This window comes from Acanthochromis polyacanthus, chromosome 9 (genome assembly GCF_021347895.1).
Source record: "Acanthochromis polyacanthus isolate Apoly-LR-REF ecotype Palm Island chromosome 9, KAUST_Apoly_ChrSc, whole genome shotgun sequence".
Classification (NCBI taxonomy): domain Eukaryota; kingdom Metazoa; phylum Chordata; class Actinopteri; family Pomacentridae; genus Acanthochromis; species Acanthochromis polyacanthus.
In genome coordinates this window covers 29,667,912-29,812,090 of record NC_067121.1, presented here as the reverse complement: position 1 = coordinate 29,812,090, position 144,179 = coordinate 29,667,912, and the positions used below count along the sequence as shown (strand labels likewise).

Genomic DNA, 144,179 nt, shown 5'->3' with positions numbered 1-144,179 from the left:
GTAATCACGGCCCATTAAAAAATAATCATGTATCCGGTTGCAGGTTTTTAGCACCGAGACCCGTAACAAATCAGCTTATATCATTTTCCAACACATCTCATCGACGCCTTGATCTGTCAGAGCAACGTTTTCAATGGGGATTTGGGTTCTCCGGGAGCACACAGACGACGGGAATAAATTCATGAATAAGGCATCCGTCACGGCTCATTATGGGAACGAGTGATAATTACCCCAATTAAAAGTCTTTTGTATAATTAATGGTTTGAACAGGGCGATAATTGGATGTTAATGGATAACACTTTAGTCTGAGTGCGCATATTAAAATCTATTGGCCCTTGAGCGCGTGGGCCTGCTGTCATAATAAAACGTTCGTGTGTGTCACGGAGACCGTCAGTGGGGCTCACACGTGTTTGCTGCGTGTCCATCTGCCCTCACATCATCAGAATGACATCGCCTGAACTTCGCGGCTTCCTCTGTCCCGCAGGTAGCTCCTCTCAGCATGCAGCACTACGGGGTGAACGGATACTCGCTGCACGCCATGAACTCCCTCAGCGCCATGTACAACCTGCACCAGCAGGCCGCGCAGCAGGCCCAGCACGCGCCCGACTACCGGCCGTCTGTGCACGCGCTCACCCTGGCCGAGAGACTTGCTGGTAATTGAGTGCACGCTCACACACACACGAACATACACTGAGTTTGCATCAGTCCCTTGGAGGCTGCGGATGAATTGCGCACAGTTTAGTGAGACTATGCCATCTTTTTCTGCAAATGCATACAATTTTTTTAAACACACACTATAAAATGATGACAGAGGAGAAGGGAAAATATATTTGACTACAAAACACACCTCCATAAAGGCTCCTTGTTTAGTTTGCAATAGCTTTCAAGCTGTCACACACTCGCATTTATCTATTTGGAGACACTGTGCAGGTCACTTTTACGCAAATAAACTAATATGTCATAGCCACAGTAAAATAAAACTTGCCGTGTGTTTTCTCTTCCAACGGCTGCGCATTTCAAGACATCATCCTGGAGGCTCGCTACGGCTCTCAGCACCGCAAACAGCGCCGCAGCCGCACGGCCTTCACCGCACAGCAGCTGGAGGCGCTGGAGAAGACTTTCCAGAAGACCCACTACCCAGATGTGGTGATGAGGGAGCGACTGGCCATGTGCACCAACCTGCCCGAGGCCCGAGTGCAGGTGAGGCCTGATGGAGGGAGGAACACTCTGATGTGAAGTTGTGTGTTTGTAGAGCTGGTATTATGAACTACGAATTATGACGGCATTTTATTGAGTTTAATTGTATTTTTACGATGTATAGGCTCCTTTGCATGCTAATTCTATATGGATTATATAACAATAAAAGTTGTTTTGGTTGACAATTTTGTGTAATACATAAGTCAAAATAACAGAAATACCATTTAAACTGTCATTTTATTTAAGTAACAGTGTGAAATAGTTGAAGTTAAAAAAAAATTTGCAACTGCATGAAGTATTTTTAAAAATATAATATTTTTAGGGAGTACTGCTTAAACACAATGAAGCTTTTAACTTTACCTGCACAGAAGATAGTGTAGATTATTTACTTAATGTCATACATGTTGAAAAATATGTTAACCAAAATCCTACTTAAGTCATTGAGTGTGATTATGATAATTATTTTTTAGCTTTTAAAGTCTCATGGACATGCCTTATATTTGCTGGCACTTGCATGTCATTATTTTGGATTTTTTCAATGAATCTAGATGAACTGAAATGTGTTTATTCATGATTCTCTCTCTATATCTGTCTTTTGTGCTTGTCCTGCTTTTAAACATTCCGCTTTTCCTTTTACCATCAGGTTTGGTTCAAAAACCGCAGAGCAAAGTTCCGTAAGAAGCAGCGCAGCCTGCAGAAGGAGCAGCTTCAGAAGCAGAAGGAGGTTTCAGGAGAAGGAGGAAGCGAGAAGGAGGACTCACCTCCTTCCACCACCATCCTTCCGGATACCCAGATCCCTCCTTCATCCTCCTCCTCCTCCTCTTCCTCCTCTCTGGAGACAGAAGTTCCCGTGGTTCGTCCTGTACCGCTGGACATGGAGCTGAATGTCACGTCAGCAGAACAATCCGGCAGCGAGTCGGCCACAGAAGATAATGCCACAGATAAGGAGGACGAGGGTAAATCTCAGAGAGAGGAGATGAAGAGTGAGAGGGCAGTGACACCCGGAGACGTTTCCCAAACCTGCAAACGACTCAGCCCTAAACCAGGTAGGAACATAGGATATGTGAATATTTTTATACAATGAGCTGAATTCCCCTTCCATCCCTCCAAGCTTAATTCTCTCATCAGCTGACTCATAATAAATGTATGTACTGACCAGAGCTTTCTTAATCCTCTGTCTGTGTCCAGATTCTCCCCTGGTCTCTCCGTCAGTGACGCCCTCCTCCTCCAGCAGCAGCCTGGCCAGCTCTGGTCCTCTCTCTCAGAGCCACTCTTACTCTTCCTCCCCTCTCAGCCTGTTCCGTCTGCAGGAGCAGTTCCGCCAGCACATGGCCGCCACCAACAACCTGGTGCACTACCCTGCTTTTGACCTCGCCGCCCCATCTTCACTCCCCTACCTTGGAATGAACGTGAACATGCCGCCTGCACCGCTGGGCTCTCTGCCCTGCCAGTCCTACTACCAGTCCCTGTCCCATCATGCCCAGCAGGTGTGGAACAGCCCGCTGCTGCAGGCGTCGGCTGCAGGCGGCCTCACCAGCCACAACAGCAAGACCACCAGCATCGAGAACCTGCGTCTGAGGGCCAAACAGCACGCTGCCTCGCTGGGACTGGACACAATGTCTAACTGAGAACCAGACTGTGCGGAGGACAGTGTAAACTACAGCCTCAGCCTACGCATCACCGCATCCTGTGACCGTGGTAGCGCTTTAGGAACCATATGCGGACCTCTTCTTCAGTAGATGGGCACAGGACACACAAAGATGTCCGAAAACAAAACATGTACTGGACCTACAGATCTCCACCTGACATCTCTTTAAGACACTTCCATGAGTTGTTTGACTCCTCATAGCTTCTGTTGCAGCTCAAGGTCCAAAAGTACATCCTTGGGGAAAACCCAGAAGATACTGACCACTGCTACAGCAAGACGCAACGGTTCAAATGAACACTCTGCAGGACAGCAAACGTGTAATGCCTCATTCAAAATACAATTCAAGTAAAACATGCAATGCTGGACCCTCTGATACACTAAATAATAATAATAAAAAAAACATCACCGACAACGATGTGAACAGCTGATGATGGATGCACTCAGTAAAAAAGACAATGCAAATGATGTTTACAAGAATAATGTGAATAAATGAGGCACTTTGGAAGGAATTAGGCTTGTTTGCCACGAGGGGGAAAAAGATATCACTCGTGCAGTAAAGAGACATTTCAATTAAGCGATGTGGTTATGTACATAGCATGTACTACATAGCAGCACATAAATAAAAATAAGCCCAAGCCATGTTGTCCTCAACAGCATAATTAAAAGTGACTAATTTACCAGTTAAATGGCCAGTAATATGCCACTTTGTACAGAGGCTGGCTTGATAATGAGAAAATGATTTCAGTGACTAAATTCTCAGAGCTTTTAATTACATTTTGCCCTGGGCTGAGGGAGCTGGGGCAAATGCAATTATGAACATGCATACCATTTAAAGCAGCCTTTACAAAATCTGTACACCAAATTGGTCGATTAAGGTAGCAACATGACAAACATCACTCTGCGATGGCGCGATCTATTTTCTGTGAATACAAAGTGATGGTAAACCTAATAGGAGTTTTGGTAAAATTTTGTCGTTCTCCGCTTTTATTCTCGCCTTAATATTCTCTTGAGGAAACATGCAGCTTCCCATTGAAAGTCACGCTGACTGTTAGCACTTGATGAGGAGAATCACACACATTTCGGATGTTTTTTTTTGTTCATGTGTTCTGGAAGATAACGTCTTCAAATGGAAAAAAAAAAGCACATTATTTTAATATGTAAAATACAAAAAAAGTCTATCTATTAATGTTTACTGGTAAGGTAATTGTAAAGTTCCTAATATGTTGTATAATTGATAATGGACTCAGATAAAACTCCTTTAGCTGTCAGATTGCAAGATTGTATTTGCTGAGCTCACCGACAGCCCTGTCTATTCCCCTCCTCTCTTGGTTGTCTGTGTCCCGCTCCTGGGTTGAATTAATATTTAAAATGCATACAGTTTCTTTTCTGGAATTAATTTAAAAGAAAAAAAAAAGGATAATTCTGGATTTCTGGAAAACCAACCACCACCTTCTGCTCTTTGAAATCAATCCAGACAGGGACGTCAAAGAGAAAATATTCCAGTGAATAATTGACCCGAGTCCTCTGTGTACTGCTGTCTTGACTCCATTTGAGTTCTGTTGTTGTTTCTAATGCTGTTCCCCTGACTGTTTCTGTCAAACTACTTGGTCCAGTGTTAGATAGATTTATAACGGTGGAGGAGGAGAGAGTGATCGGACCATCAGCAGTGTCGTTTCCTTTGCTCCTCCCAATAATGTAGACTTGAACTAGTGTTGTTGTAAAATGACTGCAAATAAAAACATTGCTTGAAGTTCTTTATAATGAACACTTCTCTGCCTTTGCTGAATATTTACACATTATAGGGGTGGTTATAGCTTTAAAAAAAACATTACACAGCAGTAATTTAGAAATATAACAAGTAGATAATAAGCTATGCTTCTCTCCCTCAGTAAGTATTAAGCAGACTATAAAACTGTATTGATTGCATGAACCAGCAGCATTTTAAAGCAACAAAGCTTAAATAACATTAGAGTCTATCTCTGGGAAATGCAAGCAACTCAGCTATTTAAGGTGATAATAGGTCAGCTTTTCTCCTCATGCAGATGATGAGAGGAAAAGAAACAGGAAAGTGAAGAAAAAGCATCAAGACAATAAAATGGTGGAAATAAGGTCAAATTAAAAAGAACAACAAAACATACATTAGGGATAGTAGAATCTGTAGTATGACAATGTGGGTAAAAGAGACAGAAAAAGAACAGCGTAATCTGAAATATCTGAGAAATAAAAAGCAGCGTGGAGACATAAGGCATCCCCGATGAATAAGCAGGCCATTATCCTGAAGAATGACGGCCTGGGGCGGTGATTATGCTGCTATTATATCTTTAACAGCATGGTTTGTCAAAACGCACAGTCCCCCACCCAAACATGCTCACACACACACACACACACACACACACACACACACACACACACACACACACACACACACACACACACACACACACACACACACACACACACACACACACACACGCAGGGCGTCTCTGCCACACCCTCTAAACATGTGCCCTTCCTGTTCCCACAGTAAACTTTACATGTGTTGTAAATGTGTGACATTGTGATGCTGTTAACTGAATCGGCCTTCAACATATATTTTACCCTCAGAGTGTGTGTGTTTGGGTGTGTAAATAACTAATGCACCTTCACTGCCGCACTGAGCAATTTCTCCGACCGTTATGAATGACCGCCTCCCAAAAATCGGATAGAGGGGGATAATGATCCCACCAGATTAGCAGCGTTAATGTGGGTGTAACACCTCACCCTAACCTTGTTGTGTTTTATTACACCACATACATGTGTGTGTCCTCGGCCAAGGACATCCTCATTGCGTTACTGATACAACTGCGTGCTGTGGATATGCATCCGAACTGGATGTCCTTGTTATCCAGAGGAGGAATCTGTCCAGGTACATGGCAGGATTTCCTCCCATGGGGCTCTGCACCAGAGAACATAACAATACTCTTGTTCCAAATGTTCTCTCTTTTCTTAACACCCATCCCCCTCAAAACACACACAAACACACACACTCACACACACCCTCGGGGCTGAACAGGGATTGCTTGATTGTATCGCTGCAGGGTCAAGTGTGTTGAGCCCTTGATGCTGGATCAGGTGCTTCCATCTCTAACACTCAGAGCTGTATATTCACCACTAAACACCTACATGCAGGCACACAAGGATCTCCATCTACTTCCCTTTAAGCAAGTGATGACATGTGTGTATTCCTGTGTGTGTGTCTGAGAGAGCGCTCAAAAATCCATCATCTAGTAAGCAGTGGGAACAACATGAAGCTATGAACCCAGTGCTGTAAACTCAGATCATTTCTCTAAAACTAGACTAATATGTAAATTCTGTCCTTGTATCTTAGAGTTAAAAGTGCAATAGAATTAATGGTTTTACACCTTCACAGTTTTTTGTACGTGACCCACACGGGCTCACCGGTCTGGTCTATCTGTTGCTTTGACTCTCTCTCTCTCTCTCTCTCTCTCTCTGTGACTCACACACACACTCAGAGCAAGACCCCCACACAAAAATCACAGTGTACCGTTCAATCAGTGCTTTTTCTCCCTCCTCTCCATGGTTCTCTTAAAGGTTTTAACCATGGCGAGACTGAAAAGTGCCAGCGTTAGAAACCTCGGCCCATTGAGTAGGTGACAGGGTCTGCCAGAATATGATCCTAATCCTGTTTCCAGCATTCTTTTAGCCCAGTGGCATTGCCATTTCGCAGCATATTCTCTGAGCTGTCAGGCCCGGGGAAATCCCTCTAATAGTGCATTGCCCAGATACACATCAAAGCCCTCCTGGAAACCACCAGCATCAACTTAAGGGAGAGTGAAGCACAAGTACAATCAGGCTCACAGCTGCACATACACATGCAAAGAAAATACACACAAAAAAAACTTGCTTTAAACTCGCTGAAACAAATTAAACTCATATTTGATGCTTGAAGGGGCCCAAAAATGTTAAGGAGGCAACAATCCTTGGCCTATTCAATAAAACCTTGAAGACACAAAACAGAGGGAAGTGTTTTATATAGATAGAGAAACAAAGAAAAGAGTGATATCAAGAGGCAGACAACAGGTGGCTAAACTGTGTATCCAGGGCCACCCTCCTTTAGTTCCACTTCATCTTCCATTTTCTTCTTGTCCTTTTTCTCTTAAACACTCTGACTGCCATCTCGCCCCTCCCCGGGTAATCTTCTTAGAGAGAAGAAAACCCCCATTCTCTCCCTTCTTAATCTGGCTGCAGCCTAAACCTACGGTTGCATTTCCAATGTGGGCTTCACTAAACCGAACGGGAGCGCTCTCAGCCACTTCATGGAGTATCAAGGCTGTCGGTGAACGCTTAGATCACACATTGTCTGCTGTATATGAAGCCTGTTTGAAGTAATTTGAAGGAGAGTGTTCAGTTCAGAGGAGAAACACTTTCTGAGTGAATATCTCATCATTAAATGCTACATGAGAGCAAGCCTCGGTCACAACAATGTAAAGTGTTTGTACTTTACAGGGCAGCATTTGCAGCAGGTGACATCTACCAGGATAGAGGAAACTACATTATGATACAGCACACTTTTAGGGCAAGTTGACTGAGAATATCTTTATGGAAGATTTACCCAGAGGAAACAGTAACTCAGCAGATTAAACGCATTACAAAACAAGTTGCAACATCATGTCCATTTAGTCCATTACTGTGCTTAAGTACAAATTTATTTCACTGCTATTCGATTCGTCTACTCCACTACATACTAAAAGTAAATATTATACTTTTCATTTCTTTAAATTCATCTGACAACTGAAGTTTTCTTTTGAGATGAAGCCGTTACATTTTAATAAGCCTCTAAATGACACTCTTCAAGACTGAACCACTGCTTCCATCATTTCAGGTAGCTTTTGGTCTCATGTCATGCTTCAAATGTTTGGTGTTTGCAGTCTGACCAAAGAGTGACTTCCCTTTTTGTAATAAAGTTTCATTTAGAAAAACATCAAAAAAAAAGTTAAAAATTTTTGATGCAAAATTTAGATTTTTATCCTTCCATCTCCCTTTAATTATCTCATGACGCCTCAGATTTCAATACATCTGTTTACTCTTATTTAAGTTCACTTTCTGTTAATATTTCATGCTATTAGCATACAGTTTACATCTTGTACCTGTGTTATCTTATTTTATTTTTCTTATTATCCTTTAGACATTTCACACAAATGCTTTAAGAAACTTGCATTTTGTACTTTGTATTCTTTGTTATTTCTATTTTACGACTAACCTCTGTGTAACTGTGCATATTCCAATAACTTTTGTTTATTGCATTATACAAATATATACAAAAAAAAGATGAATAAAGTAGATCTGATCTTATCTTATTGATGTTGTGACCCTAAGGCAGGGCCTGACACCTAGAAACCTCCAGACAAAACTACTCAGCTGCACACAGAATACAACTGAGGTCAGGACACCTCTGTGCAATATCACTTCAATTTCAATTAAAATTGTGTCACCTGACAGTAACTGCATTGCCTCTAAGTTGAACAGTGGGATATTTACTTTTATGTTAAATAAAAAGCTAAAAGTTTAAATCTATTATGTTAAAATTTAGGCCTCACAATCAGAACTTAAAGCAACAAAACTCTGAACAGCCCTCATTACTGCTGTTTTGTTTTGAATATTTTGGGCGCCATCTTTATTTTTGATGACAGAAACGGTCCTTTTACTCTTGAAATTTTAGGTACATTATGCTCATCGCATAAACTCCATGTACAGCTGGGCTCAGTCACATTCTTTAAAAAAACACACATAAAAAGTGCACCTATAATCATGGCAGAGTGTAAATGGGCCTCTAGAGTACAGTACAACACACAAAATGTCTAAAATGTCACCTGCTCTCTGTCACAGAACTGTATGAGTTCCAATGAAACGTGTTATCAGTGATCTTTTCGCTAATGTCAACAAGCATCTAGATGCCTGCAAATACAAACAAGCTTGAGAAATTAATTTTAAAAAGAAAAGACAGAAACAGCTGTAATCTCTAAAGAACACACAATATCACATCTTCTATCCGCCCCGTGGCTACAAACAGCAGAGAGCACATCCTGCTGGGCTCAGTCTACAAAGCGCATCTCCAACAAAGACCCCCACTGTTGAAATCTGCTCTCCCACCGCCAACTGGGACACAGGTCTGATCGTCACCTCTGGGCTTAAAACGCCACAGAACAGCAGCTTCTGCTTTAAGTACACAGACTTTCCAACTACTCCCCTCCACGTGTGTCTTTACTAAATATACAGGGACCTTGAACCACTGAGGACACAAACGCTGAATCATTAAACTGATCTAAAAACCTACTGCAGATGCTCGGTTTTGCTATATGGATTTCAATGCTAACGCACATAAGATCATTCTTTCATTTGCTTGTGTAGTACAAGGTGAGAACATAAGTCTATTACAGTGTTTTGCATGTTTATTAGCAAAAAGGCAACATTTAAATTGTATTTGAAAACACAACAGAAGCACGGCTGTGTAGTTAAATCCATAATATCCATCTTTCTAATACACATCATGTCTCCCTAACACAGGCTTATATACAGGGACACAAAAGCACAGCGCTTCATTGGCTAATTCAATAATAAAGCAGGCAGCCAGTCGAGTCTATAGACAGGCAGAATAGAGAGTAACTCATCTCTAACAGTCTGCCGTCTCCTGAGTGTTAAAACATGTAAATTTATGTAAGAGCCCATAGGAAACACATATTTACAATACGTTTAGGTAATCACAAGATATGCGAAGAGGCATTCAGGGCCCTGGGGACGAACGCAGTCAATACAGAAATAGTTTTTATGTGTCATTAATTCCCTCTGCATTCCCCGATACATCCCCCTTTTACCGCAGTAATACAGTAATCACTCACAATCGCACAGAAAATTATCTGCACTCATCTGTGGAATAAAAAAAGCGGAGGGGCAAAAACGGGGCGAGTCGTCCCATTTTAGCTCTCTGCTGCCTCTTTAATGTTCATCTGGGAGTCGCATGGCTGCCGTCCATCCCTGCACGGGGATGGGAGTGAGCTCCAGCACTTGGAGCAGCTTAATGACAGTGGGATGTGGATGGTGGACTCGTTAGAAGCACACACATACATATATATATCTATATAAACGCGCACACACACACACCTTTTTCACGCTACATTGCCTGGCCAGGACAACATAAAGGGTCATCGGCGGTGTGATGGAAAAAGAGGCACCTCTGCGCTGCCATTAGGTTGCGATAAGAGGAAACATTTCACCTCTGAGTGATGCCAATGCAAAACGGAGTCAATCCAGCTGTAGTAATGAAAGTTGCACAGATTCAAATGGTCAAAGAAGTCATTACCTGCCTGTTCATTATGTCCTCCTTGCACATATCGCATTATTAGGCAAAGCCATCAAACCTGATGAATAACCACAGAACAAGCCAAGCCCATTTTCATAGCAGAGCTAAAGAGAGCAGGTAATTCTGATGGAAATTTGTGTTTCAGTAATGTGATTCCCCAACCTGCAATAGCATCTCTGTGCATCTGATAAGTGTAGGAGGACACACATACTGGGGTTCTTGCAACCTTTACTCATATATGCTTAGTGTCCTCTAGTGGGCACAGAAGGCACAGGATACCTTTACTCTTTATGTTCTGTTGACACCTATGGGGCAAAAAGAAAACTGCAAGCATAATGCAAACTGCAATGCTGTCATTCCTGCTGGCTTTTAAGAGTTCAAAAAGCTCCAGTGCTCTCCAATGTGTCCGCAGTTATGATGGAAAAAGTCCAAGTTGATCTCTGAGGGTAAAATACGTCTGCAGTCAAGTCCATCAACTCCATTCCACCAGGAAGTGTTTGTAAATGAGTTTCCATCCGGAGACTCACTCAATACTCCAAACTTTCAGCAAAACAGTTCAGCTCACAGTTTATGTGAGTCTCTTCAGCTTGCACATATAAATCGGTCCAAAGTTAGCCGCTAAGTGTGGTATGACCATCTCACCCAAGTGGAGGCCGGGAGCGAAGTGAAAGGTGTTCCTAAACATTTGTGTGAAGGGTCGCAGACTGACGGCCTGAATGTGGATGTGATCAGCATGAGGGGAAGAAGAGAAAAATGCCAATTATTTGTAGTGATTTGGCTTCACAATCAGGAAATTGTAATCTCCCATAAGTGACACTGCAATTCTGCTACTCTGGAGTGCACCTCTAGTACACAGTTTCTTGCTGATTGGGTGTCTCACTCACCTCCAGTTGGATGCCGTGGTTCTCTCTAGCCAAGCAGATGGCCTGTTCAACCACACCCTGGTTCTGGTTTTGAGACAGCGTGCAGGTGGAGTAAAGGATCTCCCCACCTGGACAAGCTGCTTCGATTCCCGCCCTGAAAGGTACAGACTGGTTACTGTACAGGTAAGTGGAATGTTTCACCGCATATGGTTATAAAAGTTTACCACATGACTTGTAACAACCACATGCACATTATGCTCATGTTTACAAACTTACAGAAGCAGCTCTAGTTGTAGCTGAGGCAGCCTTCGTCTCTCACCGACCCTGATCTTATTGAATATATTGTTGTCGTCTTCCGTGAGCGAATGTCTGTCTGTGGTGCAAGGAACGTCAACAAGGACCTGAGAAGAAAGGAGGAGGTGGACGTTGTGGTAAAATCTGAATAAACGTGTAATGAATTCAGACAGTTTGGCCTTGAAATGATCAACAGGGTCGTGTGAAAATGGCTTACTCTGTCAAAAGTGCTTCTTTCAATATCCCCCCATTTGGTGCCATCAAAGGAGGTGATGCGTAGTTTCTCATCTGTCAAAAACTGCTTTGGTACGTAGCTGTGGAGGACCTTCCTCAGTCGCATTGTTCGAGACACCGAGGTGTCATTTACACACAAGAATCCTTTGATATAAACACAATTGGTGGATGGTTAGTACTAGAGTCACAGAACACAGAAAAGCCAAAAAAAGACTTAGACAAAGTGACACACTTACTAATACTTTGGGTCTGAAGTAACGACAGGGTCTTGCCTCCTGGAGCGGCGCAGAGATCAAGCACATTGTGACCTTCTTGAACATCCAGTGCGAGACAAGGCAATACAGACGCTGCGTCCATGAGGTAGTAGCTCAACAGGCCGTACGCATCCGGTCTTAAGAGGACAAGAAAGAACCAAAGATCAGACTACAAGAGACCATGTCATTAGTAATGGCAAATGGAATATTGCTCACCTCGCTGGCTTGAATCGTGTGACATCCCCTCTTGGAAACACTAAGCACTTAATATTTGGGCTTAGATTTATCTGCCGACCATCAATGTCAGATTTCTTCAGGGAAACATCACTGGATTCATCCTGGGCCTGAGTCTCGGAATTTTGCTCCAAGCTTGGCATAGCTGCAGAAAAGATAAAGAATGTGAAGCTGATTACACAAAGAAACACTGGCTTCATCCAGTATAAAGTTTTCGGTATATAGTAGGTCGATGCACGTTGGTCAAATTGCAAGAAGTGCAAAGTGAAGTAAGGCAAATTAACTCAAACACATGATGTGTTTTTACTAAATTTACAAGACACTGAGTTTGTTTCCCAACAGGAGAGAAACACTGAAAAGGAACAGTAAGTTGCAAAAGGAAAAGCAACATTAGTGATATGGAAATATTTACACACACAAAAAAGTTGACAATAAAATACTGTTGTGGATTTAATAATGCAGTCTTGGAATATGTTGCAATAGTAATTTAAAAATTGTGCAATTGTACATATTCTTGTTTACAATTACAGTTTTATTCATAAGAACCTATCTCAGACAAAAAGGTAAGAAAAAAAGTCGCAGGCGTCTGAGGTAACTGAACACTTTCCCTCGATAAGAATCACCATGCTCAGTAAAACAATAGTTATATGTTGTTGTTTTTTGCTGTTGTGAAAGACAAAAAGTTAAAATCTGTTTACCTCTCAGCATCAAAACTTGAAGAGTAGCAAACATTAAGTGATAAGGCTCACATTGGCTGGTTTACTGTGAACACTGGAAACGCACACTGACCATCTTCCTCTCTGTTGGTGATGAAGTCTCTGCATCCCTTGGCTTGGAGGTCCACCAGAACAGCATCATGACAGAAATTGTTGAGCAGGGCTCCGTACTTTCTCTCTGACAGCATGGCAACTCGGACTGACGGCCACAGCTTCCCCAGCTGTACACTGTAGGTGGCATCAAAGTGATGCAGGGCCAGTCTGGTGGGAGGGTGTTTGGCATGTGTAGCAGCCTGTCCCACAGCAAGGAAGGAAACACATTTACTGTAAATATGCATAATGCTGTCTTAATTATCTGCATGAGTTTCATTAACTAATTTAAAATGCTCCCGAATAAGAGGAAAGGATTTTACACTACAGTCATGGAAAAACAATATATTAGACCACCCTTGTTTTGTTCAATTTCTTGTTCATTTTAATGCCTGGTATCACTAAAGATACATTTATTTGGAGAAATATAATGACAACAACAAAAATAGCTCATAAGAGTTTCATTTAAGAGCTGATATCTAGACATTTTCCATGGTTTTCTTGGTAATAACAAATATCACTTAAGTTGTTATATCAATAGCTATGGCATTGCACTGCCAAAATCAGCACTTTTAGGTTCCTGGAGGTCTGACAATGATTCCTGACACAGGAACAGATGAGTGACGGTCATCTGGTGGGGTAGAAAGACATTTCCTGCCGTGACCAGCTAACAGTTTGGTAGTACCATGTTGGGCTTGTTATTTCTTGGTGTGATGAACGGCTGTCTTTGAGATCTTCAGTTTTTTTCTCTACCTTTCTCTCACTCATGCCAATTCCCAGTTGTGCAAAGATGGCTACCTTCGTGGTTTCACCTAATTCTTAGGCGTTATGTGAGAGCTGACAGCTTCTGAGTTGTGCCACGGCTTGAATGTAAGCAGGAAACCACTCTCGACCTTTACATGTGCAGTGCTACTGATGACATGAAATGGCCTCTTATATACCCTGGGAATACAATGAAGCTGAAGCATGTCAAATAGGACATAAATTATTGTGGAATCAACTGCATTTTTGTTGTGTTCATTGTATTCTTCAGGTAATGTACCTTTAGCGGTACCAGGCACTAAAATGAACAAGAAATTGGAGAAAACAAAAGTGGTCTAATAATTTTTTCCATGACTGTATAGGCATTGTAACACACCCATAGTAGATGTTTATATACAGTTTCTTTTTTTAAAGAAAATTCATTTGGTGACATTTTAATTTGTACTTCAATGTATTTTTTATATCTTCACAATTCCTTCAATCTTCACTGTTTATTTGTGTATAAACAATTATTAACACAACTGAATATGTTTATGCATCCTGCTCTCTTCTGCTCTCGTTGATATCATTCAGTAAGGTACATTTTTTGAAAAACATTAAGGATTTTAGACTATATCTGCTCTGTGAACCGTTGTAACACTTCTGACTTAATTCCATTTCCACTAATAACCACCAGTATTAACCCATTTGTATATTAGTGTGCTGATACACTCACCCATTTCTCTTTCACTCTGTATCTTCTGGGCGTTAAACATCTTAAATCTGTAACTTTTCTTATTATCAGCCTTGTGTCCATGAACAGTGCCATCTTGCTGTGCGTCAGTTTTTTTCGGTCCGACTTTTCTCTTGTAGTCAAACAATGGTTCCGCATACATTGGAAATTTAGATGGGTGGGTCTTACACAAATTGTGCACGGTGATTGGACCAGAGGAACGTCAATAATCCTTTTAACCAATAGGTGACGTCTTCCAGTAATTCCTTCCAGTCGTTTCCGGCGTGTGACCGACCTCGCGTCCTCAACCGAAAACCGAGCAACTGACGAGTTAAGTGTTTGTTCTCCGAGTTTTTGGTACATTTCAGAGACATAATCATGGTTTTTGAGAGGAAAATGCTCACGTACGGAGACCCCGACGACGAGGTATTGAAAAATATCAGCTTGTGTCTTTATAAGACACTTTTTGTGTCTGACTAAGTTACTTAACTCTGCTGCTCAGCTGAGTTGGATGCATCGAGGTGGTGTCAGATCTTGTCAAGACGTCTAGTCATCATTTTCAGCATTAAACGCGGCTGACAGCTGAAACTAACACAAACAATAATTCAAGTTTAGACAAGTGCTGGGTTAATTTTAGTGTAAATGATCGAGGTTATTCATTATCTGTCACGCACCAAGTGTATTGAAAATTTACGAACTTATTCAACTAATAAGTAAAAATAAAGAGTTCAAAAAAGTTCAGATGTAAAATTTGTTTTGATCTGTAATTGGGGTTTAAGTTGTCTTATTAATTTTATTACAGCTGTGGTTCCTTCATACACTCTGATTTGTCTTTGATGTTGTTGTCACTTACCAGGAGGAAGATGCACCTGCTGAGGAAGAGGAGGAAGAAGAGGAAGATATGGTGGTAAGTAGGGATGTGACTAACTGTTTTTATTGCCAAGTAATCTGTAAATTATTTTGTGGATTAAGTGTCTACAACCCAAAATATTGAGGTTATTGTCAGAGAAGTAAAGAAGGCAGAAAATCTCCAAATTTAAAAAGTTGGAACCAGAAAATTTTCATAAATAGGTGGCGATTAATTTATTTGCCTGACAGCTAATAAATGAATTGTTGTAAATCCACTTGTAAAGTTATTCCTACGTCTGATGGAAATGCTTTGTGTATAAACATGTAATTCACACAAACATTTCTTAGAAACAACTACAGAGATTTTGTAGCATTTGAGAGAAGATAAAATCTAATTCATTAATCCCAGAGGAAGTTATTTTGCCAGAGTACAACAAACAATAAACAAAGGTTAGTGAAATATACACAATTACACAGAGGCTAGTATTAAAATAAAAATAAAGAATACAAATTACAAAATTCTGAAAGTGTTTGTGTGAAGTGTCTTAAGTGTGTAGTTACTTAAAGCAACTGGAAGCAACAGAAAGGGACAAAATAATAAACAAAGGTCAATATTGTTGTTCAACGAAAAAGGTATGCTTCTGTTTTGTCGTATTGCTAACTTTCCTCAAGTGAAACAATCTGAGCTCTTCATCAATCACCAATTTCATTTCAGAATCACATTAATGTGCAGCCTGCTCTGTGCATCATGTACTGTGCTCTAACATACATCATTTTCATTTTGTCCCTGTTAGGACCCGTTAGAAACGATACGAGCAAAGTGTGAGGAGACTGAACACTGTGTGCACTACAAAGAGCGTCTGGAGTTGTGTGAAGCCCGCGTCAGTTCAAAATCCAACACTGTGGAGGACTGCACAGAAGAACTCTTTGACTTCCTGCATGCACGGGACCATTGTGTAAGTTTGTGATGGAAGCACAAGAGAGACAAAAAATGCATCCATCTTCTTTGAGAAGTCACACAGCAAGGAAGAGACTTTAACTATATTCACTTGAATGTCTTCCGCTGAAGATGCTAACTGTGTCGTTTTCTCTCTTTGCAGGTTTCACACAAGCTGTTCCACCAAGTAAAATGACCTGCCTGCCCCGTAGACTATTTAGCTGCTATAATTGTAAAGTAATCAGTTATCACTTATGAAGTCTGTTGTTCTCCTGAACTAAGTCCACCCCACCCCTTGTATACAGTGCATGCTTGTCAGGATCAGAAACACTATCGGCATTGTGAATCACTTTTACGGTGGATTATTACAACTTACAGTTTGTGCAAAAAAGGGCCCAGATTATCATTACAGTGTGGTCGCATCATATGCAAAAGCAAGTATGCCGCTCCAGTAGTGGAGTTTACCTCAGGTTTGGTCGTGGATTCATTGTTCTGACCAGAAAATAAAGATTTTCTTTGGTTTCTGTTTGGGTTGCTCCTTCTCAATGTGTTTGACTCTCTGGTATCAATGACTGATAATTTCATTTCATAGACTAACACAAAAAGGCTCCTTTAGTAATGCTTCTTAATGAGACATTTGGTTTATAGTTAGAGACAAACAATTCCTTTCAATGCTCAGCATTTCTACTTATAGGGTACATACTAAGATACTCAGGGATTTTTGGACATGAAAAGTTATTCTAGTATCTGACAATTTACTGCATGCAGTTTCAGAATTAAAACCTATTTTAGAGCGAATATTCTTATAGTTTCACATTTTACAACATCAAACTCAGGTTAGAGGTTTTGAAAATAAATGTCAGTTTATAGACAATCTGGCTTTAAAAGGTGTATTACCAAAAAAAAAAAAAAAAGAGCCACTTGCACATTAAATAGATGCTGACACTCTGTAGCAATGGCAAAAGGCAGATTTTACTTTCCAACCTCATAACCTGTAAAGGTAAGAAAAGTATATCTTGAGTGTTGCCAAGCGAAGCATTGCTTTTCCATGAACCAGTAACCTTAAACAAAACACAAAATACTGAAAATTATATGTAGACTAAAACTTTATTTGAGTGCATGATCATAAATAAAAAAAAACACAATAAAAATAAGCTTAAAAATTACAGTTTTGAACAGATGGTGGCAGTGTGACTCCAAATACGGCAACTTAAAGTGGAAAAGTGATCGTGGATGTCTTTGGAGTCGTTTAAGAAAATCTTAATCCTGCTGGAGGAATAACACTAATGCACACAGTGCAGAATACAAGCGGGATTTGGAGATGTTCTCCACTTCACCAAACGTTTTCTTTGTTGCTGTTGCCAACAAAATCGTCCATGGAGGCCTGCAGAGAGCAGTGGAGACAGAGGAGGCTTGTTTTACAGCACAGTAGTTTATGTGGAAGGGTTCTTCAGAGGGCTCAGCTTCACTACAGTGAAATCTGTTGTTACACTTTAAGCCCTCATTGTCCTCATTTATGGGCACCAAAAAATATAGTTTCCTTGTCTGAAAAAAATTCAATAAAAAAAAATCCCCAAATTTCTGAAAATTTGCAAAACCTTCAGGAAGAAAATTCCAATAATTTCTTAGAAGTTCCTCCTAAAAGTATTTTTTTTAAAAAATCCCCAAATTTGGCAAGAAAATTCTTGTAAATATTTTCACAAAATGAGTAAAAATCTTCCAAGAAAAAAATCAAAAATATCTAAAGTGATTACATATACATCAGTAAAACTTGTAACATTTTCTTTCAGAACATTCACCAAAAAGATCATTTTTTGGTGAATGTTCTTAAACATTTTTAACATTTCTTTTTTTCCCCCACCAAAAAATGTGCAAAGATTTCCCAAAAATGTTGAAAATGTGGACATCAGAAGTTTCACTGTGAAAAAATATATATATATTTTTCACATTTTCAAACTTTAAATCGGGTCAGTTTTGACCCGCAGGACGACACGAGGATTAATGCGAGTTCTGCAATTTGAGACACCAACGCTTGGATCTTATTTAATCTCTCTGCCTAAAACACACAGTATGTAAGTTCAGTGACATTTATTCCTGGCTGAAACAACAACATTGGGTTAGCTACATTTAGAATTTAAGTTTCAGGAATTCTACCTGCCCACAAACCGTTCAGGTAAAAGTCCTACTTAAACTCTTACAGTACTATCACCTCTGCACTCACCTGCAGGAGCAGCCTCTCCTTCCTCAGTCTCCTGTAGAAGACAAGAACATCTGGATCTGCCCGGACCACACTGGGGTCAAAGTCCATGACCCTCAGACCCTCCAGGCTCCGAGCCCGAGACAACGCCACATAGGCCTGGCCGCTCTCAAACACTCGCGCCAGAGAGATTTCCACACAGTCCAGAGTCATTCCCTTGAAAACAAAAGCAAGCAAGCTTTATTTCACAACCAATACTGACCCACTACTTAACAATACAATCAAAAGAATGTAGCAGGTCAATCAATGTTCTAGTATTTGGATGCAGAGAAGAAAACTTGGTTGTTACTCATTTGAGAGCATGTACTGACAGTGAATTAATTTCTAGCATCAAATCCACTTGTGCTATATCTACACCCCACCCTGGTATTCTCAGGTATCATCTGTTTATGTTCCCTCATTTCCTCTGTGGCGATGCAGGTATGACGCTCGCTTTTTATGTCTCGACTCCTCCGCTGTAGATCAAACACTGGTGACACTCTGGTCATGACCAATGAACCCAATTACCCAGAGGCCCTCCTTCCCCTCTCCAGCCAATTTATCCCTCTGACTCTTTATTCCTCTGGGGGGCAAACTGAGTCATGTTTGGTCAAAGAAATAAAGCGTCTGCAAATGTGTGCTCTAGTGCTCACAACTGCTTTTGTACCTGTGGGTTTTAAAAATCAACAGGGACATATTACCACTTTAAAACTAAGAGGTATTTGTTTGATTTAAGACGTGAAAGTCGCGACTCCAGACAAGCGCTGCATAATGAATACCAGCCAGCAGCGACTTGTCTTCACCTGCAAACCCATTAACATGCACTCAGCAAGTGAGATAACCAACACGATGAAAAGTGGGAAAAGCAATGCTGGAAATGAAAGTGTGCAACCTGAACTCCCTTAAAACATCACTAAAAGCAGCTACAGCCAGTCGCTGGCTCTGGGAGGTTGATTTAAGCCACAGGGATGACGACCACCGTCAGCATCCTAACACACTCAAAGCTGGTGATTCATCCGATGGAGCGTGAAACGGATGGTAAAACCTGATTACAGCTTACTGCCTGAGCCACCAAGTAGGCCAAACTACAAGCATGCTTCACCGTGTTTATTCCTTCAAACCCTAAAACCCACCAGCATCTTTGGAAGGCATGCTATCTTTAAAGCAGTGGAAATGACTCCACTTAGCAGAGCCAAAAGAACCACAAGAACAAGAAAACTGTCACATTTTAAACTTTTTGTTACACTACTCACATGTGAAATGCATTCTATTGGGAACTAAATCTAAGCTAGGAAATGATGATATTTTATCATAATCCTATTATTCTAGACATTTCATTAAATCATTCAGCTAAATTAAGTGTTTATCTAATCACATTCTGTAAAAAAAAAAAATAAAATAAAAATTCACTCCTTCACCAGACATAGAGATCCAGTTACAACCAACAGTCATGCAGCAAAAATTCTGGGACTTTTCTTCAGAACTGCAGGCTGTGTTTACACAGAGCACATAGGAGGAAAGTATGAAGTAAAAAATGGAAGTAAAATGTAAGTAGTAAATTATCTATTCTATGTAGTGTCACCATTTTTTCCCCAAGCGTTGATAACAGCTGTGATCACTTGGAAAAATGTTGTGCATGTTGATTCCAGTTTTTTGTTTATGTTTGTAAAACACGTAACGATATAAATCCAAATTTTATTTGACTTTTTAAGGATCTATTTCACTGTTAATGTGTAATGCTGTTCAGACGACATTTAGCGTTCTCTCTGCTTGTAATCATGGTGGTGCTGTTTCTATCGAGATGCAGGACTTTATGTTGTCGTAAAACATAAATCCACAGTGAGGAAAATGTCACAGGAGTTAATTTTGTTCTACTAACCAAGGTGAGTAGTGTTCACCATCTGAATGATTGTAAAAAAAAAATGTCATGGCAGTCATATTTAGGTTTAAGCTGGTGGACCACTGGAGCAGTGAACACACAACCTAAAATGATCTAATAGCTGCATTATTATGCTGTTATTTAAACTAATTCAAGTAAGATTCAGCAATAAAAAGACTACTTTAGATTCACAGAAACGTTTCTCTTTCAAAAAAAAGTATATGACCTTTTCTCTCTGTGGATTGTTCAGACTTCTTCTCATCTTCCCTCTGCTGTGGATGTTAACCTTTGAGGACAGCTGACAATTTATTCTGATCGAGTTTCAAGGCAAACTCAGACGCTGTAATCAAACATACAGACATTTTATTTACTGTTCATCTGTGACTGCAAATGAAATGAAGGGGGAAAAAAATGCTTTTGGGCCGAGTCTTTGAAATCAGCCATTCACCTAGAGCAGGGGTGTCAAACACCGGCCCGTCAGAAGGTCCAATTCAGCCCGTGGGACGACTTTGTGAGACATTAACTGCAAATTGTAAATTTATAAAACTCTAAATTTAAAATATGTTCAAGACCATGACAAGTTGTTTTGATCATAAAGTAAAATACTTAACGGTTCATTATTCTTTTGTGTCTTATTTTTGTCTCATTTTTTTTTAAAAAACTTTTGTCATTTGTCTCATGTTTTTGCCAACTTGTTTCTTGTTTTGTGTTTCCTGCTTTTGTTTGTCTCATTTTTGTCTTTTTGTGTTTCGCTTTATTCGTTGTTTTGTGTAGTTTTCTTCATTTTGTGTTTTTTTGTCTCGTTTGTCAGTCTGTTGTTCACTTTTGTGTCTCATTTTTGTAATATTTTGTCTTGTTTTTGTTATTTGTCAGACTTTTATCGTTATGATCATAAAGTAAAATACTATGTCATTCAGTTCCAGATACCTGTGATTCAATAAAAATTTGGATTTGTGGTTACTTATAGGTTATTATGCTCCGATTTTACTGGTCCGGCCCACTTTAGACCAAACTGGGTTGAATGTTGCTCCTGAACTAGAATGATTTTGACACCTCTGATCTCGTCAATCATACAAAACACTGCTGCCCACATAAAACGACATGTTGTGCAGAGAGAAAGTGAGCTCATTGTTGATTTGGTGAACATTTCTTTTAACACACTGGACGTCTGTGCTCACCTGGCTCTTATGGATGGAGATGGCCCAGGCCAGTTTGAGTGGCAGCTGCTGTCGACTCAGATAAATCCCTCCGCCGGACTTGAACACCCAGCGCTCCTGCTTCAACACCTCCGTTACACCGCACAAGAAACGCACACGTGGAAGGCCTGAGGAAACAACGAGTCGGCACATAAACAAGAAATTACCTCCGCGGTTAGGGTTGATCTGTAGCATTTTCATTATAGAAATTTGTCATTTTGTTTACGCCTGGCCTGCAGACTCGAGGTTAATCTTCAATTAAAAACCAATGTTGTTTTTCCATATTAGTGAAGGCAGCAGAGGTGAGGCGACTAAACTGGAGGTGCTGAGCAGAAATTCACATTAAGAAAAATGGTTGTGATTTTGTGGAGGGGTTAAAGCAGAACTTTGAAATGGATAAGGTTGTGGTCGACTGCCAAGCTGTAACAGATCCAGATCCATGCTTAAAGAGAACTTAATATATGAGCAAAAATATCTCTTGTGGTTAAATGCTTCCTACAAACATGTCACAGCAATGACAAGACAGTTTTTTTTTATTTTTTTTTACAGTGGTGCCTGTGAGGTATACAGCAGGAGGAATAAACAAAAAAATAACAGCAGTGATGACTGACACAAAAAAGACCCATAAAACATGTTTTTTTCAGATCTGTGTCTATATATATATTAAGCAGATTTCAACTCAAGACAATTTCTAGTTTCATCTGTATTCTAGGCACACATCCATTTTTTCTTCTCAAAAAGGCAAACAAGCCTGTTTTCTAAAATTCAATTTATTCGTTGAAAGAATCCTCAGTAATTCTCTTCCTATGTATGTGAGATTTATAGCTTATTGCTTTCCTGAGCAAATGCACTTGGAAATATGCTGATTAAATTAAATACTAACCATTTTTTCCAGACTCAAAAGCCACCACAACCCCTCGCGCTCCGTTCACCAGACCTCGAGCCACATCCAGGTTCTTTGTCAGCATGACCTGGACAAGTACAAGCAGTACCAGAAAATTCAAAGCACATCCCCACTCAAATGGAGCTATTTACTTGATGTATATCAGAGGAGAAGTACTGCATGTCAGACTATGGTTTGTAAAGAGCATCGATTGCACATTAAAGCTGGATGCAGCCTCTGTGTCTGAAAACTGAAGCCAAAGTGCTTCAAATGTCATTATCTTTACCAGCCAGCAGGGGGCGACTTATGTAGTTTCATTAAAAAAAGTCAGATTTTATCAAAGTCTTTGAGTAAATTATTATTTCTCACGGAATTTGTTACCTCAGTGAACATTTTTCTAATGGGTTTATATTCTCAGTTGGTTGTTTTAAATTTTCTTCAACACAGAAGTGTTGATTTTATGAATTATGTTCCCATGTAGAGGAAAATTCACAATAAAGTAGGGTATGCTTTAAGATTTTGTGACTGACTGGTTGCTGCTGTATCACCGTGTATTGTTGCCTCAGATTCTAATGCAGATCCAGCCCTCACTTGTCATGTCCAGTTAAAAAAAACCAAAACAAGATGGTGATGTTCAAAGTTCTAACTCAAGTCCACAAACCAGTTCGTGTTTTCACAATGGATATAGTCAACCTTTTATATACGCTATGAAAAGCATTTTTTTTTAAAATTAAGATAACACAGAATTAATCAGAAACACAATCTAGACATTGTTAATGTGGTAAATAACTATTCTAGCTGGAAACAGCTGATTTTTAATGGAATATCTCCATAGGGGTACAGAGGAACATTTCCAGCAACCATCACTCCTGTGTTCTAATGCTACATTGTGTTAGCTAATGGTGTTGAAAGGCTCACTGATGATTAGAAAACCCTTGTGCAGTTATGCTAGCACATGAATTTTCATGTGAGTTTTCATGGAAAACATTAAAATGTCTGGGCGACCCCAAACTTTTGAACAGTAGTGTACAGTCTGTGGTAAAATGTGATACACATAAAGCAAAGTCACACAGGCCTACCTGAGCTCCCACTTTGAGCTGGATCAGTCTGCTGACAGGACTGTGAGCGTCGATAGTCTTCACCAGCACCGGGTCGCTGTCCAGTGCCTCAAACACCTTCACTGGCCCTAATAAACAGAGAGGGAGACCTTAACAGACTGCTATAAATACTAAATATGGTGTAGGACAGGCAGGTATTCATGTTAAGAACCTAAAGACATCTGAGCAATAAAAGCACTAACAAGAATAATTATTATTACCTTAAAAATCACAATGAAACAATCTAAACCCTTTGAGCCTGCTGCCACAGTGGGTCAAACAGTCTCCACAGTTTTCTGATGCATTTTAGTGTGACTGAATAAAGTGAGACCAGAACAAGAAATAACAGAAATCAAAGCACAAGTGGCTTCCTGCTGAGACAGAGAAACACCTCCTGAGAGGTAAGCAGGTTTTAACGAGGCTACCGTCACAGCTTTACCCATTTTCAGCAGGATCCAAACAAACCAGGAAGCACCTGTTTCAAGCTAAGAAGCTGCACATGATCAGACGGAGGTGTTCAGACCTGGCAGCTGCTGGAGTTTGTTCTCGTTTGTGAGCTCCACGTCGTCCTTGTGCGTGCACAGTCTGGTCGCCAGGATACCGTCTCTCTCGATGTGATGGTAGGAACTTTTCATCAGCTTAGCCGTGACTTCCTCTGTCACCCTGAAGTGTGTTAAAGGAAACAGAACTTTTGCTTTAGAAAAACTATTTTTGCAGCACAACCTATGTAAAACATTTTTTTAAAAACCATGCAGTGCCTGAAACGATATTTATGCAACATACATAACAGAACAATGTTTTATACTAAAACATCTGGTAGAAAATCGTTTTTTAACCCTCCTGTTGTCTTCATTTACACGCATCCAAAATTATTGTTTCCTTATCTGAAAAAAGCAAAAAAATTCAGCAAAAAATTTCCCAAATCTCTGAAAATTTGCAAATTCTTCAAGAAAATTCCAATAATTCCTTGAAAGTTTCCCTTAAAAAATTGACTGAAACTTAATGTTTACAGAAAGGCTCAAAAACATCTGAAAGATCTATATGGAGATATACTCAGATGATCTGTGACTACTTATTTGATAATGTCATTGTATACATATGTTTTATGCTGATTATTATACGTGATTATGACATTGCCATTTGAAAGTGCTCTTTCTAAATAAAAATTTAAAAAAAAAATTGACTGAAAAAAAATCCCCCAAATTTGGCAAGAAAATTCTTGGAAATATTTTCCAAAAATGAGTAAAAATCTTCCAGAAAAATGAGTAAAAATATCTAAAATGATTACATGTGTATCAGTAAATATTTTCTTAAGAACATTGACATAAAAAAATAATCAGCCAAAATCCAGCAAATTTCACTGAATTTTGGTTGATTTTTTTGTGAATGTTAAGAAATATTTTTGACATTTCTTTTTTTTCCCCACCAAAAAATATTCACAAATTTCCCAAAATGTTGAAAATGTGGACATCAGAAGTTTCACTGTGAAAATATAGTTTTTCCCCCCCACATTTTTAAACTTTAAAATGAGTCAGTTTCACCTGCAGGACGACACGAGGGTCAAATTTGCTGTACAAAAATAAAAATAGCTTTAAAAATGAGATCAGAGCTTTATTTATTTTTTTTTACCTGCCCACCCTCACTGCCTGCAGGAGGGAGATAAAGCTCTGGTCCGTTTGCCTTCGTACCTCCGTCAGCTCCATGTTGACCTGGATGACCTTCCGCCAACTCCTGGCCTGAAGGTTCACAGAGTACAAAAGGGTGTTTTTTTTTTTCAACCAACAACATCTATGAATGCTTTTCAGGACTCAAGCAGAGCGGCTGCAGAGCAGGTGTTGATTGGTGAACAGTATGAATAAATATAAACCACTCAGAGCAGTAATGACTCAGGTGTACTCAGACCAGCCTCTCACCACATACTCTGACGCAACAGAAGAAAGGAAGACTCCCAATATACCACAGCTTTTTTTATATATATATATATTCCTTTACTAACCACACTTAAAACATACAGCAGTTGAATTAAATGAATGCATTTGTTTAAAAATCTCCCTCCTTTCTCTGAATTTATTGACAGCATGCACTGGAATCCACTGTGTTCTGACCTGGAAGCAGAAGCTGGCCTTTTCCTTTCCTTTAGAAACCGGAGGCAGCTGAAGAAAGTCTCCACATACAATAAGTTGGATGCCTCCAAATGGTTCAGTCGACCTCCTCACCGACCTACAGGAGTGCAGAGAGAAGGTGAGCCACTGAGAGTAAAACTGGCTTCTATAGGGCTTCACAGCTGGTTCATGTGTGTGTTTTTAGGGGGATTTTTAGGCCTTTATTTGATAGGAAAAGCAGGAGAATGACCTGTAGCACACTTGCTCCTCAGGCCTTATATACATATTTGTTAGCATTATTATCTTAGCATTATAAGTCAAGTTTTTCTTTACTTTCTGTCTTCAGGATTAACTGCAATGATAAACACAGCATTAAAAACCATGAAGCTTTGCATATTAAACAAAATGTAATCGTCATCAGAAAAGATTTTGAACTTTTAATGACGACTTTCAAAGCTCGTCTGGGTCTGACCCCTAGCTATATCCCAGAAATATTGATCCCATATGAGTCAGTTCGCAGCTTTAGATCTTCAGATTGTGTCCTTCTGGCTGTTTCAAAGTCAAGGCTGAAATCTAAAGGTGACGTGCTTTTGCCATCAGGACCTCTTGGATTTGGAACGACCTGCCTGAGGAGATCAAGCTCAAAGAATCACCGACTGCTTTTAAATCACTTTTAACTCCATTTATATAAGCATTGTTTTATGTATTGTTGTCTCTTCTTGTTGCTTTTCAAGGTTTGTATTACTTTTTTCATTTTGTTTATATTGTCATATTAAATTTTGTGTTTCTGCATATTTTGTTTTCATTCATTAAAACTTTCACTTTGTTGTATTTGGCCTCACTATGTGGCTTCCCGTTTTATTTTTCTCTTCTGTTTATTTTGCTTTTTATGTCGAAGCACTTTGCAAACACTTGCTTTTTATGATGGAATAAAAAAAAATTATATTGATGATGATGTCTCAGTGTAACTTAACAGCCGCAGCCACGAGAACCCAAAGATCCTCTTTATTCCTGATTTGGCAACAAACAGTGACCAAACCTGTATTTGCTCTGCTAGAGAGGCTCTAAACTTAAATTAGAATCCAACCTTAGATCGATACTGAACCACAGCATCCAGCTTTGAATAAAATCCTCACCTGGCCACTGATTCGAGCTTGTCAAAGAAGTGGGCCTCCACCATGGAGACCTCGTCTATGATGAGGTGTCGACAGCTCGTCCAGTGTTGCAGCACTCCGGGCCTCTGAGCCAGCTCGATGCACTGCTCCAGGGGGGCAGAGCCAGAGCCGATACCTACAGAGAGCAAAGGTACAGAGGATGGAAAGACAGATGGCCGGAAGGGACACACATGAATAACACCCATGCAAGAACTTAATTCTCACCCTCTACTGTATATTGAGACCGAATTAAGAACATCAGTTAATGTGGAAAGACATCCGAGACGTCTTCCTCCATTATATAAAAGAATCATTATCTGAAATCACACAGACATAAGTGAGTCCAGGGATGCAGTTCTACTTTAAAAAGTGGCTACTTCTTGTGTACTTTAAGCACAAGAATACATACATCAGAATAGACTTTTAAATGTCATAACTGAACCATTTCTGTCCATTTCAGAATTTATGTTTAAACATGAGCTGAAATCTGAAAATTGAACAATTAGTCTGTTTGTATTCTTCAATACTGACCGCATGCTTTTTATAAAACAGACAAGCTGATGGAAAATAGATTTGATCTTCAGAGGTGCACTGAATGACTGACCAGCAAAGCTGTGTAACGTTGTTCCTCCAATGTGACATGCAGCCACTCCTGTGCTGGCTGTGGCAAAGGTGCTCTTTGGTGGGAGAGATCCAATGATTCTCTTGAGCAAGAAGGACTTTCCTGTTCCTGGAAATAAACAGTCATGAGCAGACACATTTTACAAGTGCTGCTTATTGGGGGGGAAAAAAGAGGCAACAGGTTGTCTGGAGGAAATTTAAGCATCAAATAAAGACAACGATTTCTTCCAACATGTGTTATAAATAGCATTACAGGCAGCATATGATTTTATAAGACAGTTATGAAAAATGAATCCAAGAATATCAGTTTTAGACAGCTAATTATTTTTTGTACCTGCACTTCCAGTAAAGAACACATTCTTGCCACTCAGCACTGCACTCAGAACAGCAGCTTGTTCCTTATTTAGCTTCCGGGATGGAAGAGACAGGATGGGCTTCTTACTTGGGTTGGCCTTCACCTGAAATAACCCACAAATCTGTTGATGAATCTTGGACAGAGGGATGTGGAGAGATTGATAAGAAGGTAGAATTAGGGAGCATTATTGATCCAAAGAGATGTTAGTGCACCAATTTGCTGCACTTTTAAACTTCAATAACCAGTTTAAAAGTGATGTCTAGGGCTGTGGGTAAAACTCACTGGGCTGAAGTTACAGTCAGTCCTGGACCGTTTGACCTGCTGTCCCGTTCCTGTCACAGTTGCCTTATTGGTGAGGTCGGTCAGCCCTTTAGGAGGCACTTTACTTCTCAGCTCATTGACCTTCTGGATGTCTTTTTGCTGCAGGGGGCTGATGGCCTCGAAGCTGCGAGGCAGACCGGCTCTGAGCTTCTCTCGGTCAGTCAGGGGTTTGCTGCTCTGCCAGGCCTGGTGCTTGATGCTCAGGGTTTTGAGGAAGAGGTGCAGCTGGTCAGGAGGACAGTTGGAGAGGAGCAGCTGGATGTTTTCAGGGAGCAGTTTGATGGTGCACTTCCCATCTCTGGCGAACTTGGTGAACAGTTTGAACTCTTTTAGGTGGTAGTTTTTAGGGATTTTTCCATCGTGGACTCGGAGGAGGATCTCCTGGAACTCATTTCTGCCCAGAATAATGTAGGCTTTGCGAATGACCTGCCTCCGAATGGCCTGACCGGAGCTGTTAAGCTGCTCCACTGTCACACAGCACTGCAGCTGGGCTCCGTCCTCTCCAGCAAACATTGCAGCAGCTTGGTGTCATACAGAACATTTTACATTAATCAATTAATATCACTTTGTCTGCAGTTTCAGGTAATGCTTTTAACAGTTGCCAGGGTGCTGTGCCAAAAACTGATTGGCATCTCCAGGGTAATTTTCCCCTAGGATGATTGAGAAACAGACAATTTCTTAATTTTACATATAAAACCCATATGTAAGCCACACGAATTACAGTCTAGTTTCCAAGCACACACAAGGATATTATACAAACCAAACACATGCAGCCTAAACATCACAAGCAATACCATAATATTGCTTGTACTCATAAATGTCATGACTTATTACACTATAAATTACAGCAATTTAGATAGTTACAAAAAACATGGTACAATGACATCTCTTTGTTGTCTCCACAGATATAAAGTTCTGTGTATTTGAATGTCCTAACGGTGTGACCAAGATAAAAACAGATGGAGATCTACGTGATTTGGACAGAAATCACTTTTTTGTGTGCAAAATCGGAAACACAGCTATGATTTCACCAGCCTGAACTCAAACAATGTAACGCCACCACAGCTGTGCTTCAATCAATCAAACGCCGTGATATTTTTAATTAAACTCTAACAACTAAAGTTGACAACACGAACCGAATTAACTGCAGTTACAGGAAAAATTTAAAGGCATCGCTTACCTTTTTCTTTTTTAATAAAAAGTTGTCCTGATCTGTGTGTTTCCGTTCTCCTCCTGCTGCTTCTCAGCCTCAAAACACCGATTTTCAAATTGTCAGTGCGTGAAACCAACCAATAGCAGAGCGACGCCGCCGACCAATCAGAGGGAGGACATTTAATGTCGTAGCCAATGAATGACGAGGAGGGAGCTAGTAGCCGGTGACGTTCTATAACTGCGACATACACATGGCTGTTCGGGAAACGTTACAGAAGGAAAACCGGTAATTCCTCTACAGTAGAGCGGCTGTTGTCCTGTTAAATTTACCGAAAAAATATGTAGAAGCTCCTTTTATGTAACTGATCAACCAGTATGTGCCTCGGATTGTTACTGATAGCATATGCAGTATTTTTGTGTGTATTTCTACCCTGAGTGTAACACTTTGTGCTGTGTGTGAGAGGACTGTGCAGAAAGTTGTACAAGATACAGCATTGAAAGTAATTATCAGATTATCTGCTCTTTTCTTTACAAAGTATACACAGACAATGCATGCAATAAATTAAAATATTTTTAAATGCTTCATTGTATTTTCTGTTTATTTCCTATTTAAAGTTTTATTGTCTTTAAAATTAAATTTTCTAATTAAACATTTATTTTTTTAATTAAATGATTTCTTTTTAAAGGTTTAATAATCTAATTTAATGTTTTATTTTTTAAAAAATGTTTAATATTCTTGTTTATTGTATCTATGAATCTTTAATTATTTAAAACATTTCATCTTTAATGTTAAATATTTGTCTAAAATGTTTAATTTCATAATTACACATTTTCTATCTTCTGTTTAATTATCTAATTAAATATTTTGTCTGTTTAATATAATTGTATTTACTGTTTAATTTTCTTTAAGTTTTATTGTATTAAACTATTCTCCTGATTTAATTGCTTTAATGTAGTTTATTTCTTTAATCTTTTTTCTGTCAATATTTTAACCCTAACCTTAAAATTGAAGCAAACCCTTAAATCACAATGAAAATACTTGTCATCACAATCATGACTTAGTCAGTTATTCAGTTTATCAATTCAACTTTATTTGTTTAGCACCTTTCACACAGATGACAAAACTAAACCAGCAAATAGAAAAAACAATACTAAAACTGATTAAGACTCAAAAACATTAAAAAAAAAAAAAGATTTAACATGGTAATAAAATATGTTGTGTCCAGGGGATGGAGGGAGTTTATTGAAGTCTTCTTGGGATCACACGGTAAATCACTTAAAATAGAAACTTGATATTCAGTCTAAGGAAACTGAAAACTGCAGAGCAACAGAAGAACCAACAATATCTCCCGTTTTCTCCTTTAATAAGTCGACTCTTCTGGTGCTTTCAGACCAAAGAACCACAGACTCTTGGTACAGGACCTCACCACACGGGTCAAGAAGGATTCCTTCTCATTTCTACTCTGGAGCTCACTATCTGCTCAAACTGCTGACAAATGTTTCTGCTTTAAAGTCTTGTCTCCAGAACTTCCTAAAAACTGTCAAAGTCTCTTCTGCTGCAGGTTGCTTTGTAGAACGGTTACAGAAAACCTCACTAAACCTCATGGAGGGGCCTCAAGATAGTCGTCCAAATGAAACCGTACAAAAACCAAACTAGCCCAACCCAAACGCTAAAGTCTCCTGCAGCCTACCAGAGAACCTCTTTAAACAGAGAATCAGGACAGGAACTCTTACTTTCTGGACAACCAACGTTGGTTCACAAACAAGCATACAGAATGTGTCTGACCAAAAACCTCTAAAGACTCACTACAGCCAAGATAAAGACACAACTCAGCTGCACCAAATCCACTAATCACTGCACACATTAGCACCATGTGCTAACTTTGGCTAAAGAACCACATTTACCAAGACAACTATCCAGTACAAAGCCCTAAAACACACCAAGAAACACATTAAAGAGGATTTTACTGCTGGAAGCTGCAAGCCAACGCCTAAAAAAAACTACAGCATTGGAGCCAAACCCGGTTTAGTGGTGAAGAGAAGCAGAGGAAATGTTTGACTACAGCCATAAAGCAGGAAGACACTGAGCTGCTCAGGTGTTCTTAATAACACCAAGCAGCCCCCTTGACAGCCAATAGGAACACAGCTTACTGGAAGTCCAGAGAGCTGGGTTAGTGAAGTAAATTTAGTTTAAAGTTGAAGCAGAAAGTTAACAGAGAAAGTTGAAAACCACCTTCTGAGACCTGAAATCTCTGAGTTTTCACACAAAGAACACCTGAACATGTCGAACTGGTTTCATAGCAGAACCATCACTGTAAAAACGTCACAGTATTATTCAGTGCTTACAGATATTTATAATGGAGGGTATGACGCAAACTGACTCCTTTATTACATTGGTTCGGGTTAGAGCCCTGTGAGGACTCATTGTCAAGCCCTCATTAATTTGAAATTACACACAGAGCACTCATATTGCTGTACTTCCTGTGGATCACGTGAAGAATCTCAGAACATGAGAACGTGCAGCAGGCAGCTGTCATTAGACAAGGCTGACCGAAACCAATAAATTTGGAAGTGAATCACACTTGTTCCTTCAGCTGGTGGCAAATGTGCTGAAACAGACAAGGTGACGGTGTTTGAGCAGAGTGATAAATCAGACTCCACCGCAGCTTTGACGTGTATGAAAAATATTCCACATTTGTTGAAGTTAATGCTTTGAGAGCATTTTTGTACTTATTCTCAGAAGACAGGACTTTATCATGCCATCAAATCACTTCCCCTGTCAGCCTGTGACCCCTTTCACATTACACAGTAATTTGAGTGAGTTTTATTCTCAGAAATATCCAGGAATTAAGTCATTTTTTCTGTGGATGTGTATGGCCTTAATGTCTATCTTGTTTTTCAATGCCAGGATTGAACCTTTATTTATTTTTCAGTCTCCTCTGTCCTCACCTGTCTGCTCTCTGTGCAGCACGGCATGCAGTTCATCTAAAAACTCTGAACCTTTGCCACGTTTGGCTGCATGTCCAGAGTCATGGCCTTTCATTTGTGCTGATGAGCGCAAATTTTTTTCGTTTTTCACAGAATCTGGATCCTCCCAGCTGTTTATTTTGGTGTATTTATTCTTTTTTTTTTTTACTGAGACATGTAGAATAAAGCGGTTTCGATGAAATATCTCCATTTTAAACATACAACCATGTCACACACGATTAGTTCAAGTGGAGTGGAAAATTGAAAATTCTTTCAGTTTTTACAGTTTCTGTCTGATAAATGGTGTAACTTCAGTATTTTTTTAAAGACAGCATGCCATTTAAACCCTGCAGCAGGTTCAGGGGTTCATGGAGTTAAAATAATTCTCAAACATATTACATAGAATACAGATATTTTTATTGATTCACCTTTGTTTACAGATGTTTATAAAATACTAATGATTAGCCTGCAGCTACTTCTGTTCTTCAAAACAACAAAATGCGAAACCATTGGTCTCACCCTGAATAAGTTCTTGTGATCTTGAGTAATGGGGGTATTCTAAAGGTGGGATTACATCGATTACTATGTGACTGTGATGACCTTACTGCAGGCTGAATGTTAATCGGTGCTCTTCTCAGGCAGACAGTCAGCTTTAGATATAGCATTTTCCAGGGGATTTGCTCTGCAGAATGATAATCTGTTTTTAAAGTATGAAAAAGTTTCCATCTTGGAGATGATTCCTGAGGCTGCAATGTAAAGCAGCACTTTCAGTGTCAGGCCATCCTCATAAACACTTCAATTGGTGCACATTTTATAAGGAAATCAGAGGTAATGTGTTCCCCTGCAGGCGCTGGAGTCCATCATGAGGGTTTTTAGCTGGCTGTGCTTGTATGATCTGTACAGACGGTACATTTATAGTAAACACTGTCCTGTGACGTTGCTGCAGATACTCTGGGCCGTGCGGTAAATACAAGCACACCACATGCTGCTCTGCAACCCACAGCAAGTTTTAATACTCTGTGTTCCAGACAAACAGAGCAGCCACACTGATTTCCAGTCATCATGTGGAAATGGAAAGATACATCTAATATGCATTAGAGGAAGGGATATTTAAAAGCTTTAAGTATTAAGTGGGCCGTGTTCTTTTAAATGCATTTGAGCTCACAGAGCCAATTTCCCCAGCAGGATATCCATTAGAACACATTTTCATTAAAGCTGACAGTGGGCCTGTTTTTATCTGACGAGATGGCACATCAGGTCATTATTTGCAATTTTCGCCTGACCTTTAACTCTCACCATTAGGTGGGCAAATGGTACTTCTCAGCTCCTACGATCCTGCAGTGACTTTACTGGTGACCTACAGGAAATGTGTAGATATCACTTTGAAAACCAAATAACAATGACTCACAAGATTAATGTGAGTTTTTTCCTGAGTATTGTGGATGATTATATTGTGCTCTTGACGTTATTTCCACATAATGTCGCGGCTGAGCAAGATCTCTCTCCTATATTGTGCGTTCGACCACTCTATAGAAGCTGATGAAAGTTTCACTTCAGCACTGAAAGCAAATGTGCTGAAATGGTGTTTTATGTGAGCAGCATTTGCACTCTTCTTCTTTTCGCAGCACCTTTGTCACAACAGATTTCTTTATAGTAACACAGCAGACAGAAATAGGGACCTTCCTCAAGGTCTGTCAAAACAAACATCCACTTTATTCACTACTTGTCCACCCACACAAGCTGACGGACGGAGAATCTTTTCTCCTGCAGCAGCTCATTATAATATGCTCTTTGATATCCAGTGGAATTTAAATCTGAGCATCTACGAACTAAGTCGATGTGTTTTCAATGTCTGTAGCTTGACCCTTTTATTGTTCGTACTTTTGTTCACTGAATTTATAATGCCGAGAGGCAGGATCAGTAAAACAAAGTGTAAACCAGCTGTTATGCATGCAATGAGCTTATCTCGGTAAGCTCTCCATGTTCAAAAAGAGGGTAAAGACAAGCAGGATTTGTACATAAATCAATCTTTCTTCATATGACTCACTCCATGTAGAGGATCCTTTATATCTGGTTTGAGCACGAGACACAAGCTCCTTCATCCATTCTGTGTAAAGTTGATGCAGTTACACACGTGGACAAAATTGTTGGTACCCCTCAGTTAAAGAAGGAAAAACCCACAATTCTCACTGAAATCACTTGAAACTCACAAAAGTAACAATAAATAAAAATTTATTGAAAATTAAATAATCAAAAACAGCCATTACTTTTGAATTGTTGATTAACATAATTATTTAAAAAAACAAACTAATGAAACAGGCCTGGACAAAAATGATGGTACCTCTATAAAAGATTGAAAACTATTTGACCAGAGTGACATGATTAACTCAGGTGTGTCATTTAATTGACATCACAGGTGTTTCCAAACTCATAATCAGTCAGTCTGCCTATTTAAAGGGAGACAAGTAGTCACCCTGCTGTTTGGTGAAAAGGTGTGTACCACACTGAACATGGACAACAGAAAGCGAAGGAGAGAATTGTCCCAGGACATCCGAAAAAAAATGATAGACAAACATCTTAAAGGTAAAGGCTATAAGACCATCTCTAAACAGCTTGAAGTTCCTGTGACAACAGTGGCTCATATTATTCAGAAGTTCAAGACCCACGGGACAGTAGCCAACCTCCCTGGACGTGGCCGCAAGAGGAAAATTGATGACAAATTGAAGAGACGGATCGTTGGAATTGTATCCAAAGAGCCCAGAGCAACCTCCAAAGAAATTAAAGGTGAACTCCAAGGCCAAGGTACATCAGTGTCAGATCGCACCATTCGTCGTTGTTTGAGCCAAAGTGGACTTCATGGGAGACGACCAAGGAGGACACCACTGCTGAAAAAAAGTCATAAAAAAGCCAGACTGGAATTTGCAAAAATGCATGTTGACAAGCCACAAAGCTTCTGGGAGAATGTCCTTTGGACAGATGAGACCAAACTGGAGCTTTTTGGTAAGGCACATCAACTCTATGTTCGTAGACTCAAAAACCAAGCATACGAAGAAAAGAACACTGTCCCTACGGTGAAACATGGAGGAGGCTCAGTAATGTTTTGGGGCTGCTTTGCTGCATCTGGCACAGGGTGTCTTGAAAGTGTGCAAGGTACGATGAAATCTGAAGACTATCAAGGCATTCTGGAGAGAAATGTGCTGCCTAGTGTCAGAAAGCTTGGTCTCAGTCGCAGGTCATGGGTCTTCCAACAGGACAACGATCCAAAACACACAGCCAAAAACACCCAAGAATGGCTGAGAGAAAAGCGTTGGACTATTCTAAAGTGGCCTTCTATGAGCCCAGATCTGAATCCCATTGAACATATGTGGAAGGAGCTGAAACATGCCATTTGGAGAAGACACCCATCAAACCTGAGACAACTGGAGCTGTTTGCTCATGAGGAGTGGGCCAAAATACCTGTTGACAGCTGCAGAACGCTCATTGACAAATACAGAAATCGTTTAATTGCAGTGATTGCCTCAAAAGGTTGTGCAACAAAATATTAAGTTATGGGTACCATCATTTTTGTCCAGCCCTATTTCATTAGTTTGTTTTTTTAAATAATTATGTTAATCAACAATTCAAAAGTGATGGCTGATTTTGATTATTTAATTTTCAATAAATTTTTATTTATTGTTACTTTTGTGAGTTTCAAGTGATTTCAGTGAGAATTGTGGGTTTTTCCTTCTTTAACTGAGGGGTACCAACAATTTTGTCCACGTGTGTATATGTTTACGTACCAAGCCCATATCTTCTGTTTGTTTTCAGTTGAAGGAGTGAGCAGATGTGGGCAGCAGATTCACATTTTCCACACCTCGGGCAGAGAATATCAAATGGGTGTTTTGCCAGCAGTGGGAAGTAACTAAATACATTTTAAATACCTGAAAGAATTAATGTCATTACTCATACCTTTCTTGAGAATTTCCATTTTGTGCTTCTGCTTCACTGCATTTCAGAGGCAAGCGTTGCAGCTCTTACTTCACTACATGGTGCCTGTAAATAATCTAGACAGCTGTTAGAGAAAGTTAGAGCTTGAATCAGACAAAAAATAAACTAAAAATCAGGATATTTATGGGAGTGTTTTTCTGCTTTGATATTAAAAGAGAAACAGAATATGTTTGCAAAAGTCTTGAGATCATTTATTACTTTTATGAAGAGTGTGATGTGAAATAAAAGAGAAGGAATATGTTTAAAACCCTGCAGAATGATTTGCATCTGTGGTGTATATTGCACCTTTGTGGAATTAATCACTGAGATTTGATTTGAATACTGCTGCTATGATTTGTGCAATTAATACCAAAAACTTTTTTGCGTGTGTGTTTAACAAGAGACTTGTTTTACATTCAATTTATCCTCAGTAAGCTACATTACACTGCTGCTTACAGGATGCTTAAGATTGCACTTAATTTCATTGCACAGGTTGCAATGACAATAAAGATATTGAATTAAATCGATTTTTTAAGTGTTTTTCCCAAATAAAGCCTTGAAATTGGACATTTAATAAAGAAAGAATGGAAACACAATCATCACTATTTCTGCTGCTTTAGACCTAAACAAGTATTGTATTCATAAACAAAACTGCATGACCAAAGTTGAGGTTTCTCCATGGTACGATGAATTAATTCAGTCAAATTGAAAGCTTTTCCACTATATGTTCTACAAAATAAAAATGAGACAATAAGTCTTATTTTTTATTTCCATTCTTGCAGCCCAGTTATTTAAATCTACCATGAAAAAAAAAACATTCTGCAAAATAAACATCTATACATAATGTACCACACTAACCCACCATGTGTAAAATGAAACGTAATATGACTAATGTTGACTTCTGCATTTGCATTTCTAAATTGGCAGACATTGTGCTACATAAATATAAATGCATAATCAAACATATTTAACATAGCTGGTTGTATATAGAGCAGTATAATGTGCTGAAAGCAGTAAACTCCTCATAGATACTATCTCCTCATAGAAAATGTGCCTCATTCTTTCAGAACTAGAAGACTGTATCCTCTGACTCATCCTGTTATATCTGAGTACGCAAATGCAGCTCATGACATCGAGGCTGGTTCAGTAATAATCCCAACCTTTACCTACATCTCAGACTGTTTCTGGCAATTACATCCTCTGAGGGATGTAAAACACTTCGAAAGAGATGGGAGGCACACAAATGAGGATGGATGGAGGCGATCAGGCCACAAGAGACACAAGATTACAAATGATGTATTTATTAAACATCCGCATAAGAGGATCCAAATCATTGAAAGTGAAACAAATGATCCCTGCAAATACCTCTGATGTAGCTCCTTCATTTTGACAGAAGAAGCTTTAACGATGACGAGAGTAAATCCTGGCCGACCTGAAGGATCAATATCTCTGGCAAACACTCTAAAGGTACAGACACATAAATTCCAACTCTGTGCTTTTTCTGAAAGAGACAGAGGTTAAACGTCTAAACTCCCTGTGCATGTAAAATACTAAAAAGCCAGACAGATATTATTATTTGCTGCTGAAACAGTAGCTTGGACAGCTTTGTTTTAGCACAAATGAAGAAAGGTTGACTAAACCTCTGCTATCAAACCAACAGCTCACTGACCTCATTAAGGGAATAGTTGGGCATTTTGAGAATTACATGTTTTCTTGCCATGAGGTAGATAAGAAGACAGTTTAAATGAAGCTGCTGCAAAGACAAAGAGGTGCTCTGGTCCTGAGTTGTCCCTTTCTGTCTGATTCATGAGTGGATTGGTGCCGGTGTTTGATGGCAGCAGCTCATCTATGTGTCTCTCTCTGTTGTGTTCTATGAATTGCCAGTTAAAATGCAGTTGAAGTGACTTTTGGTTTACAACCATTTGCTCTTTGGCAAATTGTAAAACACTAAACATGGGTGAGACTCCTATTTCTAGTTTTTGTTTTAGGTAGAGAGTGTGGATGAGCTTTTATTTTGTTAGTGCTGATTAGGTAAGAGTGGCTCTAACTTCTGGAATAAGTCTTCTTTTTGTTTATGTCCTTACTTTCCTTCTTTTGTCTGGAATCTTTTGCTCTTTGTTTCTACTTTTTAAATTTAACTTGTCTTTTTATTTTCCTCCAGCAACCTACTTTATCCTCTATCAATTTTAATACAACCACGACCATCTGGTTGTTTTGCTTGTTATTTAGCAGGCTAGGTTGTAGCATACAATGTATTCAATTTAATAATATAAGAAGCTAATATCTGACAGTCTGTGGGTTGTAACCGCTGGACACAGGAAGCCTCCATCCGAGATCCCAGGAATGTGCTGTTCAAGGCTGTCTGAAACTACACATTGAAACTTTCTGCAGATCAGATAAATGAATATTAATGAGAAAGTCAGCAGCTACTTCAGATTTTAAAGGTGACAATTTATTTTTACTGTGTTTTCTGGTTGTTATAAACTTGAAGGTGTACGTTTGCTTCTGCTAGACCTTATTAATTCCCAATAAAGCTGCTCCATTCATCCATCCATTATCTATACATCGCTTTATCCTCTGTGGGGTCAGTGGAGTCTATCCAGGCCGACTCTGGGTGAAAACAGTCAGTCTATTCCAGGACCACACAGAGACAGACAACCAAACACACTCACATTCCCAATAAAGCTGTTCTCATTTTCAGATTTTTCAGTTTCAGCTGTCAGACCGCAGAACAAGTATGAAACAGTGACTGAAATGAAGCCAATTAAGACCACGTCAACCAGCAGTCATTTCCAGGCTGCTGCTCTTAGCCAGTTAAATACAGATTTTAGAATCACAATGTCATCTAAAAAACTCAGCACATACCTGACTTTGAAAAGCCTGTGTTTTACTTTCACCAATATTTCCATGAGAAATGATAATTCACAGAGAAAGTTAGACATGATAGAAAGTCCTGGTCGCAACCACTCATTCAAGTCTGTGTCAGATGCTATGTGGTCAACGCTTTCCTCCACTGAGACAGAGAGAGTCTTCCACTGAGACAGAGAGAGTCTTCTTCCTGAAGGAGGTGTGGGACAGCAGCAGCTCAGCAGCATTTAAAGCTACAGACACTGAAAGAGATGTGAGACTTTAATGAATTTGCTGAAAATGGACACAATATGGGACCTTTAACAGACATCAGTTTTACCAAACTTCTCATCTATAGTGGGGGAAAATCAGCATCAGAGGATGAATTTTGAGGGAAGATGCCACTGATCAAAATCATGTGTCAAGTAAGACTCTCTAGGCTATATGGGTTGATGCCTCTTTTCAAGATTCTTAAAGAAATAGGAGAAAAAAAAAAGGTTACTGTCATTTAGAGTCAAGAACCTTACATTTGGACTTTAGTGTTATGATGACAAAGACGTAGTCTGTCAGGATTTCATACCCTCTGAATTTATTCACTTAGACTTCTTGTGAACATTATCTGTTGATATTCCAACACGGTCTCACGGGGATTCGTGAAACTGTTACGTAAATTTTTTGTTTCTTTTTCGTGCGCACCAACACGATTTCGTCATGTTTTTCGTGCCGCTCACCACGAAATGTTTTTCGTGTTGCTCACAACGAAACCCGCTGTGGTAATCACAGCTGAAAGTGGTTTATACCCAACACGGTCTCACGGGGATTCGTGAAACTGTTACGTAAATTTTTTGTTTCTTTTTCGTGCGCACCAACACGATTTCGTCATGTTTTTCGTGCCGCTCACCACGAAATGTTTTTCGTGGGCTGGATATTCAAATCATACATATCACTGTTTGAAAAAAGAAAAAAACAATAACTGCACAAATCAGAAAATGTTGTCGCATATAAAGCTTTCCTGATTTTAAGGCACATTAGACAACTGGAAATCGTAGAGACAACTTGTTCGTGTCCCACAATAAGAGAAAAGCAAAGATCCTCTTCAAACATTAGGAAATTCCTCTGTTCAGTACTTGGACATTTTAAATTTACACAGCAGTCACACAGAAATCAATATTCACCTCCATAGTCCTGTTCACCCTTTAAATTCTGACTTTGAGCTGCTGAGATTCCTCTGCGCGAACCTGTATGAGCAGAATAGAGATGATTTATTGATATTCTGGTTCACCAGTTCAAAATTTTGATCTCTGCCTTTTGGGGCTGCCAACATGCACAGCAGTGACAGTCACTGTAATTAGCCTCTTTCTCCTGTGTCCTTGTCATTTCAGGTCTCACAGTTTGACAGCAGGTCTACAGATCTGTCGTACCACTGACTGATCTCTCTGCATGGACTGCCAGAGAGGAAAATTCCTCCTCATGTCTTAGAGATCTGCCCTCTGACAGACAGAAGGAACCTGAGGGGGGGGGGGGCTCTCATTAATGCCGACATCCCAGTGAAGAAGAGGTGATTCAGAAGTTAGAGTAGAGAGTAAAAATGTGGATGTCAAAGAATAGCAAAGTGAGAAAACCAGAAGTATTCAGTAAAAAGAACAGCCTCAGAATGTTTCACTACGCTGATGATTCCTTTTTGTATGTGGTAAAGGTTCTTTAATAAACAATCCTAACTCAGCATTTAGAAGATCTGGAAAAAAGATAGTACTCTGAGCTGTATTATATAGTTGTGGGACTTTTTGTCACATAGTTGGCATTTTTGTCGCTTTCAGGCCTAAAATCAACATGGATGTTTATTTAGTTGACATTTTAGTGATATGTCATTTTTTCTTAAAAAGTGATTGTTTCCACAATAAATAATTATGAAATTTGCCAAGGCATCATCGTAATAAATTTTTTAAAACTTTTAATAAAAATGGATGCAAGATATATCCCATGGACTTCAAAAGTCCCTCAATTATATTTTGACCCATATAATTAGTTTTGTTGTCAAAGTACAGTTGCCTCAACCAAAAATTAGTGTTCATACATACATATTTAATATGAAATAGTAAAATCATAAATGTTTCTTTGTAATTTGATTGAAGCAGACTTCTTGGAAACACAGTAGAAACTGTTACGGGGGGGCTCTGCAGAACCCAGGCGCAGACAAAGGGAGACCGGCAGATAGGTGAATAATTGGAGTTGTTTTATTAAACGAGAATCCAAATTACTATATAAACAAAGAACAGACCTAGGGAGGAGAGCAAAAACCAAACTACACTAAATGCTATGAAACAAAACAGCTTAATACAACAGAGCTAAGGAGAGGTACTCACACTACAGGGAAACTGTAAACCAAGGGAGCAAGACAGGATGTCCAAAAACTGACAGGAGCACAACAGAGTCCAAGAGGGGAACAGCATCTATGATCCAATGGTGACCGAGTGACAGAGCAGGGTTTAAGTAGTGAGGAAGTGAGCTTGTGTGCAGGTGAGCTGAGTTCAGCCGATTACTGCAGCTGACGCTCATAGCAGTAATCAGCAGGTAGAGTGCAGGGAGGGCAGGGGGGTGAGTGACAGGGAGACAGAGAGACACGAGGAAGAGGTCCATCCATCCATTCTCTATACACCGCTTTATCCTCACTCGGGTTCCAGGGGGTGCTGGAGCCTATCCCAGCTGACTCGGGTGAAGGCAGGGGACACCCTGGACAGGTCACCAGTCTGTCACAGGGCTACATATACAGACACACAATCACACACACATTCACACCTACGGGCAATTTAGAGTAACCAAGTAACGTCAGCATGTTTTTGGACGGGAAAGAAAGGAAGAAAGACAGGGGCCAGAGCAAGATCCTAACAGAAACAGGGATCTATGTTCATCTTCCATCAATATGCAGCTGAATCTGGAGCTTCTCAGCTTGAGAAAAGTTAATTTTCTGAGCACAAAAGGAGGGCTGCAGCACACTGATTGATTTGTAGCATTTTATTCTGCACACAGGCTAATTTTCCAACTCCACTGAGTCTTACAGCTTGGTCAGATGGCATCAGTACACACACAATTGTGTTTGATCTTTTGCTTTCTTCATTTTGTTTGAACCTTGAAAAGTGCCCTGTCCCTCAACACTAATTTTGTGTTTTTACAAAAAAATAATTTCGCCATCGTCATGGAAACGCTACATACACACTATGATAAAAGCCTTCTGTTATCATCTTGCAATTTCAGCTCATGGAGATTAACAAACAAGATCTGTAACGACTGACTGAAAAATCAATTCACAGATTGAATTAAGTCTGTTATAATCCACATATTAAAAACATCTGAGGATAAACTGCAATGACAACTCAGTTATCTCATTGTGTATGATGTAAATTATGTCAGAAGTGTGACTTTAGATCACATGATAAGCTGTTTTTTCTTTTTGATCAGTTTATTAGTTATTATTATTATTAGTTAATTAGTTCTATTAGTAAAGCACTGATGGCAGTGACGTCACATGTTCAGCAGCCAGTAAGTAATCCTGACAGTCTGTCGGCAGAAATAAAACCTCCAAACTGTCAATTAAACTTTCAAAAACACCCAAAAAGCTTTCAAGATTATATTAACAGATGGAGGCAGAAGAACTGTTAGATGTGTAAAACTGGCTCAGGCAAACTTGAGGCAGATATTTAGTCTGACAGATTCTTAAAGGAGAAACAAACAGAAACGCCCACTCTCTCCTCTGTGTGGTTCGTGCCTCTCAATTAGTGGAGTCCAACAGCTCTCAGGCAGTTCCAGGGTGGAGATGATGAGACCACATGGGGGTGATGGCAGATAAGCTTTCTATCAATTAATTAAATTGCCTGTGGAGCCCCGTCCCCGTCTGTCTGCGGTTTCTGACTCCCTCTGCTTTACAGATGTCTCAACAGCTGCTAATTGCCTTTTAAAAGTGATTCAGTTCACCTTCACTGTTTCTAGTTAGCACGTCTTCATGATGCGGCTGTTTATCTATGGATGAGCTGTACTGATGGGAGAAGAACATATATTAAACCAGCTTGTGAAGGTGTTGATAGTGAAGTTTAGATTTAGATGGGCTAAAGTGGGGGATGGGGACTCTTTAAATTTAAATTCTTGATCAGAAAATTTGTACTCACTTTTTCAAATATAAATCAACACCCTCCCTACAACAATCCAATAAATGAAGTTAGCAACAACTGTACAGCTGTAACCTGCATTGTAATACATTTAGATGTTTTTTTTTCTTAACTTGTGTATTAATTTTGGTGAAACTAATTAGACTCGTGATTGTAGGCCTGAAATCAGTCTCTGTAGTCAAAATAAGAACTGCAAACCTGTCGATCAACTGCCATGTGCATTAGCAAAAAACAGTAGTGATTCTAGTGGTTTATTAGAGTTTACCCAAGTCTGTTTTTACTTTCTGGAATTTTGTTGACATTTTTGGGAAATACACTACTCTGGTGTCTGTCTGGTCTCTATGAGGCTGAAGCCTGATGACAGAAAACTTTACTGGTGGAAGACATGAATCAATTTGCTGATAGGAATAATTCCATTTATATTGTTGCTTTTGCAGCCTTATAATCAATCAATCAAGTGCCATTCCATTCAGCGTAGGCGGTCATTTCTCTCCATCTAATCCAATCTGTTGCTGTCTGAATTGTGACTGTTGCCCTTTCAGTGTTGCCATGATGTCAGTCCATCTATCGTTTACATTCTCTGTCTGCCTCGTCCTCTCTTCCCATTCATTTTTCCAGTTGGGATGATATATTCCTGGGTGTCTTTACGTATGATGTGTCCAAAAAGTGTTGCTTGCCGTTTCCTAATTTTGTTCAGTAGCGTATAATTTATGTTTAGTATTTTTAAACGCACGGTCTCGGTGCTGTATAGGTGTTCTGCACTTATACAGCAAAAGGAGGTGTACGGTGCTCCTTCTGTCCAATGGCCTACAGGTCACCTTTGGGCAAAATGTAGCACCTGTTTAGCCTCCTAACCAGGGTTACATGAGACCATGAGTTGCAGGTGGATGGATGATTGTACAAGTAGATTCAGTTGAATTGAATATGTGGTTGTAGAATCTCAACGCTGGGCAGAGGAATCCATAGATCAATGGCCAGGGTTACAAGTCCAGTATGGACACTGCAGCTGAAGAAGGCAACAGAACACCACTTCAGTATTTATTCCAAGCACAACCTTGAACTCCAGTCAGTGTCAGTTTAAGCCCAATGATGTCATGGAGCTGTATCCAGTAGGGAACTTCATGTGTCACAGGTGAACCCCGATCATAATCCAGCAACTGTTGGCAGACTGAAAGCAAGGAAGACGAAAATTGCAACCTGGAGCATACAGACTTTTACGCAACCAGGGAAACTTTACAACATCAAACAGGAAATGGGAAGACTAAACATTAACGTCTTAGGATTGTGCGAGATGAGATGGAGGGGAGCAGGCAAAATAAAATCAGGTGAATACACTATCAGAGGAACAGGAGAAAGGAGTGGGAATTATACGAGATGAAGAACATGCAAAATCAGTAGTAGGATATTGGATAATATCAGTCTTTTAAGAGGATTACAATTAGCAACCGATGTACTGAGAATTTTGAGTTGAGCAGATGACACCAGAAAGAATCTTCACTGCCAAAAGCAAGTGATTCAAGACATTTTAAGAATGATGTAAAATGAGCTTGTACATGTACAGACAACTTAGTTTAACATAATGACTGTATACAGGAGGCAACAGCTAGTCTGGCTCAATCCAAAATGCTTAAAATACAGCAAGCAGCACCTCTGAAGCTCACTAATTATGTGAGTTTTACAGTGACTCCCATAATTGTGTTATCACTGAGGTTACCAGGCAACCAAACCATCTGAATACTTGATTGAACAACGAAGACGTATAGTTTTAATTAGAGATCCTTAGAGGTGCTGGTTCTGGATTTGAACAGAGTCAAACTAGATGTTTTTCTGCTTTCAGTCTTTTATACTAAGCTTCATTCATTCATTCATTCATTCATCATTAATATTAACGTTTTTATTATTAATAAAATTGCTGTTATTATTATATTTATTATCCTTACTACTACTACTACTGCTAATAATAATAATAATAATAACCAATAAGAAGACAATAACCATAAGGGGGGAAATTTATTAATTAAAAAAGACTGTATTCAACATTAAAAAGTAACTTTGTGCAAAAAACATCTATCTAAAATGCATCTTAAAAGAGCATTTTCTATTTCAGTGACAGAAATATTGTACAAATATTGACCAAATTTGAAAAATGTATACTGTTTAAGAAGGTTACCCCTTTTATTAATTATTATTATTATTATTATTATTATTGTTATTATTAGTATTATTATTATTGTTATTATTATTAAACAATCATTATTATGCATGTTTATTTCTTTATTTATTTACAGGATGGAGCTGTAGCAAAGTATATATAAAATATATATATATATAAAATATATATTTGCATTGTGGAGGATTCCATTAATATTTTAACCATTAAATGAAAATCACCTCAACTTTCAACACCCTAAAGTTCAAATTTAATATCAAAATGTCATTAATGTCCTGACAGCTTGTATTCAGCAGGAGGAGGACTGATGATGTGAAACAATACAACAGAGACAAATACTTGCAGGAAAAATTCCGCCCTCCACACACACATTTCACCTTTTCAACACCACTACTGAGCTTTTGTTCCAGTTCCAGTTTTATAGCCTCCAACTATTCATTTTGTTGTTTCACTGCCAACATCCCACTCACTGCAACTTACACTTCAGTAAATGTAGTGCTATGAGTGTGTGTGTGTGTGTGTGTGTGTGTGTGTGTGTGTGTGTGTGTGTGTGTGTGTGTGTGTGTGTGTGTGTGTGTGTGTGTGTGTGTGTTCTTGTACTTGCTACATGGTGAGTACCATTTTCTGCATTTAACTATCAAAGTGAGGACATTTTTACAAAGTGAGGACATTTTGGCCGGTCCTCACTTTGAAACAGTCATGTTTGAGGGTGAAGACTTGTTTTTAGAAAACAGGTATGAATTGAGGTTTGGTTAGGGTAAGGATTAGGGTTAGGCAATCAGTTGTGATAGTTAAGGTTAGGGTAAGGCTCTAGGAAATGCATTACGCCTATGGATGTCCTCACTAAGATAGAAGTACAAACATGTGTGTGTGTGTGTGTGTGTGTGTGTGTGTGTGTGTGTGTGTGTGTGTGTGTGTGTGTGTGTGTGTGTGTGTGTGTGTGTGTGTGCGTTGTGACTGGATTGGACAGATAATTCAGGAATTGCTGTCAATACCCTAAAAAAGCAGGATATTGTTTTCATTCCACACCATGAAGAATGATGTGATTGTTTCCAGAAACTCGACACGGATCCCTCATGAGACGTGTTTTATTAAGCTTTCTTCTTCAACTTGTCTTAATTTTGCGGATAACGTGATTTGCTCCTCTCACTTACTCAGCGTTCAGTCAGTTTTGATTATGTGAAAGGGATACTTTAAGACGGCGTAATGACATTAACATTAAATGTTCCAGCGCTGCATAGGGGGGAGATGGTGGTTAATATCGTTTGGAGATTCCACTGGTGGAAAGACGCGGTGAGACGTCTGCCGGTAATAATGAGGACTGTCACACTAATAATGTGTCAGTGGGCGGTTTTCACTGTGTATAGGGACAAAAAACTGTCAACTCGCTTTGAATTTCACCCAAGAGGTCATTTTCAATCTGAAGACACTGTCACAGGTTTTAAAATGTTTTTTTAGTGTATTTATATTGTGCTGCTTCTTCTTTTCTTTCAAGGTGAATTTCAAGAAGAGAAAAGCAGCAACAATGATCCATTATAGATGGACAGAACAATGAACCAACATGTGTGGAATTTTTGAAAATGTCAAACTTAATGAAAGATAAAATTAGAAAAACATCATTGGTTCTGTCTGGTATTGTCTGTTTCTCTTTGTTGCAGAAAAGAAAAGAAAAAAACACACAGAACAGACTTTATTTCCCTCTTTCTCCTTGAAAACAGGGAAGGAGAAAGTCAGAAATGTCAGGTTTATACTCAAAGTATACATCCGGTGAGTCCAACTACTTTCTTTTTTTTTTTTTTTTTTAGCTTTTTTAGCCTTTATTATAGTCGACAGTGGAGAGAAACAGGAAATATGGGAAGAAGAGTGAGGGAAAGACATGCAGCAAATGGCTATGGGTCAGACTCAAACCCGAACCCATGACTGCTGCTTCAGGAACTACAGCTCCTGTTTCTGGGTCGCCCACTCAACCATTTGCGCTACAGAGGTGACCCATGACTATTTTCTGTCTTCACAGTGAAGCTGCAGGTTTTACGTGCCTCCGAACTATGAAGAAACCCATGTAACAATGCATTAAATTGACCTATTTGATTTGTTTCAGACATGCCACAGCATCATAAAGATGAAAGAGAAAATAAAACACCCAAAATGAAAAACAAGCGAAATCCAGAACGTAAAACAACATCTAAAATCGAGTAGGATGAAATTTAACTTAACTGAAACGTGACTTATGAATTTAAACTACAGTTGTTATGAAGACAATTCAGTCCCTCCATGAATTCACCATCTCGATGAATTCTGCCATGAGTTCCATCAGTCATAGCGGTTCCCAGCGCAAACGTAATGCACGTGAGTCACCGAATTCACTTCCTTGTTTATGGTTTGAAGATGCAGACATCTCTGATTCTAATGTCTCTCATTTACCAACAAAAAATTACTGCTGAAGACCAAGCAAAACAGTCCTGATGTTCTTCACCAAAGTGGAGGAAAACTTTTGCACCCCGTGCAACATTCTGGTGGAATACAAACAAAAATCATCGATTGACAAACACTTTTCTACTGCAAAGCATATTAGGAGAATGGCCGAAATGAATGGACCACAGACCAGACAAATCACCATGATGGAAGCTGTTGCATCCAGATCTGTTGGAGCACTGAAATAATCAAGATAAGCTACAGTAATTACTCCATATGTCACTTCTAAACAGTTCAGATGTAAACAGTCATTGTGTAACTGTGAGGAGTTTTTATTTTCATTTTTTTGCAGCACCCAATTTTCATCAGTGACCAGTTTGTTGTGTAAAGTGAGATTTAGCAGGTCTGCAGCAGCAGAGTGGGTCAGGAGTCCAGCAGATTTCACAGTTTCTCTGCTGTGTTTCAAGGTGTCAGTAAACACAGCAGGTGTCTGAAGCAGAAACAGCCCACCGCCGACACACATGATTACTCATCCCTATGATTAAAGAAGCTAACCGATAACAGATGCCAAACATTAAAATGCAGTCAGATTTCGCAATTAAAATAATCACTGAGATGATAAAAATCTCACAAGACAATTTATTCTGGACGCGCTGTTTTCATATTAGTCTTCTTTTTCAATGCAACCTACTTCTGCACCGCTGCACATACCTACACAGTCACAGACATGTATTTGATGTTTATGACCTTTTTAACACCTCACATTTTTGCTACATTCCAACACCAGAATAAAAGAGGCTAATTAGACTTGTAACATTACAAACACTACTTTTTTTTTTCAGAAACTGGACACACATCTGTTGTTAGCGAGCTGTATGTTCATCACTGTGGTTGTGGTGCCTCCCATGATGAAAATGTGCAATATCCTGCAGCCACCTGCTGCATGATGTGAACACACAGTATGGAGGAGCATTAACACTGATGGCCTCACTCTGTCTGAGCAGGCTGAGTGCTTATCTTCTCCCCTGGGAGGCGCATAAAGACAGAGTTTAGGGGTCTCCTCTGAATGAGGAGGATAATGATGGAAATTCTCTTGGCACCTACTCTGGAAGCACTCAAAGACAAAGAGAAATAAATTTATATGGAATATTGGTCTTCCCTTTTATGTCGGTCTCTCAGAAAAACACTCCACACTAACATCTGCAAAACCTGAAAATACTGTTAAACTCATTTGAAAATGATATGTGTAAATTTAACATGAAAAAAAACTAAAACTATCAACAAAGGTGAATGAACATATTAACAGAAAGTTGTTTGTTTCCAGCTCTACTGTAAGAAACAAGAAAAAGCACAGACTGGTCAAGATAACAACAAGATACTAGAGTATCCTCTTGTCTGGCGTTGACCCATAGATTATGTTACAGCTTGCTTAGCTTTGTTTTTAGTAACCCTAAAGTAGTGCATAGAAACTAGATAGATGGATGGATGCTGGATAATTGTATGAATGTTTTCCAGCCATTAAATGTCTCTTCTCAAGCAAAACCCAGACAGTAAACAGGGTTTTAGTGAACAAGCGAGTAAAGGAGCCACTGAATGAGCTCTTCAGTGAAGGGAACAGGTATTTGCAGTAAAGCTAATGAGTTTGGAAACAGAGTTAATGGAAGTATTGAGGAGCAGAGGAACATTGAACCTTTTCAATTAATGCTACAATAGACAACAATGACCCCTGTAACCATGGTAACAAAGAACACAATCCTATCTGTGGGTTTACAGAGCTGAGGTTGTTTAAGAATTAATGCTATCTTTAGTATCTATGCAACACAATACATAACAAAACTGTTATTTATCTACATTTGGTGGATAATTTAAGTAAAATCATGAAAAAAAAATCTAAAATACAACTTTAACTCCCTTTAATGAATATAAGTTTAAGATTTTAGAATATTAACTATGGAGATTAATTCAGAACTGCAGAAAGTTTTAACCCTAAAAAATACAGGTTCCTTAATGATGGCGTTCCCTCTTCAAAATATCGTCCCTTTAAATGTCAGCTCTCCTCCACACACACATACACAATTTGTTTAGTGTTTTTTATTGAATATCAGTTTACATGAATTCCCTCTGACACAACTCAAACAGCGTGTGAACGTATACGGAGAAGAGGCGGCTGCATTATGAGCTCCAGGCTTCCCGAACAGGAGAAAAACTGAGAAACAGAGAAGTGTGGGATGCAAACTTATGTCCACTTAGGTCCACACAGCTGACCTCATCAGATACGTGGCAAGGATTGAGTGGAAGGTCTCAGTCTAAAGTACAAGGCCAAACAACTTTTGTTACATGAATGTGCATGTGTTTGTGAGTGTGGGAGGAACAGACCAGAAGGCGTCTGGGGTTTATCACAACAATCTAATGTACAGCAGAGCACAGTGTAGCCTGCAGATGATGCCAAATCAACAGGTGTTTTCCCACTACACCGGGAAAAAACAACTATTTAAAAATTCTACTTTGCCACAAAGACGGATTAACAGAAAAGAAAAAAGGAGATGCAGTGAAGACTTAATTGGAGTTCAGAGACAGCAGAAAGAGATCCAGAGAGGAGAGCAGGCAGAGGAGGTTACTGAGTAAATGAGCCTTGGCCTCCCCAGTGGAATGAGCTTGGCAGGCTGGAGCAGCGATGTGATTGGATGTGTGTGCAGAGGCAGCAGCGGTGGAAGAAGAAAAAATGCGATAAAGCTGGGGGATGACATCGCAGCGGCTCAATGCCACCGCCAGCACTGAGAAAGATCCCCATCAAATTACAGCAGCGGTGCAGACGTCACCAACATCATGACGTCACCTCATTCATTCTCTGTACGTAGAAACACACACACAGATAGATAGATAGATAGATAGATAGATAGATAGATAGATAGATAGATAGATAGATAGATAGATAGATAGATAGATAGTTTCTTTCTCTCTTTCCTTCTTTCTTTCTTTCTTTCTTACATACATAGAAAACTTGTTGACACAGAATATTAGATGGATGGATGGAGAGTAGTTTCTTTCTTTCTTTCTTCTTTCTTACGTATGTAGAAAACTTGTTTGCCACAGATGGATGGATGGATGGATGGATAGATGGATAGATGGATAGATGGATAGATAGATAGATAGATAGATAGATAGATAGATAGATAGATAGATAGATAGATAGATGGATGGATGGATGGATGGATGGATGGATGGATGGATGGATGGATGGATGGATGGATGGATGGATGGATAGATAGATAGATAGATAGATAGATAGATAGATAGATAGATAGATAGATAGATAGATACTAGATAGATAGATGGACAGATAGTAGTTTCTTTCTTTCTTTCTTGTGCAGATAACTTTTTTTCTTTAAGGTTGCTGCAGAGCTGAAGCCCTTCACCTAATTTCTACTTTAATTTTGTCATCTTGATACAAACTTCCCCTCAGAAGAAATAAATGAATTTCTTTTGGAGCCATTCATCCTCCAGACACTTACGTACGTCAGAGGAGAAGCAGCTCATGTTTTCCGAAGTCAACCCTGGAGTTATCTGTGTATGTTTTTTTCAAGTAATGATGAAATCATGACTGTCAGCTGTGACTAACTCCAGGTGCACCTTGCAAATCCAACAATGATGAAAAGCGAGGGCATCTGTGGGTGGGTTTTAGACAGCAAAAAGAGACACGAAGGTAGACAGAAAGATTAAAAACTCTTTTTGTCACTTGTATACACAGAGTGTACTTGAAAAGCTGTGTTAGGATTACTGACATTTCACCAAGCGTCCTTGGTGTTACATTAATGGGACTACAGCAGTGCAGTTGCCTTGTGAAATCAGAAAGAATCTTGACTACAATTCTTGCTGAGGGCTAGATGTGAAAATCGATACCACTTTCATGTCTGTGAGGTAAATTTGCTGTTTTGTGCTCCTGCCCTTGCTGGTGGTAATTTATATATTCTGTTCTTTGCAGTTTGTGTGTTTCCATATTCCAACATAATTAGTTTGGGTGGCTGTGCACTTTCTTCCATTTGGTTAAGTTAGGCTTTTTATACCTTTTATAATTAACTGTTGTTTGAATTTGCCTCTGGATTTATGTTATTGATTTAATGTCACTCCTCAGTCATTGATTAAACCCCTAAAAAGTCATTTGTGTTTGTCACAGTTAGATTTTAAAATTTTTCTCTGAAAATGACTCATTTCTTCCAGTCTAAACACCAGTTTAAAACCTTAATTCTAGTAGGAGTGAACCTTTTCTTTGTCACTTTTGATGTGTGTTTGGGGTCACTGTCTTGTTGGAACACCCAACTGCACCAAGACCCAACTTTCTCTCTGATAATTTTAGGTTTTTTCTCTTAAGAATCTTAAGAATATGTAGGTAGTCCTCCTTTTTCATTATTCCATTTACTTTATGTAAAGCATCAGTTCCACTGACAGCAAATAGCTCCGGGGCATAATACTGCCACCACCATGCTTCAAAGTCAAAGCCAAGTCAAAGTTCTTTTTTTGTCACTAGTGGGAGAAATTTGGCTCGGATTAGGCACAAACAATAAAAACATTCAGGCCATAAGACCATAAACACAACAAGACAGACACAGAATAAAAGTATACAGACAATAGAACCCAGCTAAGACAGGAAAAACAATAAAACGCATAAAGTCAAAATATTAGCTTATAAAAGCTTATAAAGTGCCAAGAGACGATTGCCACCGATCTTTCATGTTTGCTCATTGACGAATTTGACAGACCAAGGTACAAATGAATGTTTGTGTCTCTTATATTTACAGAGAGGGACCCGGTGCCTCCTCCTTGAGTTCAACAGTGTGTACTGTGGATGTAGAATACGGGAAATGTCTGTTTAAATGATTTTCACCTGTGAAACGATGGCCTGGTTAAAAGCTCCTGGGCGTTCAGAGGAATGTAGCTCATAATCATACCTGCTGTTTTTATTATTTACATTCTGTATCTGAGTTTTAGATTTGACAGTAATATTCCCACACCAACTGGTGATGCCATACTGAGTAATAGATTCAATTGTTGCTCTGTAAAAGATTTGTTTTTGCAAACCCCAGACAAACAGCCTGTGAGTCTACGCAGGAAGAGAAGGCGTTGATGGATTTTGGCAGCAACAGTGGCAACCTGTGTCTGCCAGCTCATGTCACTGTCAATATGAGCTCCAACGTATCTGAATGAGGTCACCAGTTTTATTGTATAGTTATGTATAGATACAGGGGTCTGGTCGCCGACTGATCTGGGATCCAGCAGCATCTCAACAGTCTCACTGGTGTTAATGTAAATTCTGTGGTTGTCACACCAGCTTCAGCTTCAGCTCTGTGGGCGGGTTCAATGGAGTCCTTGGTGAGCACAAATATACTGATTTGACTCAGAGCTAAAACAGTCATTTATACACAGAGTAAACAAGAACGGTGAACTCACACATCCCTGGTGGGCACCAGTGCTGCCTGAAAGGGAAGAGTTGAATCTAACCTGCTGTGGCCTGTTGGTGAGGAAAGAGTGATGCCACCTAATTAAAAAGGGGTTAACATTCATCTGCACCAACTTCTCGAGGAGAATGTGTGGTTGAATAAAAAAAAAAAAGCAGAGCTAAACTCAATAAACAGTAGTCTAGCATATCGACACCCTCCTAAAATAATGGCCTAAGTCTTTTTTTCAGGTTTTTCATGAAACAAAAAAAAACTGAACCACACCACACTGAACCTTGGCCTAGGTCATTATACTACAGGAGTAGAACTGCATGATCTGTTCAACTGAGGATGTAGGTGATTTTACCGGAGGTGGGCAGCACCATGAAGAGATGATTTAAGGAAAAAAAAAATTCTTTTTTGTCAAAAACTGACTTTGGGCATTATTTTAGGAGGGTGATGATATGTACTTGGCTTCTCAAGGTGCTTTAAGGTGAGATGCATCAGTGTTGATGTGGCGTCATTAGTGCTGCCTTTTCTTGTGCAGGCAAATGGATATTTATCTTTTTTTTCTTTTTTGTCTGCATATATTCTCAAAATATATGCATATATTTCAGAAGGGGTGTCAACATTTTATGAGATTAATGCATATTTTAGTCTTGCAGCCAAATATTTTATCATTTAGTGGATGTGTGTGACCATCACCAGCCCTCCCTGAGAGCTAAGCTGATATTCTCTATTAGAATTCCCTATTATGAGCCAGGGAGGGCAGTGCTACACCTCAGTGATGTGCAGGGGAAACAAAGGCAGGACAGGGCAAAACTGAACGAACAGGGATAGGATCTAACAAGCGGTGCTATTACAACTGAAAAGTTTCAGGTTTGTGTTATTCCCAACTACTAATTACCCATCAACAAAACAAAAAGACAAAACAAAAAACCCCAAACCAAACAAAAAAGATAATGAATAAATAAACAAACAGTATTGAACGCCATAGTTGTGGATGTCTTGACAGTATAGAATAGAATAGGCCATAAGAAGACACTAGAGAAAGAGAGAATGAGTTTGGTGTAGAGACTCTGGAGAGAGTCTCAGCACATTCTGGCAGGTCCTATCATTTGTCATCAATGGGACTCGACAGGAGCTGGCAAGACCTGGTCAAACATGCAAGTGTGAAGGACCCCGAAGCCCACAACAGCTATCATGGCAAGACAGGGCCAAGCCAACAGGGTGCCCCTCCCAACTTCTTAGAAATGGCTCCAAGGGATTTTCTTTTCACATTCTTGCTTAGCTTATCAAACGTTTAGCCTAACTCAACATAGAACTGTAAACAGCTAGTTTAGCATTTAACAAAACCCACCTGAATATCTAAAGCTAAGTGACACAGTGTCTTGTTTGTTTCCTCAGTACAAACACTGATGTGTATAAATGAGTTGTGGAGAGGTTATGTGCTCTAAATCTCTAAGTAAACTCTGTCTTGGCTGGGAAAAATGATTTCCTGGAGTCTTCAGGTAGTCTCTGCTTTGAGCCAAGTAATTCAATTTTGTGCCACCTTGTAGTTTTTTGTCCTCCAGTTTTTGGAGTGATTCAATAAAGAAGATACAAGGTGGATTTTAACTTTAAGTCATTTTCCCCTCGAGTTAAACTAACATGTCTGCTCTCTGCGTCTTTATATTTACTGTACAGACATGAGGGTGGTGTTGTCTTTCTTGTCTGACTCTTGGCGAGAAAACCAATAAGTGTATTTCCCAAGATGCCGAACTGGATCTTTGAAGCAGGCTGGAGAACTGTTCAATGAAGAAAAGAAACTAAAGATCCTTGAGCGTGAAGGGACAGACACAAAAACAAAACTTCCTGATTCCGCTGATTTCAGTCTTATTATTTTGTCTCCATCAGACAATAAAAGGTGGTGAATGAAACATAAAATGCACAGAGAGCACCGTTTCTTTCAGATTTTTGTTTTCATTTTTGGGTGCAGAGGTTTCAGCTGTGAAGCATATGAAGTTCCCAGCCGTGAGCCCAGTATAATAACACTGGTGTGGCTTTTTGATGGCAAAAGCAACCCATTCCGATCAATACTCAACTTGCATATTGATTCCCCCAGAGACGGACGATTGATTTGTGTTTTGTATGCAATAAACTGTGAGGATCTTCTAAAGCTCTTTGGTGTTATTGCCCAGTGAGAACTGAAGTGAACGTTTGAACCATTACCATCATTAAAGCAGCCGGTGTGATTTCAGCCTCCCTCCCTGAAAAACACGCGTGTCTTAACATCTCAGCGTCCGTCGAGGCTGCAAAGAGCCTCAGAGGTCACTTGATTCCTGTCTCTGGGAGATTAAAGGGCTGTTATTGGAGTAGGGAATCCCTGGTGTGACTATATGTGTGAAAATAACAATGACACACACAGACCTTTAGTGTAAAACCACCACAGAGGAAGCGCTTATTAAACCCAGTCCTGTGCATGGGTCCCTCATGTAGGCACACAGAGACAAAATATTTTTATCGTGGGCATCACAGCCGCTGACGTCTGAAAGCTTCGGGTTGTTACAGCACCGACTCAAACCCACAATCACGCACACACCCAGGAGGCATCGGTCCATGAGAGGAGGAGAGGAATCCACTTATACAGACAGAGACAGAGAGCCTCAGCTTCTGCTACGGTCTACCATTAGACTGAGCTTTCCCCGCCGTATATGATGAATTCTTTCATTTCCGCTGATTAGATTATCCTGCTGCTGCTGCTCTGTGCGTGTGCGGCAGGAGATGTTATAAATGGTTAAAACAATCTGCACACATCGAGTGGATGAATGGAACTGAGAACATTTTAAATGAAGTGCAGTCTTTGCTCTACTTTTACTTCACGAGATTGCAGAGGGGATGTTGCAGCCTTCTTTTTATTTCACTACAATGTAAGAAGAGAATTGTGGAACCAACTTAACCTAATAGTGGTAAGTTTATGCAACAAGTAATATTAACGCCACCGGTTGAAGTTACAGATATATAAATCATTTGATTCCTCTCAAACGAGCTTTGCTACAACTTAATTTAAAGCAGCGTCAAAATGAAGTTTCAAGTTTTCCCAACTTTAATATTTTCTTTACCCAAATGTAGAATTTAAAACTTGATTTTGCCATTAAATTTACAGTTTTTTCATTTTTTAAAATCTGTAATCCTATTTGAAAACCAGTCAAATTATAGCAGAAAATATGAAAGAAATGTGGACATCAGATGCTGTAAATCTCATTTTTGTAATTATAAATTAGAACACCAGGGAGCAAAATGTAATTTAAAGAAGATAGAATCCACCAAAGCAGAATAATAAGTGAAATTTACTCTAAACAGTGCTTTGCTTCAACTACTGCTCAGATACAAAAGTAAAAAAATTGTTAATTACATTTTTATACATACAAAATACATGATAATCTTCCAAAAAAACCCAACAACATATATTATTAGAAATTAGACTATAAAATGCTGCTTAGACACCAAAAACTCAGTAAATAATTTACTAACAGTTCTTGGTTTAGATTTTCACTGCATGAATTTTACTTTACAGGTAAGTGAAGCTTTGACATCTTCCACCACTGACCATCATTACAACTTCATGGACCTCTGAGCTGAAACCTCCAGAAGTGCAGCTTTCCAGTGTGAGTTCATCTGCTCAGTAAAAAAAGAACTTCAAGGACACCTACAGTGTTTTTCTCAGTACGAAACACAAACATATCCGTTGTGTTTAATTTGTGCTCTCAGTTTGTGAGGTAATTAGTTCCTGATTAACAGAGAAGCAGCTCTGGACTCTCTGGATTTGATGAAGATTGCAAGTCTTTAAAAAGGTTATGCATCATGGTGGTGAATTAAATGGATCCCAAAACAACTTTAGGGCCCAGCGTAATTTCAGGGGAAACTTTATTAATTAATCATGATTACTCCTGAAATTATAACATTGACTGTAACCTGAAGGGATACTAAACAGTCAGAACAGTGACGGTTCTTAAATGGTTCCTCAGAAGGCTCTACAGTTCTTCAAAGCACCACCGCCAATTGAAGAACCTCTTTTTTTTCCCTTTACTTTAGGTGGTTCTGTTAATTATTTAAGGTTCTTAAGGTTCGAGAGTTGAAACCAGTGGTTACTTTCCTTATTGATTAATGATTTGGTCTATAAAACATCAGAAAACAGTAAGAAATTCCAGCACAATTTCCCCAAACTCAACCTGGCATCTTGTCATGTCTTGTTCCATCCAATAAACGGCCAAGAACCCAAAAATAATAAATGTTTTTTTTATGGAAGGGATCCAGAAATCCTACAAATTCATACATTTATCACATCATATTATCAAAGCAGAACCAGGTTGGTCCAAAAAAAAACTATCTTTCCTCAAAGAACCTATTTTTGTTCAGCTTCTTTAAGGTGCTTTTTATGATGCCAAAAAAACAACAAAAAAAACATTTTGATGTTTTTTTTTGAGGGACATTTGGGATCCTTTAAAAACAGTTTGAAGAAATGGTTCTTTAAACAACTTCTTTCTAAAAGTTTTCCTGTGGAACTAAAAATGGTTCTTCTATGGTACAAACGCTTTGTTTTTCTGAGCATAATATTGAATTTATTATCTACAGAGAAAATGAAAAAGAGGTGAAATGAAATCACGAGTCTCCTGAAAGTATAGGAGTGATGAAAAATGTATAGGAGAGAGAAAAGAGCTGATAGAGCAGCCGGAGCTCTTCAGGTGGTGATGATAAGATGCAATTTCACAGTTCGTTGAATGACAACGCCTACATAAATTAGAATACAAACAAAACTACTGCCTCAGTTTGTTTGCTGTCAGTCAAATATTCATCTTTCGCTGTTTTTAATATTTCATGTCAAAAATGCAAATTAATGTAAAACAACAGCTTCTCTTCCATCATAACCTCACTTTTTTATATCTGCACCATAAAAAACATTTGCTCGTAAAAAATGTTAAAATATGGCAGAAAAAATACCTAAAAAATAATAATATAGTGTAACATTGAAAATGACAGCAAGTATGTATAAAACAGCAATTTGTTTTTGGACAACTTTAAGTATAACAAATAAACAAAACTTTCATTTCATGGTCAAACACTGTTAAGGACCAAATTGCCATTCATAAAATATATAGGTTTTTTTAAAGTTTTGGCCTTTTTGTGGTTAACATGTAGATTTATAATAAATGTAATAATTTTAGTAGATATTTTCTGTAATGTAACAAAACAGGAAAATCTGTAAAATAACAGTAAGTTGTTCAAAAAAAACCTTTCGGTTGAAAAAAATGATTAAACAATAAAACAAAAAAATAACAAACTTTTTTTTTTACAGTGTATTGAAGCCTTTTTTGATCCCACTGACTTCCACAGCCTGACCAAGGGAATCATATGGGACGGTTAAGGTTATGCAGGACTTCAGGCTTAGAAAAACACCCGATGAAGCTCAGATTAATCAGTGAAAACCCCCAAACACAGTGAACATACAGTGATATACTAAAACAGTAACTAGCTTGTAAATATCTGTATATATTGTGTTACATTTAATTTTTTATTACTATTATTTTTTCTCCCTGTTCTTGTTTCTATACTTTCCTTATTTTTAATTATTCTCTTCCATATTGGTTGACACCAACAGCCGAAACCAGACTGCTTGTATGTTGTGTTTGTATTTGGTCATTAAAGCTGATTCTGATTCTGACAGTGAAGCATTGTTCTACTTCACTGATGCCTTCGTAGCACTTCCTTTTTGCATAGAAATGATTCAAGCAAACAGATTTGTTTTTCTTGGATTTGTTTGTCTTTTTGGATGTTTTGAACTGCAGACCAGCAGAAAGACACTTTCCTGTTGCAGCATAACAGAGACCAGATGAGGGGCTGTTGCTTTTCACTGGAGGCTTTTCAGTTATTCAGGCTACAGATTCCAAACAACATGTTAGATATCTGAGTAAAAATACTCTGGACAGTACAAACATTTTAAAGAGAAGGCTGTTTTTTTTTTACTGATAGAGAGACATGCCATCAGTTGTTCATGTATATCCAGCTGTCAGTGATGGTTCCAAGCTGAGTTTATGTTGACTGTCTGTTCTGGGCGCTGACCTTGGTGCTGAAGTTTGAGGATTTATGACTGATTTTCACAATTTCTGTGTCTGTATGTCTTTGTTTGTGAAGCATATCTAGTCAGAGAAACTAATTTTAGCTTTCTATTTATCCTTCGTGGCCAGTTAGATTTCAAGTAGTTATGATCCTAAACATGTTCACATTCACAGGTTTGCTGAATTGTCTCGGCAGCTGAGCATTAAATGGCAGAATTCAGAATGGATTTCCTAGCTTTTATGAACATTTAACTGGACACAAGGATCATGCAGTGTTAGACAGGTGGAACTTTTGAGACCAACACACTGTAAAAAAATGTTATTTTAAAGAGTTTTCAACTATTTCAAGGAGCAATTAACTATTACTTTAAATATAAATTTACATGCTAAACAAATTGGGTTATGACTGTAAGCAATGTCCACATAAAAAATATGTATTCCTTTGAAGTATAAGTTGTTCTTTACACCGTTTGACATAAAAAAAAATTCAAACTGTTTTTTAATCAGTTTTGCAGATATTTGCTACTATTAAAAAGATTTTTTGTTTGTTTGTTTGTTTGTTTTGGAACTGTTACTTTACCCAGTTTCCCTGTCTTGTTCAATTATAGGTAATGTCTAGTAAAATCAATGAAAATAATAATTTGTTGAATGTAATAAAAACAAAGAATTTAACTGTTACAATTTACTTCAACTAAAAGCTCATGTCCTGTTTTTTTCTGCAGTTCCTCCACAAACTACATAAGAAACTTCTTGCAGTTTTTCTGCTCAGAGATAATAAATATTGGCATTTGGCTCGAGAATTTAATGAGTTGACGCTTTTTGGCATTTACCTTCTGAGTTCAAGAAGCGTTGAGCGATGAAAACTGTTGAATATCGATTCTTGGATCTATTTTGACTGCAGAAACGTGATCTCGGGAAACCTGGTCTACGCTCACAGCCCACACGTCACCTCCTGACATCAGCACTCAGCTTAAATACCCGCAACAGCAGCGATGTCGAACACAAACACACACCTTCATGTGGGCAGCCCGGACCCTTCACACTGCTGCAACCTGAACACAACTATCGAAAACAACCATCACCTCAGTGCTCAGGATACTTCAGGATGGGACAGTTTGCAGATAAAGATTCATTTTGAGCTCGGATCAAGTTTTCTAAACACCACAGAAAGTCCTCGCGCTTCATCCTCGTGTTCTGCTGCTTTTAATGATGATCAACGACACTCTGGACTTTGGAGATCTGGACACGAACCTTTCTGAGCCACTTCTCTCTCTCAGCCACAACCTCAGCACGTCCCCTCCGCTCCAGCTGGAGTCCAAGTCTCTGGTGACTTCAGCCACCATGTTCGCAGTGGGAGTTCTGGGAAACCTCATCGCCATAGTTGTGCTATGCGTCTCCAAAAAAGAGCAGAAGGAAACCACTTTCTACACGCTGGTCTGCGGGATGGCCATCACGGATCTATTGGGGACCTGCTTCACCAGCCCGGTGGTGATCGCCACATATGTGGCCAACCGTTGGCCCGGAGGAGCGCTGCTCTGCCACTTCTTCTCCTTCTCCATGCTCTTCTTCGGCTCAGCAGGCATGTCCATCCTGTGCGCAATGGCCGTGGAGCGCTACTTGGCCATAAACCATGCGTATTTCTACTCCCAGCACATAGACCGAACCATGGCGCGGTTTGCGCTCCTGGTCACCTACCTGGCCAACATTGTACTCTGCATTATGCCCAGTTTTGGCTTCGGGAAGCACGTCAGGCACGTTCCCGGGACTTGGTGTTTTCTAGACTGGAGGGCGATGGATCCAGTCGGAGCTTGTTACTCCTTCCTGTACGGCGGCGTGATGCTGGTGCTGATCGCAGTGACGGTTCTGTGTAACTTGGCAGTGTGCAGGTCGCTGGTGGGGATGAACCAGAGGACAGGGATCGTCAGGACGGAGCTGTGTGAACCGGGAGGCTCGCGTCGCCGCTTCCCCCGGCTGCCATCGGTCGCATCTGCAGCGGAGATCCAGATGTTCTGGCTTCTGGTCTTCATGACCATCGTGTTCCTGGTCTGCTCCATCCCTCTAGTGGTGAGGAGAACACGTCTCTGTTATGTATATATATATTTTTTACTTGATATTTTAACTCTTATCTTTAACATTCTCTATCATGTTTCTCTTTGATAGGTGAGGCTCTTCATAAACCAGCTGTACGATCCTGCCTACATCTCTGCCGGAGGAAAGCCAGACTACCGGAGCGACCTGCTGGCGATACGCTTCGCCTCCTTCAACCCCATCCTGGACCCCTGGGTGTACATTTTATGCAGGAAGAACCTGCTGCTAAAGAGCTGCGAGAAGCTAAAAAAGACAGCTGCTCTGGTCAAAGACGGTCGAGGAGAGAATACTGGCTGGGCAGGAGGCCAGAACTCCCCTCCGTCTTTAAACAGCAACGACACCAGCTACGCGTCATTACGCACAGCCAGCTACAGGAACGATGTGGAGCGCCAGGTGTCCATCAAGAATAAATCCTTTACAGACTTCGCTAAGAGACAGGCGTGGGAGTACGACACCGCCCAGGTCAACTTTCACCCGTTCAGCGTGGAATCGACCGCGATCCTCGGCTGTGAGGAGGAAGAAGCAGCTCGATCCAAGCAGGAGGCGGCAGAGAAGGATTACCCTCCAGAACGCAGCGCGACGCCGCTGAACTCTGCGCACGTCCGGAAAATGGACATAGTGACCTGCACGTTTAGCACACCGAGCTCCTGTCAGTCTGTGAAATGTTTCTGATGGACTTTTGTGTCAGTTTTCAGATCTTACAGGCAGCTACTTCACCTGCACAGCGAACAGGTACTTTCTAATTAAACTGCTCCAAACTACTTTATGACATTTGATGGTTCTGAACCACCAAAGAGTTCAATCATCTTGAATAAAGAAATGCTTGAAACATCATTCAGTAAAACTGTGACTGAAAGAACCTCAGCATCAATAATAGGTCACATTCTCTCTGTGACCTAACCACATGAAAACTCTTGAAATCTGATCCTGCAGTGTTCCTCCTACTAGGATCAAACACAAACACACAAGCAGTGCAGTGTCATTTGCACTTCTTTGTATCCGTGAAAACACAAGGGTCAAACCACTGCAGTTATAATCTGTGCATTTGCATTCATCTCTAGCTCACGTGAGTGTGTGCACTGTAAACTTTGTGTGGTTTGAAGGAGCAGGAAATCACTGGTGGTGAAAATTTCGGTTCTGAAACAAAAAATGTTCAACAAAAATGACGATTAGTGAATGTAATGTGGCCACTGGCTGCAGTTTTTTTGCCTGTATAAATGGATTTCCACTGAATGTACACAGACATGGGATCAGAGAAAGTGTGTGCTGACAATTTCCAAACCAGGAAATTTGACTAAATCTCATCATACCCCATGGGTACAAATAAAATGTGCAATATTCTGAGTTTGGTCCACTGTATGAATCCATGTGTGCCATTCACACTCCATGTTTTTCTATTCTGTGTTGTTGTTACACATTTTTTCTGTGAGCCTTTGTTTCTCAATCCACATGCTGCTAACGTGCTCTGTGCCATTAACGGTGTTGCATGATACTGGGAAAACTGAATGTAGACATTTGAATTTGTTGAATATTTATATTGCTTAATTAATGTTTTGATATTTGCAGTTGTAAACAGCCGATGTGAACATATCTCCTTTAAAGAAAAAAACTAACTCTGCTGCTGTATGACATGAGGTGTTTGCTGGGTGTGTTTGTGGATCGGTGCAGAGAAATAAAATGCCCTGAAGACGGAAAACTGAAGAAGTTTACCTGTTGTGCTGATTGACTAAAGAACTTTCAGACAAACATCATCAGCTGACAGACAGGTGGCGGAAGGGGGAAGCTTGTTTTAGTTCAAATTGAGGACAACTGGATTAAAACTTTGCCTTTTATTTTGGACCAGCAGGTGGCGCTACAACACAAGTCTAGTGTAAACTGAGCTGAAGAAGTTAGCGGTGTTGTAGTTAACACAAGAAATCACTATAGAGGTAATTCAGTCAGAGTAATAAGTGGAAACACTGATAGCAAGATTCATATTTAAAAAACTTTATTCCCTTAGAGGATAATGCCATACAAAAATAAAGAAAACTTTATAATAATAATAACAATAATAATGACAGAGTGACATACTGGGAGAGTGTATCTGAGCTGAATTGCTGCACCACTTTCAAATGAAGAATCAGCGTTGAGTTATCAGCGTTGAGTTTCATTTGTTTTGACGTTAAAAACTGACTTCCTTTTTCCAAAACTTGATGCCAAAAATAGAGATTATCTGTCAGACCAAAGTGTTTGAGGTGCTCCAGAGAAAAAATTTTTTTATTAATTATACCACATCTTTTCAATGCAGGTCAACTTGTGTGTGATAACTGTTAGCCTGGGATGTAAGATGGAAGAGAATCTGAGCTCTCTGTAGTTTTTTTGTGTATCTCTAATTCTACCCAGAATCAGCACGAATCTGAGTTTGTTAAAGTGAAAATCTGCACCTTTAAAAGAAGAAAAAACTATGTACTGAATGCAAGCACAACATGAAATGTGAAGTTTGGCAATAAATAGATATATATCTACATTATAGAGTTAACAGCTCTCATATGAAGCCATAATAAATAAATAATTTATCTGAAATAAATATATCTTACTTTTACACAGTAATACATGAAGATGCATGGCATCCATTTGGCTGAGTTCACCTGAACATAGAAAAGATACACTGTCATGTCCCTGTTTGTGTGTAGAGAAAAAAATAGATGGAACTTTAGGAAAGAGCTGCTTTCACCATCAGTAGTGAACATCATCTCCGTCTGTTTAGTCTGAATATGAATATAAACACAGCATCGGTCCTTTAACTGTGTTTTTTTCTGTAGATCTCTCATGCTTCAGCCTTCAGGTCTTGCTCAAATAAAACTGAAACACATGGGGAGTCTCTTTTATGAGGAGTAAGCGGCCTTGAGCATTCTGCAATAGTTATTTAGTTTAAAACAATTCTCTCTTTTGATGAGGCTACAATAAATCCAGAGCTGGACTCCCTGATGACCTCCTCCACAGTCTCTGATTTTCAACCCTCGATCCTCCAGCTGCACTCGGCCCTCTTCCTCCTCCACAGGAAAACGACCACAGGAGTCAAACAAGTGGACTCTCTTCCTTCCTCTACTCTGTGTAACAGCGCCTCCCTCTGGTTGTTTCCTACATACAGACTTTTGGCCTCTGCAGTAATCAGGATGGGTGACGCTGCTCCTCGTCACCCTCTCCCTCGTCTATCTCTTCAGCCCATACACATGCAGCTGGCAGCAGACAGCGACTGGATGGTCCTCCACGTGGTCTGGGCGTCCATGAAGGAAACAGGTTCGTAGCGGTCGGGCCGGCAGCAGGGGTGGCTGCTGACCTTGCGGGCGGTTCGCCGAGGCAGCGAGCCGTTCTCCAGCAGCGCCTTCAGCGCCAGGTCATAGTTTGTTCTGGAAGAGTGGCAGGAGCCAACACAAAACTTGAAGAGGACAATCTCGTCCGAATCAAAGCCCAGTCCGAGGTCCCGAACCCTCATCTCCCTCTTCTCCACGCGGCAGTCCCTGCTGCTCTGCTTGGGCTGCCTGCCTTTACCTTTACCCTTCCTATCTCCTCTCCCCGTCTCCTCCTCTTCCTCCTTTTCTTTCTTCTTCCTCTTCTTCTTTTTCTTCGATGATCCCTTGGGCTGAGGTTCTGTGGGGTCAGAGGAGCGTGGAGAGCGCCCCACCCAGCGGCTGCTCGGATGGTCGTCCACCTCATCCATTACAAAAGGGTCTGGAAGAGAAGAGGAGGCAGTCAGAGAAAGACAGGTGAACACTAGCATGCACAAGAATAATGATCTGTAAAGTTACTCGTTCTCCTGCTTCACTTCTACATTTTAACTTGAAATGAACACAAATCATGTGGATATATATTTAGATGACTGAGATACAAAGCAGATGCTCAGGCTCAAGCCTCTTTCCATTCTAATGCCGCCTGGTGAAGCTGATGTGTGATAAATTCTGCTTCCATGAGAACTTCAGTACCATAAAGAGCGTGCCAAGTGGAGTAAGGGTCACCGTCGTCTTCCTGCTCCTTGTCCTCCACCACCTCTGGCAGCGTCACAGGAAGCTCTCTCTCCTCCTGGCTTCCTAGCAGGCCCACAGCGTGGCCTGAGTCTGATCCCACCCCAGCAGCTCCGGCCTTCACATGAGCTCCTTCCACCAGAGGCAGCAGAGAGACGAGAACCCACAGCAGCACCTACAGAGACAGAGGAGGTGAGCTGCCAGACCGACATCTGAGGGGCTTGTGTAACTCTGTCCAAAGCTAAATGAAGCCAAGAACTAACTTTCAGAAAGCCAGTTATCACTACTTCATGGCAAGTAACTCACTACAAGCACCATCACTGCTGTAATTAAACAGCTTTAATAATATTATGCTTACTTTGTGATTTACAGACATTTTAAAGGCAGTATTAACCTTCAGAACCACAAAGAGTATCTAGGCTTTTTTTTACTCACTGTGGGCTCATTTATCACTGAAATATAAAGTCCTACACCTCTACAGAAACAAAACAACTGTGACCAGAGATGGAGACAAACCAACATGTCTTCTGTGCAGCATGATGGAGTTATAAACGCATAAATCATACAAAATTAATCTTTGAAAACTGATTATTCAATAATAAAAATTAGGGGAACAAAAAAGGCAATCATATCACTTTTTTTCCCCAAGTGCCACAGGTTTTACCAGTATTTGGGGAAAAATGTTTTCTTTGGTTCCATATTTGCCTTCTACTTGCTCTATGTGAACACAGCCTACAGTTCACCCAAACCAGACGTTTTGTTACAAGACGGTTGGAGAGCAGTATTTGTAAGTTTGTTTTTTTGTTTTTCCAGAATCTGTTTAATGTAAACGCTTTGTCTATTTATTTATTTTACACATTTTTAAACCTAGTATATAAAGAAAGTAATTTGGATGTAATATTAAAATTTTAGGCTTAGATTTGGTGAAGTTTTCAGAAGGGATGGCATATGACAGATGTATAGCTTAAGGATGGTTGGAAAGCTGAAAATCCATGATTTTCTCAGTTTTTACAGTTTCTAACTAATATACAATCAATTTTTATATAAAGAGAGCATATGCCTTTCAAACCCCCAGTACCTTTGGGGCTTAGAAAGTTTATCTATGAGATCAAAAAAAGTAAAATCTGACATATTTTCACCTTAAAATGTTGATACACTTATATCCTTTCAGATCAACATATATATTTTCCGTCTACAGTTAGCATGTATTTGGAGTCGTTTTCTTTTAATTGGTGATACAGGTACAAAAATCACTTATTCAGTTATTTCTATCTGTTACTGATGTTCTCTCTGCAGATAACAACTTGGAAAGGAGGCTTATAGAGTTTGTTTCTTTTTACTCACTGTAGCTTGGAATAGTCCACATAAAGCAGTGAGAATGAAGCAAATGATTCAGGTCAAAACAATAAGCTGAAAGATGCTAAAATAGAATGTGGAGCTGCAGTCAGATGATCATCCCCTTTAGGAACTTCTTTCATGCGACACACTCATTAGATCTTTTAATAATATGAGAACAATGAGAAGTGCAGCTTTAAGTGTATTTTTAATGACTCGCTGTTCAGCTTTTAGCCTATCTTTCATAAAACAGATGTCTTCACACAATATGTAGCCTGGGTGCCATATTTAGCAGTTTTATTTAGCATGTTTATCTTTGGATAGAACCAGATTTTCCACTGTTTTCACTCTTCATGCGAGGCGAAGCTAACCAGCTGCTCATATTTACACTACAGACTTTAGAATATCAATGTTGTCATCTAGATTTTGGCAAGAAAGTAAATATGTGTATTAAATGTTGAGCTATTCCCTTCTGTAGATTTTTGATGACATTACTGTAGGGATCTGGAGTTGGTATACTGGTCTCAGAGAAACTCATTTACAAATAAATGATGGTTTAGTTATATACTTAATAACAGTTCTAAGTTGGCAAAGTGCTTTAGAGATCTAAAACCGATAAAGAAAATGAGATAATACTTTTAAAGAGCTCATAAAACACATAGCTCTTCAAAAGCTCTCTCAGAAGACTAACAGCGGTGCTTTGGCTTAAGCCCATTTCATCAAAAGTGATCTCACTTACGCTTCAGTAAGGCTGAAGTTAAATAACTCTGTTTTCTTCCCGGATCAAGCTCTGTCTACTGGCTTACAATTTAGCAACGAAAGCGCTGGTGCTGACAGCGTTTCATGAAAAGCTCAGTCCTGAGCCTTGTGGGGATGGATTTCATTAACAATTTATATCTACACATAACTCATCATCTGGTTTCTAGCGGTCCGCACGGTGGAAATGAAAACATATAAGGCGAAGGTTATTTACGGAGATGGTGATTTCATGTAAGTTGAAGCGTGAGAAAAGGTGATGGAGAGCAGAAGATGTGACAGAAGAGGCGGAAGATGAAGGAGGGGAAGGTTTCTGGGTGCTCTTCTGACAAACCTTGGCCTTGGCTGACATCACATAGGTAATCTCCTGTCTATCCTTCCTCCGAACCCTCCATCTGGTCCCACCTGGACACGAAAACAGAAAGAGAGGAATGTAAGAAAGAGAACAAGGCTTCACTCTGTCAGCTTTCCTTCTCCCAGAGCTCCCTTTGAAAAGGGTAACATAAACTACAGGCACAACATGCGGGCAATATGATGTCTATACATTCACAATTGTCCAGATACTGTAAATAAACCCAGTCCCGCGGGCCCCCGAGCAACCCAACGTGTCACATAAATCACGTCCTCAATGCTTGAGAACGTTGTTTTTGTTGCCGCTTCAGTAAAAAAACAGTGTTTGCTGCCAACTAGTGTGGCTAGTGTTGGCTTGTCTGTTCATACATCCATGCAAACAGCCCCAGTTCTGCAACAAAAGCCACAGCATCTGCGATATACTTGTCAAAAGCATTCTTCAGGGTTATTCCTGCGGCAGAGGTACAAGCAGGGGGAACCAGGCATAGCGGGAGCACTTCGCGGAGGTCCTGGACAAAAACCACAGAGATGCAGGACAGGTGATAAGAGATGTCACGGATGCAGATGTTTATATATAGTACGTGCAGAGTGGAGGATTGTGCTGGGAAGCGCCCGTAACATGAAGTCAATGGTTTCTGTTGTGGCCCACCAGAAGTGAAAACGCAGCGGAGGTCAGAGCATCACGCACTTCAAAAGACGGAGCAGTTCTCTGTGGGAGGAACTTTAGATGTCCCTGATCTGTATCCAGCAGTATTTTAAGAAGCAAAAGGAGCATCCAGTAGATTTAGAGAGAAAACTATAATCTACTGTGGCACAACAAGACAAACAAGGGAGTAAGAAAACTTGTGAGATTTCCTCCATGAGAGCCGCAGACGTCTATACAGAAAGGTCATGCAATTCCTTCCCTTTGTTTTTAAGATCTTCCATTCTGGACTAAAATGGTAGACTGACCAAACAGGTACGTTGCATAGTTTTTATGTAATATATCAAAAATAACTTTCAGAAATGACCATCACAGTTTCCAAGAATGCACTGGAGCATCTTGTAATCGCCTTCCTTGTATTTAACACACTGTCAACGTTGATTTGATATCAGATGTTCATCCTTGATCTCAAAAACAGCAGAAACAATTTAATAGCAAGTCCAATTTGTGGCTCTTCTGGAGCTTTTGATCATATCACAGGATCCTTCTCAGCCCTGTTGTTATGTAATTGTAGATGTTCAAATATGAACATCTTGTCTTTGTTAGCTTAGTAGCTGAGATTATGCACGGATGAGTTACAAAATATTTTTTAAAACAAAAAGGGGTCTTAACAGGGTGTTGGGACACCATGTGCTGCCAGAACAGAATCAACAGAACGGAATCAATGCCCTGTGGCACGGAACACCATTCTTCCAAAACATATTCCCTCATATGGTGTTTCAGTGATGGTGGTGGAGAGCTGTCCAACATGTCAGTCCAAAATGCTACATTTCTGTTAAATTGGGTTGAGATCTGTGACTTTTGAAGGACATAGCATGATGATTCACATCATTTTCATCTGATGGACAATTCAGAATTACCAGTTAACATCAGCATTTTTTAGGACTGTAGGAGGAAGCTGGAGTAACCGGGGAAAACCCACACATGCACAGCAAGAACGTGCAAGCCTCATGCAGAAAGATCCAAGCTGGGACACGAACCGAGGATCTTCTAGCTGCAAGGTAACAGTGCAACCACCAACCACTGTGCAGCCCTGTGCCCAAACCATGGCAGCAAAATGTCCTCCCCCCGGGGGCGGCATGGCTCAGTGGGTAGAGTGGCCGTCTTGTAACTGGAAGGTTGCCGGTTCGATCCTTGGCCCGTCGTGTTCATGTCAAGGTGTCCCTGAGCAAGACACCGAACCCCTAATTGCTCCTGATGGGTCGTGGTTAGCACCTTGCATGGCAGCTCCCGTCATCAATGTGTGAATGGGTAAATGTGACATATCATCATATAAAAGCGTGATATAAATACAACCATTTACCAGTGTAAGAGCCACCAGACCCACTGGCTGCGGGGGTCAAGAGTTCTGTTGTTTCTTTAAATTTGTCATCTGTGTCTAAATTGTATTAAATATGATACAAAACAGAAGCAAGCAGCAGCCATTATTTGTATTTTTGTTTGATAACTGACTTAAATCGGTCAAACTATTAAATCTCCATAAATAGACTCACTGAGTTTAAATAGCTGCAGGGCATTCTGACCTGCAGGAGGAGATTTGTGGATTTTCCAAGGTCAAGATCAAGTGAAACGCCAAGTCTCAAAGGAGCCAAATCACTCTACATCTTTAAGAAGCAACAGAACACACTTTCATTTGGCTTCTTCTCACATTTTATAACTTCCTTCCCCTTTCTGTCATTTCAATGCTTAATTGTTCTCTTAATTATTTTCTGCTTGCTTGCTAATGAATTCAGCACCACACATCTGCAACATTTCTTTTCTGAAACAGCAGTTTCCTCCAGCATCTTTGAAACCACATCTGTCATCTCTCAGAGGCTTTGTTTAACCTTGGCACTGAACTACAGCAACACAGCACACCCAGCGGAACGTATTCCAGCGTGCACCATTCATGTATTCGCAGATCTCGCCGATAAGCTGCACACCGTGTTTATTTAACTCTCAAAAACAATCTCTGCAGTTTGATCTGTGCAACAAGATGGAAGACTGACAAAGGGGTTATGGATCACAGGTCACGGTAAGATCTGCTGATGCATTTATTCCAGCTGCAGCGATCCAGTCCAGGCAAGGAGAAACTGCAGACACCGAGGACGAGGAGAGGCAAACTGAGCATAACTCAGACAGACAAGACAGACAAACTTCAACCCTAAAACCAAACTGTGCTGCCTCCTCAGCTCTCCATCTCCTTCTGTCTCCGGGCTGATTCAGAGCCCGGCAGAGGGGCGAAGCAGGACGGAGGGCTGCAGATCCTCACCGGGTCTCTGGAGATTTGCCATTCTGAGTCCCTAATGCCACAGCTGGGAGTGCTTAGCCCTTTTTTAGATCAACGAGCTGGGAGTCTTCGTGGGCCTGTCTGCTGGTTCATTTCACCCCGCCACTCTGGAGCTGTTTACAGGCCGACGCCTGCAGCCTTTTCGGAGATGAGGTGGAGAAGGGGGGAGTAGAGGGGTGGGGTGGAGGGAGGGAGGGAGGGGAGAGGGACACCAGTCCTGAAGAGCTGCAGACTGACACAAGCCTGCTGATGGCATGTAATGTGTGTGTGTGTGTGTGTGTGTGTGTGTGTGTGTGTGTGTGTGTGTGTGTGTGTGTGTGTGTGTGTGTGTGTGTGTGTGTGTGTGTGTGTGTACTTGTTTCTGCTATTCCGGTGGGGACTTTGACCTGACTATTTGCTATAAAGGTGGGGACTTGTCTTACGGTGGGGACCTAAAATGAGGTCCCCACGGGTGACAACACCGTTTTCTTGGCCATATCGTTGTTAATAAAAAATGTAAAAGTGCAAAAACGTTTGTTTAGGGTTAGGCATTGATTTGGTGATGGTTAAGGTTAGGGTAAGGGTTAGGAGTTAGATATGAATGGGAGTCAATGGTAAGTCCCCACCGGTATAGAAAAACAAACATGTGTGTGTGTGTGTGTGTGTGTGTGTGTGTGTGTGTGTGTGTGTGTGTGTGTGTGTGTGTGTGTGTGTGTGTGTGTGTGTGTGTGTGTGTGTGTGTGTGTGTGTGTGTGTGGTTACAGTTTCAGATTCAACACTAAGCATGCGTGTATGTTTGGATGTGTGTTTAGAAAGTCAAGCATGTGTTTTCTTCCTTGTTTGGCTGATTAAAGCCTTTGGTTTGTCCATCAGGCTGTATGTCTGCAGCGGGGTGAGCGGAGTTCTTGTCACCTTTCATTTACGTAGTCGGTCCTCTGCGCCCCAGTTGTTGTTCACAGTTAGTTAAGTGGGGAAGTTCTCCAGAAGCAAGAACAACACAAAAAGCCAGAGCCAGTAAGTTCGACCAGAGCTTTACTCGACTGCTGGGCATGGTAGACAACACCAGAAGTTACAAAGCTGAGGTAAAAACCAGTGAGCTAAGTCTATATCCACACTTTCCTTTCTTATTTGGAATCACAAAATAAATATTGATGTTGAAAATGTTTCTCAGACACCACATGTGTGTAGACTGATCAGCCACAACCTTAAAACCACAGACAGGTGACGCTGATCGTCTGGTTACGATGGAATGTTCTGGGGGCAATCACTGGGTTTTGGCATTCACGTGGATGCTACTTTCACACGTACCACCCTCCTGAACACTGTAACAGATCAATCCCATCAACTTACAGCAAATACACTCCTTAACCCTCCTGTTGTCTTCATGTATGGGCACTGAAGAATATATTGTTTCATTATCTAAAAAAAATTCCCAAAATTTCTGAAAATTTGCAAAACATTCAGGAAGAACATTTCAATAATTGATTAAAAGTTTCGCTTAAAAGTTTTATTTAAAAAAAAATCCCCCAAATTTGGCAAAAAAAATCTTGTAAATACTTTTAAAAAATGAGTTAAAAATCTTCCAAAAAAATCCTAAAAATATCTAAAGTGATTACATATATATCAGTAAAACTTCTAATATTTCCTTTAAGAACATTTACAAAAAAATCTACCAAAATCCAGCAAATTTCACTGGATTTTGCTTGATTTTTTAAAATGTTCTTAAGAAATATTTTTAACATTTATTTTTTTTCCACCAAAAAATGTTCATAGATTTCCAAACTTTAAAAAGGGTCAATTTTGACTTGCAGGACGACGGTTAATGCCAGCAGCCTTTCTGAGTGGGGTGATACACACCAACAGACCACAAAAACTGCTCAGGAGTGACTCGAGGAACACGACCAAGAGCTAAACTGTTGATTCAACCTTCGAACTCTCCAGATCCCAATCTGATCGAGCATCTGTGAGATGCATTGAAATATATCCAAATCCAACCTGCAACTCACAGGACCCAAAGGATCAGCTGCCAGACCTCCAGATTTATTAGACAGGCTTATTGGTCGAAATGCACGAGACAGCTTAAGTCCGTATACAGTATGCAAGAACATATTTCCTTTCTTCCCCCGATCTTGTTTTAATTTTCCAAGCATAGCATGTAGTATCTGCTCTTTTAGGTTTTATGTGATGTCACTACCAATCAACCTAAAAAACATTCAATGAAGATTTTACAACTTACTTAAATGTCAAATATTTGGCAAAGAGCCCCAAAAGCTCCATTTTATCCTGAACTCTACTGTAGCTACTGCATTTGTAAGGCAGTATTTATAACACAGCGATTTCCTGTCTTACTATACTTCCATTATTATTATCATTTCTAAGAGAGATGTGTCTTCGCTGAGACAGAAAGCAGGACAACACAGCAGAATGTGTTTCTGATTAGTGATCTGTGTGCCTACTGTATACCATTACATCCTCAGACTTGAGCTTTGCCCACAGAGCCTCCATAAACCTCTCACCTTGTAAAAAAAACAAAAAAAAGAACCTCCAAGCTCTCTGCTGTTTCCTCTCCCCGTAAAAGCCAAACTTCTCTGATAATGACCTCCTATTAGAGACGCGCTCAGCTCTGCCATGCACGTACGGAAAATGCTCTGACCTGCAGCTTTAACCTGTCACTATCGAGGTACCTGATTGCAGCAGCGAGGAGTACAGTAAATCACCGCTGGCTCAATAAAAGACACCTGCGGTGTAAGAGGAGATGCAGGAGAGGGAGGCTGAACACCAGGAGAGCTGCCTGATCACTACCAGACTCTGAGAAATCTGGGGAGGTCCTGCAAAGCATAGCATGATGATATCTGCGTGTGCCCCAAAGCACTGCATATATGCATCCAGAACAGTGTGAAAACTGGTTTTGTAACTCTGCTTTAATCTTGTTTGTATCACTCTGGTTGCCAGAGTATTTTTTTCATGAATGTGTCATACAAGAGGCTTCAGGGTGTTTCACCGAGTGTTCAGTTTTCACTTTTATCTGAGTTGAGAGTCTAAGAAAAGACCTCTTGAAAGAAAAAATGATTTGCTGTAACATAAAATACCTTCTTTAGCCTTTTTAGGCATTAATATGACGTCCAGGAGTCACGCTGCTCTGTACTTACTCTTGATTCTCATCTCGACCTTCTGTTTCTCATTTTCACGCTTCTAATTTAAAGCCGCATACACATTAAGCGTATTTTTCTCTTGCTAAGTGTGCTTTCTTCCCCTTTACGGCCAAACCAATTTCACTCTTCAGCAGTTAACGGCAGCGTGTCTTAACTATGTGAGGCAGCCACGAAGGAGGAAGAAAGCTGGAGAGGGAGCGATAAAGAGAAGGAGATAATAAAACAAACACACGATAAGAGAAAGAGAGAATTAAAAAATGGAGAACGGGTTAGTGTCCAGGGGAAAGGAGAGTGAGGAAAAGATAATTGAAGCATTGAATGGGAGGCGTCTAAAAGCAGAGATAAGGGTGAACGCAGGGAATGACAAAATGAGAGTGCAGAAAGGGAGCGCAGACTGAAGCCCGGTCACTCTGTAATCCCATAATCCCTGGCAGGCAGGCAGGATGTAATTGCTCGTTAGTGCCAGTTTCCACTCTGAGGCCTGTCACTGCTGGAAAACCACAGAGCGCCGCCAAAATGAGAAACAGATAGCAGGTCCCATGCCTCGCTTCAGATAGGTAGGTTAGGGGCCCCAACCCGACCCAGCTGCCCCCCTACACCAACCAAAACACGCACATCTGCACACACACACTCTTTACAACCGCTGCTCTTTCCCCTCATAATCCGCTCTATGCCACAAAAACATAAGCTTTTCTTCTTTTTCCTGATTTCCCGCACGCTGGAGCCCACACACAGGACGTAATCAGAGGTGTGGACACTGCAGCGCTTGGAGGAGGATGGTGAGGAGAGGGGGGTGAATCTGGATGACCTCACTAGTCTCTCAGTGTTTCTCCCACCAGGTGGTTTTATTAACCGACTGACAACATCCGAGCCGGTGGGTGTCGGAGAGTCTCTCAGGACGGAATCAGACAGGAAAGCAGGACAGACGGAGATGGAGGGCGGCTGACTGGGCTGGGAGTAATAATCTATAAGGAACAGGGTGACTGACTGAATAATATGAGTCGGGTGGGGTTGGGTTTAATTTGAACCACTCTGGAGATCGACACAACCGGGACAGCCGAGACAGGTGCTGCTCACTAATGTTTTAGTGCTGAAACAACTTCATAATGTGCAACTTTAGCTTCTCAAATGTTGCATTCTTTTATACAACCCCATAACAACTGAATATATTGAGACTTCTGACTGTGCTTTGGATTTTGAGTATTGGCATTTCACCGTTTTCTCACATTTTATAGACTGAACAAGTAATCCAACACACCGTAGTACAAAAAAGACTGCTAGATATAAAGTTATGAGCTGCAAAGCCACTTTAAATTGGTACTTTATTTACATTTTTATGCAAATAACTGAAGTATAATGGGAAAAAAAGCTACTCTCCTCAGCTTTATTTTCAGGTAAAGACAGAAACTGTTTTTGATTTTTGTTTTTAAATTCAAAAAGAAAAAAGTCAGAAACCAATTTAATAATAAATGTTTAAAACAAATAACTACCTGATGAACATAGTGGAGCATGTAGCACTTAGTCAGACTGACATAGTGTAAATCTGTGATTTTTGCTACTCATTTCACTCAGTATCCTCCTCCCCTTCCACTACCACGATAGCACTTTCAAACAACAACCTCCAGAGTCAAAATGAAAAGTTTTGCTGCTGATTTGGATCCCCATTTGAATGACATGATTCACTTGTAGGGATTGAGCCATATGTTGTTGTTTTTTTCAAGGCCAGTACATATAATTATTAGCAATGAAGGAGACTAATAACCAATATTTGTAGCCAACATACATTTACAGTAAAGATGAAAATCTCCGTGTCAGATTTCAGAATCACAAAGTCCAATGCAAAATGTTTTTGAAGTGACTTTATCATAAGAAAAACTTTGAACATTTATCCTTCAGTGTTGATCGACTAAAACTCTTGATTTGTAACCAATCAGTGCATTGTGTGCCTCAGAGTTGGGGCTGCAAAGAGAGGGAGATTTGTGTATTTTATTAGGAATAAGTTTTAAAAGTAAAACTTAAAATGCTGATAATGGCAACAATTGTGAATATCAGCTCCAGAAGTAAGTGACTGGACTTCCGTCGTGGAATCATTCGACTTAAGTTTCCTTTTCAGTTGTTGATCCTTTCGTTTTCATTCATTCTCTGGTTGAGGTTTGGCACCAGAACGGTGTGGTTATGGTTCAGGAAAATGACATGGCTTGACTGACACAACAATAACTACATTTTAGAAGTCTGGTTAAGTCTCAGTACCAAAATGACTTGGTCAGGGTTGGGAAGATACCAGGACTTGAGTTAAAATTCAACTTTATTGTGTGTGAAGCATAGGAGGCTGCAAGTTTAGGACTATACTTCTTGGACCTTTCTTGGTCCTGACAGGGCCACAAACCAAACTGGGTGATCACTAATGTATGTGGCTACATCTGTTTTACTAATTATCTTTCCTAAGAAAGAGTTATTGCAAAACAAGGGTCTGAGAAATGCGGTTTTACAACTGTGGTTCTGAAAATACTGCCTTCTCTGCTACACACACACTACTCCCTCCACTTCATGTTTTAAGCTTCTCCCATCCCATCACACACGTAACTGGTTGGATGAAAAGGAGCAACAGTAAAGCAATAAAATAAATGGCAAAGATTTGAAAACAATTTTTTGAAACGTTGCAAATAAACCCAATTCAGCCGAGAGTACATTTCCCTCAATATACATTTGAGAATGCAGTTTAGCTGTGCAGAATGTAACTTTGTGGAAATTGGCCTGACTACTTGACACTATTTAGTAGTTAATGACTTGACAATGGAGCAAAAAGAGAAATCAGAGTATCAACTTGATGTGTAAATAGGCAGGCATTCACCAACATTTGGTCAAATACACTTTATAAGACCACAGGTATGTGTTTACAGCTTGTTGTCTGCAGGAAGTTACAAAAAAAGAGAGAAAAGAATAAAAGACTTAGATCACATCTCCATCATTATATAGTGATTATCTTGCTAAATATCAGCTGCTGATTGGCTAACTAGCCACACATTACAGGGAACAGTGCTTTTTTTAAGCTTCACGTGCAGCGTTGAACAGCGCAGCCTGAAACTCATTAGACGTACCTATTAGAGGTTAACTTATTGGTTGCCTAATGGTAAACCTGAGTGAAAAGTGATTTACATCAGGGTCCCTGTAGCTTTCTTTCCAAAGAGAGGAGCTGTGAAGAAGCGTGTCTAATGGCTCTCCAGTGGGATAAATGAGCCGCTTTTAGTGCGGAACAATGTGTTTGAAGTGTAACAGTTCTGGATTAACGCCCTCACACGTTTAAGTTGATGTTGCCAGAAAGAGTTACTGCAGGTCGTCGGAGTGTTAGGATCAGTGGGTCACAACAAGCGCCATAAAATGCATTTTTCCGTGGGTCATAAAAGTGTCATCCATGAGCAACACATGAACCTGGAGCTGCGACCCTGATGGCATTATCACAGAGAGAGAACGCTGTCATCATCTGAAGCCACCTGGCTCCACTAATGCAGACATGTGCAAGAGGAGAGAACATTAACACATGTATCATGAGACCATGCAGGCATTCTGCCGCCCAGCAAAGATGAGATAATACGATGTCACAGAAGTCCAAAGAAACAATATTGTCTCTGGTTTAACACACATTGTGTTGGTTTAGCTGCCCAGACGTCTCAGACAGCTAACAGGTAAGGTTGCACATTTGTAAATCAAATTCTTCCTTTTGTTTTTACATGCCTTACTAATCACTATTTGCTCAGTAAATTTGTCTCGTAACAACAGTTACTGTTGGTGGGCACGTTATCAAGAACTCTGACTTCCCGCTTATCATCCGTTTTCTGTCAGCAACATTTCATTACACGAACAAAACAAAACACAAACAGACGTCATTTAGTGAAACTGGTTCAGAGACACCAAGTAACAAAAATGATTGATGTACCTGTCCTGAGTTCTAAGGAAATATAATGAAGGCTTACATAGTGCAGCCACTAAACAGTAGTTAAAGCATTCCTGTGCAGTAGCTGAAGATTCTCAAAGAGAAAATCAGAGGTTTTGCAAATTAACAATTTAGCCACACTTTTAAAACCACTTTATTTTCAGGTACAACTGCGCACACTTGTAATGTAAATAATATTCCATTATTGCACATGATTGCTGTCTTTAAAATATGATCAATGTTTGATGGACTATAGTGGTGATATTTTTACCGAGTTTCTTAATTTTCTCTTTCAAATATGGCAGGTTTAGGTAGCTTTGGGATTTGGTTTAAAGCTGCATTAAACTGTATTTTTAAACAAACAATGGATCAGTATTGTGAAAGGTGTCAGTTCTTCATCACAAACTGTCAGCTGCACAGAGTATTTCAGCTTCTGATAACTGTTTAAGGGCCACATCTTTGTTGTTCTGGTTCATTTCTGATGCTCCCCATAGCAGACAAAGCTAACAGCTAACTGGTTTGTTTTACATAGACCATTCTCTAACGCTGGTGTGACCACACCACATTATTATTCTGCTATGGGGAGAAAAACTCTCTGGCTTGTTTATTTTTCTTTAAACCAGTCACAATCATCTTGGCTTATGCTAAGCTCAGGATGCAGTGATGTGTCCCCTCAAAGTAGTGACAGGTGGAATTGTTTGGGAGGAACAACTAGCAGAGCTGCCTTGCTGCACAATCCAAATCCTCAGCAAAATTTGAAATGTTTAGTGTTGTATGTTGCTGCTCGGAGGTTCTTACGTTTACTTTCTGTAGCAAAGATCATTTTTAAAACACTAAGATGTATATAGCAAAAGGGGTGAAGAAAATCGTGTGAAGTATGCAACCAAAGTAAGGCTTATACCTGAAATATCCATCTGAATGACTAACTTGTTAACTGTAACTGCTAAAGAGCCAGATGCTTCACTCATTAGATGGTAGAGACCAATACTGAAGTTCAAAAAGAGCGAATGTAAGACTTACATTTTTTAGACATCGGTACTGAATAAATGGATACCAAGATAACAACTAATGCCACTGTTCCGTGTGCAATCCATTCAAGTGGCCTAAAAGAATTGTTTATTGCAGCCTTAAGATCTGTATTATCATCTGACTGCTTTTCTTTGGTGCCCTATTTCATCAGTCTCGCCATGTTCCTACATCTTAGCAGTTAAGTTGTCAAATTAAAGATGGTTAATATCCAACACAGGAGCAAATATCAACTTTACAAACTTGCACAGCAAGGAGAGCAAGACGTTTCCAGTACAATAAGCAGACGTACTGAACCTGCCAAGATTTTCCACATCAACTGTAGCTTGCAAAATGTACAACAGCTTCAAGACAAGATTAAGCATACAGGGTCACTGGAAAGTTTAGCTTATGTGCAGTTAGCACCAATTACCCACATGGAAACCCACAATGCAACAGACTCATAAGCGCCTTGTGATCTGATCAGGTAAATTAGACGGGACACCATTATCCACCGAGCAGGGCCCTGTTTTCCCATGAGCACCGAGGTAAAGACAGGCTCCTGATGCGACACATCTGTGTCCTCACCGTCTCGCTCCCCTTCACTTTGTTTCCCTGCCGACGCTGTTTCCCAGTGTCCCTGACCCCAACAACCCAAATTCCTGCCTGATTAAGTTGGTTTTAAAAGGAAGCCACACAGAGAGCGGTTGGGTGAGCCTCACCTTAAATGGGAACACATTTTAGCTATGTTGGAGCGATGATCAGAGGGTAGGATTTCACTTTCCGGTGTTAGTGAGGACGGCAGTGCTTAAAAGGCCTCATAGAGGACAGAGGGGGAGAATAAAGAGGGATGAAGAGGAACAGACAAAAAACACACCTTCAACAAAAAACACTAAAAAATGGCGCTGGAACGTCACACGTGCACACACACTGAAATCCCCTCCCTTGGAACCACTCCACCCACTCTTGCAACCTTTTCTTGCTCCCATCTCATGTTGTTTTTTTTGCCAAATTAAGGCCACACTGAGCCTCGAGTAGCGCTCAGAAAAGTCATTGGTGACACACACACAAACACACACACTAGTCATTATTAGTGTGTCTTGTGTCTGGGTGAACCAGCGCTCTCCAAAGTGTTTCCGTGTCGCCCGCTCGCGCCCCAGACAGGCTGGGTTTAATGACCTGGCCTGATAGTTCAAAGCAGCCCTCAGACGCTATGATTAATGAATCTGACCTGCTAATTTCAGAAGAATACAGCTTATTGTATCAAAACGCGCTGCTCTCTGCTCTGGGCTAGTTAACATTCTTCTGCATTCGGAGAAAAAAAGTTGTTTTAAGGAGTCTGATTGTGCGATAAGGACAGGAGTTTCAGCGTTATGTTTCATCAGCGGCTTCGAAAGTATTAAGTGCTGCTTTGGTCTAAATAATTTAAGCTGTTTGAACTTGAAGAAGCCAAAGTGCTCGACAACAACAAAACAATTTGAGATCAGAAAGAAAGAAATAATTCCCCTGGCGCGCTCACACGATATCGTCCGGCGCTGCAAAAGCAAGCACCCAGAAAACAGAAGTAGCATGGGAAGCATTTGTCTGAAGGAATACATCTAACAAATTGAAATTCCTTTTTGTCAGATCATGCCTCCTTCAATTTGCCCTGAAGGAATCACTGTGGTTCACTGCATACTCTAAGCACTTCCAGATTGGAGTTGCCCTGTGGCACTTCAGGTTGCATAATCAATCTCTCTCACTGCACTCTCTCCATTAGCGCTGGGACAAAACAACCAAAGTAACGTTAGCCGTCGACGCTGAGACCGAGCCGAAGACAAGGCTGCCTGCACGGAGCACACATTCATCTTTTACTGACAGACTTCCATTAATCTGAGAACACTGTAGCCCTGCTCTAATGGTTGAATGTTGGACTGCATCAGTGTCGCCGTGGAACCAGCAAAACTGGAATTTATTGGCTGTAAATTTGAAGCCCTCACTTAGCTTAATTATGCTTTTTGTGGTTTTGTGCCTGGTGAGCAATTAGTGCATTTCACCTTTTGCAATTAAGTCTCCTCCAGCTTTCTGTTTGTTTCAGGGTTCAGTTTTTATACCAAGACTTTGTAGAAGCAATGCAATTCAGCTCAAGAAATTAGGCATTAATGTGAATTTGATTAAAGAAATACAAAAAAACAGACCCTAAACAAATGGTCATTAAATAATAAATACACTTTAATAGCTTTATAATTTCATTCATTTAAAGCGCATAGCATTTAAAATATCATCGACGAACTTGTTGCGAGCTACCATATTTCATTCTTCTTTGCTTTTATGTTTTGTTCTCTATTGATATTTTTGAAGAAAAAAATAGAAACATGTATTCATTAACTCCTTTTGTAACTACGCGGTGATAATACTTAAAAATACTATTATGCTTCAATTTTTTTGTTAAAAAAGTAGTCCTTTTTGCAGCATAGCAGAAGTTGCATCTCTCTCCTGTTAGCTAGCTACATAGCTCTAAATGCTAAGGGTGCAAAGTGGAAAAATAAGCTAACAAAACTGTAATTTACTGTAATTTATCAATGTCATTCTAATTACAGAAGCTGAATTATGTCTGCAAATGGGGTATTATATTTCAAAAGTGTAAGTTTTGATGTAAAGCCAGATATTTAATACTGTATATATACTAGCTGCTAACACATTAGCCACTTAGTAATCTAAGTTATGTTAAGAATGTACTCATAAACCTGGTATGTAATATATTATTGGAAGGCTGCGCAACAAAATATCAAAATATATTATGTTATGTAATATGGACCATGCTGCTGAGCAAATTTAAATCTTGGTAGTTGTCTAAATCTTTTTTAAAAAGTTAACGGAAAGTCTTGTCTGGCGAGAGAGATGCTATACCACTGAAAATTTCAACACAATCAAATGAAAAATAAATTGTAAGCATTATAATCCTTGTTTAAAGAAAGATAATGTTGGTGAAAAACTGTAAATGGTTCTAAATATTGTTTTTGTCTTGGCTCCAAAAGTGAGTGAACTTGCTTGATTTTCTTGTCTTCAGTTCTCTTGGTTGTCATGTGAAACAGATGTTCTGTTTTTTATGTGACAAATTTGATTAAAAAAAAAGACTTAATCTCAGTTTATAAATGAGGTTTTTAAGCATCAATTTGTCTCTGAGTTTTTAAACTAAATACTTAAAAGTAATATTTAATAAGTGGTCCTGAAGCTGAAAGCTTAGTGAGTAATGAGGCTAATTGGGAGATGAAGTCAAACAGTGTCACATCGTGTTTGTAGCCTCAGTGGATCAAAATCAATTTATGAGGCTGCTTCCTTGTAAATAAATGGTAATAACAATAACTTATTTTGTCATTTTAATCATGAATGTTTCACTGGCTCTCTGTGAGTCTGAACACAAAGCAGCATCAGAGCAAGAAGCAGTTAAACCCATAACACCAACAAACGGCACGCTAACTCTCGTAAAGCCACATGCCAGCTAAAACAAACCAGACCACACATCAGCAGGCTGCTGGTAAAGAGAACACGGCGGCTCGCTGTACCTGACCCTCGGCAGGGCCGCTGACCCTGTGACCTTTAACTGGAGGAAGTGAAAGCTGTGGCAGCGTGACGGGGGAGTGTGAGATGCCTGAAGCGGAGGCGATACTCTCATGTTCGGCCTGAGAACAAACCGTGGACTCTGAAACACCTCGGTTAAAGAAAAACAAGGCTGTTTCACGACATGTTTCCTCACATTTTACAGACATTTAGTTGCTGAGGATGTGCGACATGTCTCAGACGATGGCAAAGCTCTTGGACACACAGACATTCATCAAGTACAAGAAGAGATGAGAAAGGAGATAAAACACCAGAGCGACATTCAGCTGAGGTCTCCCTCCAACTGAGGCTCATCTGTGTGTTTGTGACATAGTATGTAGCGTGCATGACTGCGTGAGTCAGCCGATCAATGAGTCAGTCAACAAGAATGGAAGTTCATCTACAAATATGTGACTCAGTGAGACATCATCTACGGCTTTCTCTTACATCTTTGCAAACACAAATCTTTACAATTTGTGATGGAAAGTACCAGAAGCTGAAACTGAGGGTGTGATGAGAGAAGAAAAAATACAGAGTCCTGCTGAAAAAGACTTAATAAAGCCAAAGAGATTAACTGAGTTTTATCAAAGTCTGAAAAGAAATGCGCTTGACTTCCAGCACGTCAAAACACCTGAAGCTTAGAAGGCTTCATTTGGCCCTGATCCCCTCTGAGGCACAGCAGAGGAGGGAAACTCATGCAGCTCTATATGTGTGTGTGCGTCTGACCATCACTTTGATATTTAGATTTGCAGGCCACCACAAAAGAGGATCACACTGGAAGACTTCCTGACTGCCACTGTTTCCTCCTCAGCCATAAGAACACACACATATAATACCACAGTCACACTGATTTAGATTCCTCTACATTTCAGACTCCCCTCCTGGCACCTTGTAAACACCCCAGACCAAAAATCATAAAACTTCCCTTTATAAACCATAAACAGCCTCAGCTATTCCCATCTTTTGCCAGACTGTATCTCACAAACACATCCAATAAACCCTGAATATAAATCTGAATCCAGGTCACAGCGACACGGACAGTTAAATGAGCCCAAAGCAGCTGGCAGGTGCGTGCAGGGAGGTTTAGAACTCAGCAAAAAAGCCTCTGAAGTCAAAGAAAATCCCACATTATTACCTACTATTATTTCAGTGTTGTCACAGCAAATAATGAACACAAGAGCCCAGATCTGCTTTCACAGCAACTTTACGCACATAAATATCCAGCACTGCTTCTCTGAAAGTCTGCGGCACTGTCTTAAATCACTACACAGCCAACCTTGGAGAATCTGAATCGCGCCTTACCAGCTGTCCAGTGCGCATTCTGCTCCAAGTGCGCACCGGAGAGCGCAGGAGAGTCACTTCTTCTTCTTCCACGCTTGGTGCTGCTCATGTTTGTGCCCATCCATAGGCTGCGGTGCGTCATGTTTTACTACGTGCTGTCACGGCTTGCAAATGTTCAGAGCGGGCTGTCTCCTCTGAGGTCGAAGCAAACATGAAGAATCCATCTGAGTGCGGCTCAGCTTCAACGCGAGAGGCGCCTCCTCCTCGCCCTTTATGCGCGGCCAAAATGCCCCTTTTTTCTCTGGCCGGTGTCCTGTCACGGCTTCTTGCAGAGTCTCAGCAGCCTAAAGATGAAAAGACAAGGTGGGACATGAATACAGGCTAATTATTAGTTTTTTTTTAATGTACCTATTAAGTTTCAGATTTTAGTTTTTAAGTTGGCTTTTTTGCGCTTGAGTGAAACCTAACAACTGGATGAAACGGTTCTACACCACTTTATTTCAAAGGAGCTGCCAAATGAACCAACTCATTTTCTGCTTCTGTCACCTCCTCTTCTGCTTCTTTACTGTGAAATAGATGACGTTATTTAACAGTATTTTTTAGTTATTTAGTTGCTGTAGCCTATTTTAAGTCAAAATACGAGACCAAACGACTTTTTAAGATGGACATTTCCAGGCGGTTGACTTATCCAGGTCGAGGAAAAATAACCTTTACAGCTGACTGCAATTGGCAGAGCACAGCCTGTATAAACTCTAATTAGGTAGGAGTTTGTTTGCGGTGGCATAAACATCCAACACGGACAGACAGAGGGAGAGTACAGACAGTCAAACAGTCAGAAGTGAAGGAAATGTTTGCCCTCAATTTACTACTTATGAAGTGCCTCTGCTGACTCACGTCTAACCATCGTTAAATGAAATGAAGCCAGTTTTTCAGGCATGACTCTCCTCTCCTTACCTTCAGTAACCTGTTCAGTCTTGCCTCCAAACAGCTCGTATGGTTAATGAGTAAATAACAGCACGAGAAATGTCTCACTGCGTCTTTTTCCAACAGGAGTCAAGGTCGACACCAAAACGTCCGAGGAGCGACTCTGCGCAGTCACATAATTTGGCACAAAACCAAAGGAAAGTCGTGTTTTCTTCTTCTTTTGCGTGTCAGCTGACTTTAAATTTGAATATCAAACCCAAAAAGAAAAACGTTGCACCGTATGTGAAAATATGTCACTTAGAAGAAAAAAAAAACTCCACGCGTCACGCTTTTACGCAGCTGCAGTCCGCGTCTCCAAGAAAGCGCGTCTCTTGTTTTTGATCAAAAGTCTGTTCAGGACCCCGGTATCCAGTCATCAGAGCCTGTGTCGCTGTATGTTTTCTCAGGAGTCTACTACACAGCTACCAAACAATGTCTACAATGCCCCGCAGGACTGGAGGCTATGTGTTAAAACTGCGCACCTCTCCGCCTGTCAGAGACTTTGTGAAACCGGAGTGAGGTGGCGGCTGCACAAAGTGCTGTGAGTTTTCTTCCCCATCCACATGGCTCAGATGTCTTTTTGTTCGTGCGCCGGGAGCAGCGAGGGAGGGAGGGATGTAGAGAGGGAGGTGGGGGAGAGACTGTCATACAGGACGGTCATGGAGCGTTTCTGGAAAAGCGTTCCAGTGGAAGAATCCGGCCAAGAGACGTGTCCTTCAGTGTTTACACTCCCTGTCTGATGAATGTAGAGTGTTTCACTATATTCCACTTGAAGGAGCCACTCAGACAGTGAGGGTGGACAGACGGGTGAATGGACTGTGAGACAAAGGGTCCCTGGGAACATGTGGGACCCCACCCCTCCTGTACAGGAGCAGGACATCTAATCTGAAAGAGGTTTGCACCACTTTGTAGTCATATTGCATCTCTTGTAGTCGGTTTCCCTCCTTGATCTTGTGCCCAGTAGATCTGCTCTGTAGCCTTTTCACACACACATGCATGATTGAATGCATCCACCTGCAGGACGTCACTGTGTACACACGCACAGATGTTTGTCAGCCTGTTGCATGTATTTGTCCTGACCTGGCCTCTGGAGCAGATTGTGTCACCCACTGTCACGCCTGATGGATGGGCAAAGGGAGAAAGTGAACCTCACCATGGACCCCTCATTAAACTGACCTCCTCTCCTGGTCCCTCTTCACCCAACAGGTTTGTCATTCCCATTCCTCTCTGCCACCCCACTCCACCCACCCACCCATCGGTGCACGAAAAGGCCCTGAAGCTGAGGCACTCCCTGCAGGGCAAACACTGAGGCCTGCTGAGCACAAAGGCTGGGTAAACAGCTTCTTAGCTTCCCTCTCTGGGCCCACTCTCCATGCAGAGCCAGAGACAAATGCAGGGAGGATCCCTGGTCTCTGCCACAGCACTATTATTAGTAGCGACCAAGAAGGCAACAATGCACACAGCTGAGGTGGCTGACATGAAGGAATGTACCATCAGATAATAGGGATGAGCTCAATAACAACAGGAGGGAACACAGACCTGCAGGGATCATAAAAGTCTACAATATTTGTGACTCATGGATGTCAAAATAAGCTTCATAAAACTTAATAATAAAACCACAGGCCTTTTTTTTCCTGCGCTATCAAACCGATCTAGTGCCAAATAATGCATGTTCTTGTCTTATAAAGATGATACAATCACCTCTAGAGTGAAAAAAATGTCCTTAATGTTGGTAATAAGTTCGTAAACTACGACAGGAGCAGGTGGCAGAGTTTCAGCTGAGGGCATCATGAATTTCAGAAGTGTGTCTACATCATCCATCACTGTGAGCGATGGCGATGAACTTGTTCGGCATTGTAAAAGGGATTTGCAGCATGACACTGTTTGCACACCCACAGTTAAACCTCATGCAAGCAAAACACACATATATCTTCAGTGCGCACACACACAGGATTAGTCCAGGCCTCCTTCCTGGCAAGATGCAGAAACATGATGGCTGTTGCGGAATTTTTCATTTCCTTTTAAGATATAAAACCGATTTTATGAGAATATTTTTGTTAACATCAAAATGTGATTTTTTGGTGTGTTTGTTTAATCATTTTTTGTGTAAGTGAAACTCAACTCTGTATCCTCAAAAATGTAATGGCTGTCTCTATGGGATGTGCACACTGGTTTCCATGGATACAGGGTGCAGGTTCGGGCCTCTGGAGCTGCTGAGTCCGTCCAAGTTCAGGACCGGATGCGAGAGAAAGGGTGGGTGGTTTGGATTTTGGGTGGTGATGCTGGAGGGAGACGGAAAGGAGAGAGGAAGACGGCTGTGCTCGTCCAGATGTGATGTGGAGGAGAGTTAAAGGGCATTTCTCTTTTCCCTCCAAGGTGTCTCCGGTTTCTTCTGGAGGTGCAGGTCCCTGCCCTCACCGCCTGTCCTCCTCTTCTTTTTTTCCCTCTCTCCATCCAAAGGTGACTTTCTTCTCTTGGGCCTCGTCCAACTTTTAGTTTGTTTTCACTTTTTCAAGTGGGGAACTCCCCTCATCCAGCACGCTGCCCAAAGCCCCTGGGCCAAATCTGTAAAACAAAGCCAAAACTGCAGGAAAAAGTCATACTGTTACAGCTCCGAGAGCAAAACAGCGAACTCCATAACAACGTGTTTCCACATTAGCTCAACAAGTGAATACGGCACAGATAAATCTGCAGTAATTACCACTTCATCAGAGCATTTCAAAGCTGCATTCCTGCAGGCGTCCTCCAGATTTGTTGTATTATTGTTCATACAAACAAATCGTAAAGCAAAGCGTCGGCATATGGCTTGATTAGGGCTGTTATGTGGATGGATGGAGGCTGAGCAGAGTAAACAGCACAGGAGCTGGAGAAGTAAGCAGCAGTGAAACTTTTGAAAGTTACTCCAGTCTCAAGGAGGTAAATATGCTGAACAATGTCAAATTAAAGGGCGACAATTATTTATTTAAATTTAAATCTAACAATAACAATGAGAGGATGAAGCCACAGCAGCTCTGTGAGGGGCAAATGCTCCAGAAAATAAAACACCAACCAAAATACTAATAATAGAACATACATTCTCTCACTTTCTAATGAAAAATGGTATTTGTGGGAATTTAACACAACACTTTGACAAACATTGAGGACTTTAAGTATGACAAATGCAGCATTTTCTGTCTTCTTTAATCAAAATGGGTTCTGTGTAAAAACAAATTTGCACCACCTCCTCATACTTCAACCAAAACGACTGAAGATGACTGTTTGACTTACAGATGTTCTGACTTGCTTCTAGTCTCTGAGCGCCTGTTTGTTGGTTCTGTTTTCATCTTAGCAGTGCAAAGATACAAACACTAAACACAAAATCTTGCCAGTCGCTGAACAAATCTGTCATCTATGAAATTACCTTGTTAAATTTCAGCTGCAGTTCTAGAAACAACCAAAGCGGTACGAGGCCCACGTGAGAAACATTCAGCTGCCGTCTGTGCCACGGGAACATGACAGGCCTGAGGTGTGTCACAAGCAGAGACAAAGGTAAACTTACAAGAATGTGGGACACGGTACCGAGAAGGGAATGTTGTTTTTCTTCATCTCAGCTGACCTGGCATGAAGTAAACAGAGCAAGAGAGAAAACATGGGTGTCTGAAAGGGTGTTTTCTCCTCCCTTTCCAACTGTTTTTACGAGGAGTTTAAATTTCAGGCCCGGAGGTCGTGGCCTCCCCGTTCCAGCCCTTCGGAGAGGAGGTGGGGCGGGGGAACCTGTCGCTGAGAATAAAAGGCCCGTCGGCTGAAGAGGTGCAGGCGTGCTCATGCCTCTGTCTGCCGGACCAACAGGAATGACCGCCTCCAGCCGGTCAGCCAGCTGCTTCGGGGAGATCCCAGGTGGCAAATATTCTCCCGCTGAGGGGAGCGAGCATTCGGTCCCACCCTGCGGAGGTCAGGAAATCTGTCGAGTCAGAGTAGCCAGGGCTAGGGTCGGTTTTTGGTGACCGGCGAGGCGTGACTCGCTGGGGCCCCGATCGTTTCTGGCACCCCATTAACAGCAGGATAGGACAGGTCCAGAGGCGCTTTAAGGGCCCTCAGCGGCTCGTCCTCTTTCACCTCGCACCGGCGGCGAATCACAGCAGCCCACAGCTGGACGGCTCGATCTCGCTCGCTCTCAGCAACGCTTTACGATTACACTGCAGCGCGGTGAGAGTTTCAAGACCGCAGCTGAGGTCTTGTGTGTTCATTGTGTGTGTGCAACATGTGTCAGATGGGTCCCCGGTGGCTTTCAGTGAAACAAGATCCACCTCCAGGCAGGTGAAGAGGAAGAAACTCGCAACGCAGAGATGGGAACAGAACCACGAAATACAGAGAAGGAAGGCGAGAGGAGAGGAGGGAAAGTGAGAGTCGGAGCGGAGTGGGAGATATAAACACACAAGAGAGAAGCAGAGTACATTAGGGAGGAAGTTCAACCGGTGGAGGATTGAAAAATGATTTCCCCCGACTCTGCAGGTTGGAGATACAGAGCAGCAGAGGAAATCCCCTTCTATACACTGCTCCATCCCATCCCTCCTTCATCTTTACTGAGCTTCCTGCAGTGTGGAACAGACAGTACCTGATGTACTTTGCACAACATGAGGCCTCTTCGACTATAAGCCGACCAGAGCGACAGTGAAGGCAACACAGTCTGCAAAAGTTGTCCAAAGCAGCCACAGTCACGCGGCAAAAGCAAGGATTAGAGAGGATGAAAAGTTTGTTGACATAAAACAGAAAGTGGACTAAATACTTCAAAGTATTAACTATGTCTACTGAAAATGCACAGTGCACAGAAACATGTATATACAATAAGAAATACTGTTTGGGAAATACACACATTCAGATTCAAACCGCAAACAACATGCACACACAAATATCAATTACAAACTTCTTTATTGAGTTGCAGAAAGCCATTTATAACTGTATATAAAAAAGAAACATTAACACTTTTGATCACTGTAACTTCCCACCGACGATGAAATCTTCAAATGAATGGTAAAAGCAAATACATTCTGCTTTGTTATGAACAGGTTAAAAGAGGCGATTTGGATCCAATCCATCTGAACTCATCCAGCATTCAGAAAAAAAAAAAATCAAATCTAAGAAAAAAAGAAAATAGACCAGCTCAGTCCCATTAATAATCTCTTTAGTCTCAAAACTTTGAAGACCAAGCTGGTAGTTTGTTGCATTTTAGCCCGCAGAAACACAGATTTCACCGTCCAAGCAGCTTCTGGATTTGGATCGTATGAATACGATATGAAAATCTGTTTCGTTTATATAAGATCAGTATATATTTTATGGGTTAAAACATGCAAAACCACCAGTGAAAGGCTTCAAGTCTCCTTAGACTGTATATTATATATATATATATACAGTACATATGTGAAATGGGCTGGTCCCAAATCACAGAAATGAGGAGTAACCTGTCCTGACCTGGAGCTGAGCCTCCATCCTGGATCAGCTGCCGTCACTTTCCAGCTTCACATGCCTCGCTACAGTTTCCAGGTGATGAGGTGTAAGGCACTGACAGTGCCTAATGATAGTGCAATGGTCAGCTGTTCCCTGTACCTTTGCTCTCTTAAAAAAACAAAAAAAAAACAAAACTAAAAAGTCCCACATGCAGGGGCTAGTTTTCCAAAAAGTGATCCGCTCCTTCAAATTCAGTGGAACAATTCTGAGGGAACATGTTGCTGCAAGAACCCAGAAAAGTTTACGGAAACTAATCGAGAACAAGAGCATGTAATGGAGCAACAAAACCGATGCATAAACAGCAGCTTACTGATCGACAATAATAAAATTAAACTTGTGTGTGTGTGTGAGTGTAAAATGTACAGTAAATACGCACTTCTAAAGAAGAAGCAAAAGCAGAAAATAGATAAAAACCTCATTTAAAAAAAATCAAAATCAAAAAAAACCCCTGCTTTGGCAAAGCAGGGTTTGAAATGCACCATCACAAGATAAAGCTGATTATCGCATTCATATGATAACATGACAAACAGATTTGACATTCTCATATTGTTTTTTTAAAGGGGGAAGAAAAGGGAGATGCAAAATGTCTGATTGTGTAACATAAACACCTTTTGTCTCAAAATACTGAAAAGCATGTGGCACATCCTCCATCTGCAAAGTGCAAAGGCCTGATCAGCACATGGAATAAGAACTTGAGGTTGAACATGGCCATTATCACCCATACACTGTCTAAATTTAAAATAATTCCTATTGTACGTCCATTGTAACAGAAGAGCACACGCACAGAAACAAAGAGCTGCAGACATTTCACATTAAGCCAATTTAAAACTGATTCATCAAGGGTTTCAGCCACAACACTGCCTCTGGCACAAAGTGAAAAGACGATGCAGTCTCTCAGGAAGCATATGGTGGCCAACTCTAAATTCTAACACAAATGCAAACTTCTCTTTGTAACAGAAAGCAGGCCCGCCTGTGACCAAAACATTGGGTCTTTCTTACAAAATAAATAATTAAAATTAACCGACAAACAAAAATATATATATTTATATTCTACAATCCAAGATTTCACCGTTTACTGACGAACAAGAAACTCTGCAGCAACAGGAGGCTGGAAAAGGGCGAACACACCGTCTGTGTTATCGTGGACCAGAGCTTGTTGCTGCTGCAGCCTGAAGGCTCACAGCTGATGACGTGATGAACACATACTACGACATGAGTGACGTGAAGAGAGAGATGCAGGGCCCCAATTTTACTTTGGTGCTCACCTGCCTGAGCTGCGAAGTCTTACTATAAGAATAATTTAGACCAATCAGAATAATTAACATATGATTAGCTGATGCAGTTTTCGGTTCTTTTCAGAATAGAACATCTCACAAAGCTACAGTTATTATTAAACGGAGCAGATTTAGAGTTCTGATTAGTAACTCACAGCACGTTAAATTGATTTGTCTGCAATAACGCTTCGTTTTTATGTTTCTGCTGGCTTCCTACATGATGCAAGCAGCCCCGTGGGCGTCTGTACTGCATGCCAGTGTTAGTATTTCAAAGTAATTCCAGTCTGTGTGGCAGGTGATGGATGTCATCTGACTTGGCAGGTGTTAATTTTAGACCCGGGACAGACAGCAGATCCAAAAAAAAAAAAAATACAAAGAAACTAAACAGAAAGAATGACATGGATGAATGGACCAATGGCAGGTGGGGGTCGGGGAGCTGCTGCAGCTTGTTAAAAAGCACAGTAAAAATCTTTGATATTTACACTGAGGAAAGTGAATACATTCAGGCAGCAAAAGGAGAGGCGATGACCTCCCCTCTCTACGAGGTACGTTTGGCATTGCTAATACTCAACCCATCCCCACACACTTTGTTCCAGTCCTGTTTCATCCCTTTGTCTTCTGTCCCTTCATTGGGTGGACCAGCAAGTCAAGCTAAATCCTGACTTCTGTGGGTCAACGGGTCACCTCGGTTCTTACTATTCATTCATGTGATACTCAGGGGTCTGAAGTGGTAAACGTTGAAGTGTGGGGCCGGCGGAGCTTTCCTGCGACCGTCTTTTTTCATAAGACAGGAGCCAGGCAGATCCAGTCCTCCCCATGCCCAATCCCCCCGCTTCCATCAGCAGGAGTCTTTGGTTCAGAAGGCACATGTGTGTGCATCTCTCCACAGAAACCCTCCTGTGTTCTATATTTTCTTATATAATAATCTCCTTTGATATAAAAACCCCGGCAGTGTGCAGGCCACCCGGATTCTATGTTTTTTTTTCTCCACAAGTAAAACCATTTCCATGCTTCCTGTTTTTCAGTCCTGTGGAAACGGCAGAGGGAGACTGTGGGTGGGTGTAAACTCAGATACCGTTGGTCAGGTCTGTGATGACGTTGGCCTTCACCAGCTTGCGGAGGAACTCCTTCTCCTTGGATATGTTGTGTGTCCAAGACTGCGAAAGAATCAGAGGACACAACAAATTCAGAGTCATGCAGCATCACAGATGGCCCACATATAACAGCACCTTTCCCATGAACATCGCTACATCCAAGTACCGTAGGATTGCCATATTCCCAGCATCTGTAAATATGACCGTTCAAGTGTGCAAATATATGTGTCGAGTCACACTGGCTCAGTTTTCCTCCCTGCTGTGCTATGAGAAATCAGCCCAGCAGCCCGACATGTAACCAGAGCCGGCGGTTCCTGTGTGGCGCTTTGGGATAAAGAGACGAAGGAACAGCCAAAGAGCAAATAAAGGAGGCATAGGGTGAAGGAAGGAACGTACAGGAGGGAACAGGAGAAGAAACAAGAGGAGAGCTACAGTAGACTCTAAACCTGTCTGGGTCAAACCTCCTACCACGTGATGAGTAACAACGATCTCAAGGAACAATAAGCTACAGTTTTAATGGAAATCCACATAGGAACTAAAATCACTCCTCTCTCTTTGAAATCATGCCAAAAATTTATTAGAAGTTTCTGCTTCTTTAGCCTTGAATCTTCTAAGAGAAGAGGTTCTGGGAAACAGTCTGACAGCTGAGGGAACAAGGGCACGAAGACACAAAGCAAACACCTGAGTGCCGGTGAACACAACTTTATAAACTCAAAGTATTTTGATAGCTGCAGTGTTCAGAAATAAAGACCGGCACTGTTTACCATTTGCATTTAAAAGCAAGGTCCTAAGCTGTTCAGTAAGCAGAGACTTGGACACAGAAGCTCTGAGGGCTGTCCTTTAGTGTCTAAGATCCCTGATGCTCTACCAAATAGGGTTTTGAGTAGTTCTGAAGCCATGTCAAGCACCTTGGGCTCTTAGTCATGGTCCTCGAGCTCCTCCTTTTTTGGGATGCTGCAGGAGCATCGGAAAAGCTGCTGCTGTCAGAATGTGTCATTGGAGGATATGCCTGCACAGCAGAACACTGCTTTATCACAGGATGCTCAGTGTTTGCTAGTCAGGAGCGTAAATATTGTGACTGATAAGTGCATATTAGCAGTGCTTTTTGCCCCAGGTGGCTCTTTGGTTTGGTAACTTGTTCAAATAAGCTAACATCAAACACAAGACATGCCCTCACCGCAATGAGAAGGAAACACCGGGTAGTTTATGGCTTTCAAAGAAGTTTAAAATGAAAAGAATTTATTTGTCTAGACAGGAAAAGCAAAATGTTTTGACTGGAATGAGCACAGACAGGTAGCACTTTCATGAAGTCAAATCCAAGATTGCGTTACGCTTTAAGTCACGTTCGGCATTCGGCTGCCACCATATTGGTCTTTTGAAGCCAGATATAGTGACCGATAGATGGCTCTGACAGAGAAAACAAGGACTCTATGCATGCTTTAAAGGTAGCGATCTGTCAATCACAATCTGGAGTAGCCCCACCCTACAGCATACTCTGCTTTATTGTCTTTATTGTCCTTTAAATGGGACCACGATTTACAAAATGAACATCGTGTATTAAAGGCAATTTGAAAGTAGTGACTGTGACCATAAAAAATAAGGTGGTTTTCGTATAGACAAGACTTCATTTTATAGCCAGACTAGTCTCCTGCTGGCTCTTAGAAAAAATGCAGGTTTAAATCATTTCTGCATTGGCTTCATTTTCCAGACTCAGAGGCTACGTCCATCTTTTATTTACAGTCTGTGGACATCACCTTTTAAACTCATATGACTAACTTGTTACCAAACAGCGAGCTATTTACACACTGAGTAAACACAATTATCATTAGCATCAATTTGGAATTACACCCCCTGTCAAAAGGTTTAGGACACTTTCTCATTCAAATAAAACAGAGCCTGTCCTACAACTTTTGACAGGGGGTGTATCTACCAAATTTGGTACACATATGCAGCACATCAGGCTGAACAAATAAGTCAGTGACAGCCACATTCCAAACCCAACAGGAAGTGAGCTATTTTGCATTGAATGTCAGATTTTGCCCATTTTTCATTTTTTTTCTAGAGCGAACTCCTCCTAGGGGGAAACTCCAATTCACCTCAAATTCAGCCAGTACATACAGGAGGCCTTAATGATCCAAAGTCATTAAAATCTTTTTCCAAAGTCAAAGGATGTGTCCGTGGCGGCCTCTGGAATTTTGATCCTTCGCCATGAAATTTCAAATGCTGTGTAAATGCCCTGAACATGCTCCAATCTACCTGAAACTTTACATGTATGATCAGAGTCCTGCCCTGATCACATCCATATGATGAAATACACCCCCTGTCAAAAGTTGTAGGACAGGTTCTACTTTATTTGAATGAGACAGTGTCCTAAAACTTTTGACAGGGGGTGTATGTCTCCAGCTACCTTTGAAACATGAGTCTAAGATTTCACATCTCTATTAGCCGTTTTGTTGAGAGCAAAGTGGCGACCATTAAATCAAGCCAAACACAATCAACAAGTTCCAAACAAATGTCTTATACAGCACAACAGGTGAGCTCGGTAGCATCAGACTGTCTAAACCGGCCTGGCATTTTATTATCGATGTTTGTATAGTTAGAGTGGCTACACAGTTTCCATGCAGGTTTCTAGCATCCATCCACATAGGAAACAAGTGTTTTTAGCAGTGGAAGAATACATGATGGCTTCATTTGAGCGGGGTTACAGAAAATGAAATAACCTCAGGGACTGGCAATGGTTAAGTGTTCCAAACAAAAAAAGACAAAGCTATTCCCATTAATTAGCCATGTGTGGCTGATGATGACACTGTTGAGGAAGATGATGATAATTAATGCCAAAGGTTCACTGGGAGTTTAGACAAAGGTTATCATCATACTGAGCTCACGGTTTACATGCGTCAGCACATGGGTGACATCTCTGATTCCACAGGGTTTCAGTGTAAACACCAAGAGGAAGACTTGACTGATGGAGCAGAGAGAGATCGGTCATGAGGGCGTTTAGAAAATGATCGTTCAAACGACACGTTGCTGCAGTAACTGATGGAAGACCAGCACGGCTTCCATCTACAAAGAATTACTAATTAAAGTTGATGTTTTTGTTTTTAAAATATGTATAATTACTTTTTCAGATTTTTTATTTGTATTTACATACCCACACATTTTAGTCTTCTATTAACTTTTCCTCATTTTTATCTACTTTGTATTATTTTGTGGGGCTGCACAGTAGATAGGTGGTTAGCACTGTCGCCTTGCAGCTAGAAGATGTCTGGTTTGCATCCCAGCCTGGGCCTGGGATCTTTCTGCATGGAGTTTGCATGTTCTCCCTGTGCATGCGTGGGTTTTCTCCGGGTACTCCGGCTTCCTCCCACAGTCCAAAGACATGCTGAGGTTAACTGGTGACTCTAAATTGTCCGTAGGTGTGAATGTGAGAGTAGGAGTGTTTATTTGTCTCTATATGTAGCCCTGTCATAGACTGGTGACCTGTCCAGAGTTTCCCCTGCCTTCACATTAAGTCAGCTTGGATAGACTCCAGCCCTCCCACAACCCTAATGAGGATTAACCCACGTATAGAAAATGGATGGATATTATTTTGTTAATTCCTATTTAGATCTCCACATCTATTTTCTTTTTCCTTTCGCAGATTTAAAAAAAAAAATCATTTCAATAGCACTCCCGTGACTCCATTCTGGAATTACATGAAGCCAAACAAGCATATCTTTACTGATGGTACAATTGTAACAGTGAAAATGCATTTAATGGCATCTAGAATGCGCAACATTTTTCTTCCCACTTTCACAGATCTGACAGGAACAAAGAGCATGCCCTCAAACTCTCATATTTCAATAACCACTACTGAGCAGCATACAAGGAGCTGATCCAATGACAGATCCAATTAACACACCTCCAAACATCTTTGCCACAATGTTCATCAAGCTCTAAAGTGCCATTTTTGGTCTTAAAGAAAGAAAAGCTATGAGAGGTTTAACCCTAGCAGAACTCTTGGACTAATATTACCATTAGTCCAAATAGTGAATGCTTTGTAGTGAATGTACTTTGGCTGTAGGCCAGTTCAAATCCCTCCTCGCCCTCTTTCACAGGATTGGTGGTCCTGTCTAATCAAAGACTACAGCTATTCGTTTCCTCAGTTATTCCTCTGTGGCCACAGCGGGTCTGTAGAAGCCAGAATATATTGTTCTTGGTAGCGATTAGACAATGTTGTGCTGCAGTCCGTGGCAACCTTTAGATAACTTTGTAGTGAAATAAGTGCTGATGTCGAACCGCTCACCTCTTTAATGGCGGACATCTTGACAGTCTCGTAGTAGTGCAGAGGTGCGGTGGGCGTGTTCATGTCGTAGCCAAAACCAGCCACCGAGACTTCGTCACAGTTGTGCAGTGCCATCGTTATAGCAACTGTTCCCAAAGTTGGAATGTTCTGCAGCAAAAACAGAGACGCAGCTACAGATGCACATTTACACTGGATGATAAAAATATAACACACATCAGGGACGACTAAAAACATGCAGTATGAGTATCATGAACTGATCATGGTCTCTGACTTGCTTCAGATGCAGATGTCCTCTGCCACTCATGTATCTGCTTTCCTCCCTCCTTTGTACTCCTGTCTTTGTTCTGCTTCGCTGCTGCTAACTGACTTTGAGCACTTGGTGATTAACTATTACCTTTAAGACACGACCCCTGCTACGACACAGTGATCTACAGGGTTGAACTGTGCTTCCTAACCGCCCAGGGCTGCCACAGATCAGGGGGGTACAGGGCTGTGTATGTGTGATTGTGTAATTGTCTGTGTGGGTGTTGCAGTTTGTGAGTTGGAAAACATGCGAGTGCAGAAGAAAGAGTGGAGGTAGGCCCCACTTAAATCATTACCCTGATTTGCAGACCTCAGGGAAGGTGGAGCTGAACCAGCAGCTGGTCAACCCCCTACTGCGTGTTCTAATACAGATTATTTTACACAAATGCACCCACACACACTCAACATAAACACCGGCGTAACAAATAGACCTCCTCATTAATTTCCATGTACATAAACATTCACTTCGACGGTCAGAAGAGAAACAGCGACGTGTTCTTGGAAAAGAATGTGCCAAATCATACAACTCTGCAGCCTGTGTTGCACGAGACAGAACTGCAAACACCCAGACACAAACACAAATGTGTGCGCACAAATCACAACGCACTCTCTCTCTCATACACACAGCCAGATGCCCACATGTTCAACACATGTTGCCGAGTGGAGTTCATGCAGGGGTGTTCTGGTGGCCCCACAGGGTAGAGTTAGGGTGATACACTCACATGTCCCCGCCAATTCTCCAACAATATTCCCCCTCTACTTACCACCAGCACACACAAGCAGTGTGTGCACACACAACTACCTCCACATGCACACCAGTATTTAATTTCAAATGCTCTGGGATGTTTAGTTTGTAATTTTTCTGCTTTGTACTCTTGTTTGGTGGCCAACATTTAGAAAATTTCCTCACTTTATTTCTCAAACAAAATGCTCTCTGCTTTCTGGTAAAGACCTGAAACAGCAGCCTCACATTTAGACAAACATAATTCCTGAAAAAGTACATAAATCAACTTCTAAAAATCAAATAAAAAAATAATACAGTACTGTAGAATACAGAGTGGATCAGGGTTGCAGCAGCTATTCAACATTTGAGCAATGTCAACATGAGAGATTGTTCAGCATTTACTACTAACGTGCTTTCAACATCCCTCTTTGTATTTTCAAGGCCGCTGTGCTGCACTAAAACTGACGAACCAAAGATTTAGGTCTAAATATACTAAGATACTATAGAGTTGAAGAGCATCTACACTGACAAGAAGAGCATTTCTTACTTCAACCTACTCCTTTTCGAATAATATGTTTTGTAATCAGTTTAATTTCTGAATTGTTTTTTATTTGTTTTATTCGAAATAAACATTTCAATCAATCAATTTCAATTAATTAGTTAAATGCAGCTGTCCTCATAATCAGAGCCACCGTTACATGAGTGAAGAATATTACTCATAAAATAAGGAAAAAGTCCTTAAATGACTCCAGAAACAGCTGATTATGCAACATTTGTATATTTTTATTCACTTGTTATGGTGCAAGCAGAGCACAGAGTAGTGGATCTGGAATGATGTTTCTCATTTCAGACACACACAAAACGATTCAGGGCTGGTGCTGAGATTCACCCGATGCCTCCCTGTGCACAGAACTCCAGCAAATAAGCACAAACTTGTCACTAAAATGGAAGTCGGTCCATTTTTATCAGCTGGTGTTACACCACTATTCTAATATGTAACACACTCACTGTAAGCCCCTTTGGACAAAACTTCTGCCACATGCATCAAATGGAATGTGACACAGGAAAAAGTACACAAAGTTCCTGTAATGCTGTAAATCTGTTCAATCATTTCATTGTGAATGTGTGTGTGTGGTTCTTACCCCTCTGCCCATTACGCCATTGTTGAAAGGCAGGCCGATGAACTGGAAGGCAGCCTCCTGGATGAAGTAGGGGTTGAGGATTCTCATCTCGGTCGCCTCCCGAGGCACATAGTGAGCCACTGACTTCCAAAAACCCTCCATACCCCTCTGAAGGGAAAACGTACATTTTTAGCATTAATCATGGACTTTTTTTTTTTTAAATTAAATTAGCTCATTTTATGACTGTCAGGTACAAAAACTGACACAGGACGGCACCTCTGCTGGGAGAAGCCAAATGAAACTCACCAACCCCACATCAAAGTGATATTATCCTCTGTAACACTGACATAAAACACAGAAGTCAACCAGAAGCCAGACTCTCTACCACTGATTAGGAAAATGGCTTCGGGGCTTTAAATGGATGAAGTAAGGGTGAGGGGCTCGCAGGACATCAGTAATTATGACTCATCAGATGCAAAGACTAGAAGTCAATGAGGGGTGCAGCTGCCTGGACTGCTCACAAGATACTGCATCACAGTCTCACTTTTCTAAGATTTGGTAGCTTTAGAGAAGATGCTTGAGGGGATAGGGTTATTTTCAGCAAAACATTACATCACCATTTCATTTATTTGTCTCCATTGTAGAAATAAGATATCTTAACACACAGTTTAAGATTTAACAAATATTTCTCAAAGTAACTGCACGTATAAGGTTTCATTTCACAAACCAAGTAAAAAAAAAATAAAAAAATTTTTTGAGACGTAAAACCATTTTTACACAGATTAACTCTGGAGCAGGAATGTCCTTTCCATTACCAGGTTGATCTTTTCCTGTTTTCCCAAATGTGTTCGTAATGGCTCTTCCCGACTTTCCTATCAGAACTCTGAGATCAGAAGTTGCACATTTCTGGTGTGGTGCAGAGAAAGTTTGCTTTGTGGTTTAATATCACTATATTGGTCAATTACATTATTTTGAAATTGTAGAAAAATCGTAGTATTTATCCGATATGAGATGTAGAGCTCCAGGTACAAAACTGTGTCTTGAGCCAACATCTGTGGTTAAAAATGGCATTAGAAAGGAAATGATTCAAATGACACATTGACCTGAGGGTGTTCTTTGAGACCTCAGGTCTTTTTACAAAAGGCAATCACCATCAGTCGCTAGGACAACCTGTCAGACAGGCCAGCAGCCACCTGAATAAAATTATGTAACTCTAATGAAATGCACTTGTTCAACTCCCCCATAAAAGAACAGCCAGTGGGTATTAGGAAACTGAGACACTCATAAAAAGGTACCTTTTAAGAACTGAATACCCAATTCAAAATTTGCAGCAAACTCCAACTGAGAAGATTACACTCTGACAAATCAGCCCCCTTTACAGAGTAACTTTAAAAGGTAAATCAAATGAACACGCAACAAACTACCAGTGCGTGATTGACTTGCCTGACAGTGTAACTTCCTAAAAGGCATGAAGCCAAAAGGGTCAGCAGATGTAAATGGGAATCACCTGTTCAAATAGTCAAGCACCCGCCCGGCCGCCTTTGATACAGCAATGCATGTCTCTCTGTGTGTGTGTGTTTGTGTGTGTTGGCAAAGGCAGTAGCAACAAGTCTGCTGGCTTTGTGACTTCAACAGTGGCGGCTCTTTTTGAACGTGGGCCCGGCTCTGTGCCCTCGGCAAGCTGCAACAGGAACAGCAGCTCATCTCTCCTGTCAACACAGCTTGTGTTTGCCAGGAATCTATTTAGCAGCGCTGTTTGGATGTGTGCACGTCTGTGTAGGCTGAATAAAAGAGAGTGATGCATTTTTTCTTTATTATAGGAAGGAGAGAAGCTAATGACACACAACATACACACACCTTCCTTTGCACAGCAATGACCTGACATGTACGTAGACACGAATGTCACGGGGCGGGGATCTCTTTGAAGATCTTCAGACAAGTACAGGTGGCTTTGAGAAATGTAAGAGCAATTAATATGTGAGGATTCAGGCCTGTTGGGAGGGAGGGTGCCGTTTCCAGTTTAGGAATGTGGGAAGTTGCTTACAGTAAAGGACTCTAAGCTCCACCAGTTAGGATGGACAGGACAGGGAAAGTTAATAACACTCCACCCAACTAAAACAGCATCCACCAGGACGCTATGAGCAGAGTATTTAGCCTGTTGCTTAACTGTTCCAGAAGAGCTGTGGAATGACAGCAATGAAGAATGCATTAACAGGGTGTGAATATTAACATCTCTGTCAGTGGCATGAGGTGGGTTTTACTGAGAATTCTCAAAGTCTTATCTGGGTAAATAAAGTTTAAAAAGAAAGACTATTAAATAGCTGCTAAATACGTTGCCATATCAGTTGGTGAGCACTCCAAAATCTGAGCTCAAATCTAGTGGAAATAGCCTCAAGGGAACAGGATGTGGCTCCCACTGCTGAGTGACCGCTAACCTCTGTGGGAGTGCGTATTAGTTTGGATAGGCATTTGAACACGGACAGAACAGGAAGCAGCAGAATGGTCCTACACCACTTACTCACCAGGACCTGACACACACATGCTCAAAGGTGAACAGAAGTGTGCAGCCTTGGCTGGTTGGGCTGTCGCTGGGCTGTGGTCTGAGAGGAAATGACTGTTTCCCCTCTCCTGCGACGGCTTTATGGCTAAATTGGTCTGGATTATTAGATTTAAGTGTGTGCACAAGGCTGCACGCTCCAATAAAGCACCTGTTAAAACAACCCTGAACTGGGAGAGTTAATTATTTACATTGCAAGGTGATGGACTGAGGAGAGGTCGACATCACTCAATCAGAAGAAGCCAGTTAGCCGAGTGCCACTGAACCACTGCAGAGGAGGAGAGAGCAATAAGATGATGCAACTGAAAGAAAGCTAGTTCAATCTCAAACAATGAAAAAGAAGCAGATGACAACATGGAAACATTTCCGTTTGTGTAATAGTTTGAGGAATGGCACAGTATCCTCATTGGTCTAAACAGACCTGCAGTTTACCGCGCGCTGCTAGTTTTTGTCTCTTAGTGGACATTTAAGTCACGTGCTTTGCATTTGTCATCACTCTTTCCCCTAGTCTGCTTTAATTGCAAATTGTCTCATGTCATCTTTTATGTCATTTAGTAGCCTTATGAGTGTAGCTGTAGTGGTGAATATTTATGCCATGGTGGGATTTTGCACGTTTATAGCTATTTTTCAGGCAGATAAGTAATCTTCATACTACATGTAATGAGTAAACTGTACTAAGTTGGTTAACAGATGCAGCGAAGACGCCATAAGCCCAGAGCAACACTTAATATGAGTAGCTCTTTGTAGTGCTTTTGAAATTAAACAATGTATTTAAGAGACATTTTTGCTATGTATTAATAATCAGCAATAATCAAGTGCTCAGACAGCAAAAAAACCCAAAAAGCAAATTTGTTATGTGTGGCAGTCACAATCCTGTAAAAAGCTTGTCCAATCACTGCATTTTGGCTGCAAGACATGACTGGATGGACTACTTGCTTATTTAACCATGAACCTGGCTACCTGCACACACTGTGTCTTTGCACTCATTGGCAAAACTCCGTGCTAGAGCTAGTGAGCAGAAAGCACATAAATAGCAGTCACATTTTAGAGTTCACATCCTGCAATGCTAAACCTGTGTATATTTGCATCTTTCAGTGATCTTTGAGGTTTCTATCCACCTCCAGCAAGCTTACGCATATCTGTGTATATGTTTGCCACCATTGTGCATTGTAGCTTAGCTGCTAGCAAAGGCCATTGGCTGTGTCCGAAATGGCATACTAACGTACTACTCATACTAAGTGTGACGTCAAAATAAGTATGTAGTGCGTTCACATTAGATAGTATGAAAAGATTGAGTACGCGAGAAATACCCGGATGTATACTATTTCCAGAAAATTTTTAAGTATGCGCGGTGACCACACTAGTCATACTCAACCGCCCCATAATGCTTTGCGAGCTACCCACCAAAATTGAAGCCTCCGCGGGATCTGTGGCCGGACCGGGGCGATTTTTATTTTATTTTATGTGGTTAAGTAGTCATCCTAATCACCCCACAGATTTGAGAAATAGGCGTTTTCTGACCAAAGCTTTAAATTTGTCAGACGCCTCACAACGTGCTACTGAATGCTAGCAGCTAGTTGCAGCAGCTCGCTTTGCATACAGAACAAGTAGCAGCTACCTCGAGTAGCCTGCAGCTACAACTGAAATGATTCACATAATCTGGCTAATAACTGCATGAGGAGTGCCGGCTTGAAATTGCCACATTAATTATGCGACTGTTTGTTAGCGTAAAATCGACCTGAAGCCGGCATTCAGCCGAGATATTTGATAGCCGTACTTCCGGTTTTTGTCGTCAGAGGTTTGAAATGCATTATGGGAAACGTAGTAGTATACTACAGTGTGAACGGTCGGCATTCTAATCATACTTATAGTACGTAGTATGCAGTATATACTCATTGAGTATGTAGTATGTAATACGTTAGTATGCCATTTCGGACACAGCCATTTTCATGCTATTCATATCAGGTTAGCATAATATATGTTAGTATTGGTTTTGAACAGTACGTTTTGCAATATGATGATGTAGCCTGTGTGCATTTTTAGACCAGAGGTATATTTGTTGTGTCGTGCTCCTCGACTCACCTCACCAATATAATTTAGTGTTCCTGCTGTATTTAGACAGTGTGTTTTGAAGAGTGGTTAGAGGGTGTCTGGAGTTACGGGGCAAGATTTTTTCATTTTCAAAACTTAGCTCATGCTTGCTGTTTCTATGATCTTGCATACTCTAGCTTTAAGACTCACTGAGGAGAAAAAAATAGGACACAAGCAAATATATTAACGATCACAATCCCGTTGCTTTCCACAAGTCTGACAAAACCTGACTAAATACAAAGTACTGTCACAGTGGAGTCTCCAACAGCAAGCTCACACTTAGCAGGTACTGACAGCGCATAGATTTAGAAGACGTGAGCCTGAGGGATGCTGAGGTTAAGAGTGAGTGCATTTGAAGTGGAATGGAAGCCAAATTTGTACATTTGCAACACACCTACTTAATATCTGACTGGCTAGCCGTTATCTGCTACAATAACATTCATTGCATTTGCTAGGAAGAGACTGTAAACATGGATTCCCCACACAAAGCGGTGAGCCAGGAAGCTGGGTTTTAAACCTGTGATTGTACATGTAGGTACTGAGCGAAAAGATACGAAATAAGCTACACTGATTACAATTACACAAATGAACATAGGATGTGAGTGTTGCTTAGAGTACAAATGTGTTATTATTGATTCTTCTGTAGCCAGAAACATCACAAAGTACCATTAAAGTACATGTTAAATATTTAAAAACACTCCAGCTTCTCTATGGCAGTGTTGTCAAATAAAGCTGAAGCTTTGTAAAGGCTATGAATATTTGTCTTGTGATTTCACAGCTGCAGGAAAATCACAGCAACACACACCATCAAAAAAGCACTTAAAGCTGAGGATTAGAGCAGGACAATGTCACAGGGTGAGTAAAGGACCTACTGTAAGCCAAGAGAGGTGAGGGATCAAACAGATGGAAAAAATGATGTGGACTGAGAGAAACAGAATGTTAAGAACGATGACAAAAAGAAAACCGCCACGGAAAAAAGGTGATGAACAAAACAACTACGAATGCAAGTAACTCAAAGCTTGTGCTGGTGAAATACTAAAATTAGAGTGGGCATAAACATGATGGCATGTATGCCTTTCCCATAGGAATAAACTGAAAATACGCCTCTGTTGTACTTTGCTCCACAAATGTAAAAATGCCCAAATAAGAAACAGCTTGGTTTAGAGGCTTGAGTTTATGATTTTCAGCGTGGTTTGGTTTCATTGTGGCTTAAAGCACCGGCCAATGAAACTTAACTCACCTTTAAACTAAAATGTTTCTCTGTGTTGAGTGAAGCAGATAGCTCAGTTTATGGGTCCAGGGGGACAGAGTGTAAAGTGTAGACGCACTGAACTGGACTGAAATATGAGGGCTGAGGGACAGACTAAATGCTTCACATATGCTGGGTTACTACAGGTGGCTCTAAATCCCTACAATGTAAATTAACACAAAGAAACTTTGTGAAGCCAGACCATCCTGCCACCAGATACAGAATATGTCTGTTCTCAAAGTTTCGTCCCACTTTTGAAATTCTCCACAAAAATCCCATAATAATATGGCTGGAATGACACAGATGTCCCTTTGATATCATACTATCATACCATTTAGCTCGATCTGGCTTCTTAAGTTGTGTAAACTGGTGAGCGAGGATGTAGTTGTGTTTGATGTTTATGGAGTGGACAACTCAAACAAGGTGGACTGGAATCCGGAAGGCCAACTTTAAGCAATTTAGAAACAAAAACGGCAGCCCTGAACTGCGAACAATCACAATTACGCTTGTCTGGAGGTCATTAGCACTGAGTACATGTTAGGCCTTTGAGTTTACAAGTTACAGTGTCTCACCACATAAGTGCTCCACTGAAGAGGAACCATTTCAGAAAGAATGTTTGGAAAGGAGAGAGGAAAGTGCACAGTAGGGTATGATCCAGAGAGGTGAAAAGCATTGGTTATTTTATTCCCTTTTGTTAGTCAGGAATCTGAAACATTCGCCAATTTGTCTTTTGCTTTTATTGACACATACCATGACCTCTGCCCCCCATTAGGGTCACGGTGGTTTCTCAGTTCCTGGCCTCTCTGAGGTTATCCGGTGTGTGAAACCCTCGTCTCCACACTCCCATGACGGCAAACGTAAAAACAGTGCCAACAGTGACAACACTGTGACCCCAGAGACTAGGATGTGGATCGTGGTCTCTGGGAAACAACAGGTGACATCTCTAAAGGTCACAAGGAAGATCACAAGGACCTACTGCTATCCGCCTCAAAAACAAACAAGTCTTTCTTGTGAACTTTTATGGCACATCAATGTTCTTATGAAACTTGCTTAAATGATTAATTACCCAAGATCCTCTGCATCAAAATGTACCGCTGAAGGAACTCTGTGTACAGGTCTGAGTGTTAATCACAGCAGGATCGGTAGGTGAGTCATTTTTGAAACACGACACTCATGGTAATCAGTGACATCCGGACACTGTGTTAGTCACTTGGTTCATGTTCAAAATCATGTTTACAAGTACGTAAATGTTTATGAATGCATGTATGCATGCTACTTGGGACTTCTTCACAGATGTTTGGGCTTAAAAAAAGAGGCATATAGCTTCCTAGAGAGCGTCCTCAGCGATAAAGTTACAATAAACTTTTCAAGATAAAATTACATAGCAATAAAGCGAAAAATCTGGTCATTAGACAAGAGGAAATGTTTCATAACAATATTCTAGTAGGACAAAGTTCATTGTCAGTGATGTGAGTTCGCTGGTTAATTTAGTAATTCCTTGCAGACTCAAGTACTGGCATTGCCCGTATTTTGATACTTCTGAGTAAGAACCCCTGGCTGTATTCCTATTAAAGGAGAAGTGCTCTCTTCCTGAAATTGTCTGCATCCATCATTTATCTCTCTGCCCTGTAGCCTGCAGGGAAAGCTCCTGTAAACAAACAAGAGAGATAGAACACCGACACTCCACCTTCAAACCTCGTGTTTACCACCAGCTGTATATCCTTCACTGGTTCTGTTTAAAAATATCCCCACATATACAAACAAGTGCGGCTGTGTGTGCATGAACCGCGAGCGTGCGCCGTGCATGAGGGAAAAATCGAAATTAGACACAGGAAAAAAGAAAACATCAACAATCGTGGAAATCATGTTTGAGCACATTTATAAACAGCATGTGATGCGGCAATCAACCAGACTGTTGCTTATGTGGGGTCAGACTTTCAAGCAGAGTGACAAAGTCGGGTCGTAATCACGGAGACCAGCACTAGTGAGGGATTATGAAAGCTGGAAGCCTTGTGATGTTGTGGTACTGTAATTGTATATGTAGCAAAGGACACATTTGGAGAGGGAAGAGTGTCTAAAAGCCTTAGATCTGATCAAGACAAAGGTCAAGCTCGCAAAGCTGAACTTCAATGTGTGTATGTGTTTGAGAAAGTGTACAAAACACTAAACAACAGATTGGGAAATCTCTTCGCTAATTTGTATTCGGTTCGGCTTTCCAAGACTACACTCGAGGCATTTCAAGAGCTACAATAGCCTCGGATAGTAAAGTACGCTGACCACTGGCTGGATGAGTCACTTTGTGACTACACAACTGTGTACTATCCACCAACCTTTTAGAAAAGAGATACGCTTGCTTCCATAACCGCAGAAAGCGAGTTAAAAGGTTTCGCATCCCTTCCAGCTGTAAGTGTGCAGGTTACACAAAGAAACTCTCTACTGGACTGACAGATGTAAAAGCTCCCAAAGGACAACTGTTCAGAGTTACATTATGCTTCCCTCCAGGATACACAAAATGGATGGAGCACAGGGAGGATTTCCTGCTGTCTATCCCATAAAGTCTAAGATATTACTCTCCGTACTAAATGTCTCAGTAATCGTTCCCTCCTATTGGTTTAAATACCAGTTGTTGGGTAATAAGTCGTAAGCTTAAGTGTAATACAACAAGGAATCAAGTCACTGTTTTTGGAAAAAATTCCCAAATTGACAGAAAACACGTACATGCATTCATAAATACCCCTTTATGTTTCAACTGCATTTGCCTTTGCTGGTTTTAAGCCAGGTACAATGTAGAGAGGATAAGTCCTTTAACAGGACTTCAGTTCCTTTCATGTTGATGCCAAGACTTCAAATCCATGAGCAAATAGACAATGTTGCCCTGGTAACACAGGTTTTTGTTTTTGGCATTACCTTTTTGAGAAGGTAATGATTTCTTCAGCCCCCATTGGTTTTTAATGGCATTTGAGTAGCTCTTTGTATGTTAAATTTACATTAAACTCATTTTAACGAATGAAAAAGCAAACTACTTGCTCGCAGCAGCTTTGTCTGTTCTCCCAAAGCAATAATGTTTAATAAGAAGAATTGTGAATTTTAATGACCTGCATGTCTACATACAGTAATGTGATCAAAAATTCACATAAATGCTACTGGGATTTCAGAAAATTACAACAAACTATCATTCATATCAGAGCAACATGTGCTACCTAATACACATCGCTTTCAAATGTTGGCACACAAACAGCTAACACCACAGAGGAACAATACCTGGCACTAATGAACAAGGCAGCTGACTTCATATCTGACCTACGGTGCTGGAAAAACAACCAGTTGAGCAACTGACCAGCAATTCTGTTCTTAGAGCGAACAATCTTACCAGCAAAGCTAAAACATTTTGGGGTTTCACTATGGAATGTAATTCCATTAAACACACTACTGTGTTTTTGTGTGGGATTTTACATTGTCTGTTTAAGTAAAGTGCTTATAGTCAAGTCTCACAAAGGAGCTTTAACGTCCATTTAAATGGTCACCGGGAAATAAAAATTCAGGGACAGAATCACCAGTCCTTTGCCCTAAAATAACATTAAAAAGTAACTGTTTAATGGTGAAAGGTCTACTACACAGTTTTACAATGGCGCCCTACAATGGCGTCGGTTCAAGTAAAAAATTGAAGTTTTCCAGTTTAGTTTAAACAAAATAGATAACTGACAATTGGAAGGGAGGCATGGCACATGTGTTAAACACTTCCAATAGCCGCAAGTCTATCAATTAAAGCATCTTCGGTTTTATACGTGTGTGTGTGTGTATATATATATATATATACACACACACACACACATATATATATATACATTCACACATAGTGAACAAAGTTCCAGTGACCCAAATTGGTCATTTAATGTGGAGTAAATTGTTCATGAAACTTGAAATCAAACTGAGACATAATGTTTATATTAGGGGTGTAATGGTACATGTATTCATCCTGAACTGTTCAGTATGGGACGTTTGGTTCAGAATTAAATTTCCTCAGTTTGGTTCAGGCAGTGAGCCAAAGAGTTACTGTCAGAAGTCCAATCATCTCCACATATTCATGCTCCCAGAACTACAATTTTAGAACGCAAGGTCAACCTAAAACAACCCAAACCTCAAATCCAAAACCACAGTTCACACCAAACCATGAATTTTGTTACTGTTGCATCTTAAATTCATAACAGTAAATCAAAGACGGCACATGCATATTGCCTACGTAGAGGTCAAACTCAGGTCTCTGCACATCTGTCAGTTCTCTTCGACCATATTATCATCAAGGCTTAAACCAAAAGACGTTCATGATTTTTTCTGCCTTGATTATTAACCAATGAGAAACATTCTTCCTTCCTCAGCAGATCAAAGAGAGCTGAGTCGGACGCCAGAGGCCAGATCAATTATCCCAACCAGCCATTTCCACTGTCCTCTCCCTCTGACACACCAGAGAAATCTGGGCCCTATCAAAGGCTGAAGGGGCCATCAGCCAGCCAAGCAAGCTATTTTCTTCCATTTTACTTTACTGTTACCTTCCACTGCTCATTTTCTTTTCCCCAGCCATTATCCCTTTACCCTATTTCACTTTGTCCTTTCCATCTATTTTTTTCCTCTTGTACTTTAATCCTAATTCACACCATTATTTAGCTTCAGCTTGCCATTGTGTGACCTTTCCATTCCCCATTATTACTGTATAGTCCCTTTCTCCTGATTTTTTATCCTCACTCATGACTATCTCTTGACAAATGTCACCTTGTAAAAACTCCAGCGGGCCCCACAGCTGCGTAGGAAAATACAGTGGATTTCTACAGTCCTGTGTTTTCCGATTAGACAGAAGCATCCTATATCCACATAAGTATTCTGTCTGTGTAGTATGGTGGAACAATAATAGTAAAAATAAATAAATAAATCCACAGCCCACAATGCAATTAGTTTGACAGATACTGCAATTACCATAAAATCCGGTTTTAGTGGGGACGGTTATTTTCTCTATTCTTTTTCACTGACACAGATGTGATTTTGGCAGCAGTCTGCACCAAAGAAGCCTGTTCCCTAATGTCTGGGAAATATGTGGGTTGTGGCATCTGTAACACAGCAATGCTTAATTTATAATGTCTTGCTGTTACACATTTTATCTCCATATAAGCAAGCAGCGCTGTTTTTATATGTTGAACTTGTTTGAGATACAGGCTGGCGAATAGGAATGAAATGTGCGTTTGTTTTTCTGATATTTGTTCTTTTGAGACTTTAAGGCCCAAACACGCTTTTTAGAAGTAATCATCAATGATGTAAATTGCCAAAGACATGCAGAGCAAATAGATTGAATGTAAAAAAAATAAAAAAATAAAGCTGGTATATTCCTTTAAATGAGAATACCTTTATGAGGAACTTCTATAAAGTGCTTCCTTTGTCCTGAAGCTGAGTGGACTCAAAATAATCTCAGTCAAAGAGATACAATAGACTGTTTAAAAAGAACAGAATGAAAATGATTAGGAGAGCTTTATCATGACAGTGGATATAAAGGACCCAACAGCCATTAAAATAGCTGTCCTCTTTAAGACTCGAAGAGATAAGAAAGACAAAGTTCTGCCATTTAGTCTGACCTTTGTGATTAAGAGGCTAAATCATAACTTGCCATTCAACAGTGGCAAATGTAAATGTTCCAGAGGACACCCTGAAGGTTTGTTACAAGGTAAAATAAAGAAAAAATTGCTTGCTAGTGTTCGTGATTGTTTCACCTCAACTGCCCGTTCACCATTAGGCTGTGAAAATCATCTGAAACAAATCATACAGCAGCGATTTGTTTTGTCCTCATAACCCCCTTACAAACATGGTTTACAGTTCCACAGAAAGGAATGTGCAGAATGTGATCAGAGGTTAGACTGCTACGATTAGCTTAAAAACAAAACAAAACACATAACTCAGATATTTAAACACATTTCGACACCCAAAGAAGTAAAAATTCTCTGCAGCATAATTCAGCTGGCGGCTGGTCAAACTCACACGTACTGTGATGGAAAAAAACGCTGAAATGAATGAGAAAAATGTAAGTGGGTCTGGAGCTAAATGCTGTTCTCACTTTGGATCAGTATATATTTAAGCATCCACTCTGAGTGCTTCAGATTCGCCCGCATATCTGAGCCATTATTTCTGCATGTTTTTCAAGTTCAGGATTTTAATTGCAATTCTGTAACAGTAATTCAAAAATATGCTTACCAGGTTCTCCTTGTAGACCATCTGTCTGAGCCACTTAAAATCGAGTGGTTTGAAAGCAGAAAAAACAAAAAGTGAGTCTTTTTCATAGTTTTCGGGCTTCTGGATAGCTCCCTCCGGATAGGTTATCCTAATGGTGGTTTTGGTCCCTACGTCTTTGCGGTAACCCTTTACAGGAGCTTCATTCAACCTGCCAGCACACAAAAGGCGATAATGAAGGAAAGAAGATAAGCATGTGGGATTTTGTATTATTCACCCACAGCTGTATTTTGTATATTTTGACATTTTTAAAATGAAAACAAGACAATATAACCTGGCAGCAAACAGAAATGTAAAACTTAGTCTTCTTCAAATGTTAATGCACATCTTCATGAACTTTACATAAGAAAAACAAAGAAACAGAAAAACTTCACATTAACTGTAGAATAAGTGTAGGCACCCTTGCAGTTCTCAGGGCTTCACTAACTGGCTGTTTATTAGGCCCACAAGTTTCATTACCTGCTGATAGTTAAAAACCATATTAAATTTGCAACCCTTGTGGTAATATCCCACAACTATCAGCTTCAGCTGAAAGAGTTCTGAAAATGGAGCAAACCAAATGAAGCAAACTAGTGACTGCAAAGCAGGGACAGGCAATAAAATAAAGTCAGATCAAATCCAGATTCCAATTTCCACCATCTGAAATCTCATCAAGAAATTCAGTCAAGTGGAAGAACTGTGAAACACAAAATCTAGAAGTTCAGAGAAAACTTGCAGATCAAACTGTTCTTTAGCAGAGCAAAAAGATCAAACTTAACCCCCCACATGACTGCAAACAAGTGATCGTGCACTGTTCCACTGTGCAGTGTTGGATTAAGGAGAATGAGTAATCAGAAAGAAACCTTAATTGCAACCTCATCACTAAAGTCAACATCTCAAGTCTGCAAAGCAACGTCTGAATAAACCAGTTATTTAAAAAACAAGTGGGTGAGGACCGATAAAGTTCAAACTGAGGTCTTTGGCCACTTTCTCCAAAAGTTTGTTTGGAGAACAAGAGAAGCAGCATTGGATGAAGTCTACTGTACACGTGGGGTGGAAACTATCTGCTTTGCGATTGTCTCAGTGACACATGAAACCGTGCAAGGAAATGTCAACAATATCTGGATACGAACGTTAGGCAGTTAGCAAAGCAAGTGACAATGAAAAGAAGCTGGCTTCTACAAGGCAACAGTGATCCAAATCATATCTCAAAATCTGACACTTCAGGAGACACAAGCTGAAGCTTTTGGAACAACGCTCTCCTGACTTGATGCGAAGATCTTAAATAAGTGTGTGAGAAAACCTAAAAACATCTCAGAACCTGAGGTGATCCACAGCAAGAGTAGGTGGAAATTCCTAAATATGGAAAAGAACGCTGTGATATCTGCTAAAGGGCATATTACTAAGTACTGACTAAATAGGGTGTCAAGACTTTTGCTTTATTTGTAAAATTCTCAGCACATGGAATAAAAAACAAGAGTGCATTGACATTTAAAGAAAGTCTCATATTTTTTTTGTCTGTGTGTGGCAGAGGTGTACTGGTTTCTTTTCATCAGGAAAAAAAAAAAATCAACTAAATATATATATGGTTAAGTGCCCGCAAAGATTTTACACAATTTTACAAGATTTGCACTTTAAGATTTCTTTAAATGAAGAAAAACTAAATATCAAAGAACATATAGATCCCATAATGTTCATGCTTTTCTTCAACTATGACATTGTGCATTTACGTTACAAACTGCTTGGACTTTCTCAATCACAGTGTTTTATTTTATTATGGCATCATCTTACCTCACTACAACATCGTAGTCATCTATACGGGAGCCCAGAGACTTGTTGGACAAGATTCCACCGTTGCCCACAATGATGCATCTTTTGCAGCTCAGACTGGAAAGCAGGACAGCCACAAGTTAGTGAAATCAAGTAACTGATACACAGAAGAAAGAAAGAGGACTTCATGATGACGTAAGTGTGAGCAGGTGTGGGTACCCGTCTAGCTCGTCTCCGAGTCCAAAATTTTTCGTGGCAGTTAGGATGCTGTCTATTATTCTCTCTGCAAGGGAAATCAAAGATAAGGAACCACAATGAGGAGGACAAAGACACATTAGGTTGCACAGAATAACAGTTTATAAATATTAAAAAATCTTACATGAGTGTATTAGCTGTAATATCAAGGTGATTTATAATGGGTATTTTGTTTCCTGGCAATTAATAGGACTACTAGAGTCAAATTCTCTACATCCAAAATTCTGTCAAATCACCTCAAGCATTCACTCCTCACGGAGCAGCACATCAGGTTAGCACACTAATGTTCGCCAATAACGAAAATGAAAGATTTGAAAAGCCCCTTAGAAGATGAACAGACTGCCAAGGATCTCAACATACCACTAGAGATACAACAATCTAGGTGGTCTTAAGAGAGGAGGAGAGAACACCTCTCTCCGTTTATTCAGTCACAGATAAGAAGTGACCAATCAACCGTCAGAAACAGCAGTGATCAGATTACGGAGGGAAAAAAGCTGTTGTGTTCTGGAGAGGAGTGAATCTGGGCGAAACAGACATACTGAGTTCGGGATGGTATGCCTGTGTGTATGTAGAAACTCTCCCATAAAAGCACTCAGAGAGGAATGCTGTTTTCAAACAAGCACATTCTCCTGGTTAAGTGGGCGATGGTGAGCTTGTCTCCCTGCGTGGCTTGCACCCCTCAGATCGCAGGGTAAGAAGCGGGAATGTTTAGCCATAGCATGCATTCCTGCCATGTTCTTCTGGGCATTCTGCGGGAGTGACTCTTCTTCTATCCATCAGATATTACATATATTTCTCCGACCTCCTGGCCATTTTTAGGCCTCTCAAATAATCTTTCATAACACCTCAAATGTGCAAATTCCATTGCATTCTCAAATGTTTTTGATCCATGCAATATTTTTAGTACTGTTGAAGCACCACGCAAGGAAAAGATGGATTTACATATTATGATACCACAAAAATATTTTCTTTATTTACTTTCTACATGACAGTGAATCTACTTGGCATTGTTAGAAAATGCCCTCTATTTTCATTGCCTTCCACTTCACTTAATATAACCACGATGCAGCACACTGTCCGCAAAGAGGAGCCAAGAAAAACAGCAAAAGTGAGAGTGAGAAGAGAGTTTAGACTGGGGCCTCAAAGCAGTTTGTAAGACATATTACAGTCCATTCACCCTGGCTAACGATCCTAATGATTAACCTGCTGAGGAGAGGCGAGCAGAGCCACAGCCCATTGTTTGGATGTGGTGTCGATGTCTGGCGTCAAGCATCACCCCCGAGCAGCATAAACACAAGGACCACACCTGGATACAAGCGGGTGAAAAGTAAAAAATCACAATGGGCAGCGCTCTCTTCCAGAGAGCGACATGGAAGCTAATTGTTGTAAGGATCCGGGGTAAACATTTCAGCAAAGTATGTCTCGTGGTGGAGCCAAAGACGAATGGCTAAACATTCAGACATTAATCCAGCATGGAACTCTTGAAACGACAAAAATTTTTACTGGCAACAAAGAGGACCGGCAGAAGCATCACATAACACATAAACACAGACACATTGTTGGAGAGAGTGTAGTCTAAACAATATAAAGAATCTTGTGATGACAGAAAGATATTTCTTATACCTGCTCTTAAAATGGCTTTTGACTCAACATGAGCTGCCATGGTGAAAAGACAAAAGTCAATAAATAATTGCAGTTCAAATGATATTTGAACAATCTTTAAAACAATCAAACTGCTGAGGGCTGACTATTGTGGACTCTAAATCTGAAGTGTGTGCAAGTATTTGGCGCCAGTTCACTTTGTCTTTCTGGCTGAATCATGTTTCCTCATAACTATGTGTAAAGTTACATAACGGTCTGTGTGCCTTCATTTGGTAGGCATGCTGGGAATGAAAACAGCCGTGATATCATTCATGTATTTGTGAAACTTTTGAATTAGCCGGTGAGGATACAATGTCAGGAATTTGTTGCGACGGTCGCAAACTATGAGGACAATCAAGGTTGAATACACAAGTGCCTCTATAAAAAGCTTTGTGAACTTGATGAAACCAAGATCTTTACAACAGGCCAGTAATAGTTATGACGTTAAATCTAAAGTTAGCCATAGAGTTCCTTTCAAATTGCTTCTTTCATCCGGACAGATTCCCCAAATATACAAATATAGCACACAAGACACTGCATTTTAAACTGACTATTCATGCATTGGCACTGCAAATTCACACACTTCCTAAACAGATCAGTTTATCAACTGAAGCTCCAGCAGGTAGTAACACTATTTTAGACAACTCTCAGCCGAATATAAAAACAGGAGGAGGCTACTGAAACACTAGCAATTTAAGCATTAAAACAGGTTCCTACTAGCCTAGACGCGATAGACAACCCACGGCAACAAATTTAATTCTCTGCCAGGGTGGGTCTAGTTACCCTCCATAAGGCTCGAGGTTGGAGGCTCCTAAAACTGGCCGGACCAATCACCATGAAGTGTAGAGTCAGAAGGCGGGCGTAACTAAGTGACGACAGAGGCGCGACGATTCTGACAGAAACAACCGGAAACAACTAGCCTAGCCACGTTAGACAACCCACGGCAACGAATTTAATTCTCTGCCAGGGTCGACAACAAAAACGACAACAGTCGTTGAGCTCCATTAGCACCAACTCTGAATAATCTTTCTGTTAACATGTCTATAATACACTTGAGCTTCACCCATTGACTATATAAATAAGGCTTCACCGAACTACCGCATCCTTTGATTTCCGGCGCTCTCGGAGTCTATTCATTGCGCTGATTGGTTGTATACCTACCCAATTGCTGCAGAGTGATTTGATAGACAACCTTATAGGCCGCCTCCCTCCCTGTCGAGCGTGTCTAGACCCTTGCGTCTTCAGAGCATGGGTCTAGCGCGGCTAGGCTAGGTTCCTACCAAAAACGGGAAAAATGCTGACTTTGAGTTTCTGAAATGCATTATTTAGACACTTCATTTACGGTGAAAACTAGATTTACCAATGCAAAACATAACCACTCATACATTTTGTCCGATCAGTAGTTGACTGGTGTCCTGCAATGCTTTGAGTGTAGTTTTTCTCTGAGACAGTATAAGTGTAGCTTTGCTGTTCTCAAGCTGATCTGTGCCAAAGACACTTCTTGACAAAATAAAAGTAAAAATAAAACTCGCCCCCAGCACCACTCCATGTTCTCAATTTGGAATCCTTTGTGGCGCTCTATTCAAGATCCACACGTATCATCTCTCCACATGAGTACCACTAAAAGGGAAACCCCACTGCCATCATAGTCCGTGGAGAAAACAGAAACCAGGTGTAACACTCACACCGGGAGTGCTCTTTTGATAGTGGCTGCGACTGTGTGTGTGTGTGTGTTCGAATGACAGTTGAGAACTTGCCAGGGCACAAAGGTAACATTCACTGTGCCTTCTGCTTCAAAGTATCGGAAAATATGTGACAGAGCATGTCAATGAAGTCAGATTAATGTTATCTCTCCAGTTCCCATGGTGCTGTGTACTGGTTCGATATCTGAAGTGCTGGAGTCAGTCAAGGTCAGGGAACAAATACAAGTACTGTTTGTGGAGACACTAGTGTTAGAGTGTTGGGAGACATCAAGTTCCCTGGTCCCAAAATAGAATTCATCCAGCAAACAGATAAATATCTATTACAGCTACAGAAGCCCAGCCTGTGAAAAAGATGACAAAGTGTTCATAATCTAATGTGCGAGGTATAATAAGAGTATCACAATATTATGATTTGTTGACTGAGAAGGCAGAAAAAATACCCTTTTAATAGCTATCTACTATGTTTAAAACTCTACCTATCAAGGATTTTCAGTGAACAGCTGTAGCTTACTGTACTTCACTGGCTTCATATTCCAAATACTGACTGACTGCTTTAAATAAAATGTTAATATGTTATCACTCAAAGTTATACTGGAATTGATTAGGGCGATCAGATGTAAATCTTGGTAGGGCTGCATGATAAATTACATCAGCACCTGCATTGCTATATGTGCATGTATATTAGTCACATTGCGGGAGATGAAATTTGAAGTAATGCAAATTAACACATCATGTTGGATTTTTGTTTAATCTAAGAAGAAAAGTCACACTGATCTTCTTTTCCATGACTAACTGCAAGAGAAGTCTGTCTGAAAGAACATAACTGACTTATATTTAGAGGGTCCTGGATGCAGGCTCCGTATGTGTGAAGTGAAATGTGCAGGGAAAAGGAAAGAAAGTGTTAGAAAAAAAACAGGAAGGATGATCTGGCTGCAAAGACAAACCCAACATCAGTTGTACAGAAATATTTCTGCAACAGAAAGGATGATGTTGATCAAAAACAGGTACACTGTCAGCAGCGTCTTGCAATTGTTGCAACATGACTTACTCATTTGACCTTTTAAATCAGAACTACAAAGCTCTGTAGGATGAGCAAAAAGTCAGATCTGAATGCCATCTAAGGCAAACAAACTGTTCTGGTCATCTCTGACAGTGTTACATCATATGAGAAATGCTCCAATTGGCAGAAAGAAACTAATGATGCAATAACTTTTCACCTTGTAGGAGACATGATACTGATTCATACAGTTACCAAAGAGGGTTTTAAAAACATGAACTGGTCGCTTGACAAGCAGTCAGGCATAACAAGGCTGAAGTTGAAAAAGAGCTGTCACAAATGTAATAATATGCAGCTGCAATGGACTTGCAGTCCAGCCGACAATGGAGCCCTACGTAAGCCTTACAGTCCACTTTATTTATGAGGACTTCCAACTATAAAGTCACTGCCAACAAATAGCATTCTTTGATAATCATGTGAGTGAGAACGAGATAAGGGTGTGCTGCTGGGAATGCTTGGTCTCAATGAGACGCATTAAGTCTGTATAACAACAGACAATGCGGTGAACATGAATCCTGTGGTCCTAAACAAGTGGACCAGGCTGCAGTGCATTGACCACAGACTGCATCTACTACAGTCAGCAATTTATATTCATACTATATTTCTAAAGCAGTTTTCTTTATATTCAATGTATATATTGCAGAAAAAAAACATCCTAATGTCAGTTTTTTCTAAATATCCTGCAGCTGTAGATTGAAGCCTTTCCAAAAAACAGCCAAGCTTTCCTTCAAAGCTATTTTGGAAATAACATTAGTTTGCTAAAGTTGATCTGTTATGCTGCTGCAGATATCTGTCCTTTCAACTATTGACAATTCGCTAAAAATTAGAATCTACAGGTTTTCCACGGCTCTCTGCTAATCCAATAAAAGACTGAGGAGAAATAAAGTTTGACAAGAGATTTGTGAGTGCCTGAGCTTAAACAATCAGATCAAAAATAAAACCAAACACTAGAAGCTACCAAGAAGTCAAACAACAACCAAGCACAGATAGAGTGAGCCAGACATCAGGAGAGTTCTTGCATTAAAAAGGCTACTGTTTAAATAGTCGCTTTTGACATTTTTAATTGTTCAATAACAAACCACACCTGGAAATGTGAAAACAATCAATGCTTGCATTATTATTTGATGACTGTATAACTGGAAACAACTAAGGCTGTCCACAAGAACATGATGATAGATCTCATACTGTCATAAGCCAGGAAGAGGCAGAGCAACAAACCTAAGGAAAAACACCTTTTCCAAAAACAAGCTGTGCAATAATGACAAAAGAATAATCTATAAAAATCCTAAAAATATTTTTCCACACACCTGAATTGCTGCTCACACCTCTGATTTTCTCAAAAAGTCAAACACAATTCAGTCTGATTATCAAGCTTGTTGACAGCTTGTTGATTGATCTTACGAGCTTCATCAATGATGTCATAAGTACATACAGCATGAGGAGCCAACTGATAAGTAAAGAATGCTGGCAGGCAGTCTTTACTTGTTAATTCAGCACCTCTATTGACTAAGGTGTAATGCTGGGAAACCACAAGACCGAAAATCATCAGATCAATATTGAAAACACGATAACCTTGGTGGATTATATTTAACTTACAGGCACTGCAAACACATAACCCTATATCAAGTAGTTGCTATCAAGCTCCAAGATAACATCTAAACTCAAAAGAGACAGCAGCAAAAGAACACATGCTCAGCTTTAAATGGTTCCTTCAACCGTTTTAAACATGAAACTGTAATAACATCTGCATGTCTTCTGTGGCTCTGGAGGAAGCTTTTCCAAGTCTGACAAGAGGACCCTGAGATATGTACTTGAACTAACATATTCAACAGAAAACTACACCGCAAACTTGGCATGAAATTGGAAAGAAGTAGGCATTTAGGAGGCAGTTGAGTCCAATAAAAGATCAAGTTGCATTACAGTAAACCGAGAAAGAGCCTGAACCACAGAAGGAACTAAAAGTCGGGATATCTCACCCTCTCCGATATTGACTGTTGTTTTTCTCAGTCTCTTGTGGTTACACCAACATTACTCACCACATAATATCCTCATAGATCAAATCAAAAAGGAGTAGTTCTTGTTGAATTTTCTTTTTTTACTGAAGGCACAGAACACAGCAGTGGAGCCCCTGTGATGAATGTCTTACCTTGCGTTTTGAAACCAAATGGAGGTAAGTAATTGCTGACTTTTGCTAGACGTTTGAAGTTCCGATCGAGAAACATGGGCGCTGGTTTCATGAACCTGGAAAGGAGAAAGAGAAGAAGGAAAAGGAACAAAGAAGAAAGCTTTCATTAGATGACAAACAACAAAAAAGCATCATGTTGCAATAATGACTTTTCTCAGTAGATCTACTCCAGTAACCAACTCTTGTGATTAGGAATGATTTATTCTGATAGAGGATTTTTGGAGTTCATGGTGATATGGATTTTTTAAAGGTTTTTTTTTGGTCTTATTTGATAGATGCAGTTGAGAGGCAGACAGGAAAGTAGGGAGAAGAATGAGGGGAAGACATGCAGTACCAATACATGTGACAGGGTAACATCAGCTAACCAATGTATCGGTCAGGCTGTTGTTTTGTTGTGCATTTCCTTACTGCATTTTTTCTCCTCTCTGTAGAAAGTCCTGTGGTTTCTCATAATCTCTGCTACACAGTAGCGCTAATATGCTGGGAAAAGTTTATGTTACAAAGAGGTGACAGCAAACTTTGACTGTTCCACTGCCATTCAAGTAATAACATCTCCACCTCCTGTGCACTGTCAAAGTTTCCCAAAACACGAAAAGGCTGCACACACACCTCAGCAATGCAGCCAAAAACTAAGCAGGTAACAGAAACCAAGAGGCGCAGAGAAGCACAGAAGGCGGCTGCGGTGCATAACCCATCAACATAACCTCTCCACCCACCCCTAAATCACAGCAGACACACAGTGTTGATAAACCTGCTCAGACGACACACATACCAGAATGCTGTTTGTCTCAAATGATCTGGAGCACAACTGCTTCTACAAACTGAATTCATGGATTGAATTGTTCTCACAGTTTAGAGAAAATACACCATGAGACATCAAACTAGAAAATTCACTGAGGTTTGCATACAGGAAAGAACATAGATTTTAAACTTCTCCGGTGGAAAGCCAGCCACAATCAAAAACAAACTGAATGTGACATTCAAAAACATGCCTGTGACCAATGTTTTACTGCCCCATGAACTGCTACTTCCAGCATCGCCTCTTCCTTATCCTGTGTGTCTATATAAGTCTGTGTGTGTGTCCTCTTTTAATTAATAACAGCTCCGAAATCAAAAGAAGCCATTTCCCCTTAGTCACGCCTGTGACCCGAGTGCTGGGCTATGTGCCACTTGAGGATGGATGTGTGTTTTTATGACCTGCTGTCAAGCTCAAGGGATGCGAGAGGAGAGAAGAAGACAGACGTTCTAGTTATTTCTATTTTAATGTTTACATGCATGAAGCTCTATGGATATACTTCTACAAGACACTGTGAGCATTCTCATGTCAGACTTAAATGATAGTCGGGACACGCCCTACAGAAAGACAATGCTAGACGGCCTGAGGAGGTATGTGAAGCTGCTGCACATTATTTTGTTTATGTTCAAAAGCATACAGAAATATAAAACAGAGACTGCTGCACGGTCTTCTTTACCAGAATCGGACCACCGGAAACACAACTGTTACACCCTGCTGAGGGTCTTATGGTTAAGCACACGCACACACAGTTGTTCTTCTCAGCAACCATAAATACTGACTACGACAGACAACAGACCACACTAAGTATCAAAGGATTTTAAACTGTGAAATCAAGAGAGGACATTGGAATCTTGGATAGCTTGTTAATATAACACCGCCAGAAATAAGTGGATCTCAGAGACACAATGACCAAACATGGCTGACATTATTGGAAGACCTTCCGGTTAGCTTCGACCTCTTCCAAGCACCGTAATTGGTCTTTGAGACCCTCATTATCCTCCAGCTTTAAAGCATGAGAGCAGAGAGAGACTGAGAAGAGGCAGTTATGTATGGCTTTCTCTCCTGCTCACATCACCTGACTGGGGCACACACCCTCAGAGACTTCTGTCCTGCCAAAACAAATGGAGATTCATTAAACCTAAGACTTCTGAGGCCATAAGGGGCTATAAATAACACAGGACCATTACGAGTCACTGAGGCCTGACCAACAGTCAGTCACTGACATCCTGACAAAGCAGAGAGACAGGGGGCTGCTTGTTGTTAAATAAAAAGTGAGGGCTCCCAAAACAGCCAACAGGCAGGGATGCATTGTGCTCATTTCCTCTGCTGAGTCCATCTCTCACAGGCAATATTTTCATAACCGTGCACCTTCAAGTTCACTGCCAACACTTGATTTAGGGCTCTAATACAAACAGTTTTGGGTAAAGCAGAGGAGAGGGGAGGTGTGTAAAATAAATTGGATTCTGTAAGGCAAGGGGCTTCAGAGAAGACAAACATGGAGAAGGCAGGAGATGATTAGAAGGAGAGTTAAAGGACCTCACTGCGAGAGGTTAAGTAGGTTTTACTCTAACAGCTAAACTGTGGGCCACACCTATTTGGACAAAATGTCAAAGAATATTGAAAGTTTTTTGTTGGATAAGAATTCAAAGCAGGCAGAAATACAAAAAGCTAACAAAGAAGATGTTAAGTGGTTGACTTTCTTTCACACAGGGCACAATAAATCACAACCCAACACATTGTGTACATTCACCTATACATATACACTCATGTACAAACAGGAATATACACACAAACTTAGACTAAGTGTAGCATTAATTGTGCTTATTGACCTGTGTGTGACTGGGCTGAAGGTAGTAGTAATCAGTGGGCTCCCAGGGGCGCCCTGTGTTGTACAGAACTTTGATCCGACACGTGCAGCTGATTAGAGGAAGTCATTACAAGGGAGGACATTGTTAACACATAGCCTCTCATATAGGTTGAAGGCAGCTCCTCAAAAGTGCTTTGTCTATCTTGTTAAGCAGCACTGCAATTTACAGCTGACAGTGCAGCTGAGGGTGTAGTTTAGAGAAGCTCGCGTGTCGAAATACACACAATCAAGTCATTCAGCGTATACGGAATACAGTCTTATGCCATATGCTTTCAATGGATCCAGTTAAATACTTAAAGATTCTGACAAAAATGGGACAAAAATATACATAGCAAAGGTGCATCAGTCAGGAAGAGGAATCCAGGTTGATGGAAGCATTGTGCAAAAACCTGAAAAAAAGAAAGTTTTGTAGTGACATCCCATGTTCTGCTGGCTGAGGTGCACGCTGGACGACTGTGGCATTCACAGCTTGATTAGTAGCCTGGGGATCTTCTACACTGGGGATCGTCCTCACACTGCCCTAATTTCCTTTCTCTATACACTGTTAAATGTCAAATAAAAGCAAAATGCCAGAAAAATAAGTGAAAAAGTTATAATACTCTCATAAACAAAATTTGTAATATGTCAGACTTGTTGGATAGACACTTGATTTTCTTCTTCATCTGAGGCTTTGTAATTTGTGTAACTGTGCACCTTCGGGCGACAGATAAATTGGGTGCAATACTTTTTGCTAGGAAATGGGCTTCGTGATTTTGTCCCACAACTAGGCCAAGTTCTCACTGAAGTGCCACTGGCTATTGTTCAGCAATGCGGAAATTGCCCTCGCTTAGCTTCAAGAATGCTAATGGGACAATGTTCTATAGATCGAGCTGAGATTGGCAGCGAATAGAGGCCCAGAGAAAAATCAAAAGAACCAATGACATCAAGAGGGCCATGGAGGACTGTGTGGGTTGGGTACCAGAAAGCTCATGATGAGTCAGGACAGGAAGTTGGTTGGTGTCGTTCATAGAGAAAGCCTCTAAGGCTGTAAGATATGACAGGGGAAAGATGGGAGACCTTGTACTTCTTGTACTTGACAAAGGTTCTTTTGTGTAACGAGAGGATCACAAGGACAAAGTCGAGTTTTTGTGGTGGGGAGGAAGATGATTGAAACATGATTGAAGCTGGGGAAGATTGGATAGGAATGTGGGGACTTCTCTGTTTCTGACTGAAAACCCTGAAGGCCTGGCTGGCTTGATGAGTGACATCATACATCTTGGTATGTTCGAGTAACAGCTTTTCTCCTACTGACACCCAAATAACATGAATCGTTTGTGAAGTTCCTGACTGTGTATGTGAAGTTCTTAAAGCAAGTTTAAAGGGAGTTGGCCTGGATGTTGCTATATAAAGTTATGTGTAAAAGACAGTGCAGTCCTTCTCACTTAGGATAGATGGTCATCATCTTGGCTGCTGCATATCCTGGCTTGCACACGCCTTCGCTGAGGTTGCCATACTTGTATGCCAACTCCGGTGGGCTGTACATTAAAGGAACAGAGGGAGACATCAATCAGGCACATCATGATAACTGATAATCAATCACACTGACAAATTTAAAGCCTCAAAAAACGAGCTTGTCAAACAATGTGCCAGAGAGATAGGGCTGTGGATTGCTTAGGAAGTCGGAGAACTCAGCAACAACTCAGTGTATCACCTGTGTGTGGCAAGACAAAGCAGAGAGGCCTTGTTTAAATAATCACATAGGCAGGGCTAAAACTAGAACCTCCCGATTACTACCATGATCATTAATAATCTGATGAATGCCACGATTCTAGTTCAAATAAACAGGGAGATGGGAGAGGGGCCCGGGTCTTTGCACTATGTGAGGTCCAAAATCAAAGTTGGCAGGATATAAGACTGGGGCTTGCTTGCACATAACGTGAAGTACTTCTATGCTAATATACTATATTTCAGTCATGTTAAAATGGCTTGGCCTTAGTTGGCCTCCAGCTGGTAAGTAATTTGATGGGAATTAAAATCTAAGGCCATTTTTCCATCAGTCAGACTAACAGCAGAAATAAATGACCTAAGTCACAAAACTAATTACAAGCTTCAAGACGAATTGCAATGTTGTATGCTTCCACTCTAATTGTGTAACTAACGGCACTGTCGATATAAAGTAAAGAGCTGTACTACACAAACCAAATGCATGTGAAATCCACCTTAAACTGTGTGCTGACATAGTGCTTACAGTGTGTGCAAAGCGTAGACAGACATGCACTGTGAGGGCCGGGTGGTGATGGCAGCATATGATTATTGCCTGCATGGTAATGTGGGGGCAGAGAGAGGACCTCACCGTGGCAGTTTAGAGCGAAAGTGTCAAACCAATTCAGGAAACTACACACACACATCAACATAGACGCTGACACAATGACAGCCGCGTAATTATCTACTGGAGCATGTTCTCACCATGACAAACCACAGCCACTCTGGAACAAACGGAAAACATTAACTACATCTCATTTCACGCTAATGTCGAAAATTATTACTCAGACCACCTATTGCATCTGTGCATTTGTCACCGTGTGTGTTTGCTACGCTGCGTGTTTATTTAAAAACATCAAGTTAGATTAATTGGCCTAACGTTTACATTTTCAGGTTTCATTGGTCAACCACAACCTGTATGAGTAAGTATTTCGTGAAAACAGATGTAAAACAACTTCTGAATTAATGGAGTCAAACAGGCATTCAGCTGTTCTAAATGCAACAAGTCAGAAATATCCCACGCAGTACACGACCGAGAACTGCCAAACACGTTAAATTTAAAAAGTGCCTACTAGAAGGAGATGTACTCACAGTTTTGTGTCCAGCTGCAGCAAAAAGCCCTGCTTATCATACACTGGAAAAAAACACAGAAATGGAGATGATACATTACCACTCAATAAAGCAGATGGATAACAATTTAATTTTGCATCTTTGGTGGCAGCTTTTTATAGTGATCCAGTCTATGCCATCAACTATCAGCTCAGTAGCTGTACTTGTAAACAACCTGTGCAACTCGTACAGGGAAAACAATGTGGCAAATGTAAAAAAGTAAAAGCATTAGGATTAAGGAATTATGATAAACAAGCAGGATTAGGGAGAAGCCAGCCAAAACAATCTGTCGAATTTAAAATAAAAGTTAGAAAAGAAGTTAGAGATCACCTATGGACAACCAAATGGACAGTCAATAGGTGCCAGGTGAAGCATTGAGGTAAAAGACAGAGAAGCACAGAAAATCAGGAGGAAAATATTTAGGATGAAATGAGAACTTTATTTTGAAATGTCACTTGAGTTTCTATTGCAGTCTTACATTTTACATTAATGCTTATAGGGTCACAAATCACTATCAACATTAATTTATGACTATAAAATGCCTTATCTGCATTAGCATGACAGAAAACTAGGTTTAACATGAGCATTAGCTGAAAGTAGGAATAGTGCAGCATTACGGCTGTAGTTGCGGCTCTTGTCTTCACAGAGAAGCTGAAGAATAAAGATAAAGAAAAGGACAATGGAAATGTGTGACAACTGATTAGGGTGGGATCCGAGCACTGCCCTGGAGGATGGGAACTTTGCCACAGCAGCCAAGATGAGTGAGTGTGTGTGTGCAGGATGTTTATTGAGAAGCATAAGACAGCAAGAAGTTGAAGCAGCGTAGGAAAAATTAATACTGCGGGTTCATAACGGCAAGAAAAATATTGGTCTTACAGAAATTTGACAGTATTATGCACAAAATATCTGCAGACAGCAATGCCATTTGTTACTGAGCCAAGACAACAGAGGGCAGTGTTGTACTTCACTGCAGCTTCATGTGGAGGATGATGACTGAGCAGATGTTTAGTTCTTCACTGGTTGTCATGAGTGTTTTATTACTGTACCTTGAATTCACCCGTTAGGAACAGATGCAACCAACAAAGCTCGCTAACTTCTTTTTTATTGCAAAAACTGCTAGTTCCCCAGCTCAAATAGAGCTGCTTGAAATATCCCAAAGCTTTAAAAGGTTCAGTCATATATTTTTAAATGGGGCTGGACCAACAAGAATGGGTAAGGTTCAGCTAGTGAGACTGCAGATGTACCTGAGCCTACTATACGTCCCACGGTGATGTCAGTTTCCAACTCTGAAAAACAAGAGGGTCAGTTAGCACCGTTTGATGTCAGTCTTTTATGGCAGCATTGGACATGGGAAAAAAAAAATGTCAACTGTAAATGTCAGACATCACAGAGTAAGAGGAGGGTAAGGATAGGTTAGTCGCTTTAATCACAGTAGGTGGAATTATCCTTCTGAATCTCAACCTTTATTCAAAAACGAAAAGCCCAATGAGGTAGAAAATTAACTGCAAGAAGCCCCTATTATGTTTATGCGATTATTATGGCATTGAGAGGTACCCATGAAGACAGAGTGAATGATTGAGCACAAACATTTTTGGTAAGAATAATAATTATGGCACGTGAATGACAGTCAATATGGCACTGAATATGGAAGGCTATCGATGCTCAGTTAGCAGATTTAATTCCATGGGAGGGAAAAAACAAATAAAGAAATAAATAAATCACTCAGCAGCCCAGTTTAGCACCCGCTTCTTAAAAGTCACCCAGCATATATGGGCGGAGTCCCAGTGCCTCTACCTGTAATTCGTTTCACTTCAGCACCTCTAGTCACGACTACAGTTGTCGCCTCTGCATCCCTCTCTGTAAACAAAAGGGGGTTAACACGCTGAAATAAGATCATCATCAGTGTAGAGCCAAGGCACTATAAACTACACAACTGTTAACCTGGACCACAGCACTCAAAAAACAAATTATATCAGCTTCAGCAAGACACAGACAGCGGCTGCTCACAAAAACAGATGCACAGGCAGAGACGGAGACAAATAAAATAGAAATCAAAAATAAAAGTTCAGTCTTGATCCAGTGCATGTCTACAAACACAGGAGTAGCATACAGAGAATATAGCAACAATGCAGCGTGAACTAAAGACCCTCAAAGAATGACTATTTTTATACAAGTCTTATTATAGACTCAGAAAAGACTGACATTTCTTGCTTATTTATTTTAGAAATCAGTGCTAACAAGTCTGATAGATCTGCACTAAATGGCTGTGACTAGAAGCCATGTTTATCATGCTTTTAAGATTTTGGCAGTCGCTGCACATTTCCATTTTATTTCCCCTTTAAGCTCAGTCTTTATTATTTGTTATACAGAACTGCTAAAAACCAAGGACCTTTGATTAGCAGCATTTTCTTCAAACAAAATAAAAGTCTCTCTCTTCTCTAAATTACCACGGGACAGCTGCCATGTCATTTCATCCAAATACCAATCATTAAACACAACAAATTTACAAAGCTTTCTACCAAACACAGAAAAGGACAAAGTGCTTCTAGGACAAAAAGACAGCAAAAATTCTGAAAATGTAATTCACTGTGCAAACCTATGCTCTTTTATAATATACTGCAAGCACAGAACAGCTTCTCCCAACGAGGGCTTCCGGCAGATCAAGTTCCCCAATTAGCAAACGATGTTCCACTTGAAACTGTATAGGATAGGTGTATCTCTACAGCTCAGAAACAAGAGAAGGTGATCTTTGATGCTGAAAACCAAGCTGTGGTCAAGAATATTTAGGACACACTTTCTGAGCAGCTGCTGACCCTGATGCTAATGAAACCCTGAGGGAAAGGGAAATCCCACTTCTGAGCAATCCTTAAATATCATTATAGATTTGTGGGCAAAGAGTAAAAACATACAGGCAAACACAAAGAGTAACTACTAATCAACTGTATTCATCATCACATAACATTTTCATGAGCCAATTTAACCCTGAGCCTTTATATTTAATTAAAGTGGCTTAGGTTTAGAAGGAAAAAAATGGGTTAAAAGTCGTGGCTTGTTGACTACTGCAAATGAAAAAGTAAATGTTAGCAGCTCGGCTGGTGAGACAAATTTTTCTCTCACCCCTGCAGGCGTTAATTTCAAGTGTGATTTAACATGCCAAGGTGGCGTTCCTCTTACTAGCAAAGCAATCCAATTCTAAGTGCCACACCGTTGGGAAGCTCTGAACTCAAACTGAAGTCATTTGCAACAACACTGTGTACAACAACACTGGCAAAAGTTTTAAATGACAAATCTCAAACAAGTCTTGGCCAATCTCTGCAATAGGCAGCGCAACAGAAAGTTATTATTGTGGGCTTCTTGTGTGAATTGGATGAGACACTGTGCACATTAAGCCATATGTCCCCACTAGTATGGATAAATCTGAAATCATCACATAGATACGCAAATTTATGTCTAATTGAAAAAGCAAACAAAAAAAACTATACCACAACTATCAAAAATGGAAATCAGATCTTCCTTCAAACAGCAGGATTATTTTATTCAAAGACAGAATTAGTGAAAGGTAGTTTTTGCAGATGAAACCAGTAAGATGTGGCTGAAAGTTTCAGAAAATATCCCGTAAGTTGACCTGGCTCAAAGTTGTTTTAACAACATGTTTATGGGAAAAAATCTTTCAAACTCTTGACAACAAGTAATTGCTTACAAGATGGTGGCTGCAATTTTAATTGCAGCCACCATCCTGTAAGCAATTACTTGTTGTCAAGAGTTTGAAAGATTTTTTCCTGTAAACTTCTATTCTCCATCACACACTGCGCATCGACACACAAAACACTAATTTAGCTCAATTTTTCTTGCTTTGTTGTTTTGCCAAAAACCTAAAAAGGTTTTAAAATGCTGTTTTAATTGCACCTCATAAACGCTACATATTAAAAAGGCAAATAATCATTCTCTGCTCTGCTGCACTGGAAAAAAAGTCAATTAAATCACTTTGTACTTGCCAACTTCTCTCACAACATGAATACAAATCAATTACAACAGCTGCATTGTAATCGACTATGTTGACACGCCAAACAAACCTTTACAGAGAGAACTTTGGAGGGTGGGAAGAGATAGAGACTCTGCCTCATTAACAACATGACCACCAGAACTTCTCAGCACACGCTCATAGCAGTGTAGGACTTGTGCAGCTGCATAATGAGCGCAGGCAAAACAGTCAGCTGAGGTTTTAAAACAGCAATACAGCAGGCCGTGTGAATGCACAGGGTTTGACGGTGGTTTCTGACTTGAATGAGACAGAACAAACCGCCAGAGAAACAAAGCCAGCTGGAGGACCATTGTGCGTCAAACAAACCGATTCTGATTTCTAATCATGTTCACTCAGAGCTCTACTGAAGCAACAACAATGAGAACAACTTCGAGAACAACTACAAAAGCTTAAAAAAAGAAAGCTGTATTGTTGAAAGACCACAGGTAAAGCAGACAGGGGCCCCTCATCGCTCCAGCCCTACAAGTGTCAAACATCCACTCCAGCTGACATAGGAATGACAATGGTCACATGAACCTCCACTGACACTGACACTCCAGGGTAGCTTGCACAGCAGTGTGAAAGACAGTGTAAGACAAATGGTCACAGGAAATGCTCCCCTCTGGCTAGTTTTTTGAAAAACAGAAAAATCCAACACAAAAAGAACAAATGGGAAAAATGGAAAGCAAACCGGACCACAATACACCACTATATGATCACTGATGACAGGCATTACTTAACAGTTCTGGATAAGTCATATGATAAGGGCTAAGAAGTAACACAGAAGGGCAAAAACCTTCTGGATGTGGAGACCATCTGGTGGATGTGGATGTAGCAGCTGGTTAAACCTGTCACAGCCCACTTTTACAAAAGCCTCATACACCTCCTTTCGACAGGAGGCCAACATGTCTCCATAAGGACTTACTGAAAACACAAACAGCCCCAATCCTTAATCATTAAGACTCGCCATTTTCATTTCAACAAAATTTTTCAACAGTAACCGTCCTGATCTCATCATAACATCATATTCCACATCAATTTGCTGCAAGAAGAAGGAGTACTTTACCTTGTATACATGAGTATCACCAAGCAATGGATGCATGGTAGCAAAAAAGGTACAGAATCACAACAGAGATGCACTTGCATTAGGTATGTGATGAACTAAACATAAGCCTCTATATTCTATTTGTCTCTGGAATCTACAGCCAAGTCAAGAATAAGGAAGAGAGATTATTCAGATTTGATCCTCTCAGTGACACAGCATAGCTTAGTTGACCAGGACAGAGGGCAGTAGACCAACCACATGTTCATCTTTCCCCTCTGACCCTCTTTAAGCCAAACATCTGGCACCAGAGTACTGCAGAAAGCCATTATCTTTTCACTGCACTCCTTTGTTGTGCTGTTGAACTGTGTGTAAGGGGGGAAAAAGATAAGCTCTACCCTTTTCACCATCCTCCCGTTATAGGTTACCATGCAGGTTTTAAATGCGGCATTAAACACGTTGTGAACAATTTTAATCTCATACAGGAGAAAGAACAAAGCTAAAAATCTTAGATTTTGCAGCTGGGAACTATGAATGCTGATGCTGAATTTCGAGAAAACGTCAAGTGTTGCAACAGAAGACCAGAGCCTGGTTACACCGAGACCTTCACTTTCAGAAATTGCTGTGATGTTGGACTGCAGCCAAGGTCATCTGTTGATCAAGAGTTGTGTCAGTGATGCAACACACAAAGACAGTAAGTTTGAACAAACACTGGGGAGGAATATTCAGCTTAGAAAATGCAGTGAGATTAAAAAAAAACATGTCACTTCTATAAGCTATGAAACAAACAGCATGTGAATTTACAATGATATTTCAACTAATTTATGTCAGGCAGTTTGCCACGGCCACCACAGAATGGAAAAACCGCAATGAAATACCACGAGGCAGAGCAGGGTCAAGTTCAACAGTTTGAAATGACAAGGTCTGACGGTGATTCATGCACGTAGGACGGGACGAGACCTTTCTACTGAGAGCTGGCTAGGTGTTGCATGACTAAAAACAAACATGGACTGGTTAAAAAGTGTGGGGCAAGACAAAAATCATTCATATTGAATGGAGAACCTGAGCAATCTTAGTAACACATTTCAATCAACGATATCACCAGGAAAACACCTGACAAATGACAGGCAATTGCTAATTTTGTGCTAGCTTGGTAGCCCTTTCAGACAATAGTGTTGCTGAACGTGTATCTGAAAGAAGTGCTGCACGAATGTCACTTTGAGTTGAAACCAAGTGATATTATCTACATGGGTTGTTTTCTATTTGAGCCTTCAACAAGCACAACACACATTTCTAACATCAATAACGGAGTTGATAATGTTCATAAACTGTAGGGAAGCCAAAATCATGATTAATATTCGACTAAATGTGCAGCTCTTTCTTAAAGCACTGTCTTTAGGCTTTCACAGATCTCCGTTATGGTAAACATCCCGTTTAAACCCAACATAGTACGATTATAGATAGACATTCAACACTGACAACAATGGCACTTTGAACAGAAGACAAAGGAAATCCAAAACCCTTGTTCCCCTTGTGAACTACCACTGCTCTCAGCGAGACTGCTAGAGAACAGTGATCTATTTAAAAATTTAATGACACCAAAGAAAATGAGCATTCCCGGTTCTCTCGCACATGACCAAATTAATGATTTGTTATGTTGCCGTATAATGATTATCTTAGAGGCCTGAATGTTGAAGGAGAGAGACAAATAGCCAAAAGGAGCAACAATAAAAATCTAGAGGACATACTAAAAGCAGAGTTGGTACAGAGGATGAAGAGTTGTGAAATAATTGGCCCACAAAGGCAGCTGTTGGGAAAAAGTGGACTTGACGAGAACAGGCACATTCTTCCGTCAACCTCAGATTAACCCAAACTGGAGAAGTCAATGATGAAAAACTATTTAATCTCTGCAAAACTTTATATTAAAGGAAACAACATGTGGCTGATAAGTATCTTCCCCCAAGTTTTACACTTTAGTCAGTCTGTTGTCCCTCAAGCTAGGCCCTTAATCTGCTTCTAAACACTGACATTTTTGTTTGATGTACCAAACACTTCTCCCTGAGAATGTTTTCCTAACAATACCATAGGAGGCATGGGCAAGAAAGTTTTTAAATTTTTTAAAAGAGAAATCTTCTAGCCCCCTCTGCTGGACCTAAACAGCTGTTTCAAGGAGGCCACATAGTGGGACATAATTTTCACATATCCATCACCAGCTCAGACAAGTTGGCTCTAAGCACCTTATAGAAACTTTTCATGCTGAGCCAAACTGCAACAGATACAAACAGCTACGTTCTTAATCACTACATCTACAAAAATGGCCTCAGAACCAGCAAAATCACACTGACTCATGGCCAACACCCAAACACAGCAGGAGTATTATTTTAAAGAGGAAAGCAGAAGACGTGCCTTCTCAGTATGCTATACTGAGCAGAGTGAAACTGCTTTACAGTTTGAGTGTTGCAATTTCATCATCGCAGCATGGAAATCTCGAAATGCCATTTCCTCTTAATTACCAAAGCAGATGAGAAAATAAGTAGGTCGTTTAAAAGAGTCTGAAAGAGATTTACTTGTTCTGGTTAACACAAGGGTTTCTAACTCTCGCTTAGGTAGAGGTCTGTCCATTGATTTCATTTTGTGAGATAACCCACTGCTTTGACAATGAATGTACAAGAAAATCTGATTAAACTGTCCCCCACAACATCTGGTGCTCTGATGAAGTGAATGAGAAACTAATTTCATAACAGCGACATACAGGTTTTGAGACATCAACACGCAGCTTGACATACGAGCTGTTCAGCAGGGCTCCTACAAAATAAAATTAAAACAGATCGAAACAGACACACGACTAACTGGCAGTCAGTACAAAGAAGCAGACAGCAAAACAGGCACATTTCAAACAGATTTGCTCACTAAAAAACAAATAAAACACACGCAAGGTTTCAAAAGAGTTATGAAAGATGAATGATGAGGTGATGGATAAAAGCTGGAGTCGGTCAGACTGGAAATGTCACTTACGTGGCTTCTGGCCCCACACGTGCAGATGCAGCTTCCCGGAGGAGTAGTATATAAAGCCCAGGACCAGCATGGGGCACAAGACAAACAGCAGCTTGTGTGCAGGCTTCATGGTCTTCAGTCATTCACATTGCACCATCCAAGTCATCACCTGCAATGAAAAGCGGAGAGTGGGCGGTTTCATTTACTCAAAGGGAAATTCATCCGTCAGCAGCAGAAACACAACACTGACAAAACTAACAAGGTGACGGGGGAAGCGACAAAGGAAAGGGAAATGTCAGGTTGGAAGTAAAAGGACAATCACACATATGAAAATGGGAGAAACTAAAATGTAGGTTAAACATGCTGAATGGAAGATAGCTCAATCAAAATTATGTTAGCCTGAGTTCACCTGGGTTGAATCTCAGATCCCTATCCTTGGCTATATACAGCATCATCCCTCCCTAAGGGTTATGCAATCCTGTGTGGAGGATAGTATCCAAGGCAATTTAATAATTACAACATTAGCTCTGCTTTACAATTTTTGTGGGAACCCTGACAAATAGTTCAAGTACAGGAAGCAAAAGGTAAATACAGTGAATCGGTGTCTGTGGTCATCTTGTTTTGATGAAACCATAGACATGCCTCTGAGTGGTGATGACACTAAAACGTTGCTACTTATCGGGCGCCCAAGAATCCATTAAACACTCTTTACCACAAACAGCAATGTTGCTCCTAGTACACAGGAAACCACACCCTAACTGCTACTGAAAGCATGGCAGCTTTGAGATAAAAGCAGAGATCTGCAGTCATTGTTGTTGCTTCATTCAGTTAACGGTGAAATGAGATTACCGCTCTATTTAGCAAATCATCAGTTAACCTCAATCAGACTGCCTCCAGCACACAAAATTTGGGTGCGAACTGTCAGATCACACATATAATAAACCTGTGAAACAAAACAGTACATGCAGTGAATCACACCCAATGTAGATGTCATCTGACAGAAGACATTACAAGTCATTTATAGCTATGTGGCCTGGTCTGTATCTTGAATAAACTTCTGCAGCGTCACTATGATCTACAGTTTCCATTAGAAGAGACCCTGCTGAAAGAGAACAAGCTGCGTAGAACCTTTTAGATGCTTAAAACATTTTTTATATCAGATTCCATCTAGGGGCATCGTTGTTTCATCCTGAGAACTGCAAGAGGCAAATGCAAATGGGGGCGTATAAAGCTTTAGCACAGGGAGGTGTCTGAGCAGAGCTAAGCTTAGATAAGACTGTAATAGCTCTGCAAAAACCATGCATTAAAAAAGTTCATAATCCCTATGAGGCAACAGATGCTATCTTCATCTGCATTGAAAATTCAAGCAACAACCTGTAAAGTAAGAACCTGTTGATACTCAGTGGACTACCTCATATAAAATGCAACTTATTACATCAGTAGTTCTATTAATAAAAATTACCTGATAAACAGCCAGGCAGTCAGATCGTTCACTTCTACTACAGGCTTGGAAAACAATATCTCAAATGGACGTAAACACACAAACCAACAGCATTTACTGCATGGTAGATTTTGTACATATAGTTTCCAGGTGTATACTTGTAAAGCAGCAGTCAAAACATAGTATTTCTAGATTACGACACGGCTCTGCATTATTCAAATAAATGTTAATTTCAGTAGAGTATATTCGAGACAAGAAAAATGAAATGAAATAATATCACTTGAAAGCAGAATAATTCTGCCCACAGCCGTTGTTAGCAACAAAATGAGTGTGACAGCATCCGAGTGTAACGGGACTCCGTAACAACAGCGACTGTCACCTCAGCCAGTACCGTTACTCAACTCCGAACACACACTTGCTAAACATTTTTATTCAAAGCCACGTCGAAGGTTTTCTTTTGCCTGTAAATCGAGTAAATTTGTCTACTTACACCAAACGAAGTTCAGCAGCTAACAAGACCCGCAGAACGGAACTTTGCGGTTCGATAATTCAACCCAAGTTCTACCTCAGTGTTTCCGAAGACAGTCTGTGTGACCCGGAGGTTAGTCCGGGTTTAAAGTGTCCGTGTAGTGTCACGATGTAAAAGAAACTAAAAACACAGCAAACCCCGGGCAGCTATTTACAAACGGAGGAGGTGAGCGGTGTAGAAAAGACGACAAAGTGTACCAAGCTGCTAACTGTTGTCGTTAGCTTGTGTTAGCCAGCCGCTATGCTAACAACGCTACGTTGGCATAGTGGGAAATTTGCCTTGATCCCGTCGGCAGGCCTGCAGCGCAACAACGCACCGCTGCTTGAGAAATCTTGCGGTCAGACGTGGCTTTGAGTACGACAACAAGCGCAACGGGTCGCCGAAACGGTCCACACATGTCGGATGGATGAAGGCACGTAAGAGGAGCGAGTGTGCCAAAGTCGAGAGAACAATACTAAGGTGGTCCGGCTTGATGTGAGGAGAACTGAGGACCACCAGACCACTTAAATTAACCATCACCGTCGACTAAAACGCGGCACAGCAACGGATCGAGATGGTCGTGGACGTTACCTTGTCTTTTCACTTAGAGTCCTCGTGTCAGGAACGGCAGCAGCCTTAGTTGAAAGAATGCACAGGTCGATAAAACGACCGCGTTCCCCCTCCTCTCCAAGCCATCTTGATGAAATGTGGGGAAGTCTCTGCGAGCCGAGCGCTGCGTGTCTCCAGTCCTGCCTCACCAGCGGCTCTAGTTCGCATCAAGAGTGACAGAAGGCAGCTCCTCCATCAACATGATCACCATCAGCAGCCACTCGGCTCGTGTGTCACATGAGGTTTCTCGGCGTGGTATGATGCCCCCTCCTGTTTTCGCCGAGCCAAGATGAATGCACCTTTTCATCTGCTTCTTCACGTGGTGCTTCTCTGCTGGTCAGCTGTGAACATGCTTTGTGGCTGGATGTGCTTATATGCGTTTATAGCCCACAGACACACACACCAACCCCCCCGCCCCCCCCCACACACACACACACACACCACACTGTAGCAGACCTTGCTCAGCAGCTATAATAGAGATGCACTAATGTATAGAGCTTGTTGACCTGCCTGCCCCACACTATAATGGTATGTGCTTGCCCAGCACTGCTTTTTGATTGACCAGGTGGGAGGCATGTTTTCATCCTACACAGAGCTTATAGGAGGTGGAAAAGGGCTACGGTCTGACAGCCTAACATGGCAGGAAGTCTTGGAGGTCTTTTCTACCTTGTTTCGGCCAATATTTGTCCAAATCAGTATTCAAGAGGCCTTTAATTGCATTGACACTCAGTGTTTAGTCTGAACATAGGAAGCATCATCATCCAGAATTCCATTGATGAGCGTCATTTGTGGTTTTGGATGCTTTATTCTGATTTGTTTACCTCCTATTATTACTTTCAGGATGGTAATGTTAATTGTCACAAACCACTACTGCTCACATATAAGGACACATCACTTTGTTTACATTGATCAACCCAGAGTCACACAAGCCCAGCGACAATTTTCTGGTTCTAGAAACATTCTAAGAACGTTCTAGTAATGTTTTCTAAATTTCTGGAATGTTCTCCTTAAGGTAGTATGATGTTCTCCAAAAACAACTTGTCCATCATGCACCAATATTCTTGAAGTATTTTTCGAAAGCTGCATTGCAAACATCCTCCCGGTGACTTTGGGTGTCATTGTGGTGATATTTTATAAAAGAATGTTCACCAAAACATCCTCAGAACATTGCAAACAAAATGTTCCACCTCTGGGCGCCCAGATAGCTCAACTGATTGAGCAGGTGACCCATGAACGGGGGCTACTCCTACTTTCCTAACAAAAGGCCAAAAAAAACTTTTAGAAAAAGTTCTACCTTTGTTAGCATTGAACAATTCAGGAGCATTTTATCAAAGCCACAATGTCATTGGAGAACTGAAAAACGTCTTGAAAACCTATTTTGAAAGTTGGCTTGAGAACGCGTGTTCTTTGTTATCGTGGAACATAATCTGTGTGACCCTGACAGCTTCCTCCAAACATCCTCTGAATGTTGCAGTTCATGTCCTAGCTGAACTTTAAGCTCATGAAAACATTATTGGAAATGATGAATATCCTTAAAACGTTCTTTCATCATTAGACCAAAATGTTTTCTTTAAAACATTATTAGAACTTGTAGGTTTTGTTCGTCACTGTTGGGGAAACATTCACTGCTAGCTGGACTTACACACTGGCATATAGACAGCAAAATCCATTTCCATGCACCAAAAATGAGAGAAATTATAAGTTATTTACTTCCTATATAAGTTTTGTGTTTAAAATCAGCATAGATGTAAACATGATCTGCACTGAAACACACTACAACCCATATTCTTTCAAGAATTCACCAATAAATTTGCTTACTTTTCTCATTGATGATATTTTCCCACACTCTTGGTTATCACTGTACATGAAATACGAGCTGCCAGCTTATATTCTTGTGCGCACATGTACAGTCAAGCACATGCACATATAGAAACTAGATTTAGATTCAGCTGTTTAAGGCATTTCCCACAACTAGCTGTCACTTTCACTGCAAACCATTAGCACTCAAATGGAAAGCGGCATGAAGAGGGGATATTTCCATAAAAGTGAACAGGCACGGTGATTTAACAAGGAGAATAACTTCGATTGAAATTATCTCGGCTAAGGTGCTCAATAGAATGGCCCCCGCAGACTTTGCGTGTTATCCTCAATCCCAGTTGGGCTTTCAACCTATCGTGTGGCTGCTCACGGCAGATTGCAGTGGCGGTGGATTCATACTCCTGCCCTTCACACCTGCTCAGGTTACTCTGTTTATTCAGTTTTCCTTGCTGATCTTGCGTCTTGTTTGTGTTCACAGGGTCTCGTATCCTGCATAAGCAGTTGTTAGGCCGAGAGCCAAGGTAAGAGAGGGTGGGAGGCGTCAGTGTTCCGTTTGTGTCCTGCAAAGACTGTGGCGGAGTAGCATGCCGATCTATTAATATTGAATCAAGCAGGAAATAGAATCTGCTCACCCACTGTTCTCCATCTGGGGTCAGGAGATTAGCCAGCAGAATAAAATACATACACGAGATATGCACATACACACACTTAGCCTATTGAGGTGAAGCAGGATCACAGGCTTTTTCAGAGAAGCTCCGGTGACTTAGCAACTCTTCATGGCCTTTTGGCTCAGGGATCATTAATTTACCCCACACTTACAAAAGAGACTGATCAATAACCAGAGAACAACAATGTAAGAAGAGAACATTTTCCAATCTCTAACCATGTCTGGAGAGTCCAATGTAATTTATTTGGCCGCTAGTCAGAAGCTGTGTTTCTGAAGGGGAATGCACCATTTGTTTTGCACATTTGCTTCTCTTTCTATCCTCATTCCGGTTGTCCAGATGAAACCACATCCGAATTAATTTGACCCACTGTCGCTTGAAACGTGACTCAGTAATTTTACAAGTGTGTTTTTTTCCCCTGTTTTTCCACTGTTGCGCCCCAATGCTTTGATTGCTCTAATTATTTTCAGACTGGTAAACATATAAATAACAGAGCACTGTAGTCTTCACAGACAGGTCTGCCATGATACCAGAAATACACGCCACAATGAAAATTCAGTCCTTCATCCCGGGTGGATTTTTGAAATCACTACCACCTGCAGTGATACCATTAGCTCACTGAAATTAGCATTTTATCTTCTTTGAGTGTAGTACAGACAGTTTCTGCAGTGCACAAACTTCCTCTTAAGCTCATTCCAGGAACTAAAAGGTACCATAGATCAGCATGTGATGGAAAGAGTGGAATGATGAAAAAGTAATGCCTTTCATGTGTTAATTGTGGCGTTTAGGAATCAGTTACCAGTGGTACAGGCTGATGGTAATTTCCATCCTTTATTGCATGGTTTACTGTACATGCAAGTGACTATACTGGGAGATATGATGCAAATGTTCCATCTCAGGGAAGCTGCTCAGTAGAGACTGTAAACCGCCTGATTAAATCTATCACCACACAACCTCTATCCAACAATGTCCTCAGATACTCATTGTGGATTCTTGTCTTTCACCTTAATCATAAGCTACAGTGTGTTATCAAACTTAATATGCAAATGCAATATCAGTACCAAGTGCATGTTTTATTAGTAGTATGCAAAAAGTAGCAATCTGAATGAGCTCACTGCTGAGCTCAATCACCAACAGTGTCATAAAACACACTTTTCCGCGTTTGTTCTCAGCATCTCTCAGAGTGTGAGTCCTACACGAGTACAGCCAGACTTAACTGTGGCAGAATAAATAATTTACTGTTGTATCATCTGAATCATAGATGAAGTGTCTGCTCATTGGTGTGGCTTTTGCCCTGGTGGGAAGGCAGTGGGAAATAAACATGTGCTCAAGAGAAACTAATAACTAGACAAGAGGTACCGTGTCTGAAGAAACAACACGTTTCACTGCCCTTTTATTTATTTACCATGCTTTGCACCATCTGGACTGCAGCCACCGACTGTATTTAATGCTTCCTCTTGGAGGAGATGAAGTCCTGTAGCCCTGTCACTCTTCTTTAACCAGAAGGAACTAATGTTCCTTTTAGTGTTGCAACAATGTTGGCCAAGGCCTCTCAGTGAAAAATTACTAAGCAAAACATTTAATTCTCTTTTCTTTAATAGACTTTTCTGCCTGTTAGTTTTTACCAGCATACACCACATCCAGAATCTTACACAACAGCAATGGGACTGAATGGCCAGAAATGTATTTACAAGTGAAGGTATTTGAGACAGAGAAAATGACATTACACTGCAATCTAGTGCTCAGAGTCTGACATATTGGGAAATATGTGAATAGAAGCTAGTTAGAACTCTCATGCCCTTATGCTAAATACAAAGTTAGAGCCAGTTTAGCTCAGCATGCAGTTAGTAGGTGTTGGTTTAGTTTTATGATACAGTATTGTAACAGTAAATAATTCCCATATATAGCCACAACCCTGTCGGACCCTGTTGACATCAAGCACCAACCTATGAGGCTCTAAAATAAACCTAAACTATCAAAAACTGCAGTTTCTCAAATGTCCACTTGAGGCTCACTCCAAAACTGAGTCAGTACCCAAAGACCTCCACGTTAAAATACTCAACTTTACAGCAGATAGTATAAACTTGTTTACAGCCAGGTTTAAGAAGTAGTTTTGATCTCTATAGCTAATTTCCACAGTCATGACAGCAGTTTGGCAGTTGAATTTTTATGTAACGCACCCGTTTAAATTGTATTGAGGCCTAAAATCATGCATATTTACAAACATGGTGGTTTTCAGTCACAAGTGGACATTTGAGGAACTATGATTGGCCTGAGCTTCAAATTGTTGTTGAGGAAGCCTGACATCAGGGCTAAATGTAACTAAACAACCACCAATACACACTGTTGTTCAAACAGTCAAACCACTTGCCAAAGTCATCTGAGATGAAGGTCGCATATCTTTGGTAGTGTAAACTTTAACGTGTATTGCTGCATACCCAACAATGACACAACAAGAAAACGTGTCATGAAGGCGGTGGTTGTTGCACTGCACTCTTTTGCAAGTCGGAAATGACTTTTCGCTGCCTATCTCACAGTAGAAAAAGACCATGCATTTAACTCATTTCTCATCATTTATTTACTTATGTGGTCCATGCACCACAAATCCGATGCTTGCCTAACAACAGACTGACCCTTTGACCGTCTCACTCAAGTGACAGGCAATAACAAATTCTGAGCACAGGTGACAAGCTGGACACCTTGGAGATACATGACAGGCACTTAACACTGATGTGTCTCGGCTGTCCACTTGTGTACGGATGTCCAAACCAAACAAGACACAATGTGCTAATTACTGCACTTTAAAACCAATGCAGTTTTTGTTAGTTTCAAACTGCTCTCAGCCTTTTAAAAGCTTAACCACTAATTCTTTCTTGTGCATGACCTCATTAAACCCACATAGCTAGTCAAGTTTACAACTAAAGCCCTGACTCAACAAATCAGATCAGTTTGGAAATGGATGCATTAAATTTTAATTTAGGTCTTGGGCTATTTATGAATAGTTTATCCATCATGGAGGAATTCAACCATTGGACATCTCTGGAAATCAGTTACATGGTTGTGTTAGAGGAGAAGATTTGTAGCATGTTCATTTTATGGACTTTAGCTGAGCCTAAAGGCTTGATACAGGCTATAACAGCAAGCCGATCCCTGTCAACAGTTTTCCAAACCAGACAACCACCTTTGCTGAAGCTTAAAAAAAGTTCAATATTTACAGATTGTAAAATACAGTGCACAAAAAGTAGAATGCGCCACATATGGCTTCCTCATGGGTGTTTCTACTTACAGAGTGACTATCTACCTTCCTGGAATACAACAGGGAGGTTATTTTAAGCCCCACCAGGCCAATGTCAGGGATTCATCCTTGGCGCAAAAATAATCCTGCTTTTTGTTTCAACCCTTTATCTATGGTGGTGTAGATTAAACAAGCAGAGAAACAATGCCTCCATCATTTCTCACAACATATAATGTGCACCATTTAGTCTTTTCATATATTCTCACGCTTCTTATTGTGATCTGGTCAGACAGTGTAAAACTCTGTGAACATATTGTCAGTTGAACTGTAGTTCCGAATTAAGGATGTAGCGTTTATGTTGTTTCCAATGGATGAGATACCAATCTACTGTTAAACTTGAGGATGTGTAACACATGTTGTTGGTTCCTGTAGAAACATACAACATAAATTACCAGAACTAATGAAATGTCTCTGTGTTTTATGAAATATCGAAAGAGCTATTACCTTTTCAGCTGCAGCTGTCAAGTCCTCAGATTGTGAGTATAACCCAGACGAGTACTGTGGAATGACAGAATATGATCAATCACCAACACACAGCAGTACTTCCAGCGGAGAGAGGCGACACCAAAGACACAATCTGATTTGCTCACTGTCCTCTCAGCAATCTGTAAATATTAGTTAACCAATAACAGACAGGATTTAAATAACAGAAAAAGTAGGGACATTGATAGTCCGAATGAAAGTGGGAGCAGCACAGTCCAGTTGTGCTCATTGTCAACATTTATTACTCAATGGCAAGGCGAGTAATGAAGTCTGGTTTACGCCACACTATCTGGCACATGGAAATGAAATAGCCAAGTCTTATTTGGATATGCTACGTTACCTCACAATATATTAGGTCATTGGCTGCAGTAGGAAATGAAAAAGGAGAAATTTGGTGTGACTTTTGTACCAGAAGTTCATAAACATATCACAAGCTTGTTAAATTCAGCTCATATTGTGATGGATATTTAGTGGAATTCCGATCCTTTGTACACTTACTGGCATATTAGTCGAAACAACAGTGTTCTGTGGAAATGAGGTAATAAATTAAGAGACGCCAAACCTACAATCACTGGCCATTTCAGTAGGAACACCTGTCAAATCCAGTGTAATCCAATACAGCCGTAAATTTGAGTTTTATGAAGCTTCTACGATTTTATTATTAAGGTCACAGTGAGTGGGGGTGGTGCACTTTTCTGCAGTGCATTTAAACGTGTTCTTACTGTTTTGCCCTCCTACTTGTATGTTAATGGAGTGGACAAAATACTAGGAACACTTTTAAACATGATGCAGTTCAGTGCACCACTACTGTGCACTATGACCTGAGTAATACAAGAGTAGAAGCTTAATGGAAGCAGAAAGTATGGCCAAGCTGTTGTATTAGTTCACATAAGATATCACATGCACCTAATAAATTGGCTGATGGATGGATAAAATGCTGTTTGCGAGTCTTATGTGTTGTGTTACCACTCTATCCTGATCTCTGTCATGCAGTTGACTTTGCACTGTGTATACACTCACTGGCCACTTTATTAGGCACACTTTGCTAGTAAAGGGTTGGACCACCTTTTGCCTTCAGAAATGTAATCTTCGTATCAAACTTTCAACAAGGTTTTGGAAACTTTCCTCAGAGATTTTGGTGGATATTGACATGATAGCATCACACAGTTGCTGCAGATTTGTCGGCTGCACGTCCATGACGCCAATCTCCGTTCCACCACATCCCAATGATGCTCTGTTGGATTGAGATCTGGTGACTGTGGAGGCCATTGGAGTACAGTGAATTCATTGTCATGTTCAAGAAACTAGTTTGAGATGATTTGAGCTTTGTGACGAGGTGCATTATCCTGCTGGAAGTAGCATCAGAAGATGGTCCACTGTGGTCATAAAGGGATGGACATGGTTAGTAACAGGTAGCTGTGACTTTTAAACTATACTCAGTTGGTGCTAAAGGGCCCAAAGTGTGTCAGCAAAGTATCCCCCAGACCATTACAGCACCACCAGCAGCCCGGACCATTGATGCAAGAAGAATGGATCCATGCTTTCATGTTGTTAACACCAAATTCTGACCCTGTCATCTGAATGTTACAGCTGAAATGGAAACTCATCAGACCAATGTTTTTCCAATCTTCTATTGTCCAATTTTGGTAAACCTGTGTGAATTGTAGTCTCAGTTTCCTGTTCATGTTGGCGGGAGTGGCTGCCAATGTGGTCTTCTGCTGCCGTAGTCCATCTTCTTCAAGGTTGGACGTGTTGTGCATTCAGAGATGGTTTTCTGCATTCCTTGGTTGAAATGAGAGGTTATTTGAGTTACTGTTGTCTTTCTATCATCTCCAACCAGTCTGCCCATTCTCCTCTGACCTCTCACATCAACAAGGCATTTTCATCCACACACCTGCCGCTCACTGGATATTTTCTCTTTTTCAAACCATTCTCTGTAAACCCTAGAGATGGTTGTGCTTGAAAATCTTAGTAGATCAGCAGTGTCTGAAATACTCAGACCAGACCTCTGGCACCAACAACCATGTCATGTTCAGTCCCCTTTCTTCCCCATTCTGATGTTCGGTTTGAACTTCACCAAGTTGTCTAAATGCACTGAGTTGTGGCCATGTGATTGGCTGATTACCTATTTGTGTTAACAAGCAATTGAACAGGTGTACCTAATAA

The 144,179-nt window shown here is 40.5% G+C and overlaps 7 protein-coding genes across 11 annotated transcripts in view; 3 read left to right on the top strand and 4 right to left on the bottom strand.

Annotated features, from left to right (window-relative positions):
• The window catches only part of dmbx1a (diencephalon/mesencephalon homeobox 1a), a 7,694-nt gene extending 3,084 nt beyond the window's left edge, over window positions 1–4,610 (top strand). The window contains exons 2-5 of the mRNA XM_022200679.2: window positions 485–653; window positions 1,022–1,200; window positions 1,841–2,243; window positions 2,386–4,610. Coding sequence (XP_022056371.2) covers window positions 500–653; window positions 1,022–1,200; window positions 1,841–2,243; window positions 2,386–2,825 — 1,176 coding nt within the window. The 5' untranslated portion in view covers window positions 485–499 and the 3' untranslated portion in view covers window positions 2,826–4,610. The remainder of the gene's footprint in view (window positions 1–484; window positions 654–1,021; window positions 1,201–1,840; window positions 2,244–2,385) is intronic.
• A 4,666-nt stretch (window positions 4,611–9,276) lies between these two features.
• On the bottom strand, window positions 9,277–14,482 carry nsun4 (NOP2/Sun RNA methyltransferase 4). The gene is made up of 8 exons (XM_022200680.2): window positions 14,365–14,482; window positions 12,871–13,090; window positions 12,064–12,226; window positions 11,830–11,984; window positions 11,577–11,737; window positions 11,342–11,466; window positions 11,087–11,219; window positions 9,277–10,914 (listed from the first exon to the last, which is right to left on the bottom strand). The coding sequence occupies exons 1-8, from the start codon at window positions 14,455–14,457 to the stop codon at window positions 10,771–10,773; spliced, it is 1,194 nt and encodes a 397-aa protein (XP_022056372.2). The 5' UTR covers window positions 14,458–14,482; the 3' UTR covers window positions 9,277–10,770.
• A 158-nt stretch (window positions 14,483–14,640) lies between these two features.
• On the top strand, window positions 14,641–16,671 carry LOC110955615 (cytochrome b-c1 complex subunit 6, mitochondrial-like). Its single transcript, XM_022200672.2, has 4 exons — window positions 14,641–14,787; window positions 15,218–15,268; window positions 16,005–16,166; window positions 16,311–16,671. The coding sequence occupies exons 1-4, from the start codon at window positions 14,740–14,742 to the stop codon at window positions 16,341–16,343; spliced, it is 294 nt and encodes a 97-aa protein (XP_022056364.1). The 5' UTR covers window positions 14,641–14,739; the 3' UTR covers window positions 16,344–16,671.
• Window positions 16,672–17,235: 564 nt separating this feature from the next.
• On the bottom strand, window positions 17,236–29,234 carry pif1 (PIF1 5'-to-3' DNA helicase homolog (S. cerevisiae)). The gene is made up of 13 exons (XM_022200673.2): window positions 29,172–29,234; window positions 27,953–28,641; window positions 27,650–27,773; window positions 27,299–27,424; window positions 26,677–26,830; window positions 25,544–25,658; window positions 25,068–25,174; window positions 23,962–24,101; window positions 23,421–23,527; window positions 22,342–22,429; window positions 21,441–21,586; window positions 18,369–18,560; window positions 17,236–17,531 (listed from the first exon to the last, which is right to left on the bottom strand). The coding sequence occupies exons 2-13, from the start codon at window positions 28,502–28,504 to the stop codon at window positions 17,481–17,483; spliced, it is 1,902 nt and encodes a 633-aa protein (XP_022056365.2). The 5' UTR covers window positions 28,505–28,641; window positions 29,172–29,234; the 3' UTR covers window positions 17,236–17,480.
• Window positions 29,235–60,211: 30,977 nt separating this feature from the next.
• On the top strand, window positions 60,212–62,984 carry ptger4c (prostaglandin E receptor 4 (subtype EP4) c). The gene is made up of 2 exons (XM_022200681.2): window positions 60,212–61,256; window positions 61,353–62,984. Exons 1-2 carry the CDS (start codon window positions 60,399–60,401, stop codon window positions 61,950–61,952), a joined length of 1,458 nt encoding a protein of 485 aa, XP_022056373.1. The 5' UTR covers window positions 60,212–60,398; the 3' UTR covers window positions 61,953–62,984.
• Window positions 62,985–63,250: 266 nt separating this feature from the next.
• On the bottom strand, window positions 63,251–86,214 carry LOC110955617 (uncharacterized). Its single transcript, XM_022200674.2, has 5 exons — window positions 84,577–86,214; window positions 83,644–83,966; window positions 67,707–67,777; window positions 65,243–65,456; window positions 63,251–64,991 (listed from the first exon to the last, which is right to left on the bottom strand). The coding sequence occupies exons 2-5, from the start codon at window positions 83,762–83,764 to the stop codon at window positions 64,480–64,482; spliced, it is 918 nt and encodes a 305-aa protein (XP_022056366.2). The 5' UTR covers window positions 83,765–83,966; window positions 84,577–86,214; the 3' UTR covers window positions 63,251–64,479.
• A 3,262-nt stretch (window positions 86,215–89,476) lies between these two features.
• st3gal3b (ST3 beta-galactoside alpha-2,3-sialyltransferase 3b) lies at window positions 89,477–142,122 on the bottom strand. Of its 5 annotated transcripts, none has more exons than XM_022200684.2 (13): window positions 141,975–142,122; window positions 133,216–133,363; window positions 126,932–126,994; window positions 126,382–126,423; window positions 125,120–125,162; window positions 123,709–123,801; window positions 119,586–119,680; window positions 113,003–113,066; window positions 112,805–112,900; window positions 110,999–111,185; window positions 98,892–99,038; window positions 96,723–96,869; window positions 89,477–92,500 (listed from the first exon to the last, which is right to left on the bottom strand). In XM_022200684.2, exons 2-13 carry the CDS (start codon window positions 133,322–133,324, stop codon window positions 92,411–92,413), a joined length of 1,176 nt encoding a protein of 391 aa, XP_022056376.1. In that variant the 5' UTR covers window positions 133,325–133,363; window positions 141,975–142,122; the 3' UTR covers window positions 89,477–92,410. The 5 variants fall into 5 exon arrangements, with proteins under 5 accessions (XP_022056376.1, XP_022056375.1, XP_022056377.1 ...); XM_022200683.2 differs by lacking the exon at window positions 141,975–142,122 and adding an exon at window positions 135,735–136,128; XM_022200685.2 differs by lacking the exon at window positions 141,975–142,122 and adding an exon at window positions 135,126–135,690.
• Window positions 142,123–144,179: the final 2,057 nt, after the last annotated feature.

Excerpts from the sequence above, each read along its gene's own strand:
- nsun4 (XM_022200680.2), bottom strand. The coding sequence starts at position 14,457 with ATGGCACTGTTCATGGACACAAGGCTGATAATAAGAAAAGTTACAGAT. Across the intron at positions 11,220-11,341 it reads CTACAACTAGAGCTGCTTCT|GGCGGGAATCGAAGCAGCTT; the intron begins GTAAGTTTGTAA and ends TGTACCTTTCAG. Across the intron at positions 10,915-11,086 it reads ACCACGGCATCCAACTGGAG|GCCGTCAGTCTGCGACCCTT; the intron begins GTGAGTGAGACA and ends ATCCACATTCAG.
- LOC110955615 (XM_022200672.2), top strand. The coding sequence starts at position 14,740 with ATGGTTTTTGAGAGGAAAATGCTCACGTACGGAGACCCCGACGACGAG. Across the intron at positions 15,269-16,004 it reads AAGAAGAGGAAGATATGGTG|GACCCGTTAGAAACGATACG; the intron begins GTAAGTAGGGAT and ends TGTCCCTGTTAG. Across the intron at positions 16,167-16,310 it reads TGCATGCACGGGACCATTGT|GTTTCACACAAGCTGTTCCA; the intron begins GTAAGTTTGTGA and ends CTCTCTTTGCAG.
- pif1 (XM_022200673.2), bottom strand. The coding sequence starts at position 28,504 with ATGTTTGCTGGAGAGGACGGAGCCCAGCTGCAGTGCTGTGTGACAGTG. Across the intron at positions 27,774-27,952 it reads CTGACTGTAACTTCAGCCCA|GTGAAGGCCAACCCAAGTAA; the intron begins GTGAGTTTTACC and ends GGGTTATTTCAG. Across the intron at positions 17,532-18,368 it reads AGGAGAGGCTGCTCCTGCAG|GCCTCCATGGACGATTTTGT; the intron begins GTGAGTGCAGAG and ends TGCTCTCTGCAG.
- ptger4c (XM_022200681.2), top strand. The coding sequence starts at position 60,399 with ATGATGATCAACGACACTCTGGACTTTGGAGATCTGGACACGAACCTT. Across the intron at positions 61,257-61,352 it reads TCTGCTCCATCCCTCTAGTG|GTGAGGCTCTTCATAAACCA; the intron begins GTGAGGAGAACA and ends TCTCTTTGATAG.
- LOC110955617 (XM_022200674.2), bottom strand. The coding sequence starts at position 83,764 with ATGACGCACCGCAGCCTATGGATGGGCACAAACATGAGCAGCACCAAG. Across the intron at positions 65,457-67,706 it reads TGATGTCAGCCAAGGCCAAG|GTGCTGCTGTGGGTTCTCGT; the intron begins GTTTGTCAGAAG and ends CTGTCTCTGTAG. Across the intron at positions 64,992-65,242 it reads CACTTGGCACGCTCTTTATG|ACCCTTTTGTAATGGATGAG; the intron begins GTACTGAAGTTC and ends CTTCTCTTCCAG.
- st3gal3b (XM_022200684.2), bottom strand. The coding sequence starts at position 133,324 with ATGAAGCCTGCACACAAGCTGCTGTTTGTCTTGTGCCCCATGCTGGTC. Across the intron at positions 123,802-125,119 it reads CTGCAGCTGGACACAAAACT|CCCACCGGAGTTGGCATACA; the intron begins GTGAGTACATCT and ends TTTAATGTACAG. Across the intron at positions 92,501-96,722 it reads AGATGTCCGCCATTAAAGAG|TCTTGGACACACAACATATC; the intron begins GTGAGCGGTTCG and ends ATTCTTTCGCAG.